Below are 144,179 nucleotides of genomic sequence, written 5' to 3'. Positions count from 1 at the left end.
GCCAAACCATGCTGGCTGTGCGATGAATGGGACAAAAAAACAGGAAGTAAACCACCAGAGTAACAACAATGAAGGGATTATCAGATTAAAATTGAAATTAAACATGCCTCATTAACATATTCCGCTCATAATTAATGCCAACTTTCAAAGCAGTAGCACTATCCTTTCAAAAGTTATTAGAGTTGAAAGTGAAGAGTGTGGACAAGGTTTTCAAGAAATGAAAAAGGGATACTAAAGACACACCTAATCACACTATTCTGCCAAAAATGTTCGAGATAAATTGCTAAAAAAACACACTTTCCTGCCAGTTTTGTGATATCAAATTTTAGCATAATGTAAAAGAAGATCCGCTCTTTCAGAAAATATAAAAAAGTCAAGTTCGGCAAGGTTTACCCATTTCAGTTATTTTCAGTCCTCACGCAAAATCAGTGTGTGGGACTTTATGTTCGTTTTGAGGTGCACGGTCACATATATATAAGGTGTTATATAATCCATATAAGTAAGTCATAATAATACGCCATGACCCTAATCTGCATTCAGTATGAGAATTACGAGATTGAAATGAGCCCATTATGAATAAACTATAACCATGAGATTCAAAAGAGAGACAGGTCGGCATAGAATGTGAGGATGTAACATCTATGTGGTTGTATAGATCACTCTGTAATAGCAGGGACATTATTCTCTACACTGTATCGAGTTGCATTTTATGGATCCTTGCACTTCTTCATTAATACATATAAGTGATGCCGTCAAATATTTCGAAAGTACCAGCTTTTTATCAAAGGGGACGGTGAAGTATGGTTAAAACAAAATATGCTTAATCAAGATAGAGGTGAATAAAAGAAAGCACATGCGTTAAGTTGGAAACTTCTGAAAAACAGACATTTCCAAGGCTGAAGCATTTAAAAAGGGGCGAGTTGACAAAAATAAAGCGGTATTAAAAGCGACCAAAGTGTCTAATGAATTCTATATGAGATGTGTTTGTTCCGTATAAAATACAAAACTGTATGTTACACAACCAGATCAAATATTTGATTGATATGTGTCTGTTGTTGTTTTTATTTTATTCTCCAGTGAGGCATATGTCACCAACCAGACAAGTCTATGTGACAACCGTTGGCATCATGTCTTCCTATGGTTTGACATACACGGTCAATGGGAATGGCGCGTTGATGGCTCTGAGCTGTTGGCCAATCACAGCGCAGCCAATAAGAGTAATATGGGAGAAAACATTGCTGTTACGATCGGATCGAGTTTACTCAACAGTGGTGGGTTGAATGAATAACATCAGTAGCATAGATGTGTGACCATGGTTTTAAAGGCAAATGAAGACCTGAATATAAAAACGACCCAAGTCCAATTTTTAGCCAAATTCAGTTTGACATGAGAAATTGTAGCTTATGCATGGACTCATCTTGTGTATAAATGATAGATCCTAATTACCCCCGGAAGTGTCTAAAATGAATGAGTTAAATCTTATACACTGTATTAACGTAAGAATGAAGGACTTGGGTCATTATTACATTCATAGTATAATAGCGCCCTCTCTCATCCTTCTCTCATCTCTATTGACCGATTCGGGTTCGTTGAGGGCAGCAGACATTTTACGGCACAGGGCGCAGCCATAGTGGGTGTATCAGCGACCCCTGCTCTCCCCCACCCCGGGGCAACATGTTTATCGCGCACTTGTAACAAAGGTTCGCGCACTAAGCAAGCACTCGCGCACTCAGTACGAGACGCCCATTGGCTAAAGCAGTTTTTCATTCTGCGCGCGTGCTAATGTAGGGAGAGGGGTGGCGGAGTGCGGAGGGGGGGTCTGCTGGTACACCCACTATGGCTGCGCCTATGCTAAAAATACACATAGCGCGTCACAGAATCGGTCAATAGCAGAATACCATGCATATGAATCAAAGAACGACCCAAGTCCACCACACAAAATGGCCTCTCCACAATTAACGTAAATGTTGATTGTCATAATAATATATGTTCTAATTTGTATATACAATGTTGCCTTCCCATCATAGTTAAATAGAATAGTATTGGACAAATAAAAAAGATATGAAGTTTTTTTTAGTTTACTCGAAATGGTCTTCCATGGACTAAGGTCGTTCTTATATCCATATACTCAATTTACTGAGTCGTAATAGAACCATAATCCAAGATAGTGTACTATCAACACGCAAATACATAATCTGTTTATGATTTGGTTTAATGAACGGTCAACTTTATCATCAATCATCCAAAATGGAGTAAAGAATTTGCGTGGGTGCTCGCTTATGATAGTACCCCCTCCAACGTAAGTATTGTTTATCGCGTTCTCCTTTGGATGAAATTGTGTTTCTTCTTTTCTTCTTATTCCACAGTTATTGTATTGTTTTGTTTTTCTTTTGGTTGTGCGCGTAAGGTGCTTGTGTCCAAAGAGTCATGTACATCTTGTCTTGAACGACTGTATACTACTACTGTACGTGTATCTCCTTTTACAAATGTGACCGTGCACCTCAAAACGAACATAAAGTCGCACACACTGATTTTGCGTGAGGACTGAAAAAAAAAAGTGAAATGGGTCAACCTAGCCGAACTTGACTTTTTCATAATTTCTGAAAGAGCGGGTCTTCTTTTACATCATGCTAAAATTTGGTATCATAAAACGAGCAGGAAAGTGTGTTTTTTAGCAGTTTATCTCAAACATTTTTGGTAGAATAGTGTGATTAGGTGTGTCTTTAGAATCTCCTTTTCATTTCTGAAAAACCTTGTCCACACTCTTCACTTTCAACTCTAATAACTTTTGAAAGGATAGTGCTACTGCTTTGAAAGTTGGCATTAATTATGGACAGAATGTGTTGATAAGGCATACTTAATTTCAGTTTAATCTGATAATCCCTTCATTGTTGTTACTCTGGTGGTTTACTTCCTGTTTTTTGTCCCATTCATCGCACAGCCAGCACGGTTTGGTAAAGATTAAGCGCTTGAATAGACACTGTACTTCACAGCCTCTTTTCTCAGTTCACACTTTTTCTGAGTTTGTGCTTTCTTTCCAATATTTAGATAGGTTAGGAGAGTCCATTTGATTTGAGTTATACATCATTTTAAAGCTTAAAGTCTGCTCTTTCAGAATATGTGACCCTGCACCTCAAAACAAACAAAAAGTCGCCAGACATGAATTTTTAGTTAAGACCATATTCTAAAAGAGCAGACTTTAAGCTTTAAAATGATGTATAACTCAAATCAAATGGACTCTCCTAACCTATCTAAATATTGGAAAGAAAGCACAAACTCAGGAAAAGTGTGAACTGAGAAAAGAGGCTCTGAAATACAGTGTCTATTCAAGCGCTTAATCTTTACCAAGCCGTACTGGCTGTGCAATGAATGGGACAAAAGATAGGAAGTAAACCACCAGAGTAACAACAATGAAGGGATTATCAGATTAAACTGAAATTAAGTATGCCTCATTAACACATTCTGTCCATAATTAATCCCAACTTTTAAAGCAGTAGCACTATCCTTTCAAATGTTATTAGACATGAAAGTGAAGAGTGTTGACAAGGTTTTTCAGAAATGAAAAAGGTAGTCTAAAGACACACCTAATCACACTATTCTACCAAAAATGTTGGAGATAAACTGCTAAAAAAACACACTTTCCTGCCCGTTTTATGATACCAAATTGTAGCATAACATAAAAGAAGACCCGCTCTTTCAGAAAATATGAAAAAGTCAAGTTCGGCTCGGTTGACCCATTTCACTTATTTTCAGTCCTCACGCAAAATCAGTGCGTGCGACTTTATGTTCGTTTTGAGGTGCACGGTCACATATGGTCTTAACTATAAATTCATGTCTGGCGACTTTTTTGTTTGTTTTGAGGTGCAGGGTCACAATCATGAAGGGAAATATGATATTTTCTACATTCTCTTTCTCTTAGCAAATCAGCTGAAACTTATAAAGAAAAAATGCACAAAGTTGCGATGTGCTTGTCAGCTGCCATCACTATGCAAGCTGATGATGTAATCTACCAGTTGAACCAACGAGATGACTCATTGCTCTCTCTACCCTTCTGGCATAATCACATGAATCATACATGTACTTAATAAATAGTCAAAAACTGTTCTTATCCGTTAACAGCCACTTTCCACGTTAGCGCCCTTAATCTCTGGAGTGGTTTTGTTGGGGACGAGTTGATTTCTGCCCTTCACACTAAGTGCAATTCAAGTGCTTCAGGAAACGTTATCACGTGGACAGACTTTACTGGGAACGAAGCCTTTACTCTTGCTGCAATGTTTCCTTCGCAGTGTGATGGTAAGATTATTGTACTTAACTCCATAATGAAAATACCTGAATACACTGAGTAACTCCATTGATATAGCGTATCGATATAGAAATAGAAGCCTGCATCATATAGATTTTATGAGTTATGATCATCCCTTCAAACCAACTCTTTTAATAGCTGGAGAGAGACAGGCTGGCAACACATAGTAACATACATAGCCAATGGCATTTGCTTTTTTTTTCTTGTTTTTTTCTTTTTTCTTTTTTTTTTCAAGCTGATATTTTCAGGATACTGTATGTCCAGCAATAGAGTGCAGAATAGCATTGCTGAAAGTCCTCGTCAATCCTCTAGGGCTTTTTCCACAATCCACGATGGCGTCCAAAATCGCCGCCGTTTGCTATTTGTCTCATATAGCTTATCTTTGCGCATATGTTACCCCAACACACACTTCAAATGTCTACATATATAATTGTAATTACTTTAAGTTGCGAGGAACCCAGTCAATTACTTTGATATTCAGAATTAGATTTTGAAACATACTAGAACAAATAAAAACCTCTTGAGGTCTTTCAAAAATCCAAAATGGCTGCCATTTTCCGATATAGACAACCTCGGTACACGCTTGAAATATCGAAATATATTTTGAAATACAAATAACCTAATGAAATACCTGTTCAGAGATTTTGAAACACTCGAGTATGCCCGTACCGATAAAACACGAACAATTTCGAAATTCAAATTGGTCACCAAAATCGCCGGCATCAATATTTCCTTTGTTTGTTTGTTTTTTTCATATCTCTGACAAGTAAGTAACCCCAATGCACATTAAAAGTGCAAATATATGATTTTAGACACAAGGAACCCAATAACATAGTTATCAAGAGATATTAAAACACACAATTTAAGTATAAACAAAACCGCTTGAGTTCTTCTCGTAGTCAAAATGGTGTCCAAATGGCCACCATTTGTACCAATAATACAATTCTGTTTCCAAACAAGGCAATAATTCAAAGCACAATTAAACCTGTAAAAAAGATAAAAGGAAACTCACAACTTAGCAAAATTAGATATCTTGGGTATTTTAACACTCAGAAGTTCTAGCTGAGGCTTTTTCTTAAACATTCACGAAATTTAGTCAGGTATACCATGGATTTCAAAAATGATTGTTAAACTTCTTATGTAATATCTGAAAGTTGAAATGAAACTCATCTCATAGTAGAATCGTAGCAATTGCATTTTTTTTCTTAAGTAGGCTAGCACGGAAATATCATTTTACGTTTGTATTTCGGGAAGAGATTAAAATGTTTTACTGGCGTGGTATTTCTCTGCTTCAAAAACTCTGAATAGATATTCGTTATTGTGGACTTTGTGTCTAAAAACGTGCTTAGACATGCTTTTGGTTAAAGTGTATATGTTGGTGTTGACTAATTCTAAAGTTATGAGAAAATCGGAAAAGTGGAACATTTTTGGAGCCGATTTGATTTCTGAAAGAGTTTGAATGGCTTTATAAGTTGTCGTGTTGTTTGTTTATTTTTTCAAGACTTTTTGACACGTATTCTGTTAAAACCCAATATGCTTAAAAATACATTACATTGATATCCTTGTTGGGCTACATCCTTTTAGAATTAAGAGAAAGACACGAACCGGCAGCCATTTTGCAGCAATTTAGGATTTCAGGGAAAGACTAAGTGTTTTATTTGTTATGTTTCTGTTTCAAAATTTCTAAATAGGTATTGATTGGGGTTCCTAATTGACACTCTAAGCATTACCCAAAGACATTGATGATAATGTATATTGGGTCATACCTACCTGCAATTTTTGTGTGAAAAACAGAAAATAACAGACATTTTTGGCACCAGTTTTGATTTCCGGAAGGGCTCACGTGTTCTACTGATATTTGTGTATTTCAACCTTTCTAGATAAGTATCTTATTGGGTTCCATATCTTTAAAACATATACCTACATAGACATGAAAAGTGTTTGTTAGCGATACCTACTTCGAAATTTATTTGAAGAAAAAAAAAAAGGTAAAATGACGGTCATTTTTGACGCAATTTTGGATTGGGGGAAACGCCCGAGGCAGATTTACAATGTATCAATCAGTATGTCATTCTAGTCATATTTTTGCCCCGAATCTGAAAAAAATCCTGTTATCACAAATATCAAGGTTAAAGCCTATTTTGACCTAATGCTTGCAGCCTGATAAAGCTTTTTGAAGATTGAGGTACTTGAAGAAACCGAATGGGATCTTCTTTTTTTTTTTTCCTGTTCATCGACTTTACACAATCTGAATTGTGTGTCATGTTTACCTAGAATATATAGACACGTGCTTGGTGACAAAAGTATCACTCCCCGATGGTGCCGAACTTGTCAAATTTGTCTGTAGGGCCTATCTGCATGGCACGTGCAGTAATGACACTTGACTGGCTTATCAATTTCCCAGATACTGATGAGTGCTTGCTGGCGACGCCATCACCACCCTGTCAGAATGGAGGTACCTGTGTGGACCAACTGAACTCCTACATGTGCCTCTGTCCAGAGTATCTGACAGGAAAGATCTGTGATGAAGAGGTCGACCTTTGCACCAATACCACCTGCCAGAACGGAGGGAGCTGCACCACGCTGAATAGGACCATCTCGTGTGAATGCTCAAACGTATTCAAGGGACCATTCTGTGAAGTCGCTATTAGTAAGTTAGACTCGAGTTTCAAATAGTTGGTCAAAACGCCTATTTAAAAGCACGGGATATTGCGAAAGTAAAGAAGATAGGGATCGATTAACATTAAATTTTCATATTGCATACACCTACGCACAGGCATGCACACACACATTCACACATAAACACGGACTCGAACATACCACTACCACAACGATGCTAACCTAATGTGATTCAAGACACGTCTTTTATCATCAATAGCGAAAAATCTGCGTCCTTTGTTTAGCGCAATAGCGATGCATCGCGTTGTGTTCTTTATGTTGCAAAGAGTATAGTTCCAGAGAATCCACTGCACCTCATGGTGTAAGGACTAGCAATGTATTGAATGACCGACGTTGATATAGCTCTCTGTGACTGATCTTGGTTTAAATAAATGCATTCTTATACAACATGTTGATCACATGCTTACATACTGCTGGAAATACATTCACTACTATCTCCTTGATCAAACGAGCTTCTTCTTTTCGACAATGAAAGAAACTTGGATTTCATTATGCAGCCTTCTAATGGCTGGATATTTGCATGTATTTATTGAATACATGAAATATTTCAAGGTGATAAGTAACATTTTTTTTTTAATGAATGTGATATTTTCAGTCCATGGAAACTGGAGTGAGTGGACAGAGTGGAGTCCCTGTTCTGAGTCCTGCGGTGGAGGGACTTGGAATCGGACTCGGGAGTGCGTAAACCCTCCCCCCAATGAACATGGAATGCCCTGCGAAGGTCACGACCTTGAGGAGGAAGCTTGCAACACCCAGGAATGTCCAGGTATTACGCAATCAATATGACACATATCTTAGCACTCCATGTTACCAACAATGACTTCCGTTCATTATTATTGCAAATATTCACTTCTGTCCATTTTTTTTTCACAAACGGTGGGATGAAATCGTTGAATCCTCGAGTGTCATCGTCGTCATTGTTGTTATAGTTCTGATTGTTTGTCAAAAGTTGATACTTTGGATCCGAAAATTGGTTTCAATTTTTATATCTTCCAAGATCTCTTAGCGCTAGAGAGGTCACTTTAAACATAATTATCATTTATTTTTCTATTATCATATTTTATTGGGAATTTTTATACGGAGTGGTCTGATCAGCATGAAATATGCACATGTAAACAGCAAAAGATAGATAAACAATAGTTTCAAAACGTCATAACATAAGATAGACAAACATCAAACATTCAGGATAGAATGAAATTATAAATTACAAATTAAACTGTTATTGGTTGAAATCCATTGAACATGAACAACAACAACAAAATAAATTTGATTGAAAATAAGTACTCGTGACAATTTAAGTACAAAACAAATTTCAATGTCCATATCCATGCATATCTGTTGATAAATATTGATCAGAGATAAATTTTATCTTTGGCTTCACCCAAATGATATTACTTTCGTGTTTGTTTGTTTGTTTTTTATCAATAGGTTCCATTTTATCCATACTTGGGTTTCATTTAGTATGACATAGTGCCTTCCTTGCATTTGCCTCATATTGACACAGTTGCGTCATTTACATACCCTGAAAATCGAGACACTTGGCATGATGTAGAAGGTCATTTCTAGATACTGAGAACAAAGTGGGAGCTCGAGTGGAGCCCTGTGGGACACCTAGGTTTTCTCCCTTGGTTATTTACCTTTATGGTTTCTGTAAATACTCTGCAAACCATAAAAATTTGGTAGTGTACATGTAGTGCAACGACACATTTAAGTCTAGCTAACAAAATAGGGGGATCTACGGTATCAAATGCACGGCGCAATTCCGTTCAGGTTCCCATGGTCTACCTGGCGGGACCATTCATTAACAATACAAAGAAATGCTATCTCACAGGAGTGGTTTGGATGAAACCAAAATTGGTTATAATTTCATCAAATATTTCAGAAAATCTGAAGTAACAGCTTTTGCAATAATATTTTTGAGAGCATTCAAAGAATGGCTCTCGGTCTATAGGTTTCCTCACAATGTTGATAAGCTGACGTTGGAATGGGTTGAACTCTTGCAGTTTTCCAATCTGATGGTAACATTCCTTCGTTGAGAGATTGAACAAAATGCATGCACCAATGCACCTAAAATGTTAGAGGCATTGATCGTCCGTCATGGGTCGTCCGTCGTGCGTCGTGCGTCAACTTTTTTTTTTTTACATTTCATCTTCTTCGTGAGAACCGCATGGACAATTTTCACCAAACTTGACAGGTAGCGTCCCTAATGGAAGAGGATCTCAGTGGCCTATTTACAACTAAATACCACCAAAAAGGTGGTACAATTGAAGCTATGGTCTAAACCATGGACAATTTTCACCAAACTTTGCAGGTAGCGTCCCTAATGGAAGAAGATCTCAGTGGCCTATTTACAACTAAATACCACCAAAAAGGTGGTACAATTGAAACTATGGTCTAAACCATGGACAATTTTCACCAAACTTGGCAGGTAGCATCCCTAATGGAAGAGGATATCAGTGAGATATATACAAGTAAATACCACCAAAAAAAAAAGTGGTACAATTGAAACGATGGTTTAAACCATGGAAGATTTGCATTGGGCACCAAGTGTCGCATGGCCTGTTTCGTAACGAAATCAGTCATTTGAACAAACATTTACGATGCATATTATACAAATTATCCATGGTTTAAAACATTGTTTCAATTGTTTCGTCTTGAATACGCGCTTATTATGTTCATATGGGCATCATGCCCCATCTGGGGACACCCAGTTGGCCCACCCCCCCCCCCAAAAAAAAAAAAGAAATCTTACCCCCAAAAAATCTTCTCTAGAACCAGAAGTGACAGGGCTTTAGTTATTTTCATGATTTAGTACATTGATGACTTTAGTTTCAAGTTTGCTTATGGCGGAATCAGGTGTGCCCCCCCCCCCCATCCCTTGGGACCAAGGGTAGTTGGGTGGAATAGTAAAAATGGGGACTTAAGTGCATAGTATTATTCATATTCCTCTTGGAAACCCCTTGATGAATGTTCACCAAACTTGACAGTTAGCATTTTCATTTCATTTCATTTTTTATTTCATTTCCGGCCAAACCATATAATATGACATTGCATATACACACAAAGTCAGTACAAAGTAACTTTTACATGTCCAAATGAAATTTAAATACACGTCATTTGTTTACATGAAACAAAAAACATATTTTGGTAGAAGAAGTACAAGGACAAAATGTGACTGAATCATAACAAAGAAAAGGTCGGAAATGGAGGGGACTGCTAAAAAGCCAAGCTTGTAGAATGCAGTCCCCTCGGAGTCGCTTTATAATAGTAATACACGAGACATTTTAACATAATCCACGGGAACCAGAACACAAAACGAGTACGCACTCAAACGCACACACATATAACACAGTAACAAAGCAGCTCTCTTACATACACGTGGAAAGGATAAAAAGGAGATAGAAAGGGACAGGAAGAAAGAGGGAAGGGCAAAGGAGAAGAGTATTGGGGGTCGATGCAGGACACAGGAAGTTGTTTTCATATGAATGATATAACATAATGGTTATGAAATAAAGTAAACAAAATAAAGGCGTTAGCAGCAAGAGAAATCAGTTAGGAGCTTTCAGAATGCAAATCCCCAGTAATATTAGAATTAATAAGCATTTTCTTTAATTTTAAAGCAAAAGTGTTGAAACTTAGAGATTCTTTTATACTGCTGTCAAGGGAATTCCAGAGTTTAGGTCCAGCGAAGGAGAATATAGACTTTGCAAAAATTGTCCTAAACAGTGGTAAATGGAATTCATTGGTTTGTCTAGTGGGGTATGAATGTACAGTTTTATTTTGGATAAACATAGAGTCAAACACCAAAGGAAGGGAGTGATTTATTAATTTGTACATAAACTGACCTAAATTCAAACAATATAAATCCTTAATTTTTAAAATATTATTTTGATGAAACAAGTCATTAGTATGACATCTCCACGATTCTCTACAAATGATACGAAGAGCTTTTTTCTGCAATAATAATATTCTTTCTAAATATGAGGAGTAAGTGTTGCCCCAGGCGAGAATGCCATAGTTCAGATAGGGTAAGATCAAAGATGAATATAACATTAACAAAACATTTTTCGGAAAATAGAATTTAACTGTATTGATAACACCCACATTTCTAGAAATTGTGCGGCAAATTGAATCGATATGCAAATTCCAGGTGAGCTTATTATCAAGAGTCAAACCTAAAAATTTAGTTGAGGAAACTTCTTCAATGGCTATATTGTCTAAATAAATATTCTGAGATAACTTTTCTAAAGAATTACTGAAAAGCATACATTTAGTTTTTTGAAGATTAATTGACAATTTGTTGGCTCTAGTCCAATAAAGTAACTTTTTTATCTCGATGTTCATAGTATCGATCAAATACACTGGATCAGAGCTAGAAAGGAACACATTTGTATCATCAGCAAATAATAAAAAGGAAAGAATACTTGATGAATTTATGATATCATTGATGTAAACCACAAATAAAAGTGGTCCAAGTAAACTTCCTTGCGGTACACCACAAGTGATATCATGCATAGCAGATTTGTGACCATTAAGTATAAACAAATTGTTTGCGATTGTAAGGTAACTCCTGAACCACTCCAAGGCCATGCCACGAATACCATAATGAGATAATTTGTAAAGGAGTATTTTGTGGTCAATGGTATCGAAGCCTTGGAGAAGTCCAGGAACACACCTATAGTATGATGATGATTATCAATGGCTTTGGAGACTTTGTCTAGGAGAGTGAGAACTACATGGGATGTGTTGTGTTGTTGCCGAAACCAAATTGATTATTTGAAATAATCTTGTGCTTATTGAGAAAGTCCAAGAGTCTAAAATGTACAACTTTTTCTAATAATTTAGAGATAATGGATAACAAAGATATTGGTCTATAATTACTGATGTCTTCCCTAGTCCCCTTTCTTAAAAATTGGAATAACCTTAGATACTTTCATTTCCTCGGGGACAACACGCATTACTTAAAGACAAATTCAAGGCTCTGCCGACAATTTTTTTTTCTCAATTACTTTTTTATTTGACTACGCAACTCTATTCTTTGTTACCAAAGAAGTGAAATGTTTAAGTTCTTTTTCACAGAATTAAATAATGTTTGAATTGAATTGAATTGAATTGAAAAAAAAAATAGAGCTTATTTTTTTTTCGAAACTGCATAGTCCAACTTTCTATAAAGTCCAGTGTACTTGGCAGGTATTTTTACCAGTATGATGGAATATGCAAACGGGCACCATGCCCCAGCTCTCAAAGCTGCCCCCGTCCCAGGTTTCCATTGTTCCCAGGTAAAAGTCTGTAAGAATGAATGGAAGGTGAACTTGCGATACTCAGGTGAGCGCTAGACCTCCGCCTCTCTCGTTTTGTTTGTTTGTTAGTCTGTTGTTTGTTGTTGTATTTTGCAATTGGTACTCACTCGAGTAAAATTGGGAAGATGTTCCCTTAACCTTTTATGGAAATGATCACGACGGTTCATTAAGGGAATTATTTCTTAGTAATCCAGTGGCACTGGTTGTTTCTCAATCGTTTCCTCTTATACTGTTGTAATGGAATGTGTTTTATTACAGTTTTCATGAGTAAGGTATACCAGATTTTTTACATGTTTTACACATGTTTTGAATAATACTGGAATTTTTCTTAGACAAAGCCTTTTAAAATTCTTCATTATTTAAGTTTGTGTAATCTCTCCATACAATAGTATTCACAACTGATTTGGGGCTGCTCATCCCCGTACACAGTGAACGCACAGTAATGATCACTAAATGTGAAGCACTTAACTGAAATATTGTGATTATCTGGATCAGTAATCGGTAATAGACTTAAAGGAATGTGTTATTCGAGTGGGTATATCAACTAACTATTTGGTATTAAAATAAAAATCCTGACATCATCGATTGCCGATTCTATGTACTATCATTTCTGGAAGAGGACATATCACAGTAGAAGCCACCAGCTATAATAGCATCATTATGCATATGAGTCACAATAATGCCTATCATGTCACTTTAATGAGTTGAGAAAGAAATGTGCAGAGGAATATGTCGGATTATAAACAACACACACAACCAATCGCCTACCGCCTTTTATTACTATTCGTATACAGATTGATGCAATATCACTTTCAACATTGTTAGCACTTTTAATGATCAAAGTATTGCTAGCGTACATGGCTACTCCTCCGCCATGTCTGTTGCGGTCTTTACAGGTAATCGTGTAATCATCTATATAAGCTCAGAGTCAAAAATTGTTCTCTCACATTAGCATTCACTTATAGTAATACTATACAAAATAATGCCTTTCTGTTTTGTTTTTTTCTTGTTTTTTTTTAACTGAATCTTAATTCATCAATCTTTGCTGGAAGAGAGAATATTAATAGGTCCTATTTTAAGTCCACGGCCGGAGATATACGAGGAAAGAATCTTTCCTTGAGCTCGTGATTATTTGAATAAAAGTCCAGATTTTTTTTTTCTTTTTGTTTCATTGGGAGATGTTCGATGTGCATTTTGTACAATGGTCTCTGTTTCAGCAGCCTATGAGTGGTTTGTAAACTGTCAATCCAGTCTCGAGGGAATACCCGTTCTCTTGGTCGCGTCCGTTGACGTTTCGTGGTGTGAAAATGTGAAACCTGGTGGTCTCTAGCAGCATTTGTGAAGGAGTAGCGCTGTGGCTAATTTGCTTGTTTTTCCTCCTGGAACTGCTGTTATTGGTGCGACCTTGTTTTGGTGGCACTACGCTGGTGCGTTTCATTCTGGAATTGGGCTATGATGATGGCGAATACGCGTGTTCCACCAGCACTCAGGTAGACGCCATCTCTGTTGATTTGCGGCTCTTCCCTCCGTTGAAGGTCTATTTGATGTAATATATCTTTGTTTGTATAACTTTTTTAATGACGGAAAATAAATACAATACAATACAATGTTGTCGTTTGTGATCATAGACCAGTTCCGCCGATTGGCTAAAACTTTCAGTTAACTGTTGACGGCGTTGACTTTCTGAGACACCTCCCGTGATTTGTTCTCGCGATGAATAATGGTGGACACAGTGATTTTCGTCGATGAACTATTTTCGACGACCTCATTTGTGGGGAAAGAGATTTTGGTAATGATCTCATCGGCTCCGTTGTCCATGATATTGTTCTTTCACAAGTGCAGAATTATCTCCTTGAAGTGTATCTTTGGCCAAAAAAAAATATATATATTTTTGATATGTGAAAGAGACACATTTCAGTAGTCCATTGCACCAACTTTCAAAGAAAAGGAGTCATTGATTAGTGAAATAATGCATCTGACAGTTTCTGAACACAATGGGTCAGGGAGGCAAGACTACAGCAAACCCTATTGTTTGCAGTGGGTTACGGAACCACAGCGGTTCCTGAATCTCCCAGACAGAGTGTGTTTGGAAACTTTGAGATGCATTATTTCACTATTTCATAACCCATTTTCTCTGAAAGATGGTGCAATGGATTACTGAAATGTGTCTCTTTCACATATTCAAAATATTTTTGGCCAAAGATACACTTTAATAATAATTATAATAACACAGTGCTTATAGAGAGCATATCACTACCGTAGTGTCTCTATGCGCTTTAAGGGAGAGGGATGAAAGTAGAAAAAGGAAGAATTTCAAAGAGGAAATGTAGTGTACAATGTATGTACAATAGATGCAAACCAAACTCATTCATAATACTATTCAAACAGAAATGACCTTAGGACCGAGAGAACAAGTGTTAGATAGAATGACGTCGGAAGCGCTCTCAGTTTTAGCACCCGGGATAGTTTTACACCGGATCTTGCGTGTTTTGGATAATTTTGATTGCTTAACTGCTTTTAGTATTAACCATCAATTGTCAACACATCGATGATCTCCGGATCAGACACCTGTGATTTGGTGTTCATTGAGGCATGACGAACGCGACGCCTTTCTCTGTATAGTCGTGTAGTTGCTGTCGAAGTTTGTCCTCCGCTGAAAGTGAGGGGTGCAAGTCCTGATGCTCGCTGGCTGTATTGTTTGCTGGGTTGGAGTGATTGATGTGAGTCAGGCTCCGGGCCGAGTTTTTGTTGCTGAACACATGCAATAGCATCTACTCTCTGGTTCAGTGCGTTCATCATTAATTGTGAATCTGCAACAAAACGAACACAAAGCCGCCAGACATGGGTTTTTAGCTAAGGTCAGATTCTGAAAGAGCAGACTCTAAGCTTTAAAATGATATAGAACTCAATTCAAATGGATTCTCATAGCCTATATAAATGTTGGAAAGGAAGTACACACCCTGGATAAGTGTGAACTGAGAAAAGAGGCTCTGAAGAACAGGGTCTATTCAAGCGTTTAATGTTTACCAATCCGCGCTGGCTGTGCGATAATAATGAAACAAATAACAGGATGATAACCACCAGAGCAACAACAATGAAGGGATTAACAGATTAAGCTGAAATTGTAAATACCTTATCGACACGTTCTGTTAATGATCAGTGCCAACTTTCAGAGCAGTAGCTTTACCCCTTGTGAGTTTAAAATGATGAGCATGAACAGGGTTTTTAAGAAATGAAAAGAGGACTCTTTGAGAAACACCTAATCACACTATTCCACTGAAAACGCGTTCCAGAAAAAAAATGCTAATAGCCCAATTTCCTTTTCATTTTATGATCCCAAACTTTAGTATGATGTAGAAGAAGACTTGCTCTTTCAGAAAATTTGCAAAAGTCAAGATTAGCTAGGTTGACCTATTTCACCTATTTTCAGCTCTCACACAAAATCAGTGCGTGCGACTTTTTGTTCGTTTTGTGATGCACGGTCACATTTGTTCTTGAAGAGTAGAGATGGTGACTTCACAATTGTATTGCAGTTCTTACAAGATTATAATCATTTTTGACCGGAATCCCACAATTGTCAAGAGCGATGTGACTTTTTACGCCAGGTATTGCATTCAATTACACTGTTGCCATCTCGGTTAGGTGCCAATGTTCTCGTAGTCCATTGTGCATAGAAAGTGACTGCAGATTCTCTTTTTTGAGGCTAGGGAAAATTATGTTCAAGCAACTCAGACATGCAGCTGATGTAACTGTCCTTCCCATTTCTGTCGTATTTTTCTTGAAGCAGTGCAGATGCCTAACGGCATAGGAATAGGTGGTAGGCATAAGCATAGAATATGATTTAGCTATTTAGGAGAAGATGGTTAGATTCGTAGGATTGTACCTGAAGATGCTCACACTTTCATTAGATGTTGTAATTAACATAATAGTTAATGTATCTAGGCGTAAACACGGTGTCAAAATGACGTCATTGTTCTTTGTTTATTTTCATCAAAGTAACGTCTTTAAGACATCTTTTCTGTACCGATACACGTAAAAAAGGTTGTAAATTGACATGTAAACAGCATGTTTGTGACGTCATGCTAAAAAAAGTGGTGTTTTGTCTTTCAAGTAGTAATCTAAACGTCATTTAGGCGTCTTTGTACCATCTCTGTCTCATATCAGATTCACAGTTAGGTAAGAGTATTGCGACAGATTAGGTCAAGCAGCATAAACTTAGGGCATGATCATTACATGGTCCGCGCACAGGTATTGTCGGAAATGTCACGGCAAACTCACTTATACACAGAGTCATGCATCTCGGATGGGAGTCATACATAAAGGCAAACGTCAAAAATACAAATGTCACAACAGGCCCCCAGACTATTCTCGAAAATACACAAGAGATGATAGTAATCACGAAATAGCATCAGTAAGTGTCAAATCCAGGTAAAGAAAGTTCACGGCACAGGTATAAAACAATATCAAGGGGACGATTTGGGTGCGGAAATAACATCGTATCCGTTGCCTTGGAGCACCCTCTGTCCTCACTCCATCACTATACTCCAATACATTGTAGCATAACATGACTTCACCAGGGTAGTGGTTGCCCTTCCTCTGTCACCCCCCCCCCCCCAATAACCGATTTCCTTCCTCTGAAGTTATTAATAATGCCCTTGACGGATACACCAGTTGTCACATGGACTTGCTAAAGGGGATTCCGGACCAGCTGAAAGTTGGCCATCGCTTACAGTACACTTTTTTTCCCTTTCCTGCAGCCTGCCTCGAAATAGAGGCCCCGGAAAATGGAACCTTGGAGTGCGAAACCGAAGGCGAAGCGTACAATTGCACCGCCAGCTGCCCCGATGGCATGGACTTTGTCGGAGATGCCGACCCCTTCTATGAATGCAGCCCATCCACCAACTATGCGTGGAGTCATCAGGACGCAGCCAACTACAGAGCAAGACTGCCAAGCTGTCAGGGTAGGTCTATGAGACTTTCACAAATGAAATGACTTTTCCCCCCGAATATTCCCCTGACACCAACGCCCTATCAGTCGGGGAGGGCGGTGGTGTCAAAAACAATAAAAAACAAAACAAAACAAAACAAAACTGCTGCTTGTAACCCTTTCGACGTCCCCTCTGCAATGATGAGGTCATTTAACGCTGTTTCTAAGCAAGGACTTCTGAAAGCAAAGAGTATAGAAGCGCAAGAGGATACGCCCTCCCAATTTTGAGTAGTAAGCTCATGGGCTGGTGCGGTCACCATTTTAGAAAGCTAACCCCGGATGATCGATAGAGGGCGCATTTCTGCCTCCGTTTCTAGTGTCCCTGTATTGACACTATCCGTTTCCAGAGCCATGAATAGTTCTCATTCTACGGCTCTTTCATCTGTTTCATTTTCTCCTTTTCACGGGGACATACAAGGTAAATAGTGCATTCAGGATCTCCTGGGATACAGAAGTCCTTTCCAATTTGCAGTTCCTCAATGTTCGCCGAGCGCATTTATGACCGTATGCAGGTCTACTTAGGCCATGTAATGTCTATGTACAGCTTGACGTGGGGGTGCTCATTATGTCAAAGATGCACTCTTTCTTTCTCTCTCTCTCTCCGCTTCTCATCTATTTCTTCTTCTTCTTCTTCTTCTTCTTCTTCTTCTTCTTCTTTTTCTTCTTGTCCTCCTCCTCCTCTTGCTTCCACTTTTTTTCTTTTTCTTTTTCTTTTTTTTTTGGGGGGGGGGGGCTTTCAGAGAATTTTACTTCCATCATCCATGCTTTCTGGTCTCCGTTTTATTTTTTTATTTTTGACGTATAAAGAAATATCACCATAATAACATTTCTTGTAAAAAAGTAAACAGAGCCGAAATAACATTATTATTTTTGTTTTTTTTCAGCGAAGGTTCAAAACTGGTTAGAGCAGACTATTTAATTTTTCTCTTTTGTAGTTGCTGCATGTGAAAGTAATGTCTTTTATCTTCCTCGTGCCTATGTGATTGACTTGTTCTGATCTTTGCTAAGTTCAGCATCATTCTTTCTTAGATTTGTGTCGCTGAAGATGTCAATCATGTCACAGGATGTTCGCTTTGTGAAATGATATGAAGATTTGGAGATGGAAAAACAAAGTATAGTTCGATTTCGGTTGTCTATACCTAAGTATTTTGTATAATAAGAACCCCGAAATAAACTGAAGTCTCTAATTATTGTTCGGTGATTTTCTCATCTGCAGATCAATATTGTTTGAAACACTGATATCTGAGCATGTACACAGTGAGTCGGGAAGGTCGGAAGGTGTGGAATGGGGAAACCCCTCCCCTCCCCCCCCCCCCCCCCCCCCCACACACACACACAAGGTTTTGCATTTCTTATTGGGTACACACGTTTGATTCCATATTTTCGAAATATTCACTCAAATATGTCCAATAAAACATGAGAAAAATTACTCTTTAAGGAAAATATAAAAAGGGAAATTGCTGTTATGTCACCTCTTGTCCGCTTCTGCGTCTTCAGTATACTCAGACTATGTCAATTATTATGGTTGATGTCTATAGCGCTCACCGTCACATTAGTTTCACGATTTTCTTATTTACTGATCAAAATCATTTGAAAATCCATCTTCTGATTCTTCAAAGCCGTTTCTCCGGAGTCAAGATTTTCAGATTTAACGCTAATGAAGCATTAAGGGGGGATCAACCTCTCACGGATGTAGAGATTGGAATTTTTTGTAGAGATTTATTTAATTAAAAAAAAAACATATAAAAAGATAAAAAGTCAACGTAGCTTTTTGTATACAGAAAGGCCACGATTTTGTTGTTAAAGGGGGGGGGAGGAGGAGGCTGTGATCACTCAAACAATGTGACCACAAAACATGAATATGAGAGTGGCTCTTTTTTATGAATTCAAAATGAAAAGGAAAATTGAATTTGTTATGTTAGGAAATTGTGCTCCTCAAATAAATTCCCTCCTGGAAAATAACGTAGGCCTATACCATAACATCCTATCTCATACACTTTCAAATGAAGCGGACGACCTAAACAGATGGAACGGATATTCTTATCATTCGAATAACATTACATGGGAGTCTACATCTAAAAGGGTTTGGTAAGGGAGAGACAAGGGAGACGAGGAGATTGAGAGAAAGAGAGAGAGGGGGGGGAGGGGAAAAGAAGAAAAAGGAGCGTGTATGAGTACGTTTCAGTTTAAAAGGCATGATAATTTCATTAGTTACTCGAACTTTGAGGGACCACAATTTAGAACCTAAAGGGCATTTCCTCAATTTTATACCGTACTTCAGTAGAAATAATGTTCCTGTATGATATTACAAGGTCCTAAATAAATCTGAAACCTTGTTTCAGAAACCTAAGAGTAAAAGTACTTCGCCCGTTTACGTGCAGAATCGGGAGAGTGTTCCCTCTAAAGGCCGTGTCACACCAGCCTTGCGTGCGACTTGCAAAGAACAGTTTTGACTACCCGGAGGTCCCCGTAGATGATCCGCACATGACAGTACCTAGCATGTATCTCAAAAGTAGTCGCCCGGATGTGCGCACGCATATTTTTTTACCCGCAACCGTGTTTAGGCCCTGTCACACCTTTCCGGGCAAGCTACTTGGGCTTGTTACGTGTAGGAATTTTCTAGCATACCGGACATTCCTGAGGGCGGAAAAGGATTTGTGCGAGTCAGCGCATAATGTCTTACTTGCTGAACGCGTTATAATTGCGAGTATACTGTGTGACCTTTGTACCAGTCGCGAGGGGGCTGACAACTCAGTGAAGGAATTCCTCTAATGGAATGGCTGAAATCTCACAGAATTTCATTATCTTGGCTGCATACGGGACTGCGAAGTACCTGCGTGGGAACTGCCTGGGAAGTACTGCCGCTAAGGGTCTCCTACTGGTGTTCTGCGTGGACCTCTACGGGCATTCCCGCGACTCACCTGGAAAAAGTTTTGGTCATGCTCAAAACTTGGCTGCGGTTAAATTGGACTTGCGTGAGCACCTCCGGGCAACTACGCGCTAGATACTGTCAGGTGCGGACCAACTGCGGAGAGCTCCGGGGAGTAAATTTGTTTCCCCGCAAGTCAAGCCGCAGAAGTTCCCCCGTACGGTATGACAAGGCATGAATGAAAATTGCAAACAATCTTGTTTGCCCGCTGAAATTCTCCTACGTGCTGGGAACTACCTCCTCGCCACAAGCCCGCGTAGCTTGCCCAGAATGGTGTGACACGGCCTTTAGGCTTCTACGCTCTTTACTTGTAAGTGAGGGTCAATGTACAAACGTACGAGTAGGAACTTAAGGAAGAGGACTTATAGCCCTTCAAATTAAAGTAGATTTACACAATTTAACTCTCAGTAACGTTTACTAAATGAAGATCTTCATAACGTGTATTTCAATCAAATGTTTGAACAGTGATAATGCAATGCGGATGTAATCACATCAACTGTACGTATCACTACCTTTCTATTCCTGAAAACATACGGTAAAAGATTTTACAACCATTTATCAGAAAGACCTCAAAAGTAAAACAGGTAAATCTCATACAAATTTCAATATTTAGGTATTTTTTTATGAAAAGTTCAGCCTTTTATCGAAGTCTGACATTAGAAAAATAAAGCTCCGGCAGAGCAGTAGGCCCTACTTTTGGTAGTATGTTTTTCTTTTCACTCAATTTCAACCCATGCGAAATTTGAAAGCACAGATAAAAGTCTTTCTGAAAAAAAGATAAGTAAAAATAAACAAAATAGCGACATATTAGTAAAAACAGAGTAGTAGCATGGTAGTTACACAAATAGTAGCAGTGAATTTTAAACACAAAGAGGTCAAAATGAACTTCCAATTGCAAGCATATCTGATAGTCTTTTCATTACAGTAGTTGTGGATTGTACATCTTTTCTTTTTTAATCAACATGTTTTATCTAACATGAGGACCTCCTCTGTGAAAATATGATTGAAAACTCAAAATTTGAGATTTTGTTTTGCCAGCCTTTAGCTGAAGTGAAACATACATATGTGTAGGCGTCTCTTTTATTGGGGATGATTTGGTATACTCTTTATAACTTACCACAGCCATGTGCAATAACCACTATACTCACACCACAAAAATATAACATAAAAATGCTGGTCAAGTTCAAGTGTGGTTGAAGTCCGGAAGAGGTCAAAGGACAAAAGATCAAGAAGCTTAATCTGGTAAGCACGTACTCAGTGCATTGTGGTATACTCTCACACAGCTCTGCGATATGACCACTAAACTCTCAAACCAGGTAAATCGCCTAAGGATGCCGGTCAGATCTGAATATTAGTGAAGTCCGACAATGTCAAAAGTCTAAAGGTCAACTTACATTATAGAAAAAGTATAAACTGTATTTGGGCGTAGTATTAACTACAATTGACTTTCCACAGCATTCCCCTGACTAGAAGCAGTGAGAAATTACCCTAAACCATAAACTGCGATATTTAGGAAAGAAACTGATTGGCATTTGCTTTTTTATTTGATCTGACGTCAGTTACCATTAAATTCATCCATATTTGGCAAATGTACTTTCTGTTTGTTGCTTGCAAGTTTGGACTATTACTTTCATGAAACGGTGTCTATGGGAATATGTGATTCTTTTCTTCCAGAACTGTAGACTGGCCAATTTGGGGGTAATGAATGACATGGTGTATTGTTAGTGTTAAAAGCGATTTCCATTTCGAGATATTCTGGAAGTAGTTGAACAATGGGAAATTTCATAGTTGCATTGAATGCCCTTTTAGTCCTTGAATCCACACATACACTTATAATCAGTCATACACCCACGCACATACAGTATTCTTTTTATTTTTTTTTCTGAGCTAAAATGTGATACACTTCAAATCATTCCACCTCAAAAAAATAAAGAATTCTGCTTGATTTGCAGTTTCATGATAAGCAAACAGTTATTTGAGATTATAGTGAAGTGAGGGTACCTCTCAGCAGCATATCTAAGGAAAAACATAACAATTACACCAGCCGCCCTCCCGCTCACCGCACATGGTGAAAAACAATGGTGGTGTCCTAAATTGCTTGATGGCACTGGAGCTACACCCTGTTGAGTGTAAGCACGATAGAGCATGACGGAAACATGCTAATCAGATATTGAAACTTGAAATCGTAATTATGCATTCCAATAACTTATAAACATTAACGTGTGTCTCACTGCTTCTATCGCTGTTTGAGCCTATGACTCTTCATGATTGACATGATGGCCCTCTGCAAGAAACGGAGACAGCTTGATACACCAACTAACAGCTTCGAAGTTACCCCCACCTATTGATCGTTTATCATGTACAGGAACAGTAAATTCTGAGCTTGTGTGAGTGCGTGAGTGTCGACTTGCACAGAAAAAAAAAAACGCCATGGTGTGTACACATTGTTCAAGGTCCCCCGCACAGAATGGGTTAATGAGTTTTTTGTTTTGTTTTGATTTTTTTTTTTCAATCACATGCTGCAGAGGTCAGCAAGCCCAACGAAGTGACAGCTAACATCAATTTACCCTACCCCGGTGCCGAGTGCTCCTCGGAACAGGATGAGAACACAATGACGGAGCAGCTCACCAGTGCCTTCAGCAACAATATAGGGCACTTTGGTTGCTCTAGCAATAACCACTGCTCCATTTCAAAAATAGAAGTAAGTATTGCGGTGGTGTGATTTATTTGGAAATGATAAAAAGGAATTGGATGGGTTTCATTCATCTCAAGTAAAGAAAACGCCACGACGGTTGGCCACGAATGTCTTTTCGTTTTCTGTACTGGCATGGTTTGAGTTTAATAGTAGCTGATTAAAGATCAAAAGAAGCTGGTATTATGATAACAACTTCCAATAAAATTACTCTAGAAAACATTATTCTTGTCATAAGAATATTACGTCTAATGATATTAGCTGTTTCTTTCTTTGTTTGTTTTCATATCAGTTTAATTTCATTTCTGCTTTAGACGACCCTACTCATAAAAGCCATGTAGATACATCAGATTTAAGACTTATCGATTTTCTTTATCATTGTGTACTAGTAATTCATGTCTTTATCATTTTGTGTATCACAACATTGTTATTTCTAGGACCCCTCTGGAAAACAGCTGTGTTATGACAAGCATAGCTGAGTAGGGCTATCCTTCCGTTCATTTTATGTACTATTTTGTTTATGCAATGATTATAATATGTAATGTGACTTTTTAACGGAAAATAAATTCAAATCAAATCAAATCAAATCAAGCTATATATCTGAATTTCACATAAATTCTCTACACCGCCAATGCCTACAAGAGTAGCTTGTTCTGCACCAGTCTGCTGAATGTGTGACCTTGTTCATTAATCCAGGTTACGAACTGCGTTTCTCGCCGGCGAAGAGCTACTAATAATGAACCCGTTACGCTAGCAGTGGAGGCAACATTCAATTATACCGATACTGAAGGTAGGCAACGCAGGTTCTGTTTTTCATTCACTAATTTCACATTTTGGCCATAAAAGCTTCGTACTGCATGTATAAGGTTTTACATTATGTATTGTGTAAGAACGATGCGAAAATGACAGTCGTATGGTTACAATGTATTGTTCGTTAAAATAGCTATTACATATATCTGCAGTTCCAAATTGTTAAGGTTTTTGGAAATGTACAGTAAGTTCCGTGAAAAGGGATTTTCACTTCATATACGGGATATGGCATGAATGCAAACCCATGCACATGGGATGAAATGGCTGCTTTTTACAGGATATTCAGATTCTATAATAATGTTATGGTCTTAACTTTTTCTTAAGTAATTTGAAATTCCTTTCCGGTTTTCAAGTTCTAAAGAACATGACTTAACATTTTAAGCCCAATGCAAGTCCTCCACTCCTGTGATTTCTGTGTGGAGACATACACATAATTATTAGTTGTAATACCTTTTCTCAATATGTCACGGCTACAGATAGTGACCAGCCATCCGTGGATGAAATGAGTCAAACCCTGAACACACTCATGGCAAACGGCTCCCTATCTCTGGAGATGAACGGCGAGACAATAGATCCTGATGCCGGGGGTGTGGTCTCGACAGTCACCATCATCTGTCCTGCAGGGCAGGGGTACACTACCAGGGGAAACTGTGGTATGGCAGAGAGAGTTTTATTACAGTATAAGTGCGCTCAGGGAGTTTGATCCCATTTTGTTGAAGGCAAAAGAAAACCTAGTTCTACCTGTTTTATGTATGACTATCTTAGTTTCATTCATTAAAGCGTACGGCACACTGTGCCTGGTTGATACCGTTTGCTGACTATTGCTAGTCACCTGGGGCCAACCACGAGGGGTCAGCATCATTCGTCTGTTCTCTTGTGAGGGTGGGTAGGGGGACCAATTCACCGGGTTGACGCCTGTCGCCTGTCGGTGCGCAGGTCAAGAAGGGAGGCTTCAACCTGATGTTTACCTTGCCGTGAAGGAGCTTTGGATATGTAAGGTCAAGGAGTCAAGTAGTTTCAAGCAGGCTACTTCTCAACCGACTCACATTCTGGGCCATACATTAAGCCCGCTGATTGCAAGAGAAGTCAATGGCTTAGTCAGCAAAGTTAACACAGTTCTTCCTGCTATGCCACCTGACCATGCGGCAATAGTATTTACTGCATCTCTGACACAGTATTGACTACACTAGAGTCATGCAGTACTGGCGTTAAAGAGAGTTTCGGTAGAGCCCGGGACATTGATGATCTTGTCTGAGAAGGTGAAACTGTTCAACAACTCAATCGAATACACTCTAGATTATCATGACTGTTAGATCTGTACATCTGCGCCCTCATACTGCTTGGTGTGACAAATCGCTAGACAGCATGCACTGAAACTAAAGATGCGCTACAGAGAACGCCATTGGACAAAAAAAAAAATCCTAAAGCTAGCATAGCTGACGATTAATAAGCAAATAATGAAGAAGGCTACTGTAGGATTCACGCTGCCCTGAAACAAGCTGTATCACGTCACCAGAAGCTGATCGATGATCACGGCGTATTCAGTTTTATGCATGGCCTTCTCATGGAGTGCCTTTCTCAGACTTTGTTTTCCCATGATCCACACGAATTTATTGAGGGATTTTCGAGTCGTTCAAGAATCCCTCAATTCAGCACCTATTACACTCGTACTGGAGAAGCTCAGTCTTGGTCCAGAGTTAATGAGTACTTAAAGCTATCGCCAAATTTCGAACCGTCCATTTCTGGGGTAAATCATCGAGTGTGTTGCTTGTCAGTTAGAGCTTGTGCAGTTCTTAACTGCGAACCCCTTCCTCGACGCGAGACAATCTACCTAGTACCTACAGACAACATCATATTGTGGAGACGGCACTTTTACACCGACCTTCTACAGCCCCTTGACAACTATTAAATGTAAAACCATTATTGTCCGCTTCAGTCGAGTGTCCCACAAGGATCCGTAATTTGTTCCACTTCCTTTCCTCTGTCGCACAACTCCAGTCCATGAAATCATCCATATCAAGAATGTTGGTTGAATGATGGATATGACTCTATGATTATGTGACCGTGCATCACAAAACCAACGAAAAGTCGCGCCCCTTGCTCTTACGTGCGGACTCAATATGAAATGGGTCAACCAAGTCAATCTGGAGGGTTTTTTTCATATTATTTTTTCTAAATGTGACCCTGCACCTCAAAACAAACAAAAAGTCGCCAGACATGATTTTTTAGTTAAGACCATATTCTGAAAGAGCAGACTTTAAGCTTTAAAATGATGTATAACTCAAATCAAATGGACTCTCCTAACCAATCGAAATATTGGAAAGAGAGCACAAACTCAGGAAAAGTGTGAACTGAGAACAGAGGCTCTGAAGTACAGTGTCTATTCAAGCGCTTAATCTCTACCAAACCGTGCTGGCTGTGCGATGAATGGGACAAAAAAGAGGAAGTAAGCCACCAGAGTAACAACAATGAAGGGATTATTAGATTAGACTGAAATTAAGCATGCCTCATTAACACATTCGGTCTATAATTAATGCCAACTTTCAAAGCAGTAGCACTATCCTTTCAAAAGTTATTAGAGTTGAAAGTGAAGAGTGTAGACAAGGTTTTTCAGAAATGAAAAAGGGATTCTAAAGACACACCTAATCACACTATTCTACCAAAAAATGTTCGAGATAAACTGCTAAAAAAAAACACACTTTCCTGCCCGTTTTATGATACCAAATTTTAGCATAATGTAAAAGAAGACCCGCTCTTTCAGAAAATATGAAAAAGTCAAGTTCGGCTAGGTAGACCCACTTCACTTATTTTCAGTCCTCACACAAAATCAGTGTGTGCGACTTTATGTTCGTTTTGAGGTGCACGGTCACAAATAAGCTATTCTTCTTCTTCATCATTATACTACAGTTTGGGATCATAAAATGAATGGGAAAGTGGCTGTCAACAGTTTTTCTACGACTTTTTTTTTGTAAAGTAGTGAGATCAGGTATGTCTTAGAGGCCCCTTTTCATTTCTTGAAAATCCTTTGCACACTCTTCACTTTCAACTCTAAGAACTTTTTAACTTTTAAACTTGGCATTAATCATGGACTGAATGTGAAGTTGATACAACATGCACAATTTCAGACCAATCGAATAATTTCTTCATTGTTGTTCCAGGGGTGATTTGTATCCTGTATTTTGTCCCATTGATCGCACAGCTAGCACGACTTGGTAAAGATTAATTGCTTGAATAGACCCTGTACTTCAGGGCCTCTTTTCTCAGTTCAGATTTTCCGGAGTGTGCGTCTTCTTTCCAACATATAGATAGGTAAGGAGAATTCGTTTAAAATGAGTTATACGTCATTTTAAAGCTTAGATTCTGTTCTTTCAGAATCTGCCCTTAAACTGAAACATGCATACCTGGCGACTTTTTGTTGGTATTATGATGCAAGGTCACATATTTCTGTGAAATCCAATGGCAGAAATCTGATCATCAGGAAGCTTGAGGTCTGTTTGACAGATATCCGGAAATTGATAGGATGCAATAATCGTGTCCTGACCGACATGACAAGGGAATAATTAGGAATCAACATGTCAACAATATCTGCAATAGTAGCTTCTTCGCGGTGAGAAAAATAGGAAAGACCCGAACCCTCCCAAAAGCAAACGGCAGAGGTTCTGGTATAGTAGGGCAGATATGTAGCAAAAATTGGTCGAGATGCTCATATCCGGCGGAAAGTATAACATTTTGCATATAGGGGTATTTTGTGGTGCTGATTTAAAAAAAAAAAAATTGCCGGATCCAAGATATCTGACCACGGGGTCGGCCGCCATTTTGAATTCCAATATGGCCGCCATCACGAAACAAATTTAAAGATCCCTATCTTCAGTTATGAATGACCTGTGACACCAAAATTTGGCATACAAGAGCGTTTTGACATAATTTGAGGTGTCTGACAAACATCAAATGGCCGTCATTTTGAATTCCAATATGGCCGCCTCGACGAAATGTTCAAAATCCCTATCTCGAGTTCTAAGTGGTGAGTGACGCTGAATTAGTTGCAAACAAGTATTTTAACGTACTGAGTTTAAAAATGGATTAATGTGATGTGTATGGCAAACGCAATGCCCGCTATTTGAATTCCAATATGGCTGCGAAGACAAACATCACGACTAACATTCACGGGCATGCCGCAAAGTGCAACAAAAATGAAGCATGATGTACCTTTCACTGGGACGTCACATTGTAAATACAGCAGCGCGCGCTCAATCAGTTGCAAACGCGCGCTCAATCCGGTAGCCAAATTTACAAACCCGCGATAGAGATTTTCAACACACCAACATGGCAACTATGTAGGAAAATTCAAATTCGCTGGCGTGCAGCTTGTCAGACATATCAATACGTCTGTTATTGAAGTCATCATATCACCACTCTTTTATGTATCAAATTTCAATGGCTTATGTTATTCAGAACTGAAGATAGGGATTTTCGACGGCGGCCATATTGGAATTCAAAATGGTAGCCGACCCCGTGGTCAGATCTCTTGGATCCGGCAATTTTTAAAATCAGCGCCCCAAAATACCCCTATTTGCAAAATGACATACTTTCCGCCGGATGTGAGCATCTTTTTCACATATCTGTCCAACTAGTACAATCATTTGTGACTTCTGTTCTAAGCTATTCCAATAGCTTCTTAATTTGCCTTCCAAACAAGGAGATGTGGAAGTTACAACGGATCCGGAACTTCGCAGCCTGTCTTGTAGCCAAGAGTAAAGAGCACCATCACATAACGCCAACGCTCGCCGTGCTTCACTGGCTCTCTAATCAATACCGGATTAAATACAAAGTCAGCCTGTTTGTTTACAAGCCAAGACACAACATTATTGTGCGTCATCCCACTACATATCTAAACTGGTCACTCCGTATGTCCCTTCAAGAACTCACCGACCCTGGCAAGATCATGACTTCACCGACATTTACGTGGGGCACTATTCACACACGCAGTTCCCCATGTTGAAGGAACAGATGTATCTCCGCACTAAAGGTTTGGATGCTGGTAGGCGGTTCTGGTTTCCTTTATGTCTTTGGTACAGTCTATGTGTTTTTATAACAGCGTATTGATATATGATAAGTCGTTTTTAGTTTTAGATTTGAAATTATTTTCGGTAGATACATGTCAGGGTGAACATAAGCAGATAAGCAGACAGAGAGTGCATGTAATAGAACTGCGCTTTATAAAATAAAATGATAGTGTGATGGAAAGTGTTTTGAAACCCGGAAAGAAACTGCAGGACTTTTTACAGGACTTCAAAGTAAAATGCTGATCTGTATGAAAATGTTCAAATATATTAATGAATTAATGAATACTGTAGATAAATGAATGAATCAGTCAATCAATCAATTAATCAATCGAGAATTTGTAAGAGCGTTATAAGAATGAAATGAATATATTGTATGCTTTCTATTGTTTTGTTTGGTTATGTTTTATTTTGTTTTCATCCCAAGTTATAGTCTATGACAAAGAAAGTGTTTGACCATTGTTCAATTCAGAGCAGCATGTCACCTTTAGGGGTATACTTGTGATAGCATTGTGGCACACAGAATATAAACAGAACGCAAACATACTATAGTAGAGCAGTTAAGTCGGAGAATTGTGCAAAATTTGATTTAAGCATGAAACTTTCACCATTGTTAGTACATGCTATAAGATTAATTTCAAGATTGGGAGGTAAGCCTTAATTGACCTCTGATGACCTCCAGAGGTCAATCACCTCAAATGTAAGAAAATTGATATTTTGCATCATTAGTTAATAATAAACACAGTAATGATGTACTAAAACTTAATTTTTGTCACAGTGAAATTGTCTTCATGTTCAGCAGAGCCTTGACAGGTTTCTACCTTTGACCTCTGATGACCTCCTGAGGTCAACGACCTCAAAATGTCAGAAAATTGGTATTTTGCAGCATTGGTTAAAGATTAACACGGTAATAGTGTATTAAAACTAATCTACGTTACAGTGGAATTGTCCTCATGTTCCACAGAGACCTGACAGGTTTCTATTTTTGACCTCTGATGACCTCCAGAGGTCAATGACCTCAAAATGTCAGAAAATTGATATTTTAATGCGTCACTCATTACTGAAACACGGTAATTATGTACTAGAAAAAGAAGAAAAAAGAAGAATGAAAATAAATGAATGAATGAATTAAAAAAACTAAAAACTAATTTTTGTAAGTGGGATTGCCTCAATGTTCCACAGAGCTTTTCAAGTCAGGTTTCTACCTTTGACCTCTGATGACCTCAGATGACCGATGATGAGGTCGATGACCTCAACATATCAGAACAGTGATATTTGGTGCAAGTGGTTGATGATAAACATGATTAAGATGTCATATTCATTTGTAATACAATTGAATTGTTTTCCTATTCCACAGAGGAAGAGAAATTTATTACTCACGTGTCTCAACCTTTGACCTCTGAGGACTGTGACAGGACAATGACCTCAAAATATCACAATATTTTTTGTATAGTCAATGGTCAACTTATACCTAATGTACAATCATGCATTATGCTATTAGCATTCAAATGCTATAATAGAAAAATCTTGTCATTCCATGGAACATTTGTCATTACCCTGTGCATCATATCCAACTTTGACCTCAGGTCAATGAGAGGTCACTGACCTTAATAGAATATCGGAATTTGTGAAGGCTAACATGTAAACACCAGGGGGACCTATCATAGAGATAGAATAGAATAGATAGAATAACATAAATAATAGCTATTCCAAAAGCAAATGAGCGTAGTTGATTTCAATCACTGGCTTTAAAATACATTGTGAGGAGATTGAAAAGAGCAAGTAAAGTAAAATAATACTAATAATGATGATGATAATAATAATAGTAATAATGATAATGATAATAATGATGATGATAATAATAATAATAGTAATAATGATAATGATAATAATAATGATAATTATACGTGTAAATGCATAATATAATATAATGATACGTGTGAAAAGTGTACTAAAATCACACTTAAATGGCGGACACGTGATCACAGCTCTAAACACCTGGGCGGTAGCAGTTTTGAGATACACAGGAGGAGTGGTCGAATGGACGAAGGTGGAACTGGCTGGATGGATCGGAAGACAAGAAAGATGCTCTCGATCTACAAAACCCACCAAATGAGTGCTGATGTCGACAGGTTGTACCTGCCAAGGAAAGAAGGAGGCCGAGGGCTCGTGAGTGCATCAGGTTGCGTTGAAATGGAGCAAATCAGCCTCAACAACTACATAAACAGCAGTGAGGAAAACCTCCTTCGAGCCGTTCTGGTTGAAAGTGGAAATAATGTAAACGTCATTGATCCACTTACTTTCAAAAGCCAGAAACGAACAAAGATCCGCAAAGTGGAGATAAAAGCAGCTGCACGGGCAGTTTTGCAGAGAGACGGAGAACATCAGCAGTAATGACACATGGTTTTGGCTGAAGAAAGGAGAACTGAAGGAGGAGACAGAAGGACTGATCATCGCTACCCAAGAGCAAGCACTGTCAACAAATGCTCTGAAAGCCAAGATACAGAAGAGAGATGTGGATGCCGCATGCAGGATATGCCGAGAAAGAGACGAGACAGTGCAACATATCGTATGTGGCTGTAGTAAATTGGCGCAAAAGGAGTACAAAAGACGACATGACAAACTGGCACAAGTCGTTCACTGGGAGCTTTGCAGAAAACCTGAAATACCATGTGAGAGCAAATGGTATATGCACGAACCACAGAAAGTTTCTGAAAATGATCAAGTTAAAATCCTGTGGGATTTCGATGTTCAAACTGACAATGTCATCCAGCACAGGCGTCCGGATATCATCGTCGTAGAAAGGGCTCGACAGATGTGCACAATCGTCGATGTCGCAGTACCGGGAGACAGCAGAGTAGCCGAGAAGGAGAAGGAAAAGATAGAGAAGTACCAAGACCTTGCCAGAGAGCTTCACCGCCTGTGGAATATGAGAACGAAGGTGATCCCTATTGTCGTTGGAGCACTCGGAACAACGCCAAAGCAGCTGCGACGGCACTTGGACGACGTTGGTGTGCCAGATCGAGTGCAAACGCTCCAAAAAGCAGCATTGCTGGGGACGGCACGAATCCTGAGAAAAGTACTGGAAGTCTAAGGTTCCAGGATGGAACTTGACGTGATATTCATCTCCAAGAGATATCTTGTGAAGATAGAGATAACAATAATAATGATGATAATAATAATAACAATAATAATGATAATAATAATAGTAATGATAATAATAATAATAATAATAATAATAATAATAATGAGAGAATGGATGCACACACTAAACATGGGAGCCATCATCTAATCAGGCTTTAGAACCATGTTGCATAATCTGAACTGTTTGTCACACCATAGGCCTGTCCACTTGTACTTGAACATGCTCATAGACCCCTGCAATGCCCATCTGGCAGACTCAGAAATTTCGAAGTTGTTACGATTTTTTTTCAATGTTATCTTCTGGAGAGAGAGTAATATCTACAATTGTGCTGCTTCAACAGTTACTATGCACTAGTACAATTTTATTCTTGTATCTTGATATCCATGCACTTTTTCATAATATGATTGACATGCGATTTTCAAAGATACAGTGCATTAACGTTTCAGGCAAACGTGTGTCGCTACCTTCAAAACTTTCACTTTATCATGTTGCCAACACCGACGATGATCGTAATGATGATGATTGTAGCACCGGGAATAAAGTGATGTTTTATTCTCTAGAAGCCGTACCAGAACAATGTGCATGCAGTAGAATCATCATTTCATATTGAGAAAATGCATAACAGTATCTCAAGAGTAGACCGGAAAACATAAAGGAATAATGACAGAGAAGAAATCACTACTTCCTGTTGTTGTTATTCTTCTTCGCACAGTAACCTGTCCTGCTGGCACCCACTACACCGATCTGCAAAGTCTGTCTACCTGTACTGCCTGCCCACGCAATACTTACCAAGACCAGGAGGGGCAATCGGAGTGTAAGGAATGCCCCGAGGGTCTCATCACAGCCAATCTTGGCGCGGTCAATATCACAGAGTGCATTGGTGAGCCTCAAGACTCATCCCATGTATGATCTGTACGATCCATTTGTTGTGCGCGCTTTTTTGCTCTTGTGAAGGGCAGTTCTCAGATTGATATGTCACTTGGGTAATGTTAATGAAAATGGTCAAGATTGATTTCAGATCTCCATAGTTATCAAGATGAGCAGCTCTTTAAATAGAGTAATTTGAGGACCCATATACAGCGAGGGCTGTCTCGATAATCAATTTATGGAGAGACCATTGCCTATCATGCGATGCAAAAATTTAGCGAAGACAATACAGTATCAATCAAATAAGAGAGAGACGTTGCAAGGATAGAAGTAGCAGCAGGGTACAAGACCAGCATGAGACAATAAAAGATGGAGATACCAAGTTTCTGTGGCATATCAAGCGTGCGGTAATAACAAATGAAAGGCACCGATTAAGATTCGGGGAAGAAAACACTGGGGTAGGGTGGCATACATCATTCACTGAGGGTTGAATTTTGATACCTTCTATCAAACAGTATGCAAAATATCCATCTCAATGCGTTGTCTTCCTACTCCGATCCATGCAATACAGTTCCCTGTCCGGCGGGTTACTACCAAGACGTGTGGGTTGACATTGACAACCCAGAGCCAATCTGCGTTGAATGTCCACTGGACGCCTACCAGGACCGAAGTGGACAGCAGAACTGTATCCAATGTCCAACTGGCTATGTGACTCTGACTGAGGCCTCGTCCAATATCAGCGACTGTGTCGGTAGGTGAACTAAGTCCACTTTTGTGCATGACGATTTTATCAAAATAAACCCTCTACTTTTTGATCTCTTCAAAACTCTCTTGGTTTTCTCCCACTTCCCCCTTTTTATGCCTCCGCCACGAAGTGGTGCCGGAGGCATTATGTTTTCGGGTTGTCCGTCCGTCCGTCCGTTCTTCCGTCCGTCCGTCCGTCTTTCCGTCCGTCCGTCCGTCCTTCCGTCCGTCCGTCCGTCCGTAATGAATTTTGTGGACAGGGTAACTGTCAAAACCTTTTGAGGTATCCTAATGAAACTTGGCATGTATGTGTATTAGGGGGTGAACTTTTGGGTGCACATGCTCAAGGTCAAAGGTCAAAAGGTCAAGGTCAAATACATAACATTTCACTATTTCCATCATATCTATGCAATGCCCGAAGATATTTTCTTGAAACTTAGTGTATACTTGTGTTACCTGATTAAGATTCTCTGGCGTAAGTTTGGGTCATGAGGTCAAAGGTTAAAGGTCAAAAGGTCAAGTAAAAAAAATTAAAACTTCGCCTTTTTTCTCTGTACCTTGGAGATTGCTCGAGGTATTGTCATGGAACATAGTATATGTGACCCTGCACCTCAAAACAAACAAAGAGTCGCAAGACATGAATTTTTAGTTAAGACCATATTCTAAAAGAGTAGACTTTAAGCTTTAAAGTGATGTATAACTCGAATCAAATGGACTTTCCTAACCTATCTAAATATTGGAAAGAAAGCACAAACTCAGGAAACGTGTGAACTGAGAAAAGAGGCTCTGAAGTACAGTGTCTATTCAAGCGCTTAATCTTTACTAAACCGTGCTGGCTGTGCGATGAATGGGACAAAAACAGGAAGTAAACCACCGAAGTAACAACAATGAAGGGATTATACGATTAAACTGAAATTAAGCATACCCCATTAACACATTCTGTCCATAATTAATGCCAACTTTCAAAGCATGTACTGACTGGCAATGATTATCTAGAGAATTTAGGGTTCATGGTGTCAAAGGTCAGGGGTCAAAGGTCAAGGGCAACACTTCAATTTTTTTACTATTTCCCTCATGTTTATGCAATGCCAGTAGGATTATTTTTTATTTTACACTAGGTGTATGCATCAATGCATGTATAACCCAATAGAGATTCTCTGGATTTTTTTTTTCTCAAAAGGTCAAAGATCAAGTGAAAGTGCTGAAAAATTTTTCCTCCATATCTCGGAAGTTGCTCAAGTTATCTTGAAACGTACCACATATTTATGCATGTTCTGCCTGACAGTGATTATCTTATGAATTTTAGGGTCAACGGCCAGATGAAAATGGTTAAACAATTTACTATTCAATACAGAAATTGCACTTTTTCTCCATGCCTTGAAAATTACTTAATGCATAAACGTATGAATGGGTCAAAGTCAAGTTAAAGTCCGTAAATCCCAAATACATGTTCTCCTATTCATCCAATTAAACCTAGGTCAAGGAAGGTGAACATTCAACACATTTGTGACAAACTTGTCATTTTAACATTTTGCCAATTTTGTGAAAATGTAATCACACATTGTCCACATGTACTATTTAGACCTAGAAATGTCGTCATAGCAACATTGCTAGATGTTTTGTGATATTGTCTGAATAGAACCATGGTGGAGAAGTCCTATACTATTCGTTAAGCAATTCGAGCACATTGGAATCTACAACATGACAAACTTTATTACATGTAGATAGAGACAAAACGTGGCAATTTCACATGGTAACTTGATGCAGAACATAGAAGTTGCAACAATAACAATATTGTTGCTGATATTCCCGTTTGTTGAGTCAGAGATGACACATAAGAGTCAGCATAACTATTTTTTTCACATTTTTCAAACTCACTCAGTCATTTGTCAGGCAGGATTCTTCGTAGACGTGTCCAATGCCTCCAACCCACGCTGCCTGCCATGCCCAGTCAATTCATACTTGGACAAAAATGAACACCAGGAGCAAGAGTGCATCCCATGTCCGGACGACCAGGTTACCAAGGGCAACGGCTCTGCCAATATCACAGACTGCATCTGTAAGTTGGTCTTTTAACTTCCATTTGCAACATCACAAGTATAGGAAATGATGCCTTACTATGACAATTAGATAAAAACTGTTGTTTTATCTGTATTATCTTTATGCATGATCATAGAATCAAAATACTGCTACCATGCAGATTAAGATGTAGGGCATCTTAAGTAGATGAATCCTAGAAACATCCCTGCTCTAAAATTACTGGTAAAATTAGTTTGCAACTACCTACACCTGTGGCTAACTGGACATCGCAGAAGTAGTGCACCTTCAGTTTGGATACAAAAGAAACGAAACATACAAACACACACACACACGCACAAAGAAATGAGGAAGCAATGGAAACGTCTTAGCAGGAGGATAATCTTGGGACACTGTGGTTTGTGAAGCAAGATTGAGAAAGTTCATGTTGTACATCAATGATAAATATTCATACCCTTTAAGTGAAATTTAGTCAAAATATTCCTTGTATAGCAGAAAATAATTTAGGAAACAGAAATGACACACATTAATCCTATTTTTGCCGAAATCATGATGTGCAATCCATCAGAATTCCTTATGTTTACATGTAGTAGCAAGGAATGTATCCACCATCGTGTTTAGACTCCTTATACGCCATTCATTGACATTTGACACTGAATATTCTGTAATACAATGACCCCGTTTTGTTCATACAGGTAAATTCTAACTATACCCGTGGTACTATTCATTGATTGCTTAATGTAACAGTTGTCTGTAGCAATGGAAGTTATGTGGATGTCCAAACGTCGGCCTGCCTCCCCTGCCCTCCCAACACGTACCAGAAACTTCATCACCATCTGGAAGAGGAGTGCATGCCTTGTCCCACTGGGATGGTTACCATTGGCAACGCCTCAACTAATCATCAGGACTGCATGTGTGAGTGCCAAAATGGATAGTAGAGATTGACGATATTACCATTTAATGATTCTTGAATCTTCTAGAAAATATTATTTTAACCGGTGTAATAAGATTTCTGTTTCTGATCTTCAACGATCGACCTCTCTCTCTCTCTCTCTCTCTCTCTCTATCTCTGTATTACAGATGTGATCGTGCATCACAAAACCATGAAAAAGTCGCACCCATAGAGCAAAATGGATAAGAATGTGTGGTTTCAGCAGTTTTTTTTTTTCTACTACCTCTTTTTTTACCTGTTTTTGTACCTGTGATCGTGTATGTCTTAGAGGCCCTTTTTCATTTCTTGAAAACCATTTCCAAACTCTGCTATTGCTTTGAAAGTTGGCATTTATAATGGTAATAATATAATGATGGAGCATGTTTTAATTTCAGCTCAGTCTAATAATTTCTCCATTGTTGTTGCGCAGGTTGTTTACATCCTGTTTTTTGACCCATTCAACGCACAGCTAGCAAGGCTTGGTAGAGATAACGCGCTTGTAGTGCATAGACCGGCCCTGTACTCCGAAGTGTGTGCTATGTTCTTTCAACTATAATCCATTGAGGACGAGTCCCGAGTACACTCCGGCAAGCGTCTATGGGAAATGCGTGTCGCAGCAAAATCACCTCGTCCTCAATGTGTTAAGATAGGTTAGGAGGGAGAGTCCATTAGAATTATGTTCTCCACCATTTGCTCTTTCTGAATCTACCCTTAGCTAAAAATCCATGTCTGGCGACTTTTTGTTGGTTTTGTGATGCAGGGTCACATGTGTATTATAGTATAGTGCGAGAAAGGGCAGGTACCGTGTGCAGACGCAGTGTTGCTTCTTAAAGGACAAGTTCACCTTCATAAACATAAGGATTGAGAAAATGCAACAATATTAGTAGAACACATCAGTGAAAGTTTGAAGAAAATTGGACAATCGGTGCAAAAGTTATGCATTTTTTTAAATTTTTGTGTTGGAACCGCTGGATGAGGAGACTACTATAGCTTGTGAGTCATATGCGTACAACAGTATAAAGAAAATATTAAAGAAAATTCAACATATTTTCACTTTTTTCGCATAATAAAAGAGCAATTGACTTGCCTCTTTCTAAAGGCAGGGGGAATAATATTATCCATAACATTTATCGGTAACGAGTCAGGGGAATGTGTACTTTTTTTCAAAAGATGGAATTTTGTGAAATTCTCTTTATATTTTCCTTATATTGTTGTACGCATATGACATCTAAGTTATTCATACACTGCAGTAGTCTTCTCATCCAGCGGGTACTGCCCAAAAACTTCAAAAATTCATAACTTTTGAACGGATTGTCTGATTTTCCTCAAACTTTCAATGATGTGTTCTACTAATATTGCTACATTCTCTCAATCCTTATGTTTATGAAGGTGAACTTGTCCTTTAAAAATGAGTTGTATGGCGTTGCTACATTTCAGCAGGTATCATTATAGCCAAGCTTTTGGTCTATTTCAGTGGACCTCCGTCAGGGCTGCATTAATGTACACAAGAAAATGGATCCTTACCACATCACTCTGCTTAATAGAACAATATGTAAGGATAGGAGGATTATATAGTATGATAATAGTAGACCTATACTTAAATCTTTACACTTGAGTAAACTTAAGAGAGGGAAACATAATTGAGTATCATGCTGTGATTATGTATAATGAACACATAATATACACGACCTACAATCGGAAGCTGACCCATCCCCCCCACCCCCCCCCCCCCCCCAGCAAACGACCCCCTACACAACCAAATAACCGCATTGTTGATCTCACATGACTATAGTACATAGCAGTGCCCCACATGCGCATCATGAAATCATAAACACACCTAAAACCAGCTGCGGCACCCACAAACACCCACTCCAGCAGCAACATTAACTCAAGGTAAACACACTAAGTACGAATTCCAAACCGTGTATCACCCGCTCACCCACCAACACTACAATATTATACAGGCTGTCCGTTTCTTTTGAATTTGTCAATACATGTACATTTTCAATGTTAGTGATGTCTCCAATTTCAGTTTATGTACATGATATGTTATCATCACCGTATTATACTCAAACATGTTTCTAGCTAAAGTTAAATGTACAGTTCTAAATGTAGGCCTACTACACACATCCGATCCTCCTACCAGTAAGTGTATTCTAAGTAGAGTGATGGTGTAAGGAGCAGTTATTATCTGTTTTAATGCAGCCCTGATGAAGGTCTGTTAAACGAAAAAAAAAATCCTTAGATACAAACATTAACGTCGTTTATACTGTGTCTCGTTTGACCAGATCCGGATGACTCTACAGTCCCTCCAGTTCCGGAGCGAAAGTTGTACACTACCATCATTATCGGCACCTGTGTGGCTGGTGTTGTACTCATTATTGTCATCATCGGTGTGGGCGTGGTCGTAAAGAAAACGAGCAGGTTAGTGATTTGTCTTACTTGCAGTCTTAGTCCCTACCGATGGCTAGGCACACCCCTATTCAAGAAGATCTTCTATTTCCTGTATTATATGATCGCGACTAAGGGGATGTCGTTATTTCCCCTTCTGTATTTGAATTCCTACAATGACATCAATATTGATGCAGTGATGAGGTTAATGATTATCATATCTGTCAGTTTTGGAACAGCGCAATTCCTTTCGTTGCCGAAAAGCCTTGTATTTATTTATTTTTTATGTTACATACTCCTATAAGTGTGATTTTGATTCTTTTTTTCATTTTCGGTACGATGATAATTTGAAACTAGGCTATCATTTGATGTCTTTTCCATCATATTTATAATGTTAATATATAATCAAAATGGTGGTTCAAGGTAAAGCAATTTGTATATTGTACTCAGTCACCTCCCTTCCCGTTCATTCTTAAATGCTTGAATCTGGGAGGTGGAAGGAGTGTTGCTTGACCCGTTAAGTGGCTTCTGTGCCCCTTTAACTGGGAAGACGCTAACTATTACATCGTTATTCAGTCCTCACATCATTTGAGATACCCCCAATAAAAGATCATGGCATTTTGTTTTATAAAACATGTCATGTAACCTCTCCCTCTCTTCCTCTCTCTCCCTCTTTCCCTCTCCCCCCCCCCCCCCCCTCTCTCTCTCTCTCTCTCTCTCTCTTCTTTCTTTTTCTCCGTTGCTCTTTCTTTTATCGTTATCACTATCCCCCTCCTGACCATCACCATAATCTATGCTGCAGCCTGAATAAACCGTATTTCATGAGATCACCGGCAGTAACGCCAAGCCCGGATCTGTCTGGACGCGAAGGGAGCCTAAATGAGGAAGGCCACATCATGATGAGTCTGTCCAGCTTCACGGAAACGAATGAAGGGCATGAAAATGACCAGGAAGGGGAATTCTCTTCCACCCAGTGTCCTCGGCCGTACACCATGACACCGGTCGAACCTTTTCAGAGTGACGACGCATAGAGATGTGTCGATCAAGAGGGATCCACTCCTATTGCAACTCTGCTCAATCTCAATCTTGTGATCATTGCAGGTAGACTTATGTTTCTTGGAAACTTTAAATTTGTGTATGACTGTGTTGACTCATTGCAAAGGAAGACGTTCGGGAAGTTTCATGTTGGCAGTGAAAGGGGACTCTTGACATCTCTTTCTGTCTAAGATGTAGAATAATCAGCAGAAGGATATGTATTTCAACTCTTGCAGCTCCCGTTAACATATCAGCGCCATTGCATATTTGAACCCGAACCTTGCTTTTAGTCTTTATAGACCAGTAGGTGATGTACAATGGTTAGCATGTGTTGATCACTCTTCTGACGATGTAAAACAGATCCTTGTAATTTTGTGCCTTATAGAACTGATCCATTGGTTGAAAACCTCCTGAAATATCTTAAGATGATTAACGGGCTCAGAATGGCTGCAAAGGTTTCTAGACGCACTTCTAACTCAATTCAATTCAAATGAAATTGTATTTCCAAGAACACATGCTTGTTATCAATACAGATCCAAAGAAAAAAAAAAACGAAGAATGTATCACAACAAAAAAATATAAACATTATACTTATGGAACTAATTGTTCAAAAGAATTGCGTTACTGGAAAAGATAGACCCACGTGAAACAACTTATAAACTGGTAAAATAAAGTAAAAAAAATTAAAACAGTTTTAGTTTTTTTGATTCAAACTTACTTCTGCTGCATTACGTGTAAGAAAAATAATCTATTACGAAAATTTTGACGTCGCTGATAACATATTTTCATGTATTTTGTGTTCCTAATGGTTAGTCATCTCGATGGATATATCAAGCAACTATTTTTCTTTGCTTGTGTTTGTTGTGTTGATTTTGTTCAAGATTTTGTTTGCTTATTGTTTACGTGTGAAGTGTGCATAAATAATATTCATATCGCAATGTTCTCAGGCTTTAATAGTCAATAAAACAATTAAAATCAAAGAATGTTTGTGGTAGTAGACGTACCAGTGAAAATATCCTATGTTTACCATGTATTAGAACCATTGCGGATCCTGGGGTGAATGTTCAATAGAAACAATTGTTTCATTTTTTTTTTTTAATTTACATGTATTCTGAAATACTGCGCCATCACCATCACCTTGTTTTACTTGTGAATGAAAAGAAAAAATGATTTCTATTCAATGCAATTTATCCGTCCAATGATTGTAATTGTTTCCTGAAATGATTATCATCTTATTTATTCTTGAAGTATTTGGAAATAAGATATTCATACCTTGACAAGCAGCTATGCTTGATTTACATCTACTCTGCGTTCCGTATTCCCCACGTCATTGTGCATTTGTCCATTGTTTTACTACAGCAAGCATGGCAAGAGTGATAAAGAAACCTGCACCTTCTACATGCAAATTGAAGTCATTAAAGCTTGTTTCATGCCGCAAAAACGGTAAATGGTCAATTTTAGGGCTGTGGGAGTTAAGGTTAGGGAATAAATGGATGATTCGATATGAATGAGACAGCTTCATTCAAATAAGAATTCCTTTTAAGTCGTGATAGACCCGTACTAATGTACAATGGTTATGTGGAAATCACTCTTGTCTTGTCGCAAAACACAACTATGGGTATTGGTTGACCTCTTATAAAATATTCTAAGGTGATTGAGTGACCTAGCCGTTGTTGCAAATTTTTGGCCGCACTAACCTGGTAAAACAACGTAGAAAATAAAAAGCAGATTAGAGTTCGCTCATTGAAAAGAATCTTATGTCTGCTGTATCACGTGTTATGAAGACATCTCTTAAGAAAATCGTGACTCACTTTGAGTTCATTAAGTAAGCTGCGTTCTTAATGGTTTGTTATCTAAAAGGATATATCAAGCGTAAGATTTGCTGTAAGGTACACTATGTAGTTGTGATGCTAGTGACAAAGTATGTCTTCTGTCTGTAAAAAGGTCGTGTTTTTATCTGTTGTTTCGTTTTGTTGTTGTTTGTTGTTTTGTTTTAGTTTGGTTGTTTTTTTAAATGAATACTTTGTTCCGTATTTGATTTGTGCTTGTTTTTGTTTCTTTGCTGGTGTTTGTTATTTTGTCTGTATACTTTTGTGCTCGATTTTCTTTGCTTGATTGTTTACCTGTAAACTGTGCACAAATGTATAGGTGGATCAGCTAATGTATAGTCGTAAAAACTTAGTGAAACAATAAGGCTCGTTCGAGTGGACGTACTTGATGCCATTAACAATATTTTGTTTTTACCACGTTCTAGCCGAAAACCATTATTGCTGATGCTGGGGTCATTGTTTAATAGGGAACAACTGCTGTATTCATTACGAAAGTACACGTGTATTCTGAAAATATTAATATCGCGTTATTACCATCACCTTGATTTTACCCACCAAGCAAAGAAAGTGAATATCCATCAGATGCAGATGCTCGTGTTAAGAATTAAGCATACGTTTTATAGACTGAAAGATTTGATGCTGCGTTGATGGGGTAAAAAGTTATTTGTCCAATGATTTAACTTTTCTGAAAATAATTGTTGTACTCATTATTGCCGTATTTTGAGATGAAATATTCATGTCTTGACAAGCGGCTATGCTAGAGTTAAGTTTATTCTGCGGCTCGTACACCCCGCGTCATTGTGCATTAGTCCATTCTGTTACTACATCCACTGTAATGATTAATAAAACTAAACCTTTAAGGCACAAATCGAATTCATCAAAGTTTGTTTTATGAGTAAGGGATGTAAGTGATCAAGTAGAAAGGTGTAGTATTTAATGCATGATTCGATATGAATGCGATAAATTCATTCAAATTAGTCTAGTATTCATCGATAACGTAATAATAAGATGGTTAACTCAATTGTTTGTTTCTTCTCGGAACAGGTCTGATTATGTGTACGTTTATAATCATCTATTTCTGGAACTTTATAGCGACTAAATGACCAATATGTTATCATAGACTAAGGCTGTGGAGCAGCTTAAAGGTCCAGTCTACCTTTGGGAGCAGTGATTTTAAAAATGTTCAAGATATCACATTTGATGCATATCTGTATGTCTGTTGTATCACAAAACACCCTAACATATAAAATTTTTGCAATAAAGCCTAAAATATAAGGAGATAACAGCGTTTTTCTCAATAAACCATTTGCTGTAGACGGTTTCGTCTGGAAGCATTTTTATTATAACCATTGTTCACATTTTGTATATTCAACAGTACTTAACATCCATTATACAGATTCAAATTTTTACAGTGGTTGTTTCTGTCCCTAACTCACATTTTAGAACTATTTTAAAGCACTAATGCTAGGTTTTTGTTTCATCTGCAAATGGTAAATTATGCCTTTAAACACTATACTTGATAAAATTTTAACCAAACTCTGCGAGGATCAGAAGCTGTTGAGGAGCAGTAAAGCAAAGTATTCATTAGGCGACTGCAAACGAGGTCATAGACAAAAGGCCGAGAAAATTGAAAATAACGCTAATTTTGTGCAGATCTATAAAATACAACCCCCATCTAATCTCTCTTCAATAAAAAAGATGGTAGCTAACCTGCCCCGGTACTGAGTTAATGAAGTGATAGCATTTCAGTTTTTGGTTTGAATGATAGAATGAGCAACCACGTATAGAAGCTTTCGAAACCGGGGATATTCAAAGAAAGAATATCAAATCAATTTGTTATTGACTCCGTCTGTTTCTTTACATTAAAACGTCATTTTATAAGATACCGAGTAAACTAGTAACAGTTTAAACTTCCCCTTTGTCATGCAACCATGTCAGAATCTTTATTATAATTATTATTTCCTTCCATTCGCATTGACGAAACTTCCTTCGTTAACTTGCTGAGGGTAATAAACTGGCTTTTTATTTTTGTTCACTTGCTCAAGTACACTGACTTTAGCCATATCATTTTTGAAACAGATACCGAGCTGTAATGAGTGGTTCGAAAATTCACGCTTCTGTTGTGATGATATCAAATAAATCCTTTTACAAATTATATGCCCAAAACAGAATTGTGGTATTAGTTTAAAGCGTCACGAAATATTTTAAGATGATTGACGGACCAAGACTTGTTGCAAAAGTTTTCTAGCAGCACTCTCAACCGATAAAACGCGGCAGAGAAGACAGTTTGAGTTCGCTGATTAAAAAGAAACTTACGTTTGTTGTATCACGTAATAAGAAGAAATCTCTTACGAAAATTATGACCTCACGAATACCTCACTTTTGTGTTCACTCTGTTCTCCTAATGTTTATAGTCATCTGAACGGATATAAAAAAAACAACAGTGATTGTTAAGGTATGTAAATAGTTGTGATCACATATAAACAAAACGATGTATTCTGTTTCTGTAAGTTCGTGCTTTTGAGTGATTGTCTTTATGATACACGTATTTTGTTCTTTACCTGATTTTGTGTTTAATTTTGCTTCATTGTTTAAGTTGTTCTTGATTTTGTGCTTGATTTTGTTTGTTTGTTTGTTTTTGTGTGAAGTGTGCATAGATGAGATGTATATCATAGGCAGATTAGCAGATGTTCCGAGGCTTAAAGGTAGGGAATCCCATTTGCATGCCTTAAACGAAGAGTTGTATAAATACAGTGGCATGTTGAAGAGAGTATCATTTTAGAAACTCCCATAAAGTATTGAAAGTGGAAGGTAACATTTAGTGCATTTTTATTGACCGTTAGATTTTGAATTGAATTTTTTTCGGGGCTCACCGTAAATTCCAGTACATTACTAGGCTACCTTTGCAGACCCAAGCACTGCATGTGTGTCCATCATGTATATTTTGTGAAGAAACTTCATCAAAACTTACAAACATTTCTATACACATTCTTGCCACACACTCTATATGTTATTACATCAGCTCTCATACTTTTAGATTTGCGTTTATAGATAAAAGATACAGAAGACTGCAACAAAAAGGCTTAAGTGTGGCTGACACACAGAACTACTGAGTAGTTGAGTTTTGTGCATTATTCAAATTGTAGATAACTGTTGACTTCCAAATTTCTCAGCAGTGGCCTAAACAAGTCCCCTGAGGTTCATATTTAATGTTTTGCTGCATTTTGGGAGGTCTGTAAAAGGTATTCCCTACCTTTAAGAGTCAGGGAAACAATGGAAACAACAGAATGGTTTTGAAGGTATAGACGTACTTTATTAATACCAGTGGAAATATTCTGTTTTCACCATGCATTGAAACCAGTGCGGATGCTTGTGTGAGTGTTCAGTAGAAACAACTGTTTCACTTTCTTTTTTTTTTTTGTAAATACTCGTGTATTCTAAAATATTGCGTTATTACGATCACCTTGCTTTACCCGTCTAGGGGAGAGAGTTTATTCCCATCCATGTGCTCATGTTATTGGTGGGACTTACACTTTGTATATGGGCCATAGAGCTTTGATGTTCCTTCCGTGATTAAAATTGATTAGAATCTATTAAATGATCGTACCTGCTTTCTGAAATGATTGATACTGGTACTCATTGTTGTATTTTGAGATGAGATATCCATGATTTCATGAGCAGTTGTGCTTGAGTTACATCTATACTCTGCGTCTTGTACCCCATGCCATTGTGCATTTGTTCATCGTTGTGCTACGGCGAGAGTATAAATGTTAAGAACAGAAATTTGCCAATTCTAAGGCCGTGGGAATTAATGTTATTGATTTAATGGATGATTCGAAATGCCTAATACAATAAATTCATGCAAATCAGAATTTATTGTGCATTTTATCACAGGGCATTATTCAAATATTTAAGCTTTGCACAATAACTAAATCGCACAGTTACTTGAAAAAAAAAAAATGTCGGCCGGTAAACAAACAAGCTACAACAACCTCAAACTTGCTAAAAAGTTATCGCAAAACAAAATAAAACAAAAACAAGAACAAAAACCTCCGCGCAGAGAATAAAACAAGCAACATCAAAAAAATACGAACATTTATCACAACACACACATAAAGCGACCAAAATTGCTTAACGCATAAAGCACAAATTATGAATGTGAGGTATACAAATATACTCTGATCTGCGTACAAGATCATTCATCAGCATATTGTGTACGATGTAGACGTGGGCAAAATTAAACTAAGAAATCAGGCTAACGTTTAATGATTCCCCTTCTTTTAAATTTTCTTCGTCTTCAGCACAGTATTAATTGTACAAGCCAAACTACAAACACGAACCGAAATCATTCCAGTGCTTTATCGGGAAACATAATGGGAATTACCTACATCATACATTTTTTATCCACTCCAGAGTTGATTATAACAGACGTGCATTCACATTTGTATTGCTAATTCAGCTTGATGCGATATGATGACGAAGTTCCAGAAAGCTTGGATTTTCTCGTATTCAAGTTTAAAGTTGAATTCATTTACATCGTCGCAGTAGAAATTGCTAACTCTGAATATCAATGGGTAATGCAGGCGATATGCTCCACAACCACCAAAAGCTGAATGGACGTGAACCCGAGTAAAGGAAGTATTTCCCACCCCATTTCATGGAGGGAAGTCACCTTCTGTGGTTACGTAACACCACAACGCGTATTTAAAGGACAAGTTCACCTTCATAGACATGTGGGTTGAGTGAATGCAGCAATAATAGTAGAACACATCAGAGAGAATTTGAGCAAAATCGGACAATCCGTTAAAAAGTTATGAATTTTTGAAGTTTCTGCTCAGTCACGGCTGGATGACAAGACTACTATAGCTTGTGATGTCACATGAGTATAACGACATAAAGAAAGAATAAAGAAAATTCAACATATTTCCATTTTTCTCGCGTAACAAAAGAACACTCGACTTCTCTCTTTCAGAAGGCAGGGGGAATAATATTACCCTTAACATACGTCAGTAGCAAGTCGACGAAATGTGCACTTTATTCAAAAAGTAAAGTTTTGTGAAATCCTCTTTTTATTTTCCTTATATAGTTGTACGCATGTGACATCATACACTGTAATAGTCTTCTCTTCCAGCAGTGACTGTGCAGATACTTAAAATATTCGTAACTTTTGAACGGATTGTCCAATTTTCGTCAAACCTTCACTGATGTGTTCTGCTAATATTGCTGCATCCTCTCAATCCTTATGTATATGAAGGTGGACTTGTCCTTTAATGATTTCTGGCCGAAGAGCTGTAGATATATGTGGGTAATGCAAGTGATGATATGCTTTAAAACCACCAGAGCCCAAATGAACCCGAACTCGATTTAAAAAAAAAAGAAATAAAAACGGTTTAAATGTCCCACCCTGCTTCATGTAGAGCGGTCATTTCCTACAGGTTATACAGAAAACCAACGACCTTTCTGAACACTGTGCCAAGCTGTACCACCGCGTTATGCAGACACTTCCAAACCTCGCCTCCATGGCTGCACAAACTTACACAATCAAATGCTGATCAAAGGCTGACGCGCCATTATCGAAAACTACTGGTCGTCAAGTTCACGTATACTATTTACGTTCAATTTAGTTATGCGATAGTCTTACGTGTAGTCAAGTAAAATACTCGATAAAGTTCTACAGTCACATTTAACGGCAAACGAACTATTAAGTTTATGGTGGAAATGCTCTAAATAGTGAACGAATCAAAATGATGCGTTGATAAACTTCCGTTTAACTTGCTAACAAAGCTAAATATGTTTAATTTTCTTTAAAAAGTGAGTCATAATATATCATTGAAAAAAGAAACGGGTCCATTTGCTAATACCTGGTTTGTAACTTCAATAGCTATACATGTACATCGCAAATTATACGAATCGGTTGGCAGGGTTTTTTGTTTTTTGTTTTTTGTTTTTGTTTTTTTTTTACTTTCTTCATGTAAAGTCTAACGCATGATTGTCGAATCATTTAAAACTTCTGAGTATTTTGTTCTTTATTTAGGCCTCATCATGATCCGCTACGCCCTAATAAACTTTAATATGTTATGTTTACGACGTATCCTATGAACGCGCGATGATAAAGATCACGAAATGCATGCTTTGGAGATGCTTCTCTTCCAGTGGCACAGGGAGCCTCCCAACGGGTACTTTGCTCAGCATCAAGCATAGTGGCGGAAACAAACTGCTTTTTGTTATGGATGCTTCTCTTCCAGGGACACAGGGAACCTCATCAAGGTCCATAAGGAAGCAGGAAAAGGGGGATTCTGTCAAGATCCTTGATGTAAATGTGAAGGAGTCCGCTGAAAAACTCCAGCTCGGGCACACCTGAAAGTACCAGGACTAGACAATGATCGAAACATACCGCCCAGGTAGTGAAGAAATGGTTCATAGACAATGGTGCTCATGTCCTGGAATGGCCAAGTTGAAAGTCCTGACTGAATCTGATCAAGAACTTGTGGCCAGACTTGAAGACCAGATTGATGGTTACGAGCCTGACAAACCCTGTCCCAGCTTGAGGCTTATGCCGCAGAAGAGTGAGCAACACTTCACATAAGACATGCAGGAAGATTGTGCACTCATACAAGAATAGTCTAGAAGCAGTCATAAAGAACAAGGGCTATGGTATTGACTTCTAAAGAAAGACATTGGACTCAGTAAGCCTAGGGTATTAATAATTTTAAACATGGTACTTCTTCAAAATGTCCTCCTTGCCTTTGTGTTATGTTTATGTGTATGATCGTCGGCCATATCCACTCCAGACACCATTATTGTGCAACTAGATGTTTGATGATTGATTGGTGTTTTGTGAGGACGCACTTTGTTCAGGATGACCGAGCTTAGCCGTGGAATTGTTTGGTCGAAGTATACGACCAAGGACACCAGTTCTTGTCTACCAGTTCCGAAAAACTACCACCAACTTCGCACATTAATCTGCATAGCATATCTACCACAAATCTAACTACCAGTCACCACTAGTCACACTCCCCTGCAGTGTGCCTGTTGGTAGAAAAGGGACCATTCTTTCATTCACTGTATAACTTGAACAGTTTGTAGTACTTTCATTCCCGATATACTCCACGAAGTCTAGCTAAGCTCATTCCCGGAACGCATTTACACAGTTTTCCTCTACTCCCGCGGAGGCTCGGTCCGGTCCTTCTTCCAAGTCCCGACCTTACGTACATATTGTACGTACATGCACGCAGATCTACACTGCAATCAAACTTTGCTGTCCTATAATGAATTACACGATAAAATGAATGACAAGTTTCTGATTTTGTTCATAAGTCTATGTGACCCTGCATCACAAAACAAACACAAAGTTGCCAGACATGGATTTTTAGTTATAGGGCAGATTTTGAAAGAACAAACTCTACGCTTTAAAATGACGTATAACTCAATTGAAATGGACTTTCCTAACCTTTCTAGATATTGGAAAGAAATCTCACACTCTGGAAAAGTGTGAACCGAGAAAAGAGGCACTGAAGTACAGAGTCTAACTGTCTATTCAAGCGTTTAATCTTTACCAAGCCGTGCTAACTGTAGCTGTGCGATGAATGGTACAAAAAACAGGATGTAAACCACTGGAGTAACAACAATGAAGGGATTATCAGATTAAATTGAAATTGAGCATGCCCTATTCGCACATTCTGTCAATGAATAAGCCAACTTTCAAAGCAGTAGCTTTATGCCTTCAAAAGTTATCAGACTTGAAAGTGAAGAGCGTGCAAGTTGTTTTCAAGAAATGAAAAGGGGCCTCTAAGACATACCTGATCATCACTACTCTACAAAAAAAAAGGATTGTAGAAAAATTGCTGAAAATGCACTTTGACATTCAATTTATGATCCCAAACTCAAGAATAATGTAGAAGGACTGTAGCTCTTTCCGAAAATGTGAAAAACTTAATATTGACTTGGTTGACCCGTTTCACCTTTATTGAGTTCTCAAGTAAAATCAAGGGGTGCGACTTTTTGTGATGCACGGTCACCTATACACAGTAGTTTGTACAAATAGCAAAATCTAAAGGCCGTGTCTCACCTTTCTGGGCAAGCTAACAGGGCTTGTTGCGAAGAGGGATTTTCCACACGCAGGAGAATTTTCCGCGGGCGGACAAGAATGTTTGCGAGTTTCGCACCTGTTTCTTACCTATGAGACACGTACTACTTATACCTTCTACTTGCGTGTATTCCGTGTGACCTGCATGAGAGCTTTGAAAGCGATTCGTTTTCTGTTACGAGCGACTTACAGGTACTGAGATGTACATTCGTTGGAGTTGCCTGCGAGGTGATGCTGGTAAGGGTCTCATACTGGTGTTCTGCGTGTAGGCCTACCCCTGCGAGCGAACCACCATGACTCACACGGAACAAGTTTTGAGCATGCTCAAGGCCTTGTCATACCGCATCTTGGACGTTCTGCGTCTTGACTTGCGGGGAAGCGAATTTGCAACCCGGAGCTCTCCGCAATTGGTCCGCACCTGACAGTACCTATATAGCGCGTATCTCGCCTGTAGTTACCCGGAGATGCGCACGCAAGTCCGATTTAACCGCAGCCAAGTTTTGAGCATGACCTTTTTTTTTTTTCCGGATGAGTCGCGGGGATGCCCTGAGAGGTCCACGCAGAACGCCAGTAGGAGGCCCTTAGCGGCAGCACCTCGCAGGCAACTCCCACGCAGGTACTTCGCAGTCCCCGTATGCAGCCAAGATAATGACATTCAGTGGAATTTCTGCATTTTCTTCGACTGGTACAAAGGTCACACAGTATACTCGCAAGTAGAATTTTAAGTAGAACGCGTCCAGCAAGTAAGACACATGCACTGACGCGCTCAAATCCTTGTCCGCCCTCAGAAATTTTGCGGTATGCTGAAAAATCCCTACAAGCAACAAGCCCTCGTAACTTGCCCGGAAAGGTGTGACAGGGCCTAAACATAGTTGCGGGCAAAAAAAATAAATAAATAAATAAAAAAAAATACGTGCGCACCTCTGGGCGACTACGGATGATATATGTGCTTGGTGCTGTCACGTGCGGGTCATCTGCGGGGACCTCCGGGTAGTAAAAATAATTGTTCTTCGCAAGTCGTACTCAAGGCTTGTCTTGAAAGGTATGACACGGCCTTTAGCGATATTGCGTTCTGTTGGCGTAATCTGACATCCGTACCGTAGGTCTCATTACTATATATTTGGTATGAAAATGTGTGATATGGAAACAGAAAAAAAAGTTTTGGAATTTCGTTAGAAATATCTAGGCACTCGGAAGCACCGACAAAAAATTACCAGGGCACCATACCTTGAAATGAGATGACAAGAGATTAGAATGTATCTATTGGCAATAAAATACTTACCAATAGCGTTTATATGTGCGTCTTTTATGCATAGTGTTTACGAAAATGTCTATACTAAAACGATTATTCTCTTATTTAGTTGTTCTACATTTGATTCCCATTAATAATGTCAGCATTATTTCTAATGTTTTCCCGTATGAGAAATGTTGTTGGTATTAAATATCACCAGATTTTGTGTAAGGATGAATACTCATATGTTACGGCACAAATTGTCGCCCATGTATTTATTGTCGCCTGGCGACAATTGTGCTGCTTGTGCAGTTCCCAAATTTTGACATCGATGGCGACAATTTGTGCTGGCAAAATGAAATGTAGTGGCACAAATTGTTATCGGTCATGCACTATGAGTTGTGTGGTTAGGGTGGTTGATCCGGTGTTATGCTTGGGTGGGGTTGGTGTGACTGGTAAGTTATGCATTATGTGTGTGTGGAGGGGGGGGGGGCTTGCCTGGTATGTGTTGTGTATGATTTGTAGGTGCGTATTATGTGACTTGTGTATGCGTTTCCGCATAGCTCTGTGTGTGTGTGTGTGTGTGTGTGTGTGTGCGTGTGTGTGTGTGTGTGTGTATGTTTACTATAATACAATACATTGTATGTGGAAATTTGTGCATGTGTGGTGGTTGTATAGTGGTAGTGGTTTGATTGTCTGTGTGCTTGTGTGCGTACATGTGTCTGTGTTTGTGTTTTGATGTTTGTGCAAACGAACTTTTTGGGCAGCAGCAGGCACTACTGTGGCAGTGAAAATGCCTACAAAGTGTATGAGCACGTGTTTATAGAGTTCACAGCGGCGTTGATATCAAAATAGTATGGGTGTGTCAATTTCAGCGTTGAGGCGGGCTAGGAGAGGGAGACCGAGAGAAAAGGCATATGAGGGAGGTACCCTCCCTAAATGGTATCTGTCATTGCTCATTTTTTTCACTGCAGTCATATTCTTCCATCAGTCTTGACTTCAACTTCCATATTACTATTCATTTTTACAGTACAAGTTTGGCATGCTTTATGCATGAGCGAATAATTTCGATACGCCGTAAATAATTTCTCAATCGTTAAGTGATTTTAGCACAAACGAACTGCCACATGTACACCGCAAATACATACGTATTTATAAACAAACACCAAAAAACACTCAAACAAATCCTCATAATGCATATAATTATAAACCACCTCAACACACATTCTTCCATTATATGCATTAACACACACACACACACGCACACACACACACATACACACACATGCACACACTTTTTTTTTTGTTTTTCAACGATGTTTATTCTGTTCCATTCAAAGTAATAGAAAAAAAATAACAATTTTCATTTGCTACAATTGAAATGGCGAAAATATACATTTGTGATCATAATAGCAAATTTGCTATTGCTGTACATAATGACATAACAAAAATTACATTTTCATGAACAATTATCAATTTACATACAGTCACTTCCCCTATGCTCTCAAAAAAATTGCTTAAATTTAACAGTGATAATTCAATTCTTCTAGCATTAATCTTAATAATCATCCAAATGAATTATGCAGCAAAATTATACAGTAATAAATAATGGAACCATATTATTTATCAACCAATACCCGCCCACCTACTAACTCATATCCCTTACTGAGTCCCTATGACCACCCCCACCAGTTCCCTCCCTTCCTGTTTCCTCCCCCACCCCTATCTGTACACATGCAACACACAAACACACACAAACACACCCATACACACACACATACACATGCACCTAATTTGGTTAACTGCTCTTGCCTACACATCACAATATAGTAAATATATATGGTTATATAATCAGCCCGCCAACAGGCTGACAGGAACGCATGGGAAAGGAGGCCGGGGGAGAAAATACAAAACAACACAAGAGAAAAAAAAAAAAGAAGAAGAAGAAGAGGAGGAGGAGGAATGAAGGAAAGGGAAAAAAATGAAGAAAAGAAAGAGTGGAATACTATGGAAACATTACTATTTTCTTAAAAGTCACAGACGTTGCACGTAGTTTCAGACTGGTTTATTCAACGAAGTCTCAAAATATTCCCATTTTTGTAAATGTACATGTAGCTTCCCAGCCTTGGTCGCAAGGATTTTTTCCTCACACACACACACATACACACATGCACACACACACACATACACACACAAACACACACGCACGAACGGACACTCAATTATCATATATGCGCGCGCACATACACACTTCCTTGAAACCTCACCTTGACTTTTTACATGGCAGGTTTGCATTGATGTAGCCATGTAAGTTATGTGTTGGTATTTCAATGACTATGTCAAGAATGATATTACCCCCAAAAGTGTGCTTCGTCTGGCGACAATTTGTGCTGAGAGTTGACGGCACAAATTGTCGCCAGACGTCAATTTGTGCTGGGACGACAATTTGTGCCGACAGCTCCATGCACAAATTGTCGCCTGTTTCAGGGGGCGACAGTTTATGTCGCAACATGTATATCTTTTAGGTAGCTCTCAATTTGTTTTTCTTTTGGTTTCCCGGCAGTAACAACTATGGCACGTACTTTAATTATGTGTTTAAAAAAAACAACAACAACAACCAACAAAAACACTTAAATGCACTATAAAGAATTTTTCTGAATGGCTCTCTGTTGATGCTTATCAAATGCAGCAGGAAATCTTCAACAACGAATATTAGTTTCAATGAATTATTTACAGATCGTATCATAGCTGAAAAATGACCGTGATGTATATGATTTTTTTTTTTTACAAAACTATTCGAAACAGTCTTGTATGAGACTACAATGCCTTATTTCTCTCATGTCTCACATCATCATCACTGATCATTGTAAAACGACATTGATCATGCTATTTTTGGATTACGCGGGATGTTGGGAACTTTCAGGGACTTTGACGGGGTATTCCCCCTCAAAGACGTCACATCAAAGCTGACTGTTAACCGTTGTATTCAGACCCTTATTGACCACTAATTTCTAAGTTTCCATATACCTGAAGAAATTGTTGATATTTAATCAAAGTAATCATATGTACTGCGAAACTGGCATAATCTCGTCAAAAATAAAAAATCGAGATCATTATTTAAAGCGATATGCTATATGTTAGAAGGAATTGGAATCTCATTTGAATCTCAGAACATATTCGATCGTTTTGGAGTTCGCTTGATAGATAAAAGAAGCTTTGCATGCCGCTTCAATACATTAACTTTTAAATCAAAGATTTTGTTTTTGTTTGTGTTTTTTTAATTTCTGTATCACTGGAAATGTGCATCTTTGAAGGCCATAAATTAACTTCGTTGTTTAATCTTTGATTTTGCTTGATGATTCATTTAAAGAAAACCAATACCCAAAGGGAATCGTTGATTGAGTGAAAGCAGCAACTTTAGTAGAACACATCAGTGAAAGTTTGAAGAAAATCGGACATTCGATGCAAAAGTTATGAATTTTTTAAAGTTTTGGTGTTTTAACCCTGGATGAGAAGACTACTTAAGTTTATTACAAATCTGTGAACAACAATTACAAACAAAATATAAAGAAATTTCCACTTTCTTTCACTTTTCTATCACCCTGAAAGAACACTTGACTAACCGCTTTCAGAAAACAGGGGAAAATCTGTACTACACTTAACATATATGAGCATCAAGTTGATGAAATGTGTAATTTTCATTTATAAATATATGATGAGCATGCTTCCAAAAGATGCTAAATCCATCATTTTTTCAATGAATTTGGCGCCTTTTGGTTGCAACCTCTTCATATATATATTTGAGGAATAATAACTTTTGTGTCGATTTTCCGATTTCACTCAATCCACATTTCTCATTGGGTTTGGGTTTCCTTTAATAACAACATTTTCATACAGTGTATATGTCGGTGAGACTAGTCTCGTGTGCTTTGGTATTGACCCTTAAACTCTTCCTTTGCCAATTTCCGTGTCCTCTTCCCGTTTCTTTTTTTTTTTCTGTCCACGTTGACGTCCTATTTGTTCTTTCACTGCGTATGTAAGAGAGCTTCAGTCTGTGTAAGATTGAGTGCATATGATTATTATTTTTTCATTAATTTCCCTCGTTTCTCAGGCAACTTTCCTTATCGTTTCATTTGCCCATTACCATTAATTGCTGCTCATGATGGGACTGCATTCTACAAGTGAGGCTTTTTAGCAGCCATCCCTCCATTTCCGACCATGTGCACTATTCCTTGATATGATTCAGTTACAGTTTGCCTATGCATTTCCTTAAACTATCTTGTATTTTATTGTAAATAAGAAAAATGAGATGCATTGATTTAGCTTGTATTTTCAAATCTCGTATTGTACTTTTGTCGAAAATGAAATGAAATGTAATGTAAATAATGATAACAGCAAGAACAACAATAATGCGCTATATCATTTTGTGTGATATTGATGTCATGGATAACATAACTATAACTGTGAAATAATCTATGGAATTGAAATAACCAATAAAGCATGTTGTATTTGTTTTGTAACTTATTGAGTCATTGACGGCGAATAGATTATTTCTTAAAAAGGAGAATCTTATGCAGAATATGGGAAATAAGGCATTGAACGGGCGTTCTACTGTTACATGCTGGGTAATTAACATTAATGATAGGTTACAAAGGCACAGATGCATTGAAATGTATTAAAATGAATTGGCCTTATGTTATATTTTTTGGGTTTTATACTATTAAGTTCATATGATTATTTTTTTTCTTTTAATTTCCCACAATCAGGTACAATATAAACAATATACGACTGTGATTAAAAATAACAACAAACCATACAACACTGCGTTTACATGTCATTTCATATTATGGACATGCGTATAATCATCACAAAGTGCTGTAATACAAAGAAGTTGATGGGGATAACAAAAGCAACGTTGCTTATCGAGGTTAACCCCACAAACACGTCATGCTCAGCGAATCCCATCAATTAAGTATCATAAAAGTGTTGTATGTACAGAGGATATTGTTTGTAAAGGGAACAAAATTAGTCCCTAAATCATAAAGAAAATGGAGTCATACAGGCAATCAAGAACACACACTCTCAGACATACACACACGCACACACATACACACATACACACGCAGACACGCACGTGCATACAACCATACGTGCACATATCATTCACGAATATTTGAAGAGTTTTTTTCGCAAAAGCCGATAAGTCCGTTTTTGAAGATTTTGAAGTACGGTCGCTGTCATAAAGTACAAAATAATACTTTTCAAAATATATTGGTCACTATATTGAAGTTATGGTCAAAAGAAGAAAAAATATTCTAATTATTCTCTTTATTTTTCTTGACCTTTAATCGCAAATATCTCCATTTGGCAAATGTATGGACTTATCGGTTTTTGCGGACAAATTCTTCATATTATTATTATTATGCCTTGATACTTCCTCTTTTGGTGTTAAACATTGCCAATTATAGATGCTTTCAATCTGCGTTTGAAAATATCTAATAAAGTGCTACAAATTATTCTATCACTCAAACTATTCCATATAATTGGGACCTTATAAAAATAAAATGTTTTGAATCATTAGTTCTTATTAAAGTAATATTGAATTTGTTGGCTAGTCTAGTATTATGGTCATGTTTGCTATTATTGACGTGAAAATTAAAAAAATAAATAAATGACGAGGTATTTATTCATTTTGATACCCCTTTTATAAAATCCGCATAGTTGTTTACACATTGTCGCTCGTACTGGCTGACCACCGCCAAATTCGTGAATAAAGTTTTGGGTTAAGTTAGTCATGCAGTTGATGGATTTTTCTTCGGGAACTGCACTCTGTACGCTTCTATAATGAGGGAGTTTTTTTCCGTCTGGTCTTGTTTCTGTCTTGTTTTTGTTTTCCATCGTCCAACCCTCGTGTATTGTTATCTCCGTTGTGCTAGTCTTGCTTCCTGTCGTAGCCTGTCTTTTGCGTTTAAGTATAGCCTCGTCGATGTCCCAGTGTCGCTTTAAGTCCGTTTATATGTTAATGTTGTCATTATGTGTTTCTTCCTTTTCTGTCTGACTCTTTATGGGCTTCCATTTCTATTTCTATTTTGTCAATGTCTTTAAACATGTTTTTCTTTCAATTTTTTTCTTTTGCTGCTGTTACAACTGTTTTCGCTGTTGTTGCTTCAGAAATTTTCGTTGCTGTTCTGATGCCGATAATTGTTACCGATATTTTCGCTGATTCTTTCTCTCCTGAGGGGCCCACACTCTACAAGCTTCGTCTTTTCAGTGGGTCCCTCCGTTTTTCGCCTTGTGTACGTTGATATTCCACTTTATTTCAATTTACTTCAGGCATTGTGATGTATCTTTACTGCAAGTATACAAGTACTGTTTTACTCTGTTAAACTCATTTTGTTCGTTTTTTTGATACGATTTTTATGTTATGTTATGTTATTTATTTTTTACTGTCGAGAAACGGAATAAACTTGAATTTGAAATTTGAATTTGAATTTCATTTTTAAAACACAAAAACATAGAAATTGCAATGCTGTAATTCAAATTATTTTTTTTTTCATTTTTAAGGACTTATACCGAAGTCCGAAGTCGGTGAAGTAACAATTCTTTCCTGGTTGCCAAAATAAGTTGTAAATGTAATGATCAACAAATTGCCTTACATCAACGTAAATAAGCACTGAATTGATCAGTGTTTTAGTAGTAGCCATGATAAAAGAGATCATGGGCGTACATACTTGAGCAGGATTCGAACATATGACCTCCTGATCGAGTTTGAATCCTGCTCGAGTATGCACTCCCATGATTTCTTTTTTTCATGGTTACTATAACTAAACACTGATCACTTCAGTGCTTATTTACGTCGATGTAGGGCAATTTGTCAATTAGTTGCAATGAAAAAAAAAAAACCCATCTCGACGGAAGAATTTCATTAATTGAAATAATTGTAATGATGTTTGAAAATAGCCTAACTAAAGACTTTTCGGCAAACATGTTCTTGCCGTTTCAAGGGCACATAATTATATACACAAGAGAGAATACGTGGTTCACTGTTAAGTCTTCTACCACGTGATGAATTCGTTTGTATGTTTTGTATTTGAGTATCTGAGGTTAATTACTGGTACATGTATATGCTGTTTCATTGTTTATAATATGTTGTTTAGTTGTTCATGATTTTTTTCTTCTAATCGGTACACAATGTGAGCAGGGCCCCTTGATAGATTAGTCTAATCAAAAGAGCTACCCTACTAAAGGAAAGTTGACATGAATAGATAAATCATTAATATCGGTGTTTGAGGAATAATAAAAGTCGGGTACACGAGCTTTTATTTTTTTCCACGTTTGATTGTAAAAACAACAACAACTCCAAAACGGCTCACTATCATGGCAAATCGAGTCAGCCAGAAAAGTTTCTTGGATAAACCTTTTTGATACGGTGCAAGGAAATGTCAAATGTTTTACCTTTAAACCACGTTTATAAATGTAGTCCGTGTTCTTAGATATGAATAAGGAGACATGTCAGATTAAATGTTTAGATGGTAGATGGTTACAATGCAACGTAATAATCTTCCTCTTCCGTTCGGGGATCGATATGATAGACTATACATGCACATGAGCGGGCAATGTGTTCCAGCACGAACACCCTCCGACGTATAGCATATCACCTCACATGCCAAGTCCGTCCCCCGGAGCGTTCTGGCTGGCTGAAATAATCCCCCAATCACAGAAAAAAAAAATGAAGACGAGGAATACCACGCCCTCTGACGTATTCTGCAGACAAATTTTGTGTGATTCTTGAATACACATTCGGAGGTCTGTGCATTGATTCTGTCAGTGTCAATCAGCATACATGCAATGTTTACGCGAAACTCCAGTTCAAACGGCACGTGACTGGAGCTACAGACCACAGTTCTAACGGTGTTGAGAGAATACAATTATTTGTTTGCGCCCAGGGAAACTTAGATCATGAAACTGCAAATCGTCACGGTCTATTTCGTCATCCTTCTGTTCCCACTGTTCATCACAGATGCTGGTAAGGAACTTCACTCGTATTAAGTTTATTCTAGTCTTATCCAAATCATTGTTTGGAACAAAAGCTATACACACACATTAAAACAAATGTAAGTACGAATGAAATGTCTTGTCTCAAGAAATTCAACTGCTTTTTAATAATTGTCAGTTCTGATGCAGCCTGATATCTAATGTTTGCAGCCCTCCCTCTTCCCTGGCTCCTGCTATAATGAGCAAGGCAATAATCATTGGCTGGCCATTGGAGATACATGTGCATTTTTCATGCCGATGAATATTTATTGCTTGTGCCCCTGTCACACTTTGCCTGATAAGGCAAAAGCATGGTAAGCGAAGGTCGATGCTTTGATATCCGTTAAAATGCGTTACATGTCCTTTTTATCCTTGAATTGGATGGACGAGTCTTCCAGCGATATCCGCCAGAGCGGCCATTGTGTAGGCACAAAGTTTTTCCTCGCCAAGAACGGATTGCGCGATCCGATCCTTGTCCTATAGTTGAACGTTTTCTCCTGTATCTGTACTGTACTTTATCGTTTTCCTCGCGTTCCGATCCGCTAGGCCCCCTGTAAAGTCCGTAGCTGCAGAATGCCAACATAGCCCTCCAAAAGTATGTTGCCGCCTGGAGGAGGGAAAGCAAGCAACAGAGAAGGCAGATGCGGTCCAAGAAGTGGCAAATTGGTCCTGAGAGACACAGACAATTTGGTTTGAATGACCAATTGTCATACTATATAGACACAAAGGCGAAACAAATTCGAACTACTTTGCTAAGTCCCCCCGATTTACCATGCAAATGTTGCGTTTCAGGTGAAAAGGTGAGAGGCACATCAAAAAGAAAAGAAAATGCATTATAATGTTTCAAGGTCGGAAAGATCATGGGGGGGGGGGGACTTCTCACCCCTCTGTGACAGGACAAGTCTTTCGGAAAAGCAAGATTTTCAATCAATTTACCAGCATGGATGTTGTAAGATTGTCGTAAATACTAAGGAACTGCAAATATCTGAACAAAATTTATATTAGATGGCCAATCTAAAGTCTTCCTAGAAAAAAGTACTAAATTTAGACAAGAATTTATTTAAAAAAGTCTTGATTGTTGGGATTTCTGAGGACACGTGAAATTCCTCCTACTCGAAAGCTAAATCACATGTACTTTCTATTGAAAGTGTAAATTCTACATTAGAATGTCAATGTATACACTGAATAGGATAAACTTATAATTCGGGGGAAATATTCTTATATGTATGCATATTTCTTATCTCATGCTCATGAGGGAAATAAGTCAATTGAAATCTCATGTCGCATAACACGGCTTTCTTAAAATATGTATATAGTAATTGTAATGAAATGAGTTTAGAGCACTTGAGTTGGTGTCTCTGCTACGTCTGGTAGACCGTAGGAGGCGTGCGGTGACCCCGTGACCGTATAGTAAGAGTTTCGGTTGGGGGGGGGGGGGGGGGGTCACGGGTCCATGTGGGTATACTCTCGCTCGAGTAGTATATTCTCGCTCGGGTAGTAGGAGCAGGGAGGCGACCTAGAGCAGGGAGGTGGAAAATCTCCACCTCCCTGCCTAGAGCCACCTCCTTGATATGAGGGAGGAGTTGTGAACTAACGCTCAACAGGGGCGGACGCGTCCACAGCGTCTCCCTTGGGTTTTGTTTTGTATCGTACACTAAAGTCTTGTATATTCTGTGTGTATTGGCCGTTCGTGCGGTGAGTACAGTGACGGAGGTACATGTACATCGTGTCAGGCAACGAGCCCTGACGGGTCGTTGAATTCGGTTGCAGCTCGTTATTCCGAAGGTTCGTTGTTCCGAAGGCTCTTCAGTCCGAAGATTCGTTATTTCGAAGGTTCGTTATTCCGAATTTCATTTTCGGATCAACAAATCTTCGGACTAACAAACCTTCGGAATAACGCCACAAATGTTCGGATAAATGAATCCTTTTTTTATTTTCGGATTAACGAACCACTAGGTATAGGGAATGAGTGTGTTTCGGATAAACGAACCTTCGGAATAACGAACCTTCGGAATAGCGAACCTTCGGAATAACGAACAGCACCCGCTGAATTGGCGAGTACGGTGATAGTCTCTTCTTCGCACGCACTTCGATTGTCATCTTGGTGAACTATTGATGCTGTCTCGGCATGATGATGCGATGTGATGACTGTGATCGTTGTGAGTCTGACTGAGGTGTCCGCGAACATCACAAATCCCACACAGTAACTTGATAAATCCGGTTATATTACAATATCATGCCCCATCAGATATGTATTACCATGCAAGAAGAAAAGGTAAAAATGTTTTATCAGATGCCAACTTGTTTGTTAATCTAAGTTTAGTTTTAAACTGCATCTTTTATTAATCATTTCGATTCATTGTTTTTTTCTACTGCTCAATAATGACAAAGTGAATAATGTATCTTAGCAGTTTAGTCCACATATGCACAGTTACCTGTGGGAAAAAAAAATAGTACTTTTCTCATCTTTTTATTTCGTTTTCTGTTCAGATGCGTGGTGGAGCAGCCGACGTCGTCGCCGTCGATCTCCGCCGCCTGGTGAGTAAAGAATCAAATGTTACTCTGAGTGTCCATATACAAACGAATTCTATATATTATTATGTAGGCCTAATCCATTTTCAGTATACTCTAAGCATACCAAACCTATTATGCCTAGAGTGCTCTTCTTTTGTACAGTAACTGAGTTGTTGTCATTTATTTCTTCTTCATTTATATTTTGTTCCCCATGACACAGATTCAGGAAAAAAGTTGACAGTTGGAATTATGTGTTTGTAGCATCTTTTTCCTGCAAGTGTGTGTTTGTGTGTTTTGTTGCTATTTTTTGGCATTTTTTTCTCTTTTTGTACCTTTGAACCCATGACCCAAAACTTCTCAAGAGAATTACTGTCAGGCAGTACATAATATTATTTTCCATGAAGATACCTCATAGGGGCATTCCAGACGATTTTCATGATTTCACAACATGTAGTACACAAATCGACAGAGATTTGTGGAATTTATTGTGATCTTTAAGCAGAGAAACCAACACTCTGAAAAATCTGTAAAAAAAAAAATACACTGAGCAGTGTTGATGATCTAGAAGCCTCACGCATTTCAGAAATGTAGCAACATAATAATTCCATTACAAGACCGCTCGATTGACAAGTTCACCTGTGTAGAATATATGCCATGGCCGGCGGTACCATACAAAGGAATGCGTAAGGTGTCACCACTTTACGCCCCCCCCCCCCCCCTCACACATTTTTTTTACCCCGGAAGTGAGTAAGTGCGAAGTGTGAGCGCGGTAAGGTTATTTTTTTTTTTCGCTGAAGACCCCCCCCCCTTTTTTTTTTGCTTGTCAGCTGAAGAAACCCGGAAGTGGAATGAGAACGGTTTTTTTTTTCTGCAACATCTTTGAAGGTGTAAGAGTGAGATTAAACAGTTTCCGTGTGCTGTTGAGAAACACTTTATTTATAACATGTTATGTCGAATTTGAGTGACACGAAGGTTCATTCTTCATGTGGTTGCCTTGTGATCATTATAGGCGCTTAATATATTTCTTCACCCAGACACAACATCCCCCACCTTTACGTCTTGTGCTTGGAATATCGGCAATTGGTATACAACATCCACTTCTCGAACCGTGACATGGTCTACACCAAGAGCTACAGACGACAGAGGATCGGCGTCAGTCAGGTTGGAAATAAATTGAGACCCCGTTTACAGTGCGGGGCTTGGCCGAGCCGCGGTTATGATGTCCACAGCTGTCACGCGGTGCCCTTAGTCTTTATCTCGAACAATGTTTTGTTATCATATCTAAAGTTCCCAATAAAAGGGATTACTGTTTTTATACTACCCTCTCAACAAATGCATCAGTTTTAAACAAAAATCACTCTATTCATTTACAATGTTATTTTTCATAATGTATTGTAGTATACCGGTACATTGTTTTTGCATTATCTTTCATTGTTGGATGGCAATAAAGCGACATTGGTGTGGTATAAGCGTTTTCACCGTAGCTTTTTCACCGGAAAATGATGAATAATTGAAAATTACGGTAAGATTCACGAGGAATTGCTTTTGTTGTTGTTGTTGTTTTTAGATAAAGGGATATACACTGTATCATAAGCTTTGGATATTCCATTCGCCGTCTTGAATAAAGACTAAGCGCTGTGGACATCATAACCTTTGGATATTCCCTTCGCTGCCTTGAATAAAGACTATAAAGCGCACCGCGTTTACAACAGAACACCTGTGAACATACAGAAGACAGTGCTCTTCTTTGTATAGCGGTTAGTCTCGATTCAGAAGTATAGGGATATAACAACGAGACCAAATTGGTTAAAAATTCTTTTATTACCTATTATATTATCTATTAATGGAATAGATTACCATTAGACATTCGGAAATGTCAGACTTTAAATAGTTTTAAATCAAAAGTGAAAACTTTTTTTTTTTTAGCATGGGCTTATTTCTTCTTGTACTTCCCATGCAGTATTGTGCAACATAGGAATTTAAGAGCTCTTGAAGCGCAGTAGAATATATAGACATAGTTTCTGCGCTAAATAAATGATTTATTATTATTATTATTATTATTGTTATTATTATTATTATTATTATTATTATTATTATTATTATTATCATGACTAAGCTACTCATTTGGAAATGCTATCATAGCTTGATAAGCATATCTATGCCTGACAAACAAAAAGACACCAAAAATGTTTTGCCACCTCAGGTGGTACCAATATCTGGCCTGGCCCATGGACTAATTTATATCACATTATGCGTTGTCTACGTCTATAACATCATCTTTTCCAAATGACTACACACAAAATGATACTATCTTGAAGAGCTGGAGGCTGTCTTCTTTATGCATACCAAAAAGAAAATAAACAGTATGACATTTGTAAAACAATCTTTAAGTTGTGCACTATTCTAAATATCTTTTCAGGTTTGTGCTCCATATGTGCGTTTCAAGTTTCTTTATTTCACCAAAGCAAGGAACAAATTAGAAATAGATATACATACATCAATATTCAGATATTATAACAAAACAAACATATCAGTAAGACAGTGAAAAGGGAAAACACAAATGTAGATTGGCAATTACACGTACATAGGTTAACAATTATGCTATGGTAGGTAGCAGCCAGAAAGGAGATGTCCCTTACTTTTAGCTGACCTAAAATCATTAATTTAGTTTCAATTATTTATGATGTGTTCAAATGAAAGTAAAACGTAAGAACAGGACCAGACAAGACAAAACAAAACACACAATAACAACAACAAAATGCAGGATGTCTCGAGTAAAGTCTGCATTAAAAGATCCGAATGTGCAATTTATTCCTGTAATGGGTTAGGACTAGTGATTATATTTCGCTGCTGAGAGATTTCATCTTTAGAATTCGTTTTATTTTTTCGTTATGTTGAATTCACACTACATATTTTCTGGCGTTACTCTATTTATGAGGGAAGCAAATGTCATGGTCTACGATATTCTGTTAAACTAATGATTACAAGATAGACGTGTAGAGGTGAGTTTAGCTCAATCGGCAGCGCGTCTGCCTCCGACCCAAGCGGCCCGGGTTCGAACCCGATTCTGGACTGAGCAATGTTGTGTGTAATCATACGTCCCCTCTAGCAAGAGGCAAAACATTCTGTCCCTCGGATAGGACATAAAATGGAGGTCCCGTGTATGAGAGAGTCACATATCATACACGTAAAAAATTCGGCTTCATTTTATTCATCGCAAAGAGCAGGATGTTTAACCCGGTGAAATGGTCACGCTTTACATCTAACTGGACTCCATGGAAGACCAGCTTAGCATAGCTATCCAAGCATCTTCTCAGATGGAAAACAAACAAACAAACAAACAAATAAACAAACAAACAAACTCCCTGGAGCTTACAAGAGAGCAAAATAATGTTTCAGCTTTACACAGAATTCGAGTGTCACGAGTGGAGTGACAGACGCTCTCCTCCACTGAGGTCAATTTGCATGGAATTTGTAAATAGGTACTTAAGCATGCAAATTGATGCAAACTTTTTAACATGTCAATGGAAGACATTCCAGACCGCTCTCGGTAGAGCCACGGTAGTGCTATGTGTGGCAAGGAGCGGCAGTGTGACATCAGGCCTTGAAGGGGACATCACGCTGTGGTGCTGTCTCCGTGACACATTGCATGAGAATGGCCACTCGGTAACGGTGACGGGGGCCGCCACCCCAGTCAGTATTAACTAGAGATACCCACAGATAGTGGATTTCCGGGTTTCCCGAAGGGTCAAGGGCCCACTGACACTGCAAGAGGCAGATGCATAATTAAAGGCGTCGACTGTCGACCAGCTCCGAGGCAGTAAAGGGAGCATAGACTGTCGACCGGACTTCATTCCTGGATGCTGAGGAGACACCGCTAAGACGTCCGTCGGGAGAGCGACCACGCGAACGGCAATCGCGAAGAGTTGCTACGACAGACCACGCGACAGTCCATACCAGCACCAGCGTAACGGGGCCCCGTCGTCGACCGACACCGTCGTCGACCTGCATTGTCATCGTCATACATCGTCGTCATAAGCCATCGTCACGCAACGTACACCCGTGACAGCCATTCGAGGTGAAATAAGTCCAATTTAAGTTAAACATAATAAAGTCTTAAGAGCCAGAAAGCCACTGAGCAGGAATGATTTATGTTCGTTTTTTTCTCTTTTTATCATTTGCTGTAACACCAAGATTCACAGTTATAGACAATTAAAATATTTGAGTTAACTGAATGCACATTGGTTCCTCCGTTTCGTCTTGTATGAGTTACAGCCTGCCAACAGTTCTCAGAGGTATGAAAATTTCTTTGTTCCGTTTATTTCCACATATAAGGATGGAAATCGGGCAAATTCTGTGACAATTGGGGGCTCGTCCGCTGGAGAGAACTTGGCAGGGTTTATTCATACAAGAATTTGAGACGTGATTTGTGTAACCTCATGTTGTGTGTATAAGATATCACAATGGAATTAGAGAAGTACGTACAGTTAGGTAAAGATTGTGGACTGCAAGGTGCAGAACTAGTGGAGTTTGCCCGCACTGAAAGAGACAAGTATCTCGAAGAAAAGAGACGAGATGAAAAGTTAGAAAGAGATGAAAGACAAGTACAGAGGGAAGAAATAACCAAGCAAAAGAGGATTGAGTTAGAAATAGCTCAATATAGGAGTGTCAATGTGAAGGGAACAAATAGTGTAAGGAGTAGCTTACCAAGCTTGCCGGCGTTTCGCGCTGACTCTGACGATTTGGACGCTTATCTGTTGCGCTTTGAGAGATATGCAAAACAAAGTCAGTGGCCAGAGGAATGCTGGGCTCCTGCATTGGGGAACCTTTTGACCGGTCGCGCTTTAGAAGTTTATTCTCTCTTACCGGCAAATGAAGCCGACGACTATGAAAGTCTGAAAAATACACTCTTGCGGCAGTTTGCGCTAACTGAAGAAGGCTTTCGCAAACGTTTTCGAGAGGCGCGGCAGAAAATGGGCGAATCATTTGGGCAATTTGCAACACGCATAACCGGATATGCTACTAGATGGGTAGAGATGTCGGGTACAAGTAAGTCCTATGAAGGGCTACTAGAGCTAACGGTGCGTGAACAGCTGCTCGAATGTTGTGATCGTGGATTATCTGTTTTCATTCGTGAAAGAAACCCACGATCGGTGAAGGAGATGGCAGATATCGCAGATCGGTATCGGGACGCACACGGGCATGGCGGCTCCGGTAAACGCGCACGCGACGATAATAAGTCTCGTAACCAGGGCAACGAAGCAAGCCAAGCAGAGAAAGGGGGCACTACGTCACGTGACAACCAGGGTTGCTTTGTCTGTGGTAAGCAAGGACATTTTGCTTCTAAGTGTCCAGACCGTAAAACTGACCAGTCGAAAGTAACTAGCAAGCAGTATGTGCCAAAGTCAAAACAGACGGGGGCAACATGTGTGGTAGGAGTATGCCCTACTCATGATGCTCACGAGAGAGGGAATATTTGTGGCACACCTTCTGTTAAACTGATGTGTGGTCACGAGTTACCCCTTCTTAGCGGTGGGTGTAACGTAGGCACAGACATGCCGACATGTGAAGGTATGTTGAATGGTAAAAGAGTTAAGGTGCTGAGAGACACTGGTTGCAACACCGTAGTGGTGAAACGTCAACTGATAGAGGAATCACAGCTGACTGGTGAGATTCAAACTTGTGTGCTCATAGATGGTACTGTGAGAAAAGTGCCATTAGCAAAAGTTGAAATCGATTCACCATACTTTGTTGGAACAACACATGCTTTATGTATGACGAATCCTATCTACGATCTAATCATAGGTAATGTTAGTGGTGCTAGGCAGCCTGGTGACGAGGACATCGGATGGAGCGGAGAGGATGCTAGGGAGAAGCCGTCAGCTGAGGAGATGACGACCTCCGGTTCAGAGGCAGAGTCCGCGGAAGCAGAGTCTTCGAAAGGGACAACGCAGAACGGCATCACAACGACCTCCGACAGTCGTGATCGTCCCCACACTGACGAGAGTGTGAAGCAGTTACCAACACCCCTACCTACAACCAACAAAAGTGCAGCAGTAGAGACAAGAGGCATGAGGAAATCGAAGGAACGGCCTTGGAAGAGACTAGGATCAGCAGACCAGCCGACGATCACTGCAACCAGGGAGGAGATGATCAGAGAGCAGGCACGAGATGCCACACTGGAGAAACTTCGAAAGTTGGCGGAGAAAGGTGAGGCTAAGGCTGTAGGGAAAGGAAGTGAGGTCAGATATTTTTGTCGTGACAATCTTCTCTTCCGTGAATACAGGTCTCCCTACGTCGAGAGAGGAAAGACATTCACGCAGCTAGTGGTGCCCCAGCCGTATCGCAGTGAAGTACTCCGACTAGCTCACGACTCCCCTCTAGCAGGTCACCTGCAGACGAAGAAGACGGCTGACCGGATTCTCGCCCACTTCTATTGGCCAGGAATTCAAGCCGATGTCAAGCGCTACTGTGCATCATGCGACTCATGTCAACGCACCACGCCAAAGGGTAAGATAGGGAAAGTACCCCTGACCATCCCCCCTTTGATTGATACATGTTTCCGTAGAGTGGCGGTCGATTTGATCGGACCACTTGAACCGATCACCGAGAGAGGGAATCGATATATCCTGACGATAATCGATCTTGCAACTAGGTACCCAGAGGCGGTAGCGTTACCACGAATCGAAGCAGAACGGGTAGCAGAGGCGTTAGTTGAAGTATTCTCGAGGTTAGGCATTCCTAATGAGATACTCTCTGATAACGGCACTCAATTCGTTTCAGGTGTGATGAAAGAAGCAGCTCAACTCCTGGGAGTGAAGCAGTTTCACACCACACCATACCACCCGATGGCGAACGGCGCCTGCGAGAGATTCAACGGCACGTTGAAACAGATGCTGAGGAGGATGTGCCAGGAGCGACCTAGCGACTGGGACCGCTTCCTGCCAGCTCTTCTCTTCGCATATCGAGAGGTGCCTCACGAAAGCCTTGGCTTTTCTCCTTTCGAACTCATGTACGGCCGAGTGGTGAGAGGACCCATGACTGTACTAAAAGAACTGTGGACTAAGGAGATCCCTGAGGAGGAAACGAAGACTATGTACCAGTACGTCATCGATCTCCAAAACCGACTCGAACAGACGTGTGAACTCGCCAAAGAGGAGCTGTCCAAAGCATCAAGGAAGTACAAGAAACACTTCGACGTGAAGACGAAGGAGAGACGCTTCGAGTGCGGCGACAAAGTGCTACTCCTGTTACCGACGACGAGGAATAAGCTGCAAATGCAATGGCGAGGTCCATTCGAAATCGTGCAGCGAATTGCCAGAGACGATTACCGATTGCTAGTGAACGGTAAGGAAAGGACCTACCACGCCAATCTCCTGAAACGGTACATTGGGAGAGAAGACGAGAAAGTCGACGACCTCGAGAACGAAAACCAGGGACAACTGGAGGCGAACTACGTCAGTGTCGTGGACGACCAGGTAGATGATGACGGATCGGTGCCCCTCTCATTTCCCTACATCGAAGCGTCGGAAAGCGTGCATGACGTGAAGTGCAGTGACGAGCTAGACGAGGAGAAGATGAAGGAGGTAAAATCCCTCTTGCTGGAGTTCTCGGATGTCATGACCGATGTCCCAGGACGGACCGACATCATCGAGCACGCCATCGAACTGAAAACGAACGAGCCGATACGTTCTCGCCCATACCCAGTCCCCCGGTCACTGAAGGAGACCATCAGAGAGGAGGTCAACACCATGTTGAGGATGGGAGTGATCGAAAGGTCGACATCGCCATACGCATCCCCCGTGGTCCTTGTAAAGAAAAAGGACGGGAAGAATCGCTTCTGCGTCGACTATAGGAAGTTGAACGCCAAGACAATTGTCGACAACGAACCAATCCCAAACATCGAAGAACTGATGGCAGAGATAGGAAATGCAAAGTTCTTCACCAAGATCGATTTGGCCAAAGGCTATTGGCAGATACCCGTGGTCGAAGAAGACCGGAAGAAGACCGCGTTTGTCACGCCAGACGGCCAGTACGAGTTCAAGGTACTACCATTCGGGCTAGTAAATGCCCCAGCAGTGTTCACTCGTATGATGAGAGCTCTGCTGGAAGGCCTGCCCCATGTCGTCCATTACATCGACGACATTCTGATCTACAGTTCCTCATGGGAGGAGCACCTGAATGACATCCGACAAGTCTGCCTCCGACTGCGACAGGCTCACCTTACAGCGAGACCGACAAAGTGTCATGTCGCGTGTAAGTCCGTGGAGTTCCTAGGACACATCGTAGGACAAGGAAAGATGAAACCTACCCCAGAACAGATCCAGAAGGTGATGGCGACAACGCGACCGACAACCAAGAAGGAGGTGAGAGCATTCTTGGGGCTCGTGGGATATTATCGGAAGTTTATTCCAAACATGTCCACGATCGCCGCTCCCCTCACAGACGCGACGAAGAAGAATGAGCCTGACAAGATAAGATGGGACGAATCTCATGAGCAAGCATTCTGTACACTACGAGACAGACTAGTCGACTTCCCAATTCTAAGACTACCCGATGACGACAAGGAGTTCGTTCTACGGACCGATGCATCCGATGTGGGACTCGGCGCTGTGCTGATGCAGGAAAGCGAGGGGAAATACTTCCCCATCAGCTACGCTTCTCGAAAACTGCTGCAGCGCGAGCGCGTATACCCAATCGTAGAGCGCGAGTGTCTAGCTCTTGCGTGGGCGGTCAGAAAGTTCTCTTACTTTTTGTATGGCCGAGCATTCCAGCTGCAAACTGACCACTACCCGCTTGCTCATCTAACACACGCGCGAATGCAAAACCCAAGAGTCATGCGCTGGGCGCTTGCACTGCAGGCATATCAGTATCGTGTACAGGTAATCAAGGGCTCAGAGAATGTTGGGGCTGATTACCTCAGCAGATGCCCTACTGAGTAGAAATAGAGGTGTAAACAGCCCATGTTATCTCTATTATATGTGGGTTAATCAGAATGTAATTTTGCAATGAATTTATCGTTATATACATTGTATGCTAGGAGGTATATTGTAAAACTACAGTATTACACAAATTATATATGCTGAGTATGAGGTAAGATATGCAGTTGATTCATACATCTCTGAAATTATTTGACTGCTCTGAATCAGACACCCCGGTAAATACCGTGCATAAGAAGGTTTTGCACATTACATTTATTTTGTAGCAACAGCTAATGCACATAATATGCGATTAGCACAGGTATCATAATATTCTCCAATGTCATACTGGCCAACAAGGAGAGTCTATTGAAATTGTGCCGAAAGTGTCAATTTTGTATTGTGCGGTGCAAAAGAGGGAATTTTATTATTGAACTGTGGCTGGTATAATAACGCAGGAGTGTTAAAAGAGATAATATGATGACGTTTATATGTTATCCAATTGACTGAGTAAATCAGATTGTATAGTATACTGTGGAGTTTGTTGGTTCGATAGAATACACATACAAACTGTCTCCATGGACAGCAGCCGACATTTGGAACAGTAGTCTGTCATGTATCACGACAAGTGAAGTTATGAAGCAGTGAATTGTTATATGGGGTATAATGCTTTTGATTTAGAAGAGTAATGGTGAGAAAGTACTTACCTGCTACAGACATTTGATTTTTATTAGAGAAATGGCTATTGTTTCAGAGCGACTGTCATCTGAAATGGGGGGTTATTTGTCACGAGTGGAGTGACAGACGCTCTCCTCCACTGAGGTCAATTTGCATGGAATTTGTAAATAGGTACTTAAGCATGCAAATTGATGCAAACTTTTTAACATGTCAATGGAAGACATTCCAGACCGCTCTCGGTAGAGCCACGGTAGTGCTATGTGTGGCAAGGAGCGGCAGTGTGACATCAGGCCTTGAAGGGGACATCACGCTGTGGTGCTGTCTCCGTGACACATTGCATGAGAATGGCCACTCGGTAACGGTGACGGGGGCCGCCACCCCAGTCAGTATTAACTAGAGATACCCACAGATAGTGGGTTTCCGGGTTTCCCGAAGGGTCAAGGGCCCACTGACACTGCAAGAGGCAGATGCATAATTAAAGGCGTCGACTGTCGACCAGCTCCGAGGCAGTAAAGGGAGCATAGACTGTCGACCGGACTTCATTCCTGGATGCTGAGGAGACACCGCTAAGACGTCCGTCGGGAGAGCGACCACGCGAACGGCAATCGCGAAGAGTTGCTACGACAGACCACGCGACAGTCCATACCAGCACCAGCGTAACGGGGCCCCGTCGTCGACCGACACCGTCGTCGACCTGCATTGTCATCGTCATACATCGTCGTCATAAGCCATCGTCACGCAACGTACACCCGTGACAGCCATTCGAGGTGAAATAAGTCCAATTTAAGTTAAACATAATAAAGTCTTAAGAGCCAGAAAGCCACTGAGCAGGAATGATTTATGTTCGTTTTTTTCTCTTTTTATCATTTGCTGTAACACCAAGATTCACAGTTATAGGCCTAGACAATTAAAATATTTGAGTTAACTGAATGCACATTGGTTCCTCCGTTTCGTCTTGTATGAGTTACAGCCTGCCAACAGTTCTCAGAGGTATGAAAATTTCTTTGTTCCGTTTATTTCCACATATAAGGATGGAAATCGGGCAAATTCTGTGACATCGAGCTTATACCTAAAGCAAGAATGTTTTAAATTGAAATCATTCCTCATTATTTAGACACATTATTGATGGTAGTCATTACTCGTATTGAGGTCCTAAAGAGCTCATGAAAAGAAAACAACATGGTTTGTTTTCGTAGTTAACTTCATGCATCGTCACAGTGCTCTTGTGACTTGGAAACTGGCTTTCAAAGGTACTACATTTGTAGTATTATGTTTGTGATTGTGAGCGTATCATTACTACCCCCCGTCACTCCTCCTGTAGGAATCAAAGGTCCTGTTTACCTTTAGGAGCAGTAATTTCAAAAATGTTCAAGATATAACTTTTGATGCATATGTGTAGGTCAGTTGTTTCACAAAACATCCTACCATATAAAATTATTGCAATAAAGCCTGATATAAGAGGAGATATCATTGTTTTTCTTATTAAACAATAAGTGTAGACGGTTTAATCAGGAAACATTTTTATCATAACTATTGTTCACATTTTGTACACTGCAAAAAGTCCGGTGTTAAAAAGGGAACACCGAGCTGGTGTTAAATTTTCGGTGCTCATTTATGGTGTTAAATTTACACCTCCGGGTGTTATTTCCAAATTTTAAACTGTTTTTTGAAGAGTTTCTTAGTAACTGCACTTCTTGTTGATTTTTAATTTAAACAAGACGACCGAGAATTTTACATTAAAATACTAGATTTTTGAAAAAAATGTGAAAATAAATTTACACCACAGTAACACCAGCTGGTGTGGTCTCTTATTGAAGCTGGACGGGTGTTAAACCATTGATATTAACACCAACAAATATCAAATCAACACCATGTGGTATCATTTTTTAATCAACACCAGTACAGTGTCAAAATAACACCAGGTACAGTGTCAAATTAGCACCACCAAGTGTCAGGTGAACACTTTTCAACACCATCACAGTGCATTTTCAATACCTGTGGGTGTGGTCCTTTATTGAAGTTTGACCGGTGTTAGATTTAACACCTGTGGTGTTAAATCTAACACCGATGTTTTTACAGTATATATTCAACAATACTTAACATTGATTATACTGGTTCATATTTTTGCATTGGATGTTTCTATCCCTATCTCACATTTTAGAACTACTTTGAAGCACTGATACTGGAGTTTTGTTTCATTTGCAAATGGCAAATTATGCCTTTAATGTGGACCTTGATATTCTATAAGTCAAAACCTGAAATGTTAATATCGGCGTAATGTACTGGTACACAAATAACATGTTTCGCCTATCATGATGTATTCTAGGGCCAAATAAATAAGATTTGTTTATTGAGCAACAATTAAAAAAAATGAATACAATCCGAAAGGCAAACTCATAACTTTATTCCAACGACAGCCGAGTGTCAGGTGGAAGTCCGGGTTCTTATTTCCATGAGGGATCGCACACGGTCCGGTATCGTGCTACCGACAGTGCAGGGAACTACGCAACCTGCACGATAACATTTGTGGTGGTTGGTAAGTGAGATCCTATCCCCGTCACTGATAGTCACTTGTTTCTTGCTACTCTGAAAACAGTGCAGTCTAAATGAAGCAGTCGACTTGTCAACCCGTTCATTTCAAATCAGGGAAGGTAGGGTCAAAGATCAATTTAAATTAAAGAATCAAGATGACAAAAGGCAATCACATGCGTGTGTGTATTTTTTTTTAAGTATGCCCTATAGTCTTTTGCCTATAGTCTTTTGCCCTATATCAAATGATGATTGGAAATCAATTTATGTCTTCGAAGTGGTAAAGACAACTCCAATGACCTTAATTTGAATGATTTGTAGCAGACAGAGTCGTTTGGAAAGGAAAAAAAAAATAGATCCGTGGATGAACAAATTCGAAAGTAGGCCGTACAGCCTACATTCCTTTTTAAGAAATACAGTGAGTCAGAGAAGGCCCAATTATTTTTTTTTTCAACCATATGCAACTTGAATAATATGTTGCCTTCTTTCACTTGTTTCTCCAACAGTGATTCGTTGTTCCTCTCTGTCAGGACCATCTCACGGGAGTGTAGGCTGTTCAAACGTTCGGTATGTAGGTTCGACCTGCAGGTACTCCTGCTCTACTGGCTACTACGTTAGCGGCGGATCCTCGTCTAGAACCTGTCGGCGAACAGGCAACTCAGGTGTCTGGTCAGGATCAGCCCCCTACTGTGCCCGTAAGGAGAAGAGAAATATCTGTTAGGCCAATATCATCTCCCCCCCCCCCCCCCCCCCAAAGAAAAAAATATATAAATATATAAATAAATAAGTAAATAAAGATAAATAAATAAATAAATATATAAATAAATACATAACAAACAAACAAAAAACAAAAACAAACAAAAAACAAACAAAACAAATACAAGAACAAACAAGACCCAGAGCAGACGACCAATGTTTGCTTGCCTCCAAAGTCACAACGTGTCACGTTTACATGCTGGTAACAACGCGTCCATAATTGTTTGCGAGGAATTATAGAGTGGTGCAAAGTGTTTATACAGAGTTACCGGACCGAAGATTCGGTGGGTATGCATATCAATTATAATGCCTGTGATCCTTTTTAGTCTTTCACATGTGCATGACCTTTATGAACTATACCAAAATGTGTCCGTAGATATTATGTTAAGTATTGAAATAGCACCATTAAATTGCTTGAACTGACTCGAATGTAAGACAGCTATGATAAGTTGTTTGCTAGCAAAAGTTAAAGTTAATCTAAAGTAAGATGTATAAATGCCAGCTTAATTCTCCGTGATGCAATTCGAAGTAATGTCTGCAAATAATGATTTACAATATCAATGTTATTCCAGTTTAATTAGAATAATACTAGTTCTTTGAAGAGATCTTGTGGTTATTAATTAATTCTAAGTATACATTCTGAAGGAGTAACAGTGTCAGAGGTGAAACTAACCCTACCCATCATTAACGGTACATTGATGAATCAAGCAATGCTCTGTTAAGTCCTTGCATCTAAAGCAGATCAAATGATTTAGCATAACCATTGTGATGAGATATTGAATTTGAATGGGTTTCGCAGGGTACCTGAAAATTACAGAAAGTGTCAATTATTTACAATAAAGCACATAATGAATATGATGCATGAAGTTTTAACTTCTAAAGTCCGCTTGCAGCAATCTCAACAAGACCACTAGCATAATTATTACACCATCTTTTGATTGGTAAGTGCAGAAGGGAAGCATCAGAAATCACTGTGGAAGCGCACCTTTTTGATGATGAAAATAATCGGACTGGCTTGCAAGACAGCAAGCATAATTTAAATTACCATTTAATTTGCCAAATACATAATGTAGAATAAGACTGCAATTATTGCAGCAAATATTTTACCCATTTTTTGAAGAGATGAAACATTCAAGACAAAATTGTGGATATGGATTTGATTCTTCTTCATCCTTCGTTTTTTCTACGCTAAACGCGCTCTTCAGATGATACCTGATGGCATGCTGCATGCATGCTGAGAAGGCTATAGCTCGTTATTTGGAAAGTTCGTTATTCCGAAAACACTTTAGTCCGAAGATTCGTTATTCCGAAGGTTCATTTTTCCGAATTTCATATTCGGATTAACGAATCTTCGGAGTAACGAACCTTTGGAACAACGCCACAAATGTTCGGATTAACGAACCTCTAGGTATAGGGAATTTGTGCGTTTCGGATTAACGACCCTTCGGAATAATGAACTTTCGGAATAGCGAACCTTCGGAATAACGAACAGCACCCGTTGAGAAGGCTGGATCCGAAGTAGCTGAAAATGTATTGTGTAGACAAAAACAGTCAAATGCATTGAAAGTGACACCTACCATAACTCTTGCCATTCTGCATCACTCTAGGAGTGACCTGTCCGTCGTTGAGTGCCCCATCAAATGGAAGAAAAAGCTGTACAGACGGCCGCTACTACAATAGCAGGTGCACTTTCTCCTGTAACCAGGGGTACACTCTCGAAGGTTCCAGCTCACAGTGGACCTGTTTGAGCTCTGGTTCATGGTCCAATGGGGTAACGTCTCCGACTTGTGCTGGTAAGAATGCTAGACCTTTGAAAGTTGAGTTATTGTCACAACTCTAACAGCGATGAAAACAAATCAACACCAATTAGCTTGCAGCGTCCATATGAATGAGGTTTTTGGTTATTTACTTAAATAATCTGTTTATTTATTCATCTATATATCCATTTATCAATCTAAATATATATATATATATACCCATCTATCTGTCTATCTATCTATCTATCTATCTATCTATCTATCTATCTCTATATATAATTATCTATTTGATCGCAGTAAAAATCCCCATCTTATGCTTCTGGACATCAACGCACAAACAAGCAACCACACATAGGTTGTATTTTGACTTCTGTTCAGCTCAACCTTGGTAAACTGCATCCATTGCAGGTTTGATCCGTTGTTTATATGTGTCTACCAATGGTCTACGCACGCTTTTGCTTCTTTGTTTTTCCATTCGTCATTTATCATTGTTTCATTGATTTTGTATCATATAGCTTTGATCAGATCCACTGTATCTATTTGCCAATATACCATCCACAAGCAATTTCATGTTTAAAAAAAAACACGGGAATTGTAAATATGTTTATATTCATACTGCGATATTTGCAGTTACTAGATACAACAGAACCCATAAAAAAAAAGAAAATTGTTGTATCTAAGGTGTTGCTGCAGCTACTGCAGTAAATGCCTTTTACAACAAATGCAGACGTTCATAATAAAACTAACATGGGGATAGGGTAAAACTCTGGCAATAGTACTTGGCACATGACTAACTTGGTTAACATCAGTGCCTGCCTACCAGAAAACTGATATTCTGTGCGTTTCTTCTAATCGGTGCATGAGTTTAAAAAAAAACAAAAAACAAACAAACAAAAAACGTGCTTTTGAAATAGGTATAATTATTTGTATAAATCCATCAGTTTTATCAAATGCTGTCATGGCTAACATAATGACAAAATGCGTTACGTTTTATGACTTTTGAACACCAATGGGAAGGGACACAATACATTATCAAATGAAATTATGTTTGTTATAAATGAAGAGTTTGTTTGCAAAAACCGATAAGTCCATTTTTAAAGATTTTGAGTTATGTTCTCTGTCATAAAGTACAAAATAATACCTTTTAAATGATATATTGGTCACTACATATAAAGGTATATTTTTGAAGTTATGGTCAAAAGAAGCACAATTTTTCTTATTATTCTCTTTATTTTTCTTGACCTTTAATCGCAAATATCTCCATTGGGCAAATATGGACTTATCGGTTTTTGCAAACAAACTCTTCAAATAATCTTAGCGTCATTTGTTTGCGCCTCCTAACAGTAAATCCCAAAGTTGATTTGTATATTTCATTTTGAACACAGACACCACTGCACCTTCGTTCACGTACTGTCCAACATCCCAGAGCGTCTACGCTCCGGCACTTGCTACTAAAGCTAGGGTCACGTGGTCATCTCCTACAGCAAGGGACAACTCCGGAGAGACCATAACCCCAGTCAGGGTTCAAGGGTCACCTTCCGGGAGCCAGTTTAGTGAGGGCGTCCATCACACCCAATATCGTGCAGAGGACAGTGCAGGAAACGAGGATACTTGTTCTTTCTCTATCACAGTTGCAGGTGAATACCACTGCGCTGAACCATAGCATGTCGATTATGATAAAGGTTGTTGTTATTCCTTGATTGTTTGTTTGTTTGCTTGTTTTTTGTTAGGTCTCCACTTAATTAGGTCCTAAACGAAACAAGTGGATAGAAAAGAACTTTATAGTGCAAATGTATGTCGACCTCTGTTGATTCATAACATCACTTTACAGCCAAATGAATATCCATGTACATCCCGTATAATCATATGTAATAAATGTAATCTTTGTACTTTCCCACATCAAGATTACACCACTTACGTCATTGTCAACCATTGTAAAGTACAAATGTGATTAACAAAGAGACACTGGAATGCATCCTTCTCTACTCTGATCATAATTTGCATAACACAGGCTCAACACAGGATATTTCAGGGAACAACATGCAAGTTATGCCCAGTCGAGGAAAAGATGCATTCCTATGTCTTTTGTTTATCATGTCAGTGTATTAACAATGACTTACATGATATCAGTGGCAGAATCCTGGTTTCTTTTCTTTTTCTGGACTTATGCATGTAATCTGATGAAAAAGACAAGATAATCATGAAATCATGAAATCAAGAAATATATATTGCGTATGTGACCCTGCACCACAAAACAAACAAAAAAAAAGTCGCCAGACATGAATTTTTAGCTAACGACAGATTCTGAAAGAGCAGACTCTAAGCTTTAAAATGATGTCTAACTCAATACAGATGGACTCTCCTAACCTATCTAAATGTTGGAAAGAAAGCGCACACTCTGGGAAAGTATAAACCAAGAAAAGAGGCTGTGAAGTACAGGGTCTATCTGTCTATTCAAGCGCTTAATCTTTACCAAACCATGCTAGCTGTGCGAAGAATGAGACAAAAAACAGGATGTAAACCACCGGGGCAACAACAATGAAGAAATTATCAAATTAAATTGAAATTGAGCATGCTTTATTAACACATTTTGTCCATGTTTAATGCCAACTTTCAAAACAGTAGCATTATCCCTTCAAAAGTTATCAGACTTGAAAGTGAAGAGTGTGCAAAGGGTTATCAAGAAATGAAAAGGAGCCTCTAAGACATACCTGATCTCACTACTCTACAAAAAAAAAAGGTTGGAGAAAAACTACTGCAAATGCACTTTCCCATTCATTTTAAGATCCCAAACTTTAGAATAATGTAGAAGAAGTGTAGCTCTTTAAGAAAATATGAAAAACTAAATATTGACTTGGTTGACTTGTTTCACCTTTCTTGAGTCCTCACGTGAAATCAAGGGGTGCGACTTTTTGTTCGTTTTGTGATGCACGGTCACATAATGTATATTCAGATATTCTCTTGGCCACAGAAATGATGACCAGCGCATTGCCACTCAATACAAGTCAGCAAAGTGTTACATTGCACAGTTCCTATATGAAAGAACATTCAGTCGATATCTGTCCCTACGTCAAGATAAGGATCAAGATCAGGTTTCCTTCCTAGAATAAGGTCTACCCCTGGAATATACATTATAACTTATACCTCACACCTCTTACTGTCATTATTTCCTCTCTTACTCTCTGGGAGGACGAGGAACTTCCTCCTTTACAAGCACACTTTATCTGCTTCACAGCTGCATAGACACGATAGAAGTTCAAATGGATTACATTGCGTATATTGACCTACGCTAATATATAAGGAACCATGTCTGCATGGGGCAACAAAGTCTTAACTCTCTTTTCTTTTTATTAACGCCAGATTTGGTGGATACAACATTGATGTTTTTTTTTTTTTACTTACACATTCTTATACATGTTGCTTTCCAGTAAAAAACAAACAAACAAACAAACAGTAAAAAAAAAAAAAAAAAAAAAAAAAAAAACATGAAGCGTTGAGAGTTATGGGTGATCCCATTGGATCGGTCTTCATTCGTTGCCATCCGGGGTACACTGAAAATCCCGAATAGGGTCCGTCATGGTAGTCGGGAATTACGTGCATTGAAGAAAGAGATCGTCGGTAACGGTCGACACCAGTCGAGATTTTTTTTTCGACTGTGTGCGCATGTAAACAGAGGTCAGTGATAAAGTTAAACTCAATTTGTTACGGAGATTCTCCAATATATCGGAGCCGGGCCAGCCTGATTCCCACTTCATGTTAATACCACAGGCCCCACGACAATGTGTCTGTAAACGTCAGAGATCAATTTGAAAGAGCAGATTTTTTTTTTTTAAATAACACAACACTCAGTTCGTTTTAAGTTGCCTCGGTGAAGTATATCATTATAGTGCAGGTATTTTGTGAAGTGTTTGATTTGTGCACTGTTCTGCTTGCAATTCACGTATATTCGGCTCACAGTTTAGATATACTATAAAACTAAAGGTCTATCATGTATGTCTCCTTTAATTGTAGTGAGATAAATTTGTACTGGCATTTCCTTCACACTTTGTACACACGTTCCAACTTTAGCTTATCAGTTTATTGATTCCCCTCAGTCATCCAGTGTCCTGCACAGTCTGTGTCCACGCCCCTACGTGTCAGCTGTCCCGATGGAAATATCCGTGGATCTGTCTGTTCGTTCAGCTGCGTTGTGGGGTACAGTCTTCAAGGTGAAGGGTCAACAGAGTGCCAACTTCAGGGGTCAACTGGAGCCTGGACCCATGGACACCCTTCATGCCAAAGTATGATAAGATCAGTATCTGTGCGAATCAGAGATGTGAAAACACCTGTACATGAATTAAGAAACAAACGCATTAATATCTTCAAGTGTTTGTTTATTCAGCATAATCGTTTATTAAGGCCAAAAAAAAAAAAATGTTTGTTTGCCCTTGTCAAAACCCAAGAGGGTCGGTAGGTCGTTTATCTTTTTTTTTAATATCCTTTTTACCCATGTAATTTTGTAACTTTGGCAGGGCATCTCGTACACTCATCCTTCTGGCAATACTTCGAGTTCTAGTTCAATTTTGTACAGGATATGGCGCAAGTTTAATGCACTCAAAACTCCAAGGGATTCATTCAAATTTACGTCTTGCCAGGGCCCGGTAGGTGAGACAGAAACACTCACTGAAAAAAAAAAAAAAACAACTTACAACGTTCATCTTTGGGTGCGTTTATCAATTCTTTTTCTCGGCAGAAACAGGTTTTCCAAACGGCTTTCAAGGAATTTTCACGAGTTGATAAACGCAAAGCTGTTTTGATTATGGGGTTCGGAAAGCCTTTTGTAAAGCCGCAAATTTGTGCTTTCAGAAACAGGTTTCCGAAACAGGTTTCTTGAAACCTCTTTCTAGAAGTCCTTTGAAGCAAGATAAACTAAAAGCTCTTTTGAAACGGCTTTGTGCTGCGGTTACAGAATATGACCCCTTCTCCTCTAAGTCAAGTTGCGCAATGCAGCTGCGAAGTGACAAGGCCAGTTTTCGAGTTCGCGATGAGTTGATTAACGCAACTAATTTGGAAGCCGTTTCTAAAGGGCTTTGGAAACGGCTTTTGAAAGCCGTTTCAAACAGGGGAAAGATGATAAACGCATGCCTTTGTTAAATTTTGCAAACAGCTCCAAAAAAAGTATTTTCCAGTGAGATGCTGTCAACTGAATTCCAAACAGTTTTGGTGTCATGACAGTTGGTAACGGATGCTGCAAAAGTAACCATCTTGGCAGTCGCGCTGCGCTGCGCCGCGGCCGGTACGGTGGCTAGCTAGCTAGCGCACTACCTATGCACGTGAGCCAAAAAGGTAGCCAGCATGCAATGCATGCTATAAAACGTAGCCTGCGGTTCCGCGCGGCCCGAACACGATTACAACGGGTCGATGGGATGAAAACACATTTTTAGACTTTTTTTTTCATTCTTTCTTTAGCCTCAAATGGATAATTTTGGTTTTAAAACCGTTCACAAATTTGCAGAGGATGAAATTTGTGGAAAAAAATTAAACTTCAAAGAGAGAGAGAGAAAAAAAAAAACCGACCCGTAATTTCCGTGATTTTCGGTCGGTCGGGAAGGGCAAGCAAACCATTTTTTTTTTTTTTTTTTGCCTAATAATGAATGTTATCATACATAAAGCAAAAAACATCCTGGTCTGTTTTGGTAGCAGTTTTATGAACAATTATTCAAAAATGGAGATTACAAGTTAAGGTGCTTTGCCTTTTTCCTTTATGTTCCAAATTCAGAATAGGTGTAATTGAGGCCAGATTTCGAACTGAACATTGCTGAGCAGTCGATCTTCAATACTAACAACTTCTGACGTGTAGCCAAGTTGAGCTGATTCACAAGATAAACGAACCTAATAGTTTTTTTCCACACCACACTATACTTTTTCCTTCTTGATTTCAGTTCAGCAAATTTTGTTGAAAGTTCATGATACCGCTTTCCCAATCCACCTTTATCTCTGCTATCAGTTTTACAGTGCGCAAGTATTTCACTACAACATGGGGCGGTTGTCGGCACGTGCCCCAGAAATTACGGCACAAATTGTCAGTTTTCCTGCAATACTGGCTACGAGATTAACAATGATGAACTGACATGCAACGTCCAGCCAGGAGGGGCAGACGCATACTGGGTTGGAGTAACCCCTAAATGTTCACGTAAGTGCACAATCTTAGATTTGTGTGTGTGTGTGTGTGTGTGTGTGTGTGTGTGTGTGTGTGTGTATCTGTTTTATGAAAAAAAAATGTAACATGGTGATATAGGCAGATGTATACAGCTGATTGTTCAATTGTTACTTTCGAGATGTTTAACATAGTGAATGTAGTCACCACTGGCACTGCAGGTGAGAAATGACTGCTTTAATGAGGCAGGTTTGGGTTTTTTTTCTCTGAATCATGATAATGCCAAGAAATTTGAAAACTGGTGAGTGGAAATTTAGAGTGTCATGGCAGATTTCCTATAATGACAACAGTGAGTGAGGTGGAATATTCATATAATTTTGTGTAACCCTGCAACATAGAACCAAAACGTCGCCACGCACGGACTTTTAGTTAAGAGTATACAATTATTATGAAAGAAAAGACTCAAAGCCTTATAATGACCTATAACTAATTTGATGGTTATCTTAACCTATCTAAATAGTGGAAAGAAAGAAGACACCCTGGAAAAAAAAAGTGTTTACTGATAACATAAGCCTTGGAATACGCATAAAGACATTATGCTAGCTGTTCTATGAAGGGCTGGATGTCTTTGTTGAGCTTACATCTACTGTATGCAGCATGAATTCTTGTGTGATATAAAAAAGATAGGCCACTATCATAATTAAGTTAAATAATAATTTTTACTACCATATTCTATTTCGATATAAATTGAAAGCTGTCATTCTTTGAGAATAAAAGAGAAGACCATTGATTATTTTCGATTATTGTCGTGTGTTGGGAATGTTAAAGACTGCATAATTTGTGTAGTTACGTATTTGAAACCAAGTTAATCGTTATGACGTAATGGAGACTCCTGTAAAAAAAAAAGTAAGCACATATACACACACAGAGACTGGGTCGGTCTGCATTTTCTGTCTCTCAATCTCACAAACAATGCATTTTGTTCATCTAATTATAAGAGTGAACACATAGCGTTCCTAAATAATGCAGAATGATTCGGGATAAGATACTCTTTCAAAGCGTTCCTCATAGCCTTTCCTTCATGGTTGGATATTTGAAGAAATGGGGATATTCTAAATATGAGTTCTCTTTTAGTCTCAATTCGTATAGTAATCAATCCTTGGATTCTGCCATGATTTGATTTCAGGAATACTCTGTACTAAGCCCCATTTGTCTACTGCACTTCAAATGGTGGTAACCAGCGCCTGTCCAGCTGGTAATGTCGTCCCCTCTGGTAACCAGTGTCAGTTCAGCTGTTCTCAGGGTTACTATCTCCAAGGAATCACTACTGTCACATGTCATCATAATCGCACTTGGAGTGGGAAGCTGCCATCTTGCCATTGTAAGATACATTCTTTCATGGTAATTTTACTGATTTTTTTGTGTGTGTATGTGTGTGTGTGTGTGTGTGTGTGTGTGTGTGGTTTAGGGAGTCATGCATTACTGAACTCTTAAAAAGTCACACTAGTCTTATTTTAGGGTGTCTGAAACATTATGTTTCTGGTGCGTGTTTAGGTACCGTTGTTCTTTTACTATCCGGTATTCGACAGTACAGTTTGGCATTTCTTGTCATGGCATAAAATGTACACAGCGACACATTGGTCCACTCTTAATGTTCTCTCAACGTGTGTTATTACACTTTGGTATATGATGTCAGTTCTTATAATGAGCTGAATGTGTTTTGCAGTCTTAGGAGGGTTTTATAAAGCCATTTTCCTCCATTGGCCTTACTGTATGTGCTCACTCAATGGAAAGAAAAAAAAAGTGTCAGAGTGGGTGCAAGGGGGCTAAAATGATTGATTAGTGCTAACATTTCTCTTGCGATTTTTTTTTCCCTCAACATTTTTTTCATTGAAAAATTACACTATTTTGATTAGAGGTTCCTTAGGGTTACTTCTTTCTGTTCTTCTTCTTCTTCTTCTTCTTCTTCGTTTTCTTCTTCTTCTTCTCTATCATCGTACTTATTTAACATCCTGTGCGGGGTAAGAGAGCTATTTAATGCAAAAAAAAAAAAAACCCACCAAGCATTAGCCTGGTTTCTCATATTTCTTACAGTGATAACCTGCTCCTCTGAAGACATCCCGGCTCCCGATCATGGAAGGAAGGTGGGTTGCTCCGATGACAGAGAAGATTACGGAACATCATGCACCCTAGCCTGTGAAGATGGCTATGAACCTACGACGCCGATATCCAAAACGTGCTCAGATGACGGTGACGGGGATGATGAAGGAGTTTGGACTGGAAGCGACATTGCCTGCACAAGTGAGAGATGTATTTAAATCACACATGGTCGGTTGATTTTCACATATTATATTGCAAACTGTTTGCATGGAAGGGTCTACGCATGTGCCATTAGAGTCTAAGAGCTTTGGTTCATTTTCTTTTTTAAAGATTGCGATCTTAAACTTCTCGATCTTTTGCCAATCTGATTGTTCCTTATGACTTGGAAGTTTCGAGAAGAGTCTGGCGAGAAGTTTCGCGGAGAGTTTTGGAAGTCACTCTGGCAAAACTGCGAGATCATAAAAATCGCGATCTGAAACTTTTAAGAGTCAGAAAATTTTTGCCAGTCTGACCGCCCTTGATACACACTATTTTTCTCCATTTAGACCTTGCAAGATCGAACCTCAGTATGTTACACGTAACATCACTGACATATAACAGATCACCACTATCAGACTACTTTCTTAGAGTGAAGGACGAAAGTTCATTCCTCCCGTCAAGCGCTATACTCCCAAGTGTCTCAAAATCTTCCTCTGCCCGAGGTGGGCCGAATAGGTTATACTATTTTACATAAATGCATATTGTTGACATTTACGCAGAAAAGTATGAACCCAATGCAAGCAGTAATGGAGTACTAGTATGCTATGATCGAAGAAGCTAGACGCTTTATGTAATCCAATTTCTATTCAACACTAATACCTTTACGGTACATGTATCAGGACTTACTGCTGACTGGTGCTGACGTCAATAGTGCAATCATTGTGATGAATTGCTTGATCCAAATTGTGCCACTGACTCTTAATGATTTTTTTCTAAATCACAACGCTCTGCCTTTGAATATCTTTCCAGGCCTTTTTGCTGTCGGCTAATAAAAAAAAGAGAGAAAAAAAACGCCCTTTGTTGTGCATTACAATGCCTGCACTCATAATGTTGTGCACCTTACCTTGACTACAATGCGCAAACCTCACAATAGCCACACAGGTGTGAGAGAATTACTTCTCAGAATCTTTCAGTTTGTTTCATTTCTTTGAGAACATTTCATTACTGAATATGTTTCAGTGTTGAGCAATCATCATGGCTAGTTGTGGAACGGATGTATTTTTTTTCCCCAGAAATGTCCACAGGCATTAGCACACACACATACAAAATCCATCAGCAATAGTTTGAATTCGTTTTTCCTCTGTCTGCAGGTCATTGCACCTGATCGAAATTGTCCAACAGATTCAGGATGTGCACCAAAATGTTTTTTTTTTTCGATAAGTGATCTTTCTGCTATCAACAAAAATAAACGAAAGTGGGTCGAAATGAGTATTCGCCTATACGTTATGTGCACGCTACATCGACTTCAATGCACAAATCTCATAGTAGCCACAAAGATCTAATACAATTACATTTCAGCACTCACCTCTCAGCTGCCTGAAGTCAGCATTTGAAAACGTTCTAGGATCATCATAATTGGTGTGGAGTTTCACAACTTTTTATAACAGTAATCTAAAGGAGCTCGCATGAAACATCGGTCATCCACAGGATTTGATTTGCCTCCGTCTGCAGTTCATCACACCTTCCATTGTTACCATGTATCTTATCAAAGTTGTGTAATCACAAATGATTTGACAGCTGTAGATCTTTAATTCAAGTTCAAGTTTATTTCCATTCGACATAAAATCATCAAACAATTCGTACAATGAAAACACGTAGATACAAACATATAAATTTCAAAAGAAATACACACACACACACACACACACACACACACACACAAAACAACAACAACAAAAGCCGATTCATCAATTAATGTGAACGGGGGGTCAGCAGAGAAGAGCAATAAGCCTTGTAAATCGCTGACCCCTACAAAACATAAATACTGAGTAAAATATAATCGGGAGTATAGAAAGGAAACTAAAGAGGAAAAGAAAAGGACAGGACAGAAGTACATATCAAAAGACATAATAAGTGCAATTAAAATAATCATCTAAATGAGAATTAAAGAGTAAACATTTATAATTCCTTTTAAAACTATTCAAAGACGGTCTCATTTTCAAATCAAATGGTATTTCGGTCCACATTAATGGACCTTTATAAAAAAAACTGTATTCTTAGAAATATTAGTTCTCACATGACATAAATGATAATTATTAACACGACGGGTGTTATAAGTATAAACATTACTATTCAATAAAAAATTAGAAAAAATATTGGAGGGCAATAAACCTTTTGAACACATATACATAAAATTTAAAGATTATATCTAATGATATAATATATATTCAAAAGCTTCAAATGAAAAATAGAGATGAAGTCTTACCAAATACCGTAAACTGAGTTTTACTTACATTTATCACCAATTTATTATTAATCAACCAATTAGATTCCGGTAGATATTTTGATGGCTCACTTATCAACTAAAGCCATGTGGTAACATTTTTCATGAAATATGGTTCAGTCGCGAGGAACAACAAGGCAAATAAATGGTCTTTTTTTTTTCAAGAAAGCATAGGAAATCAGTGATTAGAAGAAATTCTGATTTATTTCTTGTATTTCTAACCTCAAAGAGGGGGTCGTATGTTGGAACTTGAAAGCAAAACAAGTACATGAGGCGCCGTGCCCTAGATATAATCATCTCCGATTCTTCACGCATAAATCAGTATTCTCTGTTGCCACAAATAATTACTTACGTAAGTACTGTGGGAGTGTATGCTTATGTGTGTGTGTGTGTGTGTTATGCTTATGTGTGTGTGTGTGTGTGTGTGTGTGTGTGTGTGCTGGGGAGGATGCTTGCGGCTTGCGTGCTTGGATGATTGCCAATGTGTGTGTTTGTCACGAATAAAGTGAATATCTTAGGATACATTTTGATAATTCTTTGTCCTGTAGGTCACTTTTTAAAATTCGTTCTATTGGATCCTCAACCAACCAAACCTTTTGAATATCATGTTAATAGGAATTCCCCCATTTATCTCTATGTTCAATGGTTCAATCGACAAAATGTACAGATATGCCGTCTCTGTTTCCTTTTACTTTCTATATTGTGTGATTCATTGTCTTGTAAATGCTTGTAAATACACTGCTTGATTCAGTTTCATAATTCCATCATACTTCGGCAGATATAGTCTTTATTATTTTCATTATACTTTGTAATGTTTCAGTCGTGACGTGCCCTGCCTTAACCCCTCCTGCAAATGGCGCCATTTCCCAGTGCTCTTTCATGGGCGTGGTCGAACCCACCACTTCACCGAGTCAAAACTACAGTGCCGTCTGCACGGTAGCTTGTAACACTGGCTTCACAATGACAGAAGGCTCTGCGCAGAGAACGTGTCTCTCTACTGGATCTTGGGAAACTTCTCCAACAACTTGTTCAGGTAAAATTTGTCAATCAAAAATAGTAAGTCTCAAAATATCCTCAAAAGTCCAAATAAAAATATATACTCATAGTTTTAATACGACATGCACTACATTCAATAATTTGTCATTTAGGATTTTCATATTATAAATGATGACACATAAATCATGCCTGCATTCATAAATCATGATTGCATGAATAAATCAAAATAAGTTTTCTGACGTTGTAGTAAATTTAATGTAATTGTTGGGGACAGACGACTTCAGGGTCGGTGTGTTACTGTCCCTAGGAACTCCTGTATCATCTGTATTATTTTCTTTTTTGAGCGTATTTCTTTGTAGTATTTGTTGTTAGACTTTTCCACTGGACTTCATATCACCAGTAACACGAGTTTCTACATTCTGTGTTGTATTAACATGTACAGTATACCAATGCCTGTCCACAAACATTGTAAGTAGCAGTATACATAAATCTGTATAAGCACTAGCTGTAACGTCAAAAGGAAATACTGAATGTTTTAGTTTTAGCACCATGCTTTCAAATCCATTCAAAACCTCCAGTTATAGAGTTATTCGAATTTTGGCACTTACTGTGACTGTCTTATTGCAATGCTATCCGTTGCCTAAATACCACCTCAAATTTCTATTTAGAAGATAATAGAATCATCCAAATCAATCGTCACTTATCCATTCATTGAAAGGGTCCGTTTGATTCAATCAAGCACTCATTCTAAGCAAATTTGGCTTTAATGAAAAGTTGATAGGGCATGAAATGAGCAGTGATCGCTGTGGGACTGAAGACGGATTTGTACCTCCAGGATCTTTAAGAAAGTGAATGTGGACATCATTGCAGCTTTGGAATGGAATGAAGTTAAACGGGAGCAGTAAATATCCATTCGTTGGGCGTGGGGCATACAAGAAAAGAAAAACAAAACAAAACAAAAACACAAGTTATAACAAGTAATTAAAGGGCCTTATGAATGAATGAATCATTAACGTTTTCCCGTGACAGATGAGATACAAATATGAATAGGATTATTCAACATCAGTAAAATCATCAGTCTTTTTGTTTATATCCTCCAATCAGATATCACGCCACCGGTAATTACCTGCCCCCTTGATGTGGAACTCATAGCGGAAGCTGGAATATCATCAGCCACTGTTCATTGGGCCAACTTGTCCCAGCCCCAGGTACCATCAGCTGCCATTTATTTGCATACGTACGCAAGAACATAGCCTACATGCACAAACATGTCTACGCAAGCCATTATGAAACAAACCATTATCAAAATACTTAATGGGGGGGGGGGGGGGGTTGTTTCATCAATATAGTCAGCGCTGACTATTTCAGTAAAATCCTTGGTTTTGATTGGCTGCGATGCTCTGGTCACTGACTGTTACCATGGTGATTGTCAGCGCTGACAAGTTGTTAGCTTTCATGAAACGGTCCCCAGCTCACAAATACACCAATATATTGACAGTTTCAGCCTCAACGTACGAACAAAATCACAAAAACAAATACTACACAATATTTAAATTCAATTCCATTCAAACTGTATTTAATTCAATCTTTTTCGTCTTTATTTAAACTTTATCTGTCTATAACTAATGATTATACAATAAACATACGGAGTACGATGTTAAAGAAAAATATGGAAATCGAACATTATTGACACTCCGTGTAAACCTTTGCAGTGACCCAAAATACAATAAAAATTCGTATATATATTTCATATATGTAATTTCGTGGAAATGTTGTCCCCATGTGTTAATGATATTTGTGTGTGTGTGTGTGTTTTCTTATGAAAGTGGACGTGAGTATTAAGGGTTACTGAATTACAACATGATGTTATTTGAAATTTAACTGTATTGTTCTGCAGGCAACAGATCGAGGGACTGTCATAGGTACACATGCATACAGCATAGACTCAGTGCAAGTGGCGGGAAATACTAGTAGTCTGCCTGCCTCTCTTAGTGAAGGGGATCACACTGTTGTTCACCGAGCAGTGGACAGTGCTGGAAACTCCGCTACGTGCTCACAAAATATATGGGTCAGAGGTAAGCAAGATTCGCTAGTGTAGAAGACCTATTAATGCGTAAATTGGGGCATTGTTGTGCAGCTATTGACACTCTGTCATACCATTAAGCCCATGTCATGATCACACGAAATTATTTCATGTCCTTAATTACACATTAATTTAGTTAAACTTCATGAAAATGACATGAAGTATTCGGGACAAACGACAGTATATTTACCAAATTAATGTTCGACAAAATCTACATGATATTGTGTCAAATAACGAGGGATTGTGTTTGATTCCTCCATATTTACATCGCTTAATCTTATACCACTTTGGTACGACGACCAAAGTTGCCGGTAGGTATTTTACGGACATCATTTGTGACCCTGCACCACAAAACAAACAAAAAGTCGCCAGACAGGGATTTTTAGGTAAGACCATAATATTCTGAAAGAGCAGACTTTAAGCTTTAAAATGATGTATAACTCAAATCAAATGGACTCTCCTAACCTATCTAAATAATATTGGAAAGAAAGCACAAACTCAGGAAAAGCGGGATTTGAGAAAAGAGGCTGTAAAGTACAGTGTCTATTCAAGCGCTTAATCTTTACCAAACCGTGTTGGCTGTGCGATGAATGGGACAAAAAAAAAAAAAAACAGGAAGTAAACCACCCAAGTAACAACAATGAAGGGATTATCAGATTAAACTGAAATTAAAAACGCCTCATTATAAACACATTCTGTCCATAATCAATGCCAACTTTCAAAGCAGTAGCTTATCTTTTCAAAAGTTAGTAGAGTTGAAAGTGAATAGTGTGTACAAGGTTTTTCAGAAATGAAAAAGGGACTCTAAAGACACACAATAATAATCACACTATTCTACCAAAAATGTTCAAGATAAACTGCTAAAAGACACAATTTCCCGCCCGATTTATGATCCCAAATTTTAGAGTAATGTAAAAGAAGACTTGCTCTTTCAGAAAATATGAAAAAGTCAAGATCGGCTTGGTTGACCCATTTCACTTATTTTCAGTCCTCACGCAAAATCAGTGTGTGCCACTTTTTGTTCGTTTTGTGATGCACGGTCGCATTTGAGAGCATTTTAGAGTTAAGTATATAATAATAATTGATAATTGATATGATTTATATATCGCCAAATCCACTCTGTAGAGTGCTCTAGGCGCGGAAGGAAAAGAAAGTGAAGGGGATGAAGAACATAAAATATTCAAAATAATGAGTAATCAAAAGGAGGCCTTAAACAGGTGAGTTTTTAGACTGCTTTTAAAGGAATCTGATGAAGAACATTTTTTTTTATGGCTGAAGGTAAGTTATTCCACAAGTTGGGAGCAGCATGACCAAAGGCACGTGCGCCCCATATTGTAATGAATCTTGGAATTATAAGAGAACCGGAGTTGGATGAGCGTAGAGATCTAGCAGGGAGGTCATTATGGAGTAAATCAATGTTATACTGAGGAGCAGTGCCCTGAATGCAATGGAAAGTCAGAAGTAAAATCTTAGAAATAATGCGATCTTTGACTTGTAACCAATGAAGTGATCTCAAAATAGGGGTGGGTTTTTTTTTTTTTTGATAGATACTTTATTTTCTACAAATCAACATACATAAGTTACATAATCATGAACATGTAATATACAAAATAAATTCAACACAAAGTCGTTTGACTTGCATAAACAACGATATGAAAGAAAATTGATGATATAATGTACAGAATGCATGTCTATGCAGCAGTGATTACAATAACAATTGTAGTTAAGAAACGATTATGCAGAAGGCCGCCATTATAAGCATTGCTTGAAAAGATGGCCGGCCCGAGGAAAAGATAGGGACGTAGTAGATTCGTAACAATACAAATTCTGCTGCGAAGATAGCGGGGGGAAATAAACTATGATGTGTGATGGTGGTGAATATGCGTGCAGGTGCTTGAAAGTGCATACGCTGGAATTTAGAATAATAAAATTGGTTTGCTGGAAGGGGGGACGATATGCGATTTTATTATCGGGAGACCAACATTAGTCATATAAATTGTTTGTTTTTAGTTCGTATTTGAGATATACTGTAATAAAATGTACTTTTTTAAGTTTGTTTTGAATGAAATCAAGAAGGCACACTGTTTCAACTCCTCAGGAAGAGTGTTCCATGTATCCGGACCGTGATGTCTGATCGCCTTTTGAGCAAGTAAAAGCTTTGGATTGCTTAAATGAAAATCATGGGAACGACGGGTAGGGTATGAGTGAATATGGTCATTGGTTACTAGGGCATTATGAAAAAAAGGTAATAAATTTCGAGTGTGTTTATACATTAATATAGCAGTTAGGTATATATGTATATCATTTGATCATCATGATGTGAGTGTGCTTCTTGGATAGTGTAATGATGCGTGCTGCCGCATTTTGAAGCGGCAAACAAAAATGGAAGGTTACACACAGGGCGGTAATTTTGGAGTAAATCTGGGTCTTTTTTTTTCAAAAGAGGTGTTATATATGCACATTTCAAACATGACGGGACGTTACACTGATCAATACTTAGGTTCACAATCATTGAAATAATAGGAGTGAAAATGGATGAACAATATTTTATCAATATGTGGGGACTGGATCTAAAGGACATGACTTTGGAGGTAATCTGTGAAGGAGAGATTGGACCTCGTCGGGATCAGTGGGCTTCAAGGTTTCAAGGGAAGCCGTCGTGAGGGACTCCTGCGCCGATTCGTCTGGACAGAGACTGTTACTGGCGGTCTCTACCTTATTCCAAAAGTAATTAATGAAAGTCTCGGCCATTGCAGAACTGTACGTGTGGGATGGTAATGGTGAAGATTGCTTCCGATTGAGAAGGAGGTTGGCAATGGAGAAGAGCCGTTTGGAATCTTCGCCACTGGCTTCGATGAGGCCCACATAGTGAGATCGCTTGGCCTTCTTCAGCAGGGAGTTTACCACATTCTTCTGAGCACAGAATAATTTCCTGTCAATTTCACTTGTACCGTTGGAAAGCCATTTGCGCTCCAGTCTCCTACGTTTCCGCTTCGCCTCCGCAACGTCAGAGTTGTACCAAGGACAGTCAGTGCGTTTCCTGATCTTCCGAGTCTTTGCAGGAGCATGTATATCGAGGAGTCTGCCGAGCGTTGAGTTGTACTTTTTCTACAACGCAGTCCACACTGTCAGTTGGGGAAGGTATTTGCAGCTTGCAATATCCTCGGCGAATGCTGTCCTGTTGATTTTCTTGACATTCCGGCAGGTGAATTCGGACATAACACGAGAAGGCTTTTCAAACTTGAACAAGCAGGAAACTGCAGACTGGTCTGAGATACTAGAAAAGACCTTGAGGCTGGAGTAGAGAACATTATCAGAGTTTCGCACCATGATGACATCAAGAATATGACCCTATCATGGGTTAAAGATGAGACGAGCTGGGAAATGCCATGACCACTGATGAGATCATTGAACCTCAGCGTATTTGAGGATGAAGTATTGTCAAAATGGATGTTCAGAACCCCCGTGATCACCAAAGGTGATGGTTTGTACACAGTCTCATCAAGAAACTGTGAGAACTCGTCGAGAAATGTTGAGAAGGAGTGATTTCCAGGAGGTCTATACACTACGACGATGTCCACACAGGAGTGTGCATTCGAAACAGTTCCATACATTGACTCAAAGGTAGTGTATTTCCGTGATGGATTTATGACAACTTGAAGATTGTCCTTGTAGAGAAACCCAACTCCGCCTCGGCGCTTGGAGACCCTGGGACAGTGATGGAAGGTATGGCCACTCGGACGAAGATCGGCAATAACTGCATCATAAGACGAGGACAACCAGGTTTCGCAGATACATGTGAAGTCTAAATGGTGGTCGGTAACAAAATCTTGGAATACCGAAGATTTATTACGTAGGGAACGGGCATTTACAACACCTAACTTTAAAATATTATCAAAGCAAAAATGACCACCTCGTTTTCCCCTATGTGTCTTCCGCCTTTTGTTGATACCGAGAGAGACAATCCGATTCCAGACAGAGGGGTTATCATTGCGCCAACTAGTTGAAATATGGCTTGAATTAAATGAACGAAGGGTTTGTGTATCATAATTATGAAAATGAATGTCGTGAATTCAATGAGTGGTCGATTGTCGACGATACCATTCCACCACTCTCAGGGCCAGGATTCGGATTTATATCTCCCGATATCAATAACATACTCTGAAATGTAGCCTCTGAGTTGGCATAATAGCGTACATGGGTACCAACATATTTCCCCTTTGATGGAAAGGATTTTGCATGATGTACATTAACAGTATGAAGGCAGATAGTAGGCGTACATGTATCTAAGCAGTACCCTTGACAGCAATAGCACAACAGGATCACAGTAAGTACAAAGGCTATAGAGGTGACTGGCTTCATTGTGAGTGACATACAGCTGGTACTCAGTGGATTAACAATAACACTGAACAGTAACAGGATCAATGAAAATACTTCGAGCAGCAAGGCACCAGTAGCTACATGTGTAATGCACACAACATGGCTGCACACGCTATGCATATAGAGTAAGGCCACCCTCAAATAATTCAGTGAGCACTGTAACAAAGTAAGCTTACCAGAACCACAGATTTGTCTAGTTGATTCTTTACACGAACAGAAACCAGATGGTACACAGCACAAGCATAAACATTATACAAAATCAGCAAAATATAAGACAAAAGCAAGAGCAGTGTGGGCGGGCATTCACAAGGCGCGCGCAACCCGGATGTGTCCAAAACGAGTTGATCTGGTAGGACTAGTATAAATCCCTCCCCTTTTCTCTTTCTTACTTCATATCAAATTATCTCTCTTTCTTTCTTTTTTCCTTATCATTCTCTCCTACGAGCATCATGTTGGATCTCTCTCTTCTGTTGTATTTATGTTTTGTATCATCGGTTACCAAAATTAATATAGTCAACCTTTCGCTTATTGTTGGAAACAGTTCTGTATGTAATTATGTTACTGATGTAAATATGTGTAAAGAAATGGTTAATGTCATAGGAAATAGCCATGCTATCTCGTGTATATATCATAACGTCTTATGGAATTGCTGAAAATATGTAAATGTAAAGCAAAGCCACACAAAGATTAATAAATCAAATCAATTCAAAATATTAAACATCTCTTTATATCCGGCCTCGCTAACAACCAGTCGTAAGGTGCCCACCACTCCAAATACCGGACGACGGTGCGGCCACGTTGACAGCAGGGCAGGGGAGCTGCGAAGGTGGGGTAGTGTATGGCTCAACCTGTATGATAGCTTGTGACTCTGGGTTCCAGATGTACCCGGGATCGGGCCCCACGATGGAGAGAATCTGCGACTGGTCAATGTTATCTGGAACGACAGCTGGGCTCTGGACAGAATTCAATCCAGCATGTTACCGTAAGCGTGATGTACCACAAGTAATGTTGTCACAGGAATTAATGTGATATTAAGACGTGAAAGTTTGGACTCTTCCCTTTTATTCTTTGACATGATTGGGTTTCCTTTTGTATCTTAACCCTTTAAAGCCCAAGGGGGGGGGGGGGGCACAATGTGCTCCCTAACGTATTTTCGTGCCACTCTTGCGGCTTTACCTAATTGCAACCAAATTTGGTGACTTTCCCTAAAAGTTAATGGCAATAATTTTGATAAAAATATCCCTATGTCCGATATCGCTGGTTGGCAACTGTAAACTAACAACCATGTCATGCAGATGTTGGATGACTTTTTGTTTTAATATCAGTTAGCAATGATATTATAATATTGGATGATTTTTATTTATTTATTTTTTTTGCTGTAATATGCTAAAGGACCAGAATGTGAAGTAATTTCGGTCGTAAGTTACCTTGAAATTGTCTTCTTATTATTTCCTTTATGACATAGGCATTAAACAACAGACATAATAGAAATCATTGAAAATACATTTTCCAAAGACTCCTCCCTTTTATTGATTTTTGTCATTTTCACACAGCTTTTGCCTGCAGTATCATTTGTTCATCGATTATCAATCTGCAAACTAAAAATTCCAATATTGTGGAAATATGAAATGTCATACCAATGTATGCAAGCAATACATTATGGATCTCATATATTTCTTTACATTGTATTATGAATAGCGCCCAAATTTTGTTACCTTGAAAAATTTCAACCATAACAAATAATGGAGGTTGACTTGCTTCCCCTTTGTGGCAAATATGAAAATGATTGGTATGAAATAAAGACAAGCTGGCAGGGATAAAAAATATAGAGAAAAACATTTTAGCAAGTTTCCTATGTATTTCTCTATATCTTGGTAATGGGCGATCTTCATAAATTTCAAATGTTGTATCATAATCGTAGAGTTTGAGTTGCTCTTCCCATGTGGCAAATATGACGGTGATGCATCATTATGATAAAGAAGTTATAGATAGGGGGCACAATGTTGCCCCCTTTTGGGTATGCAACGGGTCAAAATAGGGGCATTATAGATAACACGCACATTTGGAAAAGAATTGGTGGGGGATGGTAAGGACGTCAGTGCAGCTGTATATGCCTTACCTAAGAAGGTTGACAGAGCAGCTCAGATGGTCAAATATAAAAGAGGGTGATGATGATGATAGCTTCTTGTGTAGCGCCAGAATCCACCTTTGAAGGGCGCTCGTGGGTGCTTGATCTACACTGTAGAATGTTTGAATTTTAACAGTACAATCAATATTTTGAACTTGAGTGAATGTTTTAAGGAGAACGGTTTGTGGGGAAAAAAAATCAATGCGCTGACAATAACAGGTCTACTTTCTGGTATTCCCATGTTCCAGCTGTGAACTGTACTGTTCCTTCAGTGACCAATGGTCGATCTTCAGACTGTCCCTCTGCTACTACCGAGTTCAGAACTTCGTGCCAGTTCTCCTGCAGTGCAGGATACACATCGCCCTCTGGAGTTGTCGCCGTTTCAAGAACCTGTCAATCAGATCAGTCCTGGAGTGGAGACGATTTTCAATGCACTGGTACGTGTCGGTGCTACAATGAAGTCTCACAAAGCTTTTCAGTGTATCTTATTATGCATTCATGCCAAGGATTAGTACTTCATCTGAGATTACATTCACTTTAAAAGGGGAAAATAAGTCATCAGTGCTTCGAAGGGGATGAAGGTGCTGTAAAATTGTATTACCAAGGTCGAAAATTCATCAGAAACCATTTATAATAGTTTCGTTTGAGTGGAAGGCAAAAAGTTATGTTACCAGCTTAATGATTTGTTAGTGGTCTGGAAAGCACCGGAAAATTCAAAATGGTCAAGTAAACAGTAAAATGTGATTATTATTGGTGGGTCTAATGATATCCAATTGTGTAGAAGACTAAAGTATAGAGAAACCACCGGGACACTTAAAATTGCAAGCAGGAATTGAATATAATTCCAAAAGGATTTACCGTCTCTGGCGAAATGATTGGAAAGAACTATGTTTTCCACATACACCGTTATTCTAATGTTTAATGGTCCGGTTCGGTTTGCCTATGATGGTCTTCTGCTGGTCCGATAAGCCGTAAGTAGGGGTCAGAATTTCATCGGAGGCCATTAGAACAGACTATACGAAATTTCAAATGGTTCCTAATACTTTCATATATATAGTCATGGACCAACATCAATCAGTGATGGATATTACGTGGTCTTATAGACATCACTTTATTAATGATTGTATTGAAACCTATTGGGTTAGTAGGCACCAACAGGATTATCGAAACCTGTTGGACTATTAGAACCCAGCTGGACCAATTAACAAATAATCATTAAGGCATATTCTCCGTCCAAACCAAATTTGACCATTGGAGACCAACATGACCGACGCAAAGGGAATGTGAACAGTCCATTAGAAACCGAATCTATTTATTTGTGAAAATTGTTTATTGGATTTCAAGTTTTTACAAAGAAGGTGGGACAAAGACAGCTGTATGTCTCGCCTAAACTGTGGCAACCCATCAGTTCTCAACTCAAAGTACAATTGAGGGGGTCGGTGCAATAGAGTGCTAACCTATATAGTGCTCACAATAGTCATTTTTATATAATCGCTGTTAAATGTTTGGAAAGTCCATACATTGTACATTAATAAAACATGAATGCATGCATTTTTTACCATCTTATTGGTTGAATTCAAATATGATATTTTCACGGAGGTGAGAGTGAAGGATAAGGATTATGAAAATGCATGTAACTCATTTTTTTACATAAGTGTGGGCTAGCACCGACCCCCTCAATTTTATGATGTCATACTGAAACTGATTTAATTATGAATAAGTTTACCATAAATTATCATTTCCAACTTAATCAAAAAAGATGACTGCGACATATTTTTGTTCCCATGCAAGTTGAGCAACAAAATTGATCACAACGTAGTGGATACCAGGAACTTGCCAAAATACGATTCAACACTTTCATATTTAGGATAATGAAAGTAAAAAAAACAAACAAAACAAACAAACAAAACAAAAAAACCACCAACAACAACACAATATTCAACGTGTCTTTGTCATTCAGTACGTTGTGATTGTCATGAGTGAAACTCAAACCATGTATGGGTTTGTAATCATGAATTTGTTAAAGCCTTCAATTTCTTGACACATGTTACATCATGATAATCATGTAGACAATATTTCTGTCTTACAACGTTGCCAGTACATGCCACAATATGTGTGTTCAGAATTTCCCCTGTGGGATCTCATGTATTTACCCTAATGGTCGAATGGTCAAGGAGGCCTAATGCTTTCTAATGTTCCAGCAGGGCTGTAACTCTTAGTACTTTATAGGTTAGCATATTTTTTTTTTGTAATGTTCCATTTAGAATTTCAGTGGACAAGATCCGAATAAGGTTTTGACCCGGATAGATAAACATTAAATTTTTTCATTGGTTGTTTCTTTTGACCACTATGTTCGAAAAGTTTGTCTGTTCACCGCATGTAGGTACAATCCATTATACATGTAGGTCTTACTATTCCATTTGAGGTTTCTTTGTTAATAAACAAGGGCTCTTAACAAAGAAAATGTTCAGCTCACTTGCCGGTGACACTGTAAAATCCACCCTGGGTCTTTGATTTAAGTTCCTGTGATGCTCACAATAATGCGTGACACATGGAAAATTTCGTCGATCTCATATCCCAGAACCGAAGACATGCCCAGGCAATTTCAGCGTCTCCTATGGCTCCGTGACGCCCCAGGAGTGCAGCGGTACAGATCCCGTCCTGTTTGATACCACCTGTACCTTTGTCTGTGATGATGGTTTTCGGCTGGAGGGACCGGGAAACATTGTATGCAACACCAAGGGTCAGTGGACTCACCCGTCAGCTCCAACATGCACAGGTTAGAATCTATTGGGTTGGACAATAAGATGGTCTTTCATTAACTCTGAACTATAACGGTGACTCCAAAAAATAGACTAAATTGTTCGTAACATCCAGATTTCAACACGTTTGCCTTCTTCAAAGCATTTCCCTATTCCCCAAAATAGTAGTGAAGACTATTCCAAGGAAGTTAAAAGTTTATCTGAAAATAAAGAATAAACCTTTTCAAGCAAAAGAGTTAAAAGTGATCATAACAAAATACGAAATTAGAAAGGTCAGAAAATAAGTTATTGCAAATTTTCGCTAATTTTCTGCAAAACATCCTTACAATGAAAATGAATATCCAAATAGAGTGTTACTTATGTTAACAACTTACAAATTGACATATCGTTTGTTATACAATCTTGAAATTTCTTTGTTGTTGTCCAACTACAACTAAACCCCTGTCTCAAATCAGGAAATATCTAACTGATTAAAGAACAATAAGTGGAGAATTCTAATTGATGACATCGCCACTTCTAAAACATTTGCATGCTCATATCAACTGTTCACAAATTACTGTTTTGCAAAGATAAGCGAATCATTAAACCTTCATAACATCATAATTTGTGATCCTATTTGATTAAATCTTCACTGATGTGATGTCAAATTCGTTTTGTTTCAAAAGGTTCTTAATTTAACTTTTGTTTTACATGCAGATCATAATTATTCACAGCAATGTACTGAGCAGTGTGATGAACTCTATCGTAATAAAAGTCATACCATTGGTAAATCGATGTAATTCTTGTTGTGTTTACTCCCATAATCAGATATCCAGCCCCCTAACTTCAACTCAAGCTGTCCCTCTGAGATCAGGATCTTTGCTCCCATGGGAACCACATCGGGTATAGTCAACTTCCAGGATCCCATTGCGAGTGACAACTCGGGAAATGTGCATGTCAGCAAGTAATACCTCTATTTTTGTCAGCCTTTAATGGCACATTATTAAACCTTACCTTTTACTTGTCAAGTTATATTGACATTCGTATGATAGATCGTAAGATTATTAATGAATTCGCATTGCAAAAAAAAAAAAGATTAAACGAGGACTTAACCACACATAAAAGAAAAAAAGATCTTTGTAAGTTATTAGGATGTAACATTGCGATTCCGTCTTGTCAATGCAGGGCTAATTAAATACGAATACATTGTGACTTATTTTCGAAACATTTTGGGGCGTTTCATGAAGCTTTTTGTCTAGCGAATTGGTCGAACTAATTTGCCGTCAGCCAATCAGATATAAGGTTTTCAGCAGCTTACAAAAGCTTGTCAGAAAAAAAAATATCCAAAACGAAATACCCCCTGATTGCGGAACAAAGCATTGTGGATGATAAAGCCTGTCGACAAATATCGGAACAGTAGAAGTAATCGAAAGAAAAACAAAAAGAGGTGTCAAGTCGATATTAAAGCAGTGTCCGTATCTTTTTTTTAAATAGAAGAGAAAGTAATACAAACTGATAAAAATTATGTATACTTCAACTCTGATCCCAAAACCTAACCCTAACCCTCACCCTAACCCTTACACTTACCTGAATCCTAACTCTAACCCTTACCCTAGCCCTAACCCATAACCCTAACCCTAACTCTAATCCTAACCCCTAGTCAAGCCTCATCCCTAATCCTAGGTTAACATTCTGTTTGTTTGTGTATGTCAATCCCTACAAAATATGTGTATGTATTCTGATCAGGGCATCCCTCCTGTCTGTCAGAGTGCATTAAGGGAGAATCAATTCAGGTATTGCAAGGAAACTTATAATTTCCCTTTCATAACTTCCCTGGTAATCCACACAGACTGAATGATCATTATCGACCAGGAAGCTTATTTCCGGAGGGAGAAACAGTCATTGGCTACCTTGCAACTGATGCTGCTGGGATGACAACAAGATGTGAAATCATCATAACGGTGGAAGGTGAGTATTTGCATTATTTTAATGTACCCCTCCATTATAGCTACCCACTTCTTGTCCTGTGTGTTGATACGTTCAAAGTCCCTATCCAAAAGCTGCTACAGTACGCAATTATAGGATAAAGAAAATGTGCCTTAGAAAAAAAAAATGTTTATGTCTACCAATAATTTCAAACAATCCTTATTCTTTAAGATTTTGCGGATTTAACACGTTTTGGAACAAAATGTCATGTGGGTCATTTGGAAAGCTACACAGACAGAAAATATAGCCAGCATGACCGTAATCAACGACTAAAGTGCGAATAAACATTAATAGGGTTTCTGATTGGATTCTACTGGATGTAGCACCCCTTTGGAACAAATTCGAAATAAATTTAGCACCTTTGTAACAATATTCATTTTCATTGCCTGCTGTCTTTGTTTCATTTCAATATTTCGAAGAGCTTATTGTATGAGACTAACATAGATGAGTTTCCTTCAGTCAAAACGTCCAATTTTATGAAAAAAAAAACACGTTAGCACCTTTTGTAAAGGAGCTCCGAATATCTATGAACCTACGTATTTTATGTCTCTTGATTTATTTCTATCAATTTGCTAACTGTTTTTGCATAATGGTGAGCTCACAAGTGGTTTGATAATGTGTTATCACTTTGGTTAATGTTTTCGTCATTTGTCAGCTTTTTGTGCGTGTTGGCACAAATCTATTCAAACCCTCAAAAACAATCATCATGGATATATTAAGAGTCCCATTCGTTTTTTGTTGGTTTTTTTTTTTGTGGTTAACGGCTATCTTACACATCTTATGTTAGTCCATAGATGCCCTATACAGCAACCTCTTCTCCATGGCTCAGTGGTCAACTGCACGGACCCTCTCTATGGCATTAGATGTTCTTTCTCTTGCGATGAAGGCTACGATCTGATTGGACCATCTGCTGTGTCATGTGACCTGTCAAGCGATGGAAGCCCTGCATGGGAAGACGCTCCTCCGGTCTGCCAAAGTGGGCAAAGTTTACATTCTATTAGCTCAGTATTTGATAGATACCGTGGCCGCGATTTTTAAAAGCTCAAATGTTGAAAAAAGAGGTTTTCAATAAAATGGCTTTTAACTCATCAAAATCTGATGTTTCTCGTCATGTGAGATATTAAAGTGATAGTAATTCCAATCACCAGCAAAGTCACTTTCGAGATATTTTAATTTCATACTTCCGATTAAAGAGAGGGAAGCAGGCTCGCAATACTCTGTTGGAACTTATATCCAATAGTAAAGCTCCAACACGCTGACATTCACGCCTCCTGGCAAGCCATCCAGTGATACCTCATGTGGGTTTTATAATATGTGACCGTGCACCTCAAAACGAACATAAAGTCGCACACACTGATTTTGCGTGAGGACTGAAAATAAGTGAAATGGGTCAACCTAGCCGACCTTGACTTTTTCATATTTTCTGAAAGAGCGGATCTTCTTTTACATTATGCTAAAATTTGGTGTCATAAAACGGGCAGGAAAGTGTGTCTTTTTAGCAGTTTATCTCGAACATTTTTGGTAGAAAAGTGTGATTAGGCGTGTCTGTAGAATCCCTTTTTCATTTCTGAATAACCTTGTCCACACTCTTCACTTTCAACTCTAATAACTTTTGAAAGGATAGGACTAATGCTTTGAAAGTTGGCATTAATTATGGACAGAATGTGTTAAAGAGGCGTGCTTAATTTCAGTTTAATCTGATAATCCTTTCATTGTTGTTACTCTGGTGGTTTACTTCCTGTTTTTGTCCCATTCATCGCACAGCCAGCATGGTTTGGTAAAGATTAAGCGCTTGAATAGACACTGTACTTCAGAGCCTCTTTTCTCAGTTCACACTTTTCCTGAGTTTGTGCTTTCTTTCCAATATTTAGATAGGTTAGGAGAGTCCATTTGATTTGAGATATACATAATTTTAAAGCTTAAGGTCTGTTCTTTCAGAATATGGTCTTAACTAAAAATTCATGTCTGGCGACTTTTTGTTTGTTTTGAGGTGCAGTGTCACATATGTGACCCTGCACCACAAAACACACAAAATGTCGCCAGACATTGATTTTTAGTTAAGGGCAGATTCTGAAAGAGCAGACTCTAAGCTTTAAAATGATGTATAACTCAATTCAAAGGATTCTCCTAACCTATATAAATATTGGAAAGAAAGCGCACCCTCTGAAAAATTTTGAACTGAGAAAAGAGGCTGTGAAGTACAGGGTCTATTCAATCCATAATCTTTACTAAGCCGTGATACCCGTGCCATGAATGGAACGAAAACCTCGATGTAAACCATTGTAGCAACAACAATGAAGGGATTATCAGATTAAGCTGAAATTGCGCATGCTTGATTAACACATTCTGTTCATAAGAAATATTAACTTTCAAAGCAGTAGTATCATCGCTTCAAAAGTTATTAGAGTTGAAAGTGGAGAGTGTGCAAATGATTTTCAAGAAATTAAAAGGGGCCTCTAGAAAAACCTGATCACGCTAATTTACCAAAAAAAGGGGTTGTAGAAAAACTGCTGAAAACCTACTTTCCCATTCAATTTATGATCCCAGACTTAGGGATAATGTAGAAAATAGCTCTTTCAGAAAATATGCAAAACTCTAAACTGCCTCGGTTGACCTGTTTCACCTTTCTTGAGTCCTCACATAAAATCAAGGGGTGCGACTTTTTGTTCGCTTTGTGATACACGGTCACATATATGTTTGTAATCATGTTCATGTTCAATCAATTGTTCATACAAGTAGTTATCATTTACAAGTATGATGCCATCTACATTAGAACACTAAAAGTGAATAATGACCTGACAAATCTTTTTTTTCTTTAATAATCAGAAACTGGAACAGTGTAGTGATGTCTTACCTCCAACTGTCATTTGCATAATATTTATATGTATTTTGCAGGACATTTTGAATAACTCCAATCATATTTTAGTTCTGTATTGCATTTAGAATAGTAAAGATGGTTGTAGTTGAGAAAATTAATACACGTTTGTCTTGCTTGAACCGATTACTTTTGTGTAAAGTATCATGAGATCGAAGCGATTGCTTTAAAATGAACATGTGATTGATTGAAATATTTTAATCACTTCGACAGCGTTTATTACAGTCTTTTCTGTTTCTTTTTTTATTCTATAGATAAGAGTACATGCTTGTGAAATATGCAACGAAATTTCCACAGGAAAAGAAATAAAATATAAGCGCTTATTGTATAAGGAGAATGTATTATGCGTACATCAACCCATTTTCATGGAAGAACATTTACGTTCATTATATTTAGCTCATTCAGGATTAGCCATACTACAGGAACAAAATTACCAAGTGGACACAAAGCAGTTTTACCCCTTTCCGTTATACCTGGAAAAGAGGATCTATCTCCATCCCATGGTTACTTATCTGTCATTTTTTTTCGGGCGGAGGGGGGATCGAATTTGCGTTCATGCTCAGTCGGGATGAAACACACACACACACACACACACATACAAAATCCTTTACCATGTGTAGACAACAAGCAAATTGTTAACTTTTTTCCGTTTTACCTAGGAAAGAAGCAAAAGTTTTAATCTATCTGTGTGCCAAGGCTACTAATTTCGTGGTAGAAAACCATCCTTACAAACGCCCCCCCCCCCCCCCCCCTTAGTGTGAATTAGAGAGCTGGCAAAGCATATACAGTTAGCTTCTGTTATTCACCTGTTGTACAGTTTTAACTTGTTCCGTACGGGAACCTGGTTGGCCTATGTATTAAGTCTATGGGGATATCAGAATTCATTGTGGAACGGTTGCTCCCCTGAGTCGAAGAAAGTGAAAAATGCTGAAAGTTGAAAGACCCAGATTTCCACCCTGCCAATAAACTTGTTTAAACACTGTGAAAAAACAGTGAAACATGATATTTACGCTACCAAGTTACCATCATTTGTTATTTTTCCTTGCAGTCCAAACGTGCCCCCCTCTCCTCCCCACAAACCCCGCCACAGTAGTAGGGTGTGACCCTTCGTCTCCAGTGCCGTATAGATCAGAATGCACCATGCAGTGTCCCTTCGGCTTTGTTGGTGTGGGTGAGATCCTCAAGAGGTGTCTGGCTGATGGGGTGTGGTCAAGCACCAACTTCACCTGTGACCGTGAGTCTCTACCTGATCCTATCAAATGTATTACGCTTTAGTACATGTAATTGTATAATAGATATCAAGTTTTGTGCATATGTGTGTCTGTGTATTTCCCTTTGATGGTCTAAGACAAACCTTATTTTTGTCACTCAATGGACAATTGAACCAAGGATCATTTCATGCGGTAGTTTTTGACATTCTCCATCAGGTGTGTTTCAGTGCATTTTGATATGCTTCCGTTATAGACATCTAAAGTGGTCTCGCTTTACATCCAACTGAACCTTGTGGCGGTTCAGCTTATTTGTATAATTGTCCCTTTGCCAACTGAACTAAAATAAACTTTACATGACCAAAATACATTATTAATGCTTTCCCCGATGTTTCTGGCAACCTTTTGTCTAGTATTCCTGATGATATTTATGTGGACAAATCAAGTAATCTTTTTGATGTATACACAAATCAGTGGTTGTCAGAAACTTATGGTCATTCCCTTTGGGCAGTGACATCATTTTCATAGCCGAAATGTCAGCAAGAATGTCTAGCGATAATGTAATTTCGATTAAAAAAAAAGCAAGAGATCCGTGGAATCACTCCTTTGAGGCGAAAAAAGAGGAGATAAGGTAAAAGCCAGACACAAGGTCAAAGTTAATTAATTCATGACATGAGTGCTATAAGCTTCTTTCTTCAAGCATAACAAATCTTATGCAATAAATAAACATTAGGGGAAAGAATATTCAAATGTAAAACTGTTGACTAAGATAGGAAAATATTTTCAAGCTACCTCCTGGTACCGTCTGAAACCTTTTACCGGAAATAGTAGGTTAAAAAAATAATGTCAATTGCCCCTGTGCAGGTAAAACTTGCAGTCCATTGGTTGAAACAGATGTCATCTCTATCACACCCTCCACTTGTCTGTCTGACCCACGTTACCAAGACACATGTCATTTGGAATGTCAAAGGTCAGGCTTCCAGATATTTCCATCTGAATATGAGGAGACAACATGCACTGGCATACAAATCTGGAGCCGTGACATAACTGTGGCAAAATGCAAGGGTGAGTGATTTTATTCTGAAATAATTGCATTACTTTCACTCGTCCGTGAGTGGATAAACTTAGTGATAGTAACAGCAATTATCATGTAATTGACCATACTTTGTTTTAGAGTATAGTCTTCAGATAACTTTAAAAGAGAGAGAGAGAGAGAGAGAAATATGAAGATGAGGTTATGATTTCTGGTAAAAACATGTTGATGTACTTTTTTTTGTAGGGAAATTTAGGTAGCCTGACATATTCATGGTTTGAATGTTCCGTTTTCCCTGAGGTTTGCCTAATTATATTTTATACATAACCCTGTGGAGATGATTGTGGCCATCTGCAATCGTGTTGAATGTTTGGTAAGATGAAGTGTTAATAAAATTTAAAAAAAATTAAGAACCAACGAAAGGACAGATAGGGCCTACAGAAATGTGGAACTTGGAATGGCATGTATGATTGCTTTTTCTTCATTGTAGTTTTCGTTTTCGTTGTTATCAGAGAATAATGTGATTTTAGTAATTCTTCAAAACTATTTACTTACCGTATGCAAAAACTCGATGAAGTCCTCTCCGCAAAGTCTATGCACGAAAAGAGAATGTCGTAGGAACCAGGTTATCATGTGCGTAGGCGTTGAAATATCAAAATGTGCCATTACCATTGATGTAGAGCAGACGTGCATGTGCTCGGAATGCTATCCTCCCCCAGATACTCAGCCACCGACGTTCGTCCAGTGTCCGTCAGAGGTTGTGGTCTATGCGTCTAGGAGCTCGGACACAGCGCTCGTCAGCTGGAATGTCACTGCCATTGACAACAGTGATCTCGAGCCTACCTTGTCTTGTGACCTTCAACCCGGGGTCATGACCCGTGGTATATACCAAGTCAGCTGCAGTGCTAGGGATGATGCTGGTAATGAAAATGACTGCATTTTTGGTGCCGAAGTCAAAGGTAAGCACTACTTGCACTTTTGTCTGCGTATTTGTTAGAATCGATTGGGAAGATTACTTTTCATCCAGTGCCATCTCACTGACATTCGTTTGGGTTAGTTTGTCGCTTGGGCATGAGCTAATGTGATGGGGAAAATAACAATTTTTTGACACATTATTTCAGATATGCCATTGACGAAGAGCTACGCAGTTCTTCTTTTTTTTTCTTTATCATTTTCTTTATCATCTTTTCTTAATTTCGTTTTTTTTTTTTTTTTTGAAGAGCTAATGTATGTCTCCCCAGATCCGCGGCTCCAGACATTATTTACCTAAGAATGTATACACTCTGTCCCTCCAATATGTTATGATTTGGACATCCAAACCATCTTTGTGAGGAAGTCTAGACTCAAAAACTTATATTGTGAATTGTGACTTACATACTGAATAAGATGTACCATACAACATAATACTTGTAATTATGATATCTTGTATATTAATAACGTTAACAAGAAAATGTATGTCCCTGGAAGGATGCAATACGAATGAAATGGGACGAATGGCATACTGAATATCTCGACTTTGAACTACAGGAACAACCTCAAAAAGCCAGTATGCAAACTGTAATACACTTGTATACTCGGCTTCAAGCACAACTAATAGGAAGTTATCGTAGATCATTAACAATTTCATATGAGGGTTTTGATCAATTACGTGGGTTTTTTCTGTTGTTGTTATTGTGATAATTTTACATCGATATTCGCCAACATATTCAGAATAAGTTTCCCTCTTTCATCACAGTTTATTTTGCCATTGTACCCTCACGTAAACGTATGAGTTTGAATGGGACCTAATTGTCAGGCGTCAGTATGTTTGATTTTTTTTTTTCCAAGTTCGACGTTGCCAGAGGTTAGTCCCACCAGTTCATGGCACCATTGAAGAGGCCTGCAACGACACCTTTGGGGGAGAATGCACAGTCTCCTGTTCGGCTGGATACAAGCTTATTGGATCGAGAAGAGGGAGCTGTGAATTTAATGGCACTGATACCTTTTGGCACTTTTGGCCGGATCCAATCTGCGAAGGTAATGGACAACCTAAAAAGGAAACAGCAACGGGCAATGCTGTACATTTCCAATGCCTAACATTACTCTATACTGCATGAAATAAGCGTTACAATTACTGAACAGTCAAAAGGACAGCATTATCAATAACAACATTGATATTGCCTTAGACAAACTACTCTGCTTTAATGATAAAAATGAACACACACACACGCACACACGCACACACGCACACAAACACTGGCTTTTAGTAGCATGATAGAGACCGTAGGAACTCAACATTACTCCGCATGACTTGACAAAGTCAATTTTAAACATTAATGAAACACACTTTAAATGTAAAGCAGTTTTCCTGAAAAAAGAAATGCTTCTACAAAGAGACAAGAAGATTGACATACACAAGTTAGATAAAATCTTTAAGAAAAAGTATGTCTGACATTTTTTTCAAACTTCAGATTCAGAGAAAAAGAAGGATTTAGACAACAGTAAAGACAAAAATGTGCTTTTCCGCACTAATCAGAAAATGACCTCTCTTTTTTTTCGCAGTTGGCGATGCGAGTTTGTATGTTTCATTGACGACTTTGTGAAACGTATATCATTATGGCACTGCCTGACACTCAATTCTATTAGTTTCATAATAGATTCACTTTGAAAAAAAAAAGACTTTCATAAAAGTGCCACAGTTCTCTATGTTTAACTTCATAATTATAAAGAACAGAAACGTCGAACAGGATACATTCCCCCAACAGAAACAGCGAATGTGATAGATTCGGATTGAATATACGTAGACTTAAAAACAAGAATCAAATGAAATTATCTCCTAGCAAAAGTCAAATTAAAAGAAAGCGATGCCTTCCAACATATATAGTAAAATAAAAAAACAGGCATTGTTGCAGTGGTATTATACTACGGTCATCACTACGGTCATATTTATGTATTAAAAGAACGCCACTTGAGACACAGTCATTCGCATACATTTGCCACAATTTTCACAAAAAGTAATATCTCAAAATGCAATTTTGTAATTAAAAGAAAATCATGAATTTAATCGTAGAAACATTGCTTCCTATCATAGAAATCCAAATTGTAAATATCACTACATTTGATTTGGTTGTATGTGTATAAAATAATTCTGAATGAGTGAAAGAGCATCATGTCTGTTGTGTTTACATCACAATAGCAATTGGAAGTTGTGTAAAATGTGTGTCATTTAGGAGTGTTTTGTCATAATTATTTTAAACATTTGGGTACCGTTTATTTCTCATAATGTTGAGTATCTTTTATTGTAACTAAGTTGATAGTGTGTTCAGGCCTTGTGCAATTGGACGAGCTCTCATTGAAATTCAAATGTACCCGTCTACGTTTGTTTTAATGGCTGTGCAGGCACAGATTGGATCTGCAAATGATGATAACACGATTCCTGATCTACTGTATCTTATATTTCTGGGTTTGTTTGTGAATGTACGTTCAGGTTAATATTCTATATTTATTTGTATCCCTTAATATTTTCTACTTTAAACCTTTGCCTTGTTACATGGTAGTGATGGGATGTCCCCCACTCCCACTGAACCAAAGCATTCTGGTAACACCTACTGACTGTGCACAAGCCAACAAGGTTCCCCTGGAAACCGTGTGTGTACTGCACTGTGACCCAGGTTTTACCTTGGAAGGTGACGGTCAGCCGTTGACCTGTCTTACATCAGAGGAGTGGAGTCGTCCACTGGACGTGGAGTCCCTACTTTGTGCTGGTGAGGTTCTTATTCGCCCATGTGTACGAATGTATTTTTATATATGTTTTTCTTATCTTAAAGGATTATGTATAATTCCACAGAACAGATAACAAATGGAAAAGCTTAATGTGTCGTATGTGGGCTGTTACAGAAGGATACTATACGTATAAAGCGGTAATATAATGGCAGCATGGATAAATATGATTGTTTGCAAATACTACATTGAAATTGCATTAGGATCAGGTACGTGTACTGTTTCACCTGCCATACTACGAAACCTATCAGGTTCTGTATAAAGAACAGTATCTATATCAAACCTCAGATCGCACCCCACCTACAAACCTCTCCTGCCCATTGGCACCCATCATGGCTGTCCGGAAGGAGTATAGTGGAGTAGAAGTGACCTTTGACCTCCCCTCTGCGGATGATGCAGTTGACGGAACAAATCTTCAGGTGACGACGGAGCCACCTGATTTGAGAACCCCGTACACCTTCTTGGCGGACACCTTGTGCCGATTCACGTTCACAGACTCATCTAACAACAGTGCCTCCTGTCTTTTCCACGTCTTTGTCAGTAGTGAGAGATTCAAATTTCTCTGTGGTCTTTTCCATACACTTATTCCTATGATTCAGAAACCAACACTGTCGTTTGGAACATATTGTACATTGTGTCTGTGTTATGAAATAAAGAAAAATAAATGAATATGCATATTTCAATATATCATGGTCATTAGTTTATGGCTATCTGCCTGCTTTTGTGTCCTGTCTGGTTATGTATATTTTGTTACCCCCATGTCAAACTCATAATATTTTTCTTGTGCATTCTGTTGGAAAGAAAAAGTGAAAATCAAGTTTGAATTTGAATTTGAATTTGAATTCAATTAAACTACCCATAAGATGTCAGCGTTACGTGCTACGTCTTTAAAGACACATTGCTCCTACCAAGGAGGTGTAAAGATTGTACCCTTCTTTCAAAATTCATGTGTTTTCATATTCATATTCTTTTTGATATCGTTAGTAAAATGTAAAACAAAAAAATCTAAATTTTAGCAGATTTTGAGTATTTTACTGTTTTTTATTTCTTATTAGATATTTCTGTGTTTTTTACCTTTTGTTTTTTAAATGTATTTTTTATGAAAATATGTTAAAAGACAAGTTCACTTTCATAAACATGTGGGCTGAATGAATGCAGCAATATTAGTAGAACACATCAGTGAGAGTTTGAGGAAAATTGGACAATCTGTTCAAACGATATGCATTTTTGAAGTTTCTGCTCACTCAAGGCTGGATGAGAAGTCTACTATAGCTTGTGATGTACATTTGTGCATAAATGTTCTTTTTCATGTCTTGAGCAAATATAAGACAAAAAAATTGTGCCACCAGAAAACAATTCTTCAGTGTTTTATTGTTTTTTTGAATTTCTTATGTATTTTTTGTTTTTTCGACTCTATGTTTTTCATTAATTTTTCGATGAAACTTGTCTGCGACATTGTTCCGAACAAGAAAATATGTTATAAATTGATTTTAATCAGTAAACCCCCAAATGATCATGCTATTATGAAATTTGCCTGTCAGCAACAATTCGCATTGAAATTGTATACAAATTCTCGTTTTTGAGCAATTCTTGGTCGGACATGCACGTACATAATTATGCGCAACTTTGAAACCGCGGGCCCGGGCATTGCAAATTTGGTGTCAAAAGATGCGGGAGACTCGAAAGAAAAAAAGTCATGAAACGTCGCGGCGATTGCTTTTCGCGATAGCGATACATCGCGCGGCACGTTTGGGGGGGGGGGGCTCGGAGCCCCTCCCCCCGGCCTAGATAGGGTAATGTATCAGAGAGAGACTGCCAACCCTGTCCATGTATGTGCCTGTTCAATATATTTCAAAGTGCAGTGCAACAGGTGATCAATACGAGTTCTTATAGTAATAGACAAGTGCTACTTATTATGTTATTTACATGTATATGTAATGTGTCTTCTCAGATGAGGTGCAGCCAATATTTGAAGAGTGTCCACCCATCATCAACGTCACCACAACATCTCAAATCACTAGCATCCCCTGGGAGAAACCCTCCTATCTAGCGATACCTGGTGTAGAGCTCAACATGGATTGTAACATGCCTAATCCTGCCCGGCTGCCCTGGGGGGAATACCAGCTCGTGTGTCAGGTCATTGACCCTCAGAGCGGTCTCCATGCAGAATGCTCGCGGAATTTTTTTGTAAAACGTGAGTAGATACACAACTTACACACACACACACACACACACACACACACACACAGATTCTAGTTCACGAGCGTAGTGCACACTGCGCAGTGTGATTGCGGGCAGCATACACCTTTGATGAAAATCTTCAGTTTTAAAAACCATAATTATGGACATTCATGACTCTTTTAAAATTAACTCGTTCCTGAACCTTCATGCTTCTAAACTATTATTTGATTATCTTCATGATTTTCTCTATTGTCTTCAGCTATATCGTGCACTCCACTGCGTACACCAGCCCACGGGTCCCTTGTATGCGATACATTCTTCTATGGAAAATCTTGCAGTATTATGTGCCAAGAAGAACATGATATTGCTAGATCAAGAGAGTTCAAAGGAAACTCTCTGTATATTTGTGGAAACTCTGGTCGATGGTCTCCTTCAACTTACGTACCAGATTGTTCAGGTAAGGAATTGCTAAAATGAAACACAAGAATTAGCCAAGTCACGGAATCACTTAAGCGCTCGAGTGCACGCTTTTATCACATGCACGTGAATAAGGACAGGTATAGGAAAGTGCCATTTTGTTAAACCTTTCATGTTTTCACATATGTGTGAACAAGGAAAAGCTTGTGACGGTTTGTAGTAATCTTCCTTTCCCCCACCTTTCACCCTTCTGTGCATGATTTATCTTTACATGATTATTAATTGTGCAATAACAAACACACGGGTTTCTGACTTTCCCACATTATATATTTTTTAATGTTTTTGTTTATTTGGTATTATAATCATCATTAAACCTAGTAATAATTTTAAAAAAATGTCAGATCAAATCAAAGCAATTTACGATTAGCCAAAACATGGTGGAGAGTCGGTGTAATGTGTGGAATATCTACAGTAGACATGAATACTCCACATTTTATCAAATAAAGGAATTGAGATATTAACAGAGGTATGGACGATTTCGTCTTCTCGGAAAGACAACGTTCAGTTTTGATAGTGCGTTGATAACTTTTTTTTGGATCTAGTTTCAATAGGTTGTCATCTAATAACCTACAAGCATCCAAGAGTCATCCCAAAACTGAATCATTCTGGATGGGTTAAGACACACCACACATGTTTTGGTTTGTGTAGGCCCTACGCCCTTTTGCATCTGTCATGGAAAAGCTCTACTCAGAGCGGAAAATGCTAAAGAAAAAATAAATGAATGACCTTGTGTTATGGAACATCTCGTACATGATTGCCGTATCTTCTCTCTAAACGTTTGTATTTTACAATAATGTACCTTGTAATGAATCGTGTCATTCCACCAGGCACTCGTATAAGGCGTCTTCCAGATCCAATGGTCCAATACGTGATATCTCTTGTTTGAATCCGATGTGCCTTTGTTCCTTGTGCACATTTTGACTTCTCAGTCACCCAGATTGTTATCAGTAATGAGTACCTACATAACAAGAATTTCAATATCATTTGATAAACAACCATCACTTACGACGTAGTAATTAAACAATAAATATATTTTGATTTTCGGTCCCCTTTTTGAACTTCAATAGAAAAGAAAAAAGCAGAGAGATTCAACCTACCGCTAGAGATCATGTACTATGCCGATTCATGTCAATCCGCTGAGAGCAATACTCTTCCAGCTCTTAAGGAAAAGTTCATTGACATCATCAAGGCCAGTCTTTTCCAAGAGATCTGTACCGGAAATCAGAAGTGTAGAGCAGAGAATGTGAAGGTGGAGTGCGGGCAGGGTAACAGTCGAAGGAGACGAGATGCTCCCGAGCTAGCGGCCGGGACGGTGTTGTATGACGAGAAGAACAAGACCACGTTAACCGCTACCATATCAATGGTAAGTTACAGGAATGTACTCTTTCTGAGCTCTTCATGACTGAACATACATGTGTCCATATGTACATTTCATATAATAGAAAACAAAGAACACTGGATGTCAAGTGTTGAAAATTCAACGAAATAAAATCGCATGTACTTTATTTGCTAAGTAAAAATACAATAACAGAGAAATGTGTACATTAAAGTGTTCGTTTATGTTTTTATCACAGTGCAGCCAGCAAATGTTATATACGGTAATACAAAGCTGGTCGTATATTATAAGTCTTATTCTGAGCTTACGATTGAACGTACACGATGCCATGTCAAGCGAGACAGTTGAAATGGAACTTCTATGTAAAAACGTTGTGTGTCATTTGCTCAACAGGTCCTGCAGGGTCCATCCAGCGATACCCCATTGACAGATGAAGGAGATTCCCCTCATCACCATCACAAAAACCTGGAGAGATTGGCACATGATATCTATCACCGAATCAAGGGTGTCGTCTTTACTGGTGATGAAGAGACCAACTCTCGTCCTACCCCATCCCTCCACCTCGGATCTGCATCCGCAAAATGTGAAGTTGGCTTTGTCGCTGATGACACGTCACATATGTGTGGTAAGGTTCATTTCATTTAATTCATTGAATATCTTCATTTCCAACTTAGAATTATTATAAGTATACGATCTTAAAGATGAGTCGTACGGATGATGTTTTGAAGTCATCTGCAGATTCTTCGTGCCATAGTGGCAGCAAGAGGGATGCTTTTGAGGCATATGTTTATATTCGTTATTTGGTTCTGCAACATCTGCTAATCAATATCACAAATGTTTTCAAGCTTAAGGCAAGAAATGTGCATGTAAATGTACTTTGGTGTGCTTGTGGGTTGGCGATATGCCGACCTCTTCTCCAACCCTTAAAGGGAATACTATTAGTGCTAAATTTCCGCTTGCCATGATAGCGCACTGACTCTGATAATATCTCAATTTTATCTGCATCAATTTCCAGTCGCCTGTCCAGCAGGTCACTACTTCCGGGGCAATCCTAGCCAGGGAGAGTGCTTACTGTGTGAGAGGGGTACCTACCAGGACCGGCAGGCCCAGACAGAGTGTAAGCCTTGTGGTGACGGAAGAGGGACCATAGAAGAAGGGGCGAGGTCTTTCTCCCAGTGTGTGGGTGAGTCCTGATTATGTGACCGTGCATCTCAAAGCCCACAAAAATAAATCATACTCACTGTTTTTGTGTGAGGGCTCAAAATAAGTGAAACTGGTCAATCTAATTAATCTTGCCGTTAATCTTGACTTCTTCGACATTAGTTTAAGTTTGGGAACATAAAACGAACGGGAAAATGTTTTTAGCAGTCTTTCTAAAGAACACTTTTGTGTAGAATAGTGTGATTAGGTGTGTCTTAGTCTAGTGTCCCCTTTTCACTTCTTCACTTTCAACTCTAATAACTTCGGCAAAGATGATGGTACCGCTTCTAAAGTCTAAATTATTACTGATGGTTGGAAGGTGTGGGACACAATCAATTTCAGCTAAATCTTCTAATCCCTACAGTTGTGTTACTATAAAGTTGTACATCGTTTGTTCTGTCCCATTCACTGCACAGAGTACAGCCCGGTAGAATGATTAAGCGTTTGAGTAAGCCCTATACTTCAGAGCCTCTTTTCTCAGTACACAATTTTTTTCATAATGTGTTCTTTTTCTCTAATATTCGGATACGAATGTTGGAATAGTCCATTTGAATTGAGGTATATATCATTCTAAAGCGTCTAAAGTCTGCTCTTTTAGGATCTGCTCTCTGATGGAGATACTTTTCTGGCGACTGTTTGTTGCTTTTGTGATGCAGGGTCACCCCTTCCACAGAAATGGAGCCCCACCCTCTCTGATTGGGGCACTATCCCATTCCGATCATGCCAATAATAATTAAAACCTGACGTGCATGGACGTGTGCCCCTATATCAGTATATCGAAATCCACATGCCACCAAGCCTGCTCCTAGAATGTAATTTGTATGAATAAAAAAAAAATGCTGTGTGTGAAGACCTGAGAAATTAATAGAAATTCAGAAATGCTGATATTAGGCCCTACTGTCTTCAAATTTGATCGAAATACTAAGTAAATGATCCACGTTACTAATTAAGAAAAGATTACTAATCAAGAAAATTGACGTAAATTTGACGTACACTGGACAACACTGGCCATCACACATGATTAGGACCTATGCACAGCTCTGAAGACTTCCTAAAAAAAGAATATGTGCAAGAAAATTATCATTCTGAAGCAGGACATCCTGTTCTAAGGTTCATTTTGGAGTTTGTTAACTCACACCAACTCAACCTGTCGGCTATCTCACCCTGTCTTTTTAGCATTGTGTCAGCAGGGCTCGTATTCATCCTCCGGATTAGAGCCGTGTGTCCGATGTGAACGTGGTACTTATCAACCAAGGTCTGGCCAGTCCTCTTGCTTGCCTTGTCCGGCCGGCTTGACCACACCTACTCACAGCTCAGTGTCCATCCAAAGCTGTCAAGGTCGGCTCATTTCTTTCTCCATAGCTTCTTATTATCATCTAAAAGTCTCATCTTGTGAGACGCTCCTGTCGGTCACACGTTAAATTTCGCTAATGCATTGCAGTATCATGATATGAAATATGATCGTGAATTCTGAATAAGTTCTTGCTTGATCAAACTAAAGTTTGGAATCAGTGGTGTGAGGGACTCGAGAGGGGAAAACAATTAACTTTGTACAGATGTTGACGATGTCCCCAGGGGACCCCTATGGAATTACAGTCTTCATAATCACAATTACATAACACAGTAACATTCAAGGATCCTGCAGCAATCGCTGAATCCTATAAAAGACATTTGAAAATAATGTCGCCTGGGTGGAGTGTTGTGGACGGTAAATGCGCTGCTAAAGTGAACTAGATGACTTAGTCTCATTTTTTTTTTCAAATTTTCCATTTTTCACCATTTTAACTCTCCAGGACTCAGTCGAGTACTTGATCATTTTGGAGGCTAAACAAAGTATTCCTTTGGTTTAGGACAGTTACAGTATATTCATGCTTGTTATTCTATTGCCTGGTTTTGTGTTTTTATACCCACTATAGAACCATGTCCAGCTGGCCATACATCTAGCACTGGTTTCCAGCCATGTTTTCCGTGTCCACTAGGATTCTATCAGCCTCACCAGGGACGCACAGCCTGCCACAAATGTGGTGACAGCACAACTACTCAAGATGTTGGCTCAACATCCATCATGATGTGTCATTGAATGTCTTTTACCTATTATTATCTTGCATATCATTGGTTGCCATTCGCACATCAGTTGCATGAGGGCTTCCGTTGATGATCCATCCAAGTGTATTATATGCATTATCCTCCATAATGTATGGATAGTCTAAAAAACCCATCATGTAACTACAGTACCTTCTGAGCAGTGGTAGCTGATCTCTATATGTGACCCTGCACCTCAAAACAAACAAAAAGTCGCCAGACATGAATTTTTAGTTAAGACCATATTCTGAAAGAGCAGACTTTAAGCTTTAAAATGATGTATAACTCAAATCAAATGGACTCTCCTAACCTATCTAAATATTGGAAAGAAAGCACAAACTCAGGAAAACTGTGAACTGAGAAAAGAGGCTCTGAAGTACAGTGTCTATTCAAGCGCTTAATCTTTACCAAACCGTGCTGGCTGTGCGATGCATGGGACAAAAAACAGGAAGTAAACCACCAGAGTAATAACAATGAAGGGATTATTGGATTAAACTAAAATTAAGCATGCCTCATTAACACAGTCTGTCAATAATTATTGCAGTTTTCAAAGCAGTAGCATTATTTTTTCAAAAGTTATTAGAGTTAAAAGTGAAGAGCGTGGACAAGGTTTTTCAGAAATGAAAAAGGGATTCTAAAGACACACCTAATCACACTATTCTACCAAAAATGTTCGAGAAAAACTGCTAAAAAAACACACTTTCCTGCCCGTTTTATGATACCAAATTTTAGCATAATGTAAAAGAAGACCCGCTCTTTCAGAAAATATGAAAAAGTCAAGTTCGGCTCGGTTGACCCATTTCACTTATTTTCAGTCCTCACGCAAAATCAGTGTGTGCGACTTTATGTTCGTTTTGAGGTGCACTGTCACATATGGCATACCATGACTAAAAGCATTAAGTGTGCCCGATACCTTTATAAATGGTTTGTGATTCATCTTAGAGTGCGAGAGTTCATGTACAGTGGAATCGTTAAATGCAGCTTTGCCATCTAATCATTCTCTATATTTTACATAATTATGTCCATACTTTCCCAATTTTGTCTCACGACTGTAAATTCACACAAATATGAAATACTAAAGATCTTTGTTAGCCCAAAACAGTGAATGAAGTGTAAAGTGAACCATATTTTCTGCCTGGTGTTTATTTGCCACATAATCAAGAATTATGTTATGAAAAAGGCTCATTGTCAGAGGTCTTGACAACATTGATGTGTTTACAGATAAAAATATAATAATTTAATCAATATCCTTGTTTTGTTCAGAACTTAGCTTCTCAGAAAAGATAATACTTACTGAAATGAGATTTACATGTACATTGGGAGTTCGTAGGTCTTTTGACAATATGTTATCACCATTATTGATTGTGTTTTAACCTTTGCACAGGTCTTGAAAGGCATTTGAGTTTATTTTCACTCTTCTTTCAATTCTGATGGCATATTATCGTTTGTCTTTATCTGAAATACTAATAGTGATCGGCTATACTGACCACACTCACAATATATCCTTACCATCCTTCCACTCCGTTTACCCGCAATCTCCATTCTGTGCATCTTTACCGCAGATTGGGATTATCTTCGCAGTCCTTATGGTGTATCCTTTTCACAGTTGTTGTTTTGAGAAAAGAATTGGAAGTGGAGTATTAGTTTCCATTCGTATGTAGTTTAAATCATATTGGATCTCTTATTTATCATGGATACTTCGTGGATACTGTGAAAAATGCCTATATCTAAAGTACTTATTTGTCCTTTTTATATTTCTGGATGCCGTCCTGGAAATGAGTTGAATGTTTCAATAAAGTCTCTGAAAGTCAATTCTTATTTGAATTTCAGAAAATCAGAAACGAATTGATTTTTTTTGCCTTTGTTTTATGTCTCTCTTTGCTTTCTATTTAAAAATTCAAAGGGGAAAATGAAATGGAGGAGAACAGATAAAACTTAATTCTTGAAAAAGTTCTCAGTTAATGTTCACTTTCCAGGGTAATTAAATCGTATCTGACATATGCCACAGTGTCACAAGTCATAATCAGAAGTTTCCTGTGATTTGAAATGAGTTAATGAATAGTGGATTTCATTTTGTATTCTGCAATCAGATATATTGACCTTATTTGTCTGTGGCATTTACTCTAACAAGTACATTTTGTGCGGTTAAGTCTACATCTGATTATTTATGTTGTAGAGGACACTTGACTTTTAATGACTAAGCTGTTGATGGCAAACAGACTTTTAGCTTGGAACATACATTACTAGAGACTTTTGGGTTGTTGTTGTTTTTTTTTTTCGTTTTAGATAGTACACTGTATGTTAGTTTCTGGAATATTTGGTGTAAACATGACGAATAACAGCTGTTATTGTTACCATGACCTTCAACGACTAAGATTTTCATTCCATTGAAACGCATAACTTAAGTCTGTCACATTTGTCACATTCAATGCTGTTTAAAAATGTGCATTTTCAAAATATAAACCTTTACCGTGGCAACAAGAGACAACGTGAGAGAATGACTCATACTTGATTTGCAATTGAAATTCTAATTGTACTTAGACAATATACCTCTACACTTTAGTATTAAAAAAGAAATTAGTTCGTTACCCTGGCAGACATAAGAAAATAACAATGACCTTAACTGCATTTGAATGAGTAATTCGAAATCTTGAAATCTAATTACCTTTCCTTCCTTACATTCTTCCACAATCGATCATATATATATATATATATATATATATATATATATATATATATGTACTGAAAGAAATTGGACTGAGACGGACAATGCTCTCGATCTTGAGTCTCCCTTTTAATCAGTCAAGCTTTCGGCCAGTCATCAGGCCTTCATCAGGATCTACCAACAGAATAGCTATTATATAAGCAATCTGATGTGTCGTAATATAATGCAATGACATATAATGCCAATCTTCTGAAACGTTCCCTTTGTATACACAAATCAATCATTCAATTCAATACAAAAATCCAATCTAACATCATCTCATCGACAAAAAATACATCATTAATAAAAAAATCATATATAAATACATTCTTGTACCAAATCAGGTGGTGGAGTTGATGATGGGATCAAAGAAAGACCTCCGTTCATAGTCCATGTGTAGTAGGTCCATGCTCTAATTTACCAAAATGACAGATACCAGAAGAGCGCCACGTGCAGTTTTGACTCGCTATACGACGCGCTGCTGTGATCTGAGTCCCCCATTTTTTATGGCAATTGATGGACAAATAATTGCCCAACATCGACGTTATTAAGCATTGAATTGATCAATGTTTTAGTAGAAGCAATGCTAAAAGAAATCATTCATCCATTCATTCATTTCATTCATTCATTTCATTTCAAATCATTTTATTTCAAAATGAAACTATTTTTTTTTAAATGAATGAATGAATGTCATTCATTAGTAGGTTCGAATACTGCTCGAGTACATAAGCCTATGATTTTTTTAAATCGTGGTTACAACTGAAAACACTAATAAATTCAGTGTTTATATTCACGTCGAAGAAGGGAAATTTGTCAGTCAGTTGCAATGAAACATCTTGACGGAAGAATTTCATGAATTTGAATATTACTTTTTGTGCGTGCACATTGTAACTCACAATTATTCATGAATTTGATAATTAATATTCTCACCCCCCCCCCCCCCAAAAAAAGGAGGGAAGCGGAAGAGTCCGGAATGTGAGTACACATGAGAGAGAGAGAGAGAGAGAGAGAGAGAGAGAGAGGGAAGTGTAGGCAGACACCTGCACCCTTTGCCACACCATCATCTTACATAAATCAACCCAACTCTCCTCACTTCTTCAGGTGATATTTTTTATTCTATTAAATATTAGGTCTTCTTTTTCTTTTACTTTTACTTTCAGAGTACAGCTTGGTCAATTTACATATGGGTTATAAACTATTGATATCATTACGCCCAGTGAGGAATACATGAAACGGTAATTTGTCGAAGCTCTAATAAAGAAGTCTTTTGTAAATTTCCCGGAAACTAAGCATCTCTGCAGATAACGAAACAATTGCAGGTCATAGTTAAAGAGGGAGAGAGGACAGGAGATTTAAAAAAAAGAAAAAAAAAAACAATGCTCATCTAAGGGCCCAGCTAACAGTAATGTGTGGATGTGTAGTGGCTGAGATTAGTCGATCTGTTGCAAATACTTGTAACAGAAATAACTACAAACAATGCAGGTTACTATACCAAAGACTGACCACTCAAATTTGGTATTATCTGTGTTTCTTTCTGTTTTAAAGGGTCAATAATCACCAAAACTTCTGAATGTGCCACCCTTCCTTGAAATATCCCAGAGGTTCGGCTCTGAATGTAGTCTTACGATAATGAAATCAATCCAGTCAATCGACAAGGATTCAAAGGGGCTACTTAACTTCTTAAGTGGAAATTAAAAGGTAATTGCAATTATGTTTTATGTTGTGTTTATGCTAAAATCTTGGAAGTAACGAAAGGCAAAAGACTTTTGCTGATCCGACCAATGCAACACAAACAAAAAGACGAGTTATGCGATGACTGGGATTACTGTAATTTGTGGGTTTTTTCCAGATATAACAAATGCGTTTTGCTTATGCATTGCATATAACTTCTCTGTTTATTTGACGGAAATGAAAAAATAAATTTGTACTTGAATTTGGATATGAATGTAGGCCTACTTCACATGAATTCGATAAAATTCGGCCAGGTTTTTACTGACATACCAATGGACTAATCTTTCAGCAGCAGACGACGTGACATAGCTAAAAACCAACATCATAAGAGCAGCCATTGCTTCTGAAGAAGAGGTTAGATTATTTGGAATTAGTCTAATTGTGATATTCTTCGGAAGAAAAATAAGACACATACAACGCTACTTCATACACCAGCGCCCAGCTTAGAAACCATTACTGGAAAGGCATATGTGTATCTACATTTTTTAGTAGGAAAGAGCCATCGCATTTTCGAGTTTGAAAGCCCCCACGACCCGGGACAATGGTGTATGTAAATAAAGAGAAACCACCCGTCGCGGCCGTGGGACTGAACATAATGCAGACAGTAGCAAGGCCAAGCGAATGCTGACAATGGCTTTGTACAAAGTGTTCGGAGCAGGCAAGTGCTTGAGAGACATAGAATTTTACCTTTTATTTGTGACCGTGCACCTCAAAACGAACATAAAGTCGCACACACTGATTTTGCGTGAGGACTGAAAACAAGTGAAATGGGTTAACCTAGCCGAACTTGACTTGTTCATATTTTCTGAAAGAGCAAGTCTTCTTTTACATTATGCTAAAATTTGGTATCATAAAACGGGCAGGAAAGTGTGTTTTTTTAGCAGTTTATGTCGAACATTTTGGTAGAATAGTGTGATTAGGTGTGTCTTTAGAATCCCTTTTTCATTTCTGAAAAACCTTGTCCACACTCTTCACTTTCAACTCTAATAACTTTTGCAAGGATAATGCTACTGCTTTGAAAGTTGGCATTAATTATGGACAGAAGTGTTAATGAGGCGTGTTAAATTTCAGTCTAATCTGATAATCTCTTCATTGTTGTTACTCTGGTGGTTTGCTTCCTGTTTTTTGTCCCATTCATCGCACGATGGATTGTCGTAACTGCTGATGTTTTTAAAACAGATAATTCAAATGGCTTAGATTCACTTTGCATTGGTGTGACTTTCATTCCGGCTATTGAAATATCAAAGCAAAACATTTTCATCTATGAATCTAATGTGCATTGTCTTTAGGACATACTGTGCCTGTTGACACCATTCAGTGACGTCACAAATATATCAGTCGTGTTCCGGCGAGTCTCTGTAGGTTTTCTAAATAGAAAGGAGAATGAAATCATTTCAGCTTTTTGTTTCACATGTCTTTTCCGCGAGGTCGCAAATTGAAATAACATGGGATGGCTTAAACTCTATTTGCAATTTCATGAAATGCCATTCATATTCATAATCTTTGGTTACAGTTTGAGGACAACATTTGAGAACAAAATATTGATATGAATAAGATATGACTACATGACAGAACCGGTCTAATGTCGCAGGAGCAAATGCCACTGAAAACCCAACTAATCACAGTTAGCACTACTGACGTCTTCAACCCGGAGAGCGTCCCTCTACTCACTCCTCCACCCTCCCCGCGACCCGTGTCGAAAAAAAAGACTACAAAAGAGAACGACTCTTCACGTGTACAGGCACCCTCTCGTTGTAAAGCCCCATTGTTTGACTGCACCCTCAGTTTGTCGAAACTAGGGGGTTTCCCTCATGACGCAAGAACGAAGAGCGTGGTGAAGGTGACCATGGCAATGACTTTGTGAAAGGAGTGCTTTCGACCTCTTGGCCTTGCCTATTGTGCGGAAAACCATTACAGGGATAATACAGACAGATTGAAAGAGGGGGAGGGGAGAGAGAGGAGAAAGGAGGGAGAAACAAAGGGGAGAGAGGGCGAATGAGAGAGGGAGAGAGAGAGAGGGAGATATATATATATATATATATATTTCATCGAAAAAAAGAAAGAAATCACTTCAGCTGAACAGTGAAAATACCAGGTGGACAGGTGCAGCAGAGAGGGTATAGTGTTTACTAACGTGTAGGAAGCACGCAACGTTAAAGGACAAGTTCACCTTCATAGATATGTAGATTGAGTGAATGCAGCATTATGAGTAGAACATGATATCATTGAGAGTTTGATGAAAGTCTGATAATTCGTTCAAAAGATGTTTTTCTTTCACAAAAAAAAAAATCCGTTTCGAAGTTCATTCTCAGTCACGATTGGATGAGAAGACTACTACAGCTGGTAATGTCACTTGTGTAGAACGATATAAAGAAAATATTAAAAAATTCAACATGTTTATTTTTACTTTTTTCACATAATGAAAGAACACTTGTCTTGTCTTTTGAAGAAGGCGTGAGGAATATACCCTTTATATACGCCAGTGACAACTCGAGGAAATGTGCGTTTTTTTCTTCAAAATTTACAATTTAATGAAATGTTCTATATACTTTCAAAATTAAAGTTTTGAAAGGATTGTCTCATTTTCCCCAAACTTTCAACAATGTGTTCCCGCTGCATTCACTAGATCCACACGTGAAGATGGACTTATCCTTGTCGACAAAAGAGAGAAGGAGAAAAGGACGGAATATATTAGCAAACGACAGAGATCATATCTAGGATTAGGTTGTTGAAAAAGTTTAATAAAAAAGGACTTCAAACTTAAGATTCACCAGAAGCGCGTCGTAAATGTTGAGAATGCCTCACTGAAGATAATGTACACAGAAAATACAATATTCATCAAATACCACGAAACATTTATAAAGAGATAGGCAGAGAGATATAGAGAAAGAGAAACTTAAATTATGAGACATTATACGATGTACTTGTATGTCTTTAATTTGACTGCATATCATTTCAGCATGTTTTGATGATTCTGAGCCATCATACATACGCACTGTGGAGAATTGAGAGGGGAGCTAGGAGTATTGAATCCTTTTCGATAGTGGTATGGTTGATTAATCAGGGAGGTGGTTGTTTGGATCAGTGGTGCAATGGAGGGGTTTGCTTGGGGTTTTGCCCGGCACCCCCTAAAATGACGTCATATATTTCGGCTAACTGTCTACTAAATTATTCAGATCGTAATCGTTGCTCGTTTGAGGACGCAATTCCAAATGTATTTTCTCGTATATCAGCAGTTGCATATTTCAAAAGCTTAGTTATTCTCATGATATCTTCAGCGTGGGGGTTGTTCCACTCCATTATACATTATCTGAAACTGACTTTACGACGCCTTTATTATTGCCATGTTGAACGAATCTTATCTTTACTCACTGTCTATGATTATGATGGGTGCACTGTGCATCCCCCTCCTCCCCGACACACACACACACACACACACACATACACACACACACACACACACACACACACATACACACACACACACACACACACATACACAATATGAAAAGGGTAATAGAGTAGCTAGCTACAAATGAAATTATTGTTTACCGTCAGGAGCAGTGATTTTAAAAAAAAAGTTAACGGAATCACATGTGATGCATATTTGTTAGTCAGTTGTATCACAACATCCTTCCTTTTAAAAAATGCAATAAAACCTAAAAGATAAGGAGATCTATTTTTCCTACTAACTGTAGACGGTTTAGTCTACTCCTAACTGTAGACGGTTTAGTCTACTCCGAACTGTAGACGGTTTAGTCTAGAGACAATTTCTTTTAAACTATCGTTCACATTTTGTTTAATTCACAATACTTAGCACTAATCACATAAAATTATTTTTTTACACTGGTTGCTTCTATCCCTAAACTCACATTTTAGAGCTATTTTGAAACACTAATGCTGGCTTTTTTTGTCTCTTCCGCAAATATGTAATGCCCTTAAAATCCGTTGAGGACGAGTTCCGAGTATACTCGGGCAGGTGTCTATGGGAAATGTGTGTTGTAGCAAAATCAAACCGTCCTCAATGGGTTAATAGTTTTACATTCCTGCGTCTTCACGAAAGGGCACAAGTTATAGACTAAGTACAGTATCCATACATTCATGCGTTGTATAAGACATCTTTTGCGTGATCGTTGTGCGCATGCACACAAGGGTCTGTGAGTATGCTTTATTGGAACCAATCAGCGATCAGGCAGAGTGCCCCAGTACACTCCACAACAACTTTCCAGGTGGATCGCACGGATTCAGAGTCGTAGGCTAGCTTCGGCGCGCAACGTGACTGTATGTGTGTACCGCTGTTCTGAAGGTGCTGTGAAAAGAGAATTCTTGTGTCGACTCTGACAAACTAAGACCATGCAACTGCGAATCGCCGGGGTTTATACCGTCATCCTCCTGATTTCACTGGCCATCACGAATGCTGGTAAGGAGCCCGTCATATAATACTCATACAAAACCTCGCTTCTTGATACAAATAACCAAAAAAAAAAAAAAAAAACACAAAAAAACAGAAGACATAAAAAAAACACGTTAAGAAAAGAAAAGTCTTGTCTGGAGATACTATTGCATCATCAGTTCTTTATAGTTTGTGTACACAAATGTACAAATATTCAAAGCTTATATTTTTGCTGAGTATAAACACTACGGATCCGCTTATCATTGCATGGAGACCCCGTCTTCTTTTCATGCTGATGAAGATGTGCTGTTTTGTCGAAGTTGCTTGTTTTGAGGGGATTTTGGTGTAATTCAGACAGAAGGAAACACCATGGCCATAACATTTATACCTATCTTATGCTTTCTTTAGTTCCTTATCTACATGGCGCTTATTGTACACTCTTTGAACTCTTTTCATTAAATCTTAAACTTTCATTTAGAGTTATCGGCTTTTAATGTGTGTGGGTGTGTGTGTATTGAATAAAGGTTGACAAAGAATTCGTTGTTTCGTGTAAATACTGTGAAGCAATTCAATTATTTGAAGAATTTGCTTCCAACATGCGCTAACTCCATTGAAAATGATGAATTTAGCGCCTTTTGGAAGCAAGCTCTAAATTGACAGCCTATGAACAGAAAACTAATTAGCTTTTAAATGTAAAATTCAGGTAAAGTCTATCACTTGAATTCCTACGGATTGTGCGGTTGAAAAAAATATATATATATAATATATGTATAATCGTTTCAAACCCAAAATATCCTGGTCACGTTCAATTAGACTCTCCGGAGAAGAAAGACGCACTGTCTGTATAGCGTGATTGTGTCCGTGGTGCCTCTTACTACCTTTTCCCGATACCATAAAATCTAGCACATCAAGCAAAGCAGTTTCGGGAACTATAGGAGAATAGATAATTTCGCTAAATACTGTAAAACTCAGGTAAAGTTTATCACTTGAATTCCTACGGATTGTACGGTTGAAAAAAAAAAGAAATATCGTTTAAAACACAAAATGTCCTGGTCATATTAGATTAGATTTTCCGGAGAAGGGAGACGCATTGTCTGTATATAGCGTGATTGTGTCTGTGGTCCCTCTTACTACCTTTTCCCGATACCATAAAATTTAGCACTTTAAGCAAAGCAGTTTGGGAACTATAGGAGAAAAGATAATATCGCTTAGTTAATCGGGATGCCGGCGTTGTTTTGCAAAATTTCAGAAATGATGAAATTACTTCTGAAGGAAATAGATGTATTTAGGCCTATATATGTTCGCTGCGTATAAAAAAAAAGGTATCCAACTTTAGAGGGCTTCTATTTCATAATTGTCAGCTATGGAAGGCTCAATTTTGGTTGTGAGGAAATAGGAACTCTTCCTCCTTCCATTAGTACATGTACCTAATGATGTTGACAAATATCATGCATGACTGAGAACATGAACTTTAAAGAAAACAATGACAATTTGCCCTTTTTCCAAGTTTGAGTGCCACATGAAGGAACAATGAATGTCTCACTGGATGGATGAGATCTGCCAATGAAAGTGGTCAAATGAACAGGCCAGCCTGCATGACTGCAGGTTTGTGTTTAGGGTTTCTTCTAACCTTTTATGGTCCATACCATTCAGCATGGCCTTGTTGTTGATAACTTGGTCACTCCTAAACGCATTATCCGTTTTCTCCCTTCATTTTCAAAACATGATTTGTCGCTACGAGCTATGCATTGAATGTGAACAGTTGAAATGGACTGTGTAGGTTGGCCTTGTGGGAGTGACCCAAATTTTTGGACAGGTGGCCATGTTGCAGAATATGGACCATAAAATGTTAGAAGAAACCCTGAATACAAGCCTAAACACAAACGTGCATTCGTACAGGCTGGCCTGTTTATTTGGACACTTTCATTGACAGATCTCCTCCATTCAGTGAGACATGCATTGTTCCTTCATGTGACACTCAAACTTGGAAAAGGGGCAAATTGTCATTGTTGTCTTTAAAGTTCATGAGCTCAGTCATGCATGACATTTGTCAACATAATTAGGTACCAATAAAAAAGAGGAAGAGTTTTTTTTTTCTTTCCTCACAATTAACATTGAGCTCTCCATAACTGACAATAAAGAAATGGTAGCCCTCCAAAGTTGGATTACCATTATTCTTTTGATACGCACTGTATATTACTTGAAAAAGCTGCATCGATCAGCTGAAATAAATGCATTGTTTGACTGCAATCGCACAAAACAATGTATTGTTTTTCAACGTCAACTCAATAAAAGCAAATAAACTACAATGACAAATCAAAACTTCATGTGTCTGTAAATTAAAAGAGTACATATAAATGAAGTTCTACAGTAATCACTTGCAAATCAGTTGGAGAGCCGATAATCCCCAAATGAACGTCAGTGCTAAGAACTAGTAATTTGGTCTTGTTAAAACATAATAACACGTATGATTAGCTTTTTAAACGCTTGGAAAATGTACTTCGTTTTAGACACAAAGTGCATAAAAACACCAATTACTATTTTTTTTCCATTTTATTCATTACATTTGTTTGTTTGCATGGTAAATACTTTATTTTCTGCAAATCAATATATACATAGATTGAATAATCGTGAACATGGGAAACATACAAAGTATATTTGAAACAGAGTCGTTTGACTTGCATAAACAACGATATGAAAGGAAATTAATGATATTACAGTACGCATGTCTATGCAGCTGGGATTACAATAGCAATATTACAATTTGTATATTTAAGAAGTGATAATGCAGAGGGCCGCCATTGTAAGCATTGCTTGAAAAGATGGCCGCCCCGAGGAAAAGGTATTTAGGTAAATTGGTAACAATACAAATTCTGCTGCGAAGATAGCAGGGGAAAATAAACTCTGATGTGTGATGGTGGTGAATGTGCGTGCAAGTGCTTGAAAGTGCACAGGGGCAGATAGGCTGGGATTTAGAATAATAAAATTGGTTTGCTGGAAGAGGGAATGACTTACGATGTTGCTACTATCGGGGGACCAACATGAGTCATTTTTTATTCGTGCTTAATTCGTATTTGAAGTTTACTGTGATAAAATATGCTTCTTTAAGTTTGCTTTAAATGAAAACAAGGAGGCACACTGTTTCAACTCCTCGGGAAGAGTGTTCCATGTATCCGGACCGTGATGTCTAATCGATTTTTGAGCAATTAAAAGCTTTGGATTACTTAAATGAAAATCTTGGTAACGACGGGTAAGGTATGAGTGAATATGATCATTAGTTACTAGGGCATTATGGAAAAATGGTAATAAATTTCTAATGTGTTTATACATAAATATAGCAGTTAGGTATGAATGTATATCATGGGCCTTTAGAGTTTTTAGGCGATAAAATTTAATATGGGATCAGTGTGAGCCAAAAAAATTGAATGTGTGCATATACGAAGAGCCTTTTTCTGAAGAAGAAAAATTGTGTTCAATTTGGTTTTGCTACAGTTGCCCCATACAATATTACAGTACATTACATATGGTATTTTATTATCAAGTCATACAATGCAGAGTACTTTTTATTATCATACAAATAACACGAAATGTATTAGTTTGTTGTCTTTTTTTAGTTTGATAAGATTCAAAGGTAATTAATTTTTATCAAAGGACGTAAAAGAAAAGAAAATAGGGACCTACATAATTCCCCGTTCTTGCTCTTTCCCTCTGGTCAATTCGTTCTTTTTTCCTTTTTTCCTTTTCTACAAGTTCATTTGAGTAATAAGACATCTTATTTTCCCATTTCAAACTACCTTAACAATAATAAATAATAATAGTCAGTTCTCAGAAACGCATAATACCATAAGATAGTCTCTATGCGTGTACAAAATAATGAAACAAAATCTATCACATATTTCTCTATTCAAACATGTAATTAACAATTGTCAAAAAGGTGAGTTTTTAACACAGATTTGAATTAATCACACAAACACACACACACACACACACACACACACACACACACAGACACACACATAACCACGACATCATGCAAAAATCTTAATGATTGAAGTTGCATGCCACATGGTATTCAACAAGGGCTTTCACATTCCATAACTTTGAAAGGACTTCTACTACTTTCCTCTAAATTGCACCTTGGTACATTATTATTCTTTCTGCAATTACTTGATTCACGTAGTACATTTTTTGTCATTTCTCCTTTAAGCACAAGCATTGATTTATATCCTCTTTTTAGCATCATTATTCTTACTATTTTCCAGCTCTAGTCATTTCCAATTGTAAGCTATTATGGAAGCCATCAAGACCAGCATCATGCCAGAAATAATTAGTCGAAATAAAAACAAAACAAAACAGATGGGAATTAAATTATATGTTTCTGACCAAAGGTGCATAATGCTTTTTGATTGCACCCGGCTTCTGTAGAAACAATATGGCATGTCGTGTCTTGTTCAAAGGGTATTATATTTATTCATTTTTTTTCAGACGCATGGAGCCGACGTCGTCGTCGTCGTCGAGCGCCGCCCCCTCCACCGCCTCCACCGCCTCCTGGTGAGTATAAAAAATGAATGTCATATTATGTTTACGCATCTATAGTAAATAAAGATATATAGATATACTCATGCCCATTTTATACTGAGTACTCGATGTTAACATGATTGTCTAGTTTGTTTAATCTATGTCTATATCTGTATCATTATCTGGATAATGTTTGAAGCATTTATATATTTGATTTCTTCCATTTCTTTCCTCACAAAGTCAGGAAGAAAGGGGAGACTTCACATGCAAGAAAACAAAACAAACAAAAATCCCTGGATCTTTTACTCAATGAACTCCTGAAGTTGAGAACTTATCTTTATCGATTTTTCGATTGATTGTGGTTTTTTTTTTACTTTTAAATGAACCTCCGCTCTCAAAAAGTACTCGTCCTGCAGTGAAGTCAAGTACGACATTAAGGAGCTCACGGCAAGAAAAAATAAATAAATATGCAAATGATGTAGCATGCAACACTTTCAGGCACATTGTGACACACGTGGGTATCAATAGGAAACAAATCAAGATCTAATCTTTGATGCAAAAGAGGCGTAACAATGACAAGGGAGAAAATGCCGATATGCTCAAATACAAACATAGAATATACTCTGAACGTGCTACCTATACATTGTGCGGTTGTTGTGGTCGATATGAGACAAATTTGTGATAAAACAGTATACAGTCATTTCTATCATTGATTGGCGGTCCTTGATATACATTGTACACATCTTTATTCTCGGCTTGGCTTGCCGAAGGCTTCTTTACCCGAGAATACTGACAGAAACACAGCTTTAATGGCTGTTGAGCCAAGTCATCAAAGAACTTGACTATGAGTCTTTGAGATTTCTAGCAATGAGAATAAAAACATTTCCTGATATTTTATATAATATAGAATGATGTTTGTTACTATGTGGCATGTTGAAACTGATTGATAACGAGATTCGTTCTTCATGATATGGATTCTTTACCCAGACACAACACGTCCCGTTTTTACGTCTTGTGTCGGAAATATCGGCACTTACTACACAACATCCACTTCGCGAGCCGTGTATTATTCTACACCAACAGCTACAGACAACAGAGGATGGGTCTCAGTCAGGTTGGTATTTATAGTTTGGGTGCGTTCGAGCACTCTAAAGCGAACCAAAGCGATCTGATCCAAAGCGTACCTTACCGAATTGTGCCAGATTTGAAGCGTTCGAGCGCTCTGTCGAGAAAGCGTACCTCACGAGTTATCTTCAGAAAAGGCCACGCATTTTTTTAGGAAGAATGTCATCCACCTGGCACTTGAACTACTTACAGCTGTCCCGAACAAAGAGAATGATGTATTTGCATTGTGACGTATGGCATGATACGGGCATGTTTTACAGCGAACTTTTGGTTCGCTTTTGGTACGCTTTTGGATCACATCGGGAAGTGGTCCACTTTTAGCTCGGTACAGTACGGTACGGTACACTAATAGGAACGTTCGAGTGCTCCTCTGGAGCGGGTTCGGTACGGTATGTCAGTTCTCTTTAGGTGAGCGCTCGAACGCACCCTTTTTTCTTCTGTGCTGTCTGCGTCCTCTTTCCTTTCCTCTTCTTGTAACGTTTTCGATAATAATGCTAACTCCTGGCAGTGTTACCATTTTTTTTTTCTCCTCATGAAAATAACGTTGTAAGTGGAACGGAAAGACGGCAACAACATTTCTAAAATATGGTAAAGCACAGAAGGACACCACCTTCAGTATACATAACAACTGAGAAAGGAACATTTGCAACAATAACATAGCAAATGCATTTCTCTGAATATCTGTCCAAGTTTGTGTTAAAACTATAATGTGAGTATTATGTATCGAATGGGTGTGTGAACCCTGTGAAGAGTTAGTATTAATAAATGAGAGTTTCATATAATCGATTTTACGCCAATATACTGAAATGTCAGTATAATGTATGCAACGCAGACGTTCTCAAAACATCATGTTTCAGCTATCATGGTGTATTTTGGGGGAAAATAAACAGGAGCAATATTCAAAAATAAATCGAATACAAGGTCGACACTAATATCACTTTATAATAAACTCAGTCGGGTGTCAGGGGCGAGTTCAGGCTCTACTTTCTACCAGGGTTCCCACACCGTCCAGTACCGTGCTACGGATAGTGCAGGGAACTACGCAACCTGCTGGATAACATTCGCAGTGGTTGGTAAGTAACTACAGTGTAATCAGTGGCGTATCTAGGGGGGGGGGGCAAGGGGGCACGTGCCCCGGGCGCCACTCCTAGGGGGCGCAAAAAACGAAAAAAAAAGAAAGAAGAAGAAGAAAAAAAAAGAAAAACGAAGAAAAAGAAGGGGAAAAAAAGAAAAGAAGAAGAAGAAGAAGAAGAAGAAGAAGAAGAAAACTCGCCCGGAAAGGGGGGGGGGGGCAGAAAACCAAATCAAACAAGATAAAAACAAAACATGATGACGCGGACAAAATGACCATGTTTATTGTGTTCACACAAGAATTCCCTGTTCTGTAAGCTGAAATACAAAATTTTCGGCTCGATAGCCAACATTTATATAAAAAAGAAGGTAAGAACAAAACGTGATGATGACGCGGACAAAATGACAATGTCTATTGTGATCACACATGTCATTTTATATTTAGCAGGCAAAATGTTTCACGGAGCAGCGAATGCAATATCTTTAGTTCTGATCAAAAGAAGGCGCCAACGGGAGGGGCGCAAAAAACAACAACAAATCAAACAAGATAACAACAAAACGTAATGATGACGCGGAAATATACAAATTTCGGCTCACTCGCTCGTACGATTTAGAGTATTTTTTCAAGTCCTCAGTTTGTTGGTATAAATCGTTGTCTATACGGCCGTCACATCTTGATTAGAATTGTAAGATTTAATAAGCAAAAAATGACAAGAGTTCCATGTTTTGTAAGATGAAATACAAAAATTTTCGGCTCGCTCGCTGCGCTCGCTCGCCAAAATTTATCAAAAAAAACCAAAACAAAACAAAACAAAAACCCCGTGACGATGACGCGGACAAAATGACAATGTCTATTGTGTTCACACATATCATTTTATATTTAGCAGGAAAAATGTTACTCGGAGCAGCAGCTGCAATTTCATTCGTTCTGAAACGATTGGATCAAGAGGACGCCAAATGGTTTCGAACATACAGGGGGGGGGGCGCAAAAAAAGTCAAAAAAGATAAGAACAAAACGTAATCATGACGCGGAAATATACAAATTTCGGCTCACTCGCTCGTACTATAAAATAGAGTATTTTTTCAAATCCTCTGTTCGTTGGTATACAGTAAATCGTTATCTATAAGGTAGTCACTATATCTTGATTAGAATTGTAAGATTTAATAAGCAAAAAATGACAATAGTTCCATGTTTTGTAAGATGAAATACAAAAATTTTCGGCTCGCTCGCTGCGCTCGCTCGCCAAAATTTATATATAAAAAAGTGATAAGAACAAAACGTGATGATGACGCGGAAATATACAAATTCGGCTCACTCGCGCGTTCTAATTTAGAGTATTTTTTAAAGTCCTCAGTTTGTACGTATAAATCGTTATCTATCAGGCCGTCACTATATCTTGATTAGAATTGTAAGATTTGATAAGCAAAAAAATGATAAGAATTCCATGTTTTGTAAGCTGAAATACAAAAATGTTCGGCTCGCTCGCTGCGCTCGCTCGCCAAAATTTATCAAAATTCATTACATTTAAATCACTCTCAAAAGACCCCTTTTAAGTGCTTGAAAAAGCATATCATGTGCACTTGGTTTAAAGTCCCTACCGGGATGGGGTTGGGTTGAACACTTTTTTTCAGAAATTAGGATCGCAATTTTCGCGCTTGCCCCGGGCGCCGTTTTCCCTAGATACGCCACTGAGTGTAATCCAAACTGTTGTAAATGGCATTGTAGTTGATTTGAGCCCATTCTTTTCAACCGGGCACGGGAGATAAGGAAGTAAATTGAAGACTAAAGATAACAAGAGATGAAGACCTGATCTCGTTCTTTTTCTAGCAGGTCCTAGAATTTTCCCCCTCCATGAAAGTGTAAATGAGAATTCGAAGACGTCAAGGACTAGCCTGGAAATTGATTTACTGGTATATGAGCTTTTTATCAACATTTTGACTACGGAAGTTTTACACTAGACCTTTGCTTATTCTATTTCAATTGCAGACGTTATAGGAAAAATGTAGAATGAAGCAAATCTTGCAACTGATTGACAAATTGCCCTACATGGACTCAAATAAACACTGAAATCGTCAGTGTGTTGGTAGTAGACATGATACAAGCCATGGTCGTACGTACTCGAGCAGGATTCGAACCCAAGACCTCCTGATCTCCGGACAGGCGTCATCTATCTAGTGGTTTTGCAGACAAGTTTGAACATGCTTCCTCCTTTCAACCCTTAACCCCAACAGTAATTCGGTGTTCATCTGTATCGGCGCCATCCCACGGGAGTGTGGGGTGCTCTAACGCTCGGTATGTTGGCTCAACCTGCACGTTCTCCTGTTCGACTGGCTACTACATGAGTGGCGGATCCTCGTCTAGAACCTGTCAGCAGTCAGGCATCTCAGGTGTCTGGACAGGATCAGCGCCCTCCTGTGCACGTAAGGCCGAGAGGACTTGCTAACAGGTCAATTATTGTCCAACTAACGGACGAAAAATGTTTGCTCTCCTCCAAACTTACAACGTGTCACGTTGTCTCCGGATATATGCTCTTCCACCGAAATTCTTCAAGTTTCTTGTACCAAAGGCAAAATATTACGTGCTTTTACATAGTGAGTTCTGGCAGAGTGAGGAGGATATCTGACTATAACATAGATGAAATGAACATGACGCATGTAGCCATTATATTTTAAAGGCCACTTGCACCCATTGAAACAAGGCCCCTGACTGATATCACCATCGTTTGATTTGTAATTGATGTAACAACGCTCAAACGCTGCACCATGATTACCTTTCTGCTGATCAAGTAATCGGAATGGGTTGCAATACTCTTGGTGTAAAATTACAGGTGACATGTCCTAGAAAAAAAAAACATTCGAGTAATGCATTATAGGAAATATTATATATTGTGTCTAAAGATCATGTAAGCAGAATTCATAGGCACTTACTTTAGCCTACTTGGCCTAGTCATGGTACCCGATGACGAGCGTGCCGAGAATGCCGTATCAATGTAGTTCACAATCATTGTCTAAAAGACAATCTTATCAAATAACAGCTAACGTGAATGTTATCATTTTCACGTCAATCCAGGGGTAACCTGCCCGTCGCTGAGCGCCCCACCAAAAGGAAGTATAAGCTGTACAGATGGCCGCTACTACAATAGCAGATGCACGTCCTCCTGCAACCAGGGGTACACTCTCCAGGGTTCCGATTCCCAATGGAACTGTTTGATTTCTGGTTCTTGGTCCAACTCCGGAACGACTCCGACTTGTGCTGGTAATCAAACTAGAGTTTAACACTGACGAATTATGGCAACAATATAAAGATGAAGACAAAAATCAACAGAACCAAGCTTTGAGCGCCCATGGGATGAGAGCTTTCCAAATTAATTTTAGTTTCGTAGTCTTAGTCTAGATTTCCAATGTAAAGGGGAATTCCAGGCTAGTGTCACATAAATTTATTTGAATTAAAATTATTTAAAAACTTAGTCAGAAAAAAAGAGTAAAGTGATAAGCAAATTAATGAACATTTGGTCGAAATCGGATACAAAATAAAAGAGTTATGGCATATCAAAAATTCTCCTATTTTTGCAGAACAGTTCATGAAGAGTTGATATGAATATGCCTATATAAATGAGAAAGCTTCTGATGATATCACTCCTATATTTTCCATTGGTCTTGTAAAAAAAAAGAAATATTCATTTGTCCTTGTTCATAAAAGTGTAAAGTATAATTTCTTATTCTTGGTGGAATACTTCAAAATGATGATCTCTCATATATCAAGATATGAGTCTGGAGTATTATTGCCTAAATGAACAAAGGGCTGGAAATTTTGAATTTTTATGTGCAAATGGCAGGTTGTGATGGGGTGACATACACTTCATTTCAATTCATTTCATTTATTTTCCACATCCTGATAAAAAGCACTTACAGGAAAAGAAAAGAATACAGGAACGATACATACACAGTACAACATTGGAACAATAAAGGGGAATAATGTGCAACTTACAACAAGTTCACAACAGATAAACACAATATAAAAGCAATCATCTCAGTTTGTGGGGGATCAGCATAAACCCTTGGTCGTACTGTGGCTGATCCAAAATATTACAGTAAAAATAGTTACATTAATGCAATACACACAAGAAAACTATACTGCAAAAGTACACAATACACATAATAAGGCAAGAGTTATCAAAGTGGCGTGCTTATACACTGAATAAAACTTGAAATTTATCGTAAATCTTTATGAACAAGAAATATTTTAAACTTATTTTAAATAATGAAAGTCTATTGGACAATTTTATTACATTTGGCTAATCATTCCATAGAACAGGTTCCCTATATAGAAAGGTGTATCTTGAAATGCAGTATTTAAAATTTGTGATATACAATCTATTCATCTGTCTTGTATTGTAATTTTTCTTATTTTGGATGAAGGAAGTATCAAGAAACCATACCAAATTGCTGTTCATAATTTTATGTTTACATGAAAACAGCGAGAAAAAATTGTTCATATCAAAGATCGTTTGTAAGTAATGTTCTTTGAATAAAGTATCTGTGTGGTTAAAAGATTGGTTTATTTCTAATCATACGGATTGCACGCTTTTGTAAAATGAAAATACGCTCTAAGAGATACTTTGCACATTTCCCAATTGTATGTTACAGTAAGATAAATGTGGCATAATCGAAGTGTGATATAACTTTACAAGAATTTCAGAAGGTAAGATTGCACGTATACTATTGATTGCACCTATTGCTCTAGAGACTTTACAACATACTTCATTGACATGATATCTCCATGTTCAGTGATCATCAATAATAACTCTAAGAAATTTGGTAAAACAAACAACTGTAATTTTAAAATCACCGATCTTAACATCAAAATCATGTAATCACTTCACTACTTGCATAAGTGTCCACATTGACTGTTCTAGAACTGTTCCGTTGAAAATAAGAGTAACTTCATTATTCCATAACCTCCTTACTTTTCAATCGATTTCGATCGAAAGTTTTTGCTGTGCTTAATTTGTTTTTACTCCTTCATTTCAAACTAACTCTTAACTTGTCCAAATGCCCGTTTATGTTCCTGATCATTACAACACAAACAAACAAAGACTGAGGAATAAGATTGCACTGTAATCCTGATCCATCTGAAATGTCCTTAATGTTGTAAACTAATACCAGTACAGATTTTCTAATCATCTTTCTTTATAGTCATTTGTATTCTACCAATTAATCTACTCATTTATTTCTTTAGTTGTCCAACTATCATACATTTAGCTATCTATCTATCTACCTATCGGTAATACAGCGTTGATTGGCTGCACAGTACAGTATTTGTCCCCCACCACCACCACCAAAAAGAAAGAGAAAAAAAAAATCGGACTTTCTGCAACGTAAACCTTGAAAGTAGTAAATAAATAAAAATTCAGTTTTAGGGTTTGAAACTTTAAGTTATCGTCTATATCCTGTATGAAACCTCACAGTCACAGAGAAATTGGAATCTTTGTTAAAATCATGTCAGAAATCCCTTCCCTCAAGTGTTGCAAGGAGACGCGTCGTTCGTTACCTTGTGTTTACGACTTACAAATACCAAGTTGCTCTTCGTGTTCTCTCATAAAAATCCCTTTTGAAAAATGAGTGCTTGCTCCTTTTTGTTATCAACTAGGAAAAAAAATAACATCAAAAAAGGATGCAGATGTCTTAGTCTTGCCCCCCCCCCTCCACTTAGGTGTAAAAGTAAATGATCACAGACAAATATGAAATCTTTCACTCATAGGGGACTGAATTGAGGTATTCTTCCTGCTTGTTTTTCTGTTTTCTGTTTTCTTTTCTTTGTTTTCTTTTCTTTTTCCGCTCTGTCTTTTATTTTCATCGAGAAAATCATGACAGCGATATGTACATAAGTTTGTTTTTTTTTCAAATATTGATGAACTGTTATGCAACCAAAAAAAAATGCATTCATTATGTTGGTTACCCTGTCAGTTGTGAGCAAAGTGTGCTCATTTATATAACGAATGCCAATAAGCATCCAAGTGCTAAAGTTGGGAGAAATGGACCCATGACATGCATTAAAAAAGATCAATTTTTTATGCATGACCACATGGACCAAATTGAACGGGGATTTCTGCAAAATGTAGGCAACAATTTTTCAGTTTCGTGTCCTGAAATATGATTTACATTGTTTATTCATTTGGAAAGTTAATGATGCGAAAAAAGGCTATGGTTTTTTATTTGTTTGTTGTTGTTGTTTTATTTTGTTTTTGTTTGGTTTGGTTTGGTTTGGTTTGGGGGGGCAACCTGTAGATTTCTATGCCCGCCAAATATACAATAGGCCGTTTCATAAAGGTTTCGTAAAGGTTTGGAAACATTGTAAGTTGTCAAAGATGAAGTTACTAAAGCAGAAACCAAGAAACACTCGGTTTTTTGGGTGTGTAAGTTGTTGCTGCAGTAACTGCAATAATGGCTTTTTGTAATAAATAAAAACGTTGCGATGAAATAAACGTAAGGGACCGGGTAAAACCCCAGCAACACTCTGCACAGGCAACAATAGAATGACGTCAATGCCGAAAAATTACAGTTATGCGTCTCCTCTGCTAGGGTGCATAATATGAAGAAAAAAGTCGTACTTTGAAACCTTAATTGTATTCTGTGCATTTAAATGCATTGACATTGCCAAAGGTCATGTGGAGTCATTTTTTTTTTTTTTTTTTACAAATGTACAAGCGTCTCATCGAAAAATGCATAAACGTTTTATTTTGACGGGAATGTACAAACCAATTATCTCAACTTCATTACGTGCCAATAACAAAAACTCGATCCTTATCAAAAACAGCGCATGTACCGATGTGTTGGCTCAGTGAGTAGAGCGGCTGCCCTCACAATCGGGAGGTCGTGGGTTCAAACCCCGGCCGCGTCATACCAAAAGACGTTAAAAGATGGGAGTTGCTGCTGCCTTCTTTGCCGTTCAACAGTTGAAAAGGTTAGAGCAACGTCGATCTGGCGCTGCTCAGTGGCTGCCGGGCCCACGATCAATTGGGCAAAATTAATTTCCAGTCTTGGACAATAAGATTTGAAGTTTATATCCAAAAACAATTATGAACTTCTACCGTTTTTATTTTCTTGAAAACCGCACAACTGATATTTACTGAAGTTGACACATAGCATCCTAAAGACGTTAGGATCTCAATTATTCACTCCCACTCCCACCCCTTGGGGAGGGGGAAGTTGAAGAGTCAAAGTCCTTAAACTAGGGATGGTTTTCTTCTTTAAAACCAAAGAAGATGGAGTGAAGGTAGTGCTATGAAGATTCTATTACGATTCTAGTACCCTATAAGGATGCTACTGGTCACTTTGGTAAAAATATGTCATAGATTTCTCAGACAGATGCTGAAATGTGAAAATTCTCAAGATTACACACTGTAAGTGAGATAAATATGTATTATGACTTCCCAACATCCATGGGATATAACAGATCAGACTACCCAGTGTTTCGTATAAACAACCAAAGCGTTAAAATCTGGATACCATTTAAAGTAACCTTAACAGTTTATTAAAGGTCCCGTTAACCTTTGGGAACAGTGATTTCAAAAATGTTCAAGATATCACTTTTAAAGGGTGTGTACAGTTCTGGTCGAGGTGAAGATTTAGCTTTTAACGTTTTGTGAGATATTCAGAAACCACTCTGTGAGATGTCAAAGAGCATGCAGTTCTAAGGGGTATCAAAAGTTTATTCGATGAAAATCGGTTTTGAAATGGCTGAGATATCCAAAAACAAGGTGAAACAAAGAGATACTAATAAAGTTGGGGCATGTCGCCTTTTATTATTAGCACTTTTTTGGATATCTCAGTCATTTGAAAACCAATTTTCATCAAATAAACATTGAATCCTTCTTAAAATTACATGCTCTTTCATATTTCATAAGAGGCTTTTCATTATCTCACTTAGGAATGTTCAAAACATGAATCCCTACCTCAACTAGTACTGTACAGTCCATTTAATGCATATGTGTAGGTCAGTTGCTTCACAAAACAATATACCATATTAAATCTTAGCAACTAAGCCTAAAATATAAGGAGATATCACTATTTTTCTCATTAAACCATAACTGTGGACAATTTAGTCTGGAAGCATTTTTATTAGAACTATTGTTCACATTTTATATATTCAACAATACTTTACATCGATTAAACTTGTTCAAATTTTTGCATTGGTTGTTTCTATCCCTAACTCACATTTTAGAACTATTTTGAAGCAATGATGCTTGATTTTTGTTTCATCTGCAAATGGTAAATTATGCCTTTAACATTCCATTTTGATCACAGACACCATGGCACCTTCGTTCACACATTGTCTAACATCACAGAGTGTCTACGCCCCAGCACTGGCTACGAAAGCTACGGTCACGTGGTCATCACCTACAGTGATGGACAACTCTGGAGAGACCATAACTCCAGTCAGGGTTCAAGGGTCGCCTTCCGGGAGCCAGTTCAGTGAAGGCGTCTATCACAACCAATACCGTGCAGTGGACAGTGCGGGAAATGAGAATAGCTGTTCATTCTCTATCACAGTGGCAGGTGAATGACACTGCACTAAAGCTTTGATCATGCCGACCTTGATCATGTTTATTTTTGTGAAGATGTTATAGTTTCGGTTGAGGTGCCGATTTCGATCATGTTTATATCTGTTAAGTAGACTTTACGAGAGTAAAGTTAGTCGATTTTGAAATGGCTGAGATATCCAAGAATATTGTTTTTAAAAAGTGGTCTTAGTAATGTGGGTCCCATTTTTCAGCCGTTCAAAACTAGTTTTCATCAAATTTACCTTGAATTCCTTTGAGAATTGTATGCTCTTTAAATGTTTCATTAATGATTGGTTTGTACTTAAATCCCAAAAGTTAAGACCTGAAGCCATATCTTAAACAAACATATACTGTCACTGCAACGTTTGATTAAAAAAGCAAAATACCACTAACATTAAATGCCTGGAAGTCAACATCAGGATCAAGTTATCATCCGCTCACGCAAGAGTAGGCCGACCTTACAGAGTACCGAAGCGTGGCGCCCTAAGCATTCATCGCCGTGGTAACTGGTTCTAAACAAGTTCTAAACATACCTCACGTGGCTCGAATATTTTTGGAACATAACGGGTGCTAACAACGCTGGTATCTTGTTCCAGCTCACTGCATAAAGCCTTGTGCAAGGAGTTCTTGTTTTACAGAAGAAGCGCTCAGCTGGAACAAACGACTGTGACATCATCACTTCGGTACTTTCCACCCCACTCTGATTACAAATCATGCTTCCCTTGAACAGAGAGGCATCGAACATCGTTAAACCTACAAGCTCACATTTTTTTTTTTCTTAACAGCTGCTGCAAGAAGGAACTGTTTGCGTAACCAAGGGAGAAAAGGGGAAGATAAACGCATGCTGATTGATTTCAGATTGATTACAGTATATGATGTGGCAGGACGAAATTGAACCATGCTCAGATCATTTTTTTTTTCTACATTCAGGTCAAATTGACATGTTTGATATTCTGACATCATTTTCATACACTACTATTCATAGAGATTCAGTTGATATTATAAGACTTTTTCTACCTTCAGAGGTAGTTTCCAAGAAGTTGGTCTTTTTCGATTTGAAATCACAAAGACATAATATCTAGTAAATTCCTCGGAGGTCGTCAGGGTGACATGCTGTATATTGCTACTTGTACAATAGTTACTCATTTTGTCTGCTGTTTACACATTTAAATTCATACAATGTGTAGGGAATGCGTTCTGCTTACATTTCAAATAGTTATTCTGCCGACACTTTGTTCTACATTTCCTTTTTTTTTTTTGTAACGAAGTGCTGGTGCTTTCATTCACCGTACGCACGTTTTGTAATTTCGTTTCTCTCCCCTTAGTTATCCATTGTTCTACACAGTCTGCGTCAATGCCCCTACGTGTCATTTGTCCAAATGGAAATATCCGTGGATCTGTCTGTTCGTTTAGCTGCGATGTAGGGTACGGCCTTCAAGGTGAAGGGTCAACAAAGTGTGAACTTCAGGGGTCAAATGGAGCCTGGACACATGGAACTCCATCTTGCCCAAGTATGTTCAAAATTTCTGCCCATCAGAGCGATGTGAAAAAAAAGTTTTACTTGAATTAAAACGTAATAAACATAGACTTTCAAGTGTTTTTAATTCTTTTAAACATTCTTTTAAAACCTCCACTTTTTTTCACGGAGTGTATAAATAGAGGGTATGTTTCTTTTTGTACTAAACATGCAGACATGAACATGTTGTTGTCCCTGTCTGGCTATGTATATTATCAACGACTTGCATTTCAAATGTATCATATTGTTTCTTGTACATTCTGTTGGAAAAAAGTGAAAATAAAGTTTGAATTTGAATTATAGTCATGAGTTTTATTACCCTAATTTGTCACACAAAATGTAGTGGCTAATGTGATCTGTTTGGATGACAGTTCTGTGTTCATTCATTCAAATTTTGGTATGTCAAGTTAAAACATAAATGTTTTGCCTGTTCTATTTTTTTTTCAAAGTGAGAATGATGACTTCTTGACAACTGAATACGGTCAAAAATGGAAGTGTAACTTTTGAACCAACAGAGTCAGTCTTCAGCAAGTATCGAAACGCATACAAAGTGTGGCGTTATATGCAATATTTGTCATGTTTAGCCAAGAAGTAGTGCATCAAACGATAAAACGGACCTAAATGATTAATTACTTTACACAGGCGACTTTTTCCCCTTTTCCTTTGGTGCTTGAAAACGCCTGTTTGTTATTATTTTTCAAATTCAAATTCAAATTCAAACTTTATTTTCACTTTTTCTCAACTTTTTTTAACCTTAGTACACTCATTCTGTCAAATGTTCATGAAATGTTGTTTTCACAATTGACCTTTACCTATCATTATTATCAGTTTTACAGTGCCCGAGTATTTCACTACAAAATGGGACAGTTGTGGGCAACTGCTCCAGAGATTACGGCACAAAATGTCAGTTTTCCTGCGATACTGGTTATGAGATCAACAATGATGAGGTGACATGTGCCGCATTTCCAGGAGGCACATCCGCATTCTGGGCGGGGGCAATCCCGTTTGCTCGAGTAAGTACACAGTTTGAGTGTTTTGCTAAGAAGTTAAGTCAATCTTTTAAGCTCATCGTAAAGACGGTATGATATGTGAGTTTCCAATGATGTTCTGATAATTATAAAGACTACAATTT

At 38.4% G+C, this 144,179-nt stretch overlaps 2 protein-coding genes and 1 long non-coding RNA gene across 3 annotated transcripts; all 3 read left to right on the top strand.

Moving 5' to 3' along the window:
• Nucleotides 1–66,067: 66,067 nt before the first annotated feature.
• Nucleotides 66,068–70,546, top strand: LOC139727365 (uncharacterized). Its single transcript, XM_071638325.1, has one exon. It carries the CDS (start codon nt 66,068–66,070, stop codon nt 70,544–70,546), a length of 4,479 nt encoding a protein of 1,492 aa, XP_071494426.1.
• A 7,249-nt stretch (nt 70,547–77,795) lies between these two features.
• Nucleotides 77,796–143,909, top strand: LOC139727389 (uncharacterized). The gene is made up of 3 exons (XR_011710746.1): nt 77,796–77,879; nt 80,337–80,522; nt 143,876–143,909. It is a non-coding gene; the product is annotated as an uncharacterized lncRNA (long non-coding RNA).
• LOC139727364 (CUB and sushi domain-containing protein 3-like) lies at nt 83,571–118,169 on the top strand. Its single transcript, XM_071638324.1, has 24 exons — nt 83,571–83,759; nt 84,473–84,679; nt 87,781–87,993; nt 89,061–89,164; nt 89,854–90,031; nt 95,171–95,401; nt 96,796–96,984; nt 99,129–99,326; nt 100,117–100,252; nt 101,138–101,256; nt 102,062–102,250; nt 105,198–105,383; nt 106,222–106,422; nt 107,110–107,349; nt 108,218–108,406; nt 109,927–110,133; nt 110,438–110,692; nt 112,101–112,343; nt 112,590–112,787; nt 113,875–114,170; nt 114,537–114,768; nt 115,159–115,326; nt 116,520–116,681; nt 117,260–118,169. The coding sequence occupies exons 1-24, from the start codon at nt 83,606–83,608 to the stop codon at nt 117,421–117,423; spliced, it is 4,659 nt and encodes a 1,552-aa protein (XP_071494425.1). The 5' UTR covers nt 83,571–83,605; the 3' UTR covers nt 117,424–118,169.
• Nucleotides 143,910–144,179: the final 270 nt, after the last annotated feature.

This window comes from Diadema antillarum, unplaced genomic scaffold, assembly GCF_040938485.1.
Source record: "Diadema antillarum isolate AM-2024a unplaced genomic scaffold, OU_Dant_1.0 seq00000129_RagTag, whole genome shotgun sequence".
Classification (NCBI taxonomy): Eukaryota; Metazoa; Echinodermata; class Echinoidea; order Diadematoida; family Diadematidae; genus Diadema; species Diadema antillarum.
Note: the sequence above shows the minus strand (reverse complement) of the source record. Positions and strands in the feature narration are given on the sequence as shown.

Coding starts and splice junctions, on each gene's coding strand:
- LOC139727365 (XM_071638325.1), top strand. CDS start 66,068: ATGGAATTAGAGAAGTACGTACAGTTAGGTAAAGATTGTGGACTGCAA.
- LOC139727364 (XM_071638324.1), top strand. CDS start 83,606: ATGGTGGTAACCAGCGCCTGTCCAGCTGGTAATGTCGTCCCCTCTGGT. Junction 96,985..99,128: donor AGACGATTTTCAATGCACTG/GTACGTGTCGGT, acceptor CTCATATCCCAG/AACCGAAGACATGCCCAGGC. Junction 105,384..106,221: donor CACCAACTTCACCTGTGACC/GTGAGTCTCTAC, acceptor GCCCCTGTGCAG/GTAAAACTTGCAGTCCATTG.